At 42.2% G+C, this 144,179-nt stretch overlaps 5 protein-coding genes across 5 annotated transcripts; 3 read left to right on the plus strand and 2 right to left on the minus strand.

The window, feature by feature from the left end:
• Positions 1-5,803: 5,803 nt before the first annotated feature.
• On the minus strand, positions 5,804-33,774 carry LOC124135178 (putative uncharacterized protein DDB_G0284213). Its single transcript, XM_046500410.2, has 19 exons — positions 33,675-33,774; positions 27,619-27,724; positions 26,630-26,666; positions 24,655-24,731; positions 23,008-23,063; positions 22,590-22,646; positions 21,976-22,040; positions 21,002-21,041; positions 19,494-19,610; positions 19,186-19,262; positions 17,750-17,909; positions 17,156-17,227; positions 15,447-15,525; positions 13,921-13,958; positions 11,857-11,960; positions 10,706-10,799; positions 9,053-9,266; positions 8,143-8,215; positions 5,804-7,178 (listed from the first exon to the last, which is right to left on the minus strand). Exons 1-19 carry the CDS (start codon positions 33,726-33,728, stop codon positions 7,118-7,120), a joined length of 1,581 nt encoding a protein of 526 aa, XP_046356366.1. The 5' UTR covers positions 33,729-33,774; the 3' UTR covers positions 5,804-7,117.
• Positions 33,775-34,146: 372 nt separating this feature from the next.
• LOC124135179 (E3 ubiquitin-protein ligase Bre1-like) lies at positions 34,147-66,417 on the plus strand. The gene is made up of 19 exons (XM_048396284.1): positions 34,147-34,189; positions 34,784-34,982; positions 35,772-35,939; positions 38,729-38,798; positions 40,299-40,556; positions 41,421-41,608; positions 43,763-43,987; positions 47,130-47,255; positions 47,696-47,869; positions 49,313-49,448; positions 54,266-54,387; positions 54,877-55,103; positions 55,832-55,916; positions 57,718-57,900; positions 58,057-58,185; positions 59,709-59,881; positions 60,852-61,029; positions 62,941-63,042; positions 63,654-66,417. Exons 2-19 carry the CDS (start codon positions 34,875-34,877, stop codon positions 63,828-63,830), a joined length of 2,829 nt encoding a protein of 942 aa, XP_048252241.1. The 5' UTR covers positions 34,147-34,189; positions 34,784-34,874; the 3' UTR covers positions 63,831-66,417.
• Positions 66,418-70,905: 4,488 nt separating this feature from the next.
• Positions 70,906-86,410, plus strand: LOC124135180. The gene is made up of 9 exons (XM_048396285.1): positions 70,906-72,040; positions 73,987-74,130; positions 76,462-76,506; positions 79,222-79,360; positions 79,816-79,916; positions 81,512-81,561; positions 82,640-82,781; positions 83,639-83,736; positions 85,802-86,410. The coding sequence occupies exons 1-9, from the start codon at positions 70,936-70,938 to the stop codon at positions 85,997-85,999; spliced, it is 2,022 nt and encodes a 673-aa protein (XP_048252242.1). The 5' UTR covers positions 70,906-70,935; the 3' UTR covers positions 86,000-86,410.
• Positions 86,411-89,011: 2,601 nt separating this feature from the next.
• LOC124135258 (cholecystokinin receptor type A-like) lies at positions 89,012-117,223 on the minus strand. The gene is made up of 2 exons (XM_046500526.2): positions 117,016-117,223; positions 89,012-90,643 (listed from the first exon to the last, which is right to left on the minus strand). Exon 2 carries the CDS (start codon positions 90,331-90,333, stop codon positions 89,218-89,220), a length of 1,116 nt encoding a protein of 371 aa, XP_046356482.2. The 5' UTR covers positions 90,334-90,643; positions 117,016-117,223; the 3' UTR covers positions 89,012-89,217.
• A 14,225-nt stretch (positions 117,224-131,448) lies between these two features.
• LOC124135260 (sulfotransferase 1B1-like) lies at positions 131,449-139,901 on the plus strand. Its single transcript, XM_046500527.2, has 6 exons — positions 131,449-131,467; positions 132,002-132,178; positions 135,889-136,209; positions 136,800-136,903; positions 138,555-138,717; positions 139,524-139,901. Exons 2-6 carry the CDS (start codon positions 132,016-132,018, stop codon positions 139,664-139,666), a joined length of 894 nt encoding a protein of 297 aa, XP_046356483.1. The 5' UTR covers positions 131,449-131,467; positions 132,002-132,015; the 3' UTR covers positions 139,667-139,901.
• The last annotated feature ends 4,278 nt before the right edge of the window (positions 139,902-144,179 follow it).

The following is a 144,179-nucleotide window of genomic DNA, read 5'->3' on the forward strand; positions in this document are numbered from 1 at the left end:
TTAATCATGTACTATGGGGGAGGGTTGGTTAATCAAATACTATAGAGGAGGGTGGGTTGGTTAATCATTTACTATAGGGGAGGGTGGGTTGATCATTTACTATAAGGGAGGGTGGGTTAATCATTTACTATAGGGGAGGGTGGGTTGATCATTTACTATAAGGGAGGGTGGGTTGATCATTTACTATAGGGGAGGGTGGGTTGATCATTTACTATAGGGGAGGGTGGGTTGATCATTTACTATAGGGGAGGGTGGGTTAATCATCTACTATAGGGGAGGGTGGGTTGATCATTTACTAAAGGGGTGGGTGGGTTGATCATCTACTATAGGGGAGGGTGGGTTAATCATTTACTAAAGGGGTGGGTGGGTTGATCATCTACTATAGGGGAGGGTGGGTTGATCATTTACTATAGGGGAGGGTGGGTAAATCATTTACTATAGGGAAGGATGGGTTGATGATTTACTATGGGGGAGGGTGGGTTGGAAATGAATTACCCAGGTAGTTGGACAGATTATTATCACAGGGTTCGGTGGGCTGGCCATAGAGGTGGGGGACTCTGGGGGATAAGGTAGTGTTAGTTACAAAATCTTAAACATTGAAAAGACTTGTGTAAGATGGGAGGGTTTTTTCATTGTTGAATATGAATAACAAGGTTAATTTCATGACTTATCAATGCAGCTGTTACATTCGTCTGTGTGGGGGTGATTTACAATTAAGCGAGAATAAAAGAAACATGACACTTTTGGGAAGGGATATCTATCATAAATAACCAGTTCCTAAGTATTAATCAATCTTCAAAGATGTTCATTTGTCATTGAAATTCTTTAATGCAAACTTGAAAACATTAACCTGTACCAACAGTCTGAAAATGTGTTGTAATTGATCATAAACAAAACACACCCACTTGCTGTGTACTATCACACAGCTTTAAAAATCACTGAAAAATATTCATCAGTATTACAATTATTGTATTTTTACTGTTATACCCTTGCAACTGTAACACACCTTAATCATTGATGACAATATTGTGCTAAAACTATAAGCAGAAATACTAGAAATACAGGACAATACTTCATCTCCTCCTCGTGGTACCCGATATCCTAGAAAACTGACTAGGTTTCTGACATTTCATCATCTTACTTGACGTCCCTTTTTTATGCAGCCAAAAGGGAGGAGAAATGATGAAACATCTCTAAAGCAGGACCATCAGAATACTGTGATACCTTGCCAACATCTTGCTGACAATGAAATAATTAGATATTATTAGCCAAGCATGATCCTGTATCATAAGGCTAAAAAAAATAATAGTCTACGTTCTCAGGAACTGCCCGCACCATCATAAAGTTTGCCGCACGTTTTGTTTTTATTTCCATTTTTACTCCACCAAAAAAACACAGCCCATCGGCACTATATTTTCAAAACGCATTGCCTGAGAACAAATTCTTTTATTTTTTTAAGCCTAAATATCGTATCTTAGGAACGAAAATTGTATTATGCTAGCAAGTGGTGGACATTACTCATTATACCTAACAAAATTTACAAAACATCAACAATGACTAATGTCATTCTTCATTAGTCAAAAGTAATTGAAGAAAACTGTATGAATACAATGCCTTAGTGAACTGCATCATGTATTTCATAGTGCCCATTGATATGAAGCAATGCTTGTATGCTGTATACAGAAACTGGCACATCAGGAAAATCCCATCTAAACTTATTGGGAACATTAGGTGATAGTTTGAGTAGAAAATAGGTATTACACTGTATGGATCTTACTGAAAGTAGTCCCTGCTGGAGGACCATTTGGCCAACCGTCATGTGTTTGTGAGGTCGACAGGTCAAATATAGACCTGGCTTACGATGACTACGTGTCACCTTGAAGGTTTATTTTCAGGGCCAATCTTGTTTTAAGTACAAGGTAACCTGATTAGCATACTGTAAACAGTGAATTTTTTGCGACCGTTTTATTATTGCGAGTTTTGCGAACGAGAAACAATCGCAAAAATTAAAAACGCAAAAATAAGTATAAATAATACATACATACTTACTCATTGCAACATGTCATCAAATGTTGAAATTATCAACCAGAACCACAAGTTACTCAATAAGTTAAAAGAATGGTCACACAATACATCACAAATGACAGACCAATTAGTGTCACTGTTACCTCACAGTAATCCTGCCTTCTTCCAACCTCGCTTGATTGCGTCAGTGTCCTTTGCAATTTTGTACACACAGGAAACAAGCCATTTTGGTGTACCGTTACGTATCTCCACATTGTCACAATTTGTGAGTGACGAACTTTTACCGACTGATGCGTATTTCGCACACGGGCCCGGCCAGGCCTTTTAATGTGTTTCCGAAAGGGGCGAAGGTGGTCTGTGCAACCCAAGAGGGGGGTTTTAGGGGTTGCTTATATAGAATTTGGGAATTTTGAGATTTGGAATAGATGCCGATGGGATTGGGGAGGAGAACTAAGGGAGCTGGGTATGGTGGATGTTTGTTTGTTTATGTGATTTTGATTTGGTGAGTTATTGTGTTTTTAGATGCGTTTTATTAGTTCCGTTTTGATTAAGAATACGCCTAAGGCCTTGAAGTTTTCTAGTTTATTTTGTGGGTTTAGTATTGCTTCTAGAGTTAGAGCCTTGTTTAGATTGAGGGTGGTTTGTAATGCGGTTCGATGTGTTAGGTAGTGTGTGCAGTGGATGAGTGCGTGTTCTGGGGTTTCTGGTTGTTTGCAGTGTGGGCAGTTACCTGTAGTGTGTTTTTTAAATTTTTTTAGGTGGTTATTTAGGTTGGTGTGTCCTGTTTGGAGTTTAGTGATTACTCTGTCGATTTTTTTGGATGGATGGAGAATTTTTGGTTTGGTTAGTGGTTTGCTGAGCACTTTTTTGATTTGGCTATTTGAGTTTAGATATAGGTTATGCCATTTTTTGGTGATTTTTTGCTTGTTTACACTTTTAATTTCTGATTTTGAGATGGGTAAGTTTAAGCTTATTTCTGGGATTTTGAGGGATAGTTTAGCTGCTTTATCAGCGTTTTCATTACCGTATATTCCTACGTGGGCGGGTATCCACAAGAAGGTTATTTGTTTGCCTGCCTTAGTTAGGTCGTTGGAGCTTTTAAGTATTTGATTTATTAATTTAGGTCGGTTTTTGGTATTTTTGTTTTGGAGGGCTTGCAGTCCACTAAGGGAGTCGGTAAGTATTAGTATTTTTTTTTTTTTTTTTTTTTTTTGGTTTATTTTATTAAAATCCTTCTTATATGGTTTGCATTCAAACTCAGTCATGACACTGAGTTGAGTCAATTATCGATTTGATAATGTCAACACGGCAACTCGCAAAAATATCTTGTCAGAGTATTGTCTTTGGTGTGGTATTCGCAATATTTTAACGGCGCAGAAATAAAGCTGTTTACAGTATCTATCAGATTGTGATAGCAAGTTTATCAGAAGGTTTAAAGAATCTAACAAGTTTAAGGTATGACAAAAACAAGGTTTTCCTGTACGCATACGAACGTAAATGCAATTCAACATGTGAGGGAAAGCTACTTTCTACCAATTCATTTGAAACATTAAAAAGGCAAGACGTACAAAATGTTTTGTGGAAGACTGCTGGACATGCGGCAGGTGTAGTATGACTTCCGTACAGTGTCCCCGTTGCATACAAGTTCTACATTATGACATAAACAGATTATGGCGTCTCAACAAAGTCAACATATGTAAACAAATACATATAACAGAAAACAAATAAAAAGTAATGTCACGTAAATAGTTCATATATATTAGATACATCATTCTAAAATAAATATAATCATGAATATTTGAGACGTTATATTCTGAAAATGATTGTTTTCATGTTAAAGAACATAGACAATAGAGCTTACAACATGAGGCCTAGTAAGAGGCAGAAACAAAATATGAACTGTTGTTTGCATAGTTTCTTTTTTTGTTCTGAGGTGTTTGTTTGTTTATTGTTTAACGCCACACTCTGCAATATTCAAGCTATATAAGGGCGGTCTGTAAATAATCAAGTCTGGACCAGACAGTCCAATGATTGACATCATGAGCATCGATCCACACAATTGGGATCGATGACATGCATCAACCAAGTCAGCAAGCCTGACCACCTGATCCCATTAGTCGCATCTTACGACAAGCATAATCTCCTTTTATGGCAAGCATGGGTTGCTGAACATCAATTCTGAGGTGAAAAACTGAGGTCAAGATGGTCAATGAAAAAAATATTGCAAAAAGTCTGAAGAAGTACCCTTAGTTCGATAGACCTGCAGAAGTGACCCCAAGTGAGCAGAAATGCCAATAAAACAAATATTATTATTATTATTATTATAATGATACAATGTTAAAATATCTCTAAATGTAAGGAAGAACAAACTTTTTCATCCCATCTACTTCCTATTCTTCTCAAACAAAGGGAAGTAACTCTAATCTGAAGTTGTCTTAATCCTTGTTAATCAACGCACAGCTGTAAAAACTGAGTTTTCTTACCCGTAATTTAGGTTTTATGTATAACTAATTGGGACTATTGAAACTATCCATTGTCAGGCATACTAACTCATTGGTGTTTCTAAAATCCTATCAACATTGTACAGCGTTAGAAATTGGCACTAGTCCTGTAGTCCTTACCAAACTGCCCAATAGTATCCTAAGGACTAGTAGAAATTGGTCCATTTTAAGGGTTTTGCTAAATGTTATCATCATAAGGACTAGTGGACAAAAACTGTTAGTGTCTAACCCTGTGTACACAATAATTAACTGGTAGTGACAACATCTCTCCAGGTTGCCTCTACAGTTCATAGCAAAGCAGAAATACTATGAATGTAGACATAGCACAAACAGACAGCACTAACAGACAGCACCAACATGGCCGAGTGAGTGAGTGAGTGAGTGAGTGAGTGAGTGAGTGAGTGAGTGAGTGAGTGAGTGAGAGTGAGTGAGTGAGTGAGTGAGTGAGTGAGTGAGTGAGTGAGTGAGTGAGTGGATGAATGAATGAATGAGTGAAACATGAAAATGTATCGGATTTGTTCGTAACCAGGAGTGTGTTGTAGACATCACCACATGAAACTTGGCCCTTTTACTAACAACAGGTCGACTCCGTCTTTGAATCTGTCTACAGAATATGGTCAATAGCCATGAAAGACTAGGAAAACATGTGAAAACAGATCCATACGGTCTCCATCATTATCATGCAGCCATTTAACGACCCTGTTGACACTAAATTGTGCACTTCACCTGTGTCTAAAATATTCTTTGTGAAGTTTTCATCAGTTTGAGCCTGGTCATATGAACTATTACCTTCCTTATAATGATCAAAGTCACTGTCTAATGACATATACAACGGCAGTCTGTAAATAATTGAGTCTGGACCATGTGGACAAACCAGTGACTGTAATGCTGGAAGGTTTTGCAAGCAGGCAAGTACTGCGAAAACTGTGAGCAACAGACTCGCAGTAGTTTCATGACACAGTTATTTTTGCAGATGTAAGACGGTATATAACTTGACTTCACTTCGACATGTTGTCCAACCAGCCAGTACATGATTAAACAAATACCGTATTCAACGTAATAAGCGCCCCACACTGATAAGCGCCCACAGCGATATTTGCTAATATATTGGCCAGTGAACAATCCTAAATAGCACCCCTTCCGATTGATCAATGTACACAGGACTTTTATATTCGCGAAAAATACGCACTCATGTGTTATATGCACCCCTAATTATGGGCAATTAAATTCTGGAAAAATATATCTGTCGTACATAAACATTTCAGGCTGTGAGCATTAACAACGAAATTTATCTTTTAACTCTGTTTTTTTTTCACCAAAATAATATTCGAATAAGAGCCCCCTATTTCTAATTTTGAGAGCGCCCTGGGCGCTAATCCCTAATTTTTTCTCGTAATTACACATTGTAACTTAGTGTCAATAGTCTAATTAGTCCCAGTTCACCAACCTGCAGCATCAGATTAATCCAGAGTGAGTGAGTGAGTATGGTTTTATGCCACTTTTAGCAATATTCCAGCAATATCACGGCGGGGGACACTAGAAATGGGCTTCCCACATTGTACCCATGTCGGGAATCAAACCCGGGTCTTCGGCATGACGAGCGAACGCTTTAACCACTAGGCTACCCGACCGCCCCAGATTAATCCAGACACACAGTCTATTCTGTTAGATAAGCACACTTACCTCAAACCTCCCTTGTCCACAACAACAACAACACATGCATCTATAGTTTATAAATCACTGACTGACACTGACTTACCCTTCCATCATGTCGCTTCCTACTAATCAAATATAACAGCTGCAAATGTATCTTTCATATTTAGCAATCTTAACAGGGTGTTGCAAAACTTTCTTGATGCAAGGTTATTGTGAGCCACTTGCAGTAATTTTATGATGCAAAACTTTCCAGATTTACAGTATTATCTTGTTTGTTTGTTGTTTAAGGCCACACTCAGCAATATTCCAGCTATATGGCGTCGGTGTGTAAATAATTGAGTATGGACCAGACGATCCCGTCATTGACATCATGAGCATGAATCTACGCAATCGGGTTACGATGACATGTGTCAACCAAGTCAACGAACCAGACCACCTGATCCCCTTAGTCTCCTCTTACGACAAGCACTGATATAATGAGCAACATTACTATAGTCGGATTACGATGACTAAGTCACCGAATCAGACCTCCTTTTCGTCGAGTCCCATGACCACCATAGGTCACTGGGACCAATTCTAACCTGGAACCTCAGAACGAACTAATACATGGAAATACAGATAAATAATCTCATGGAGGCTGTCAAATACATGTTAAAACATCCAAGGTTGTGAGACAAAGTGAGTGCCTAGATAAAAAAGAAGATCACAGTGGACGATAAGGACTCATGTCTCAAGGGACACATCAAGTAAACAGGAGTTCTGATTGGACAAGTTTCAACATAAGTATATCCTTATACTATTGCAGACATTACACTGTTGAGTCTTCCCTGTGACGGGTGTCATCAGCAGAGTGGCGCGGCAAGCTGGGAGGAGGGAAGCTGTAGGAGGGTTGGCCTGAAAGACTTGTTGGGCAGAGAGTTCCTCTGGGGTCAGCATCAGGTCTGTTTTCCGAATGGCTGGTCAAAATCATCGTCTTGCAGAGCGGACAGAAACTCTCTGAAATACGCAGACCCACTGACTAAAGTGTCTATTGTAGCACAACTAGGTGAGGTGGTGAGGTGAAATGGGGTTTAACGTCGTGTCCAAGATTATTGCATTTATATAGTGACGTGCATGTACGTGTGTGTGTTTGTGTGGCTGCTTGTACTAGTCCGGAATGATGTCGATTTATAGTGCTAGCTCACTGAGATACCATGCCGCAGTTTAACATGAATACCCTACTCAGACACAGTATACTGACTCCGAGCCGACCAGTCCTTGTTTTAGCATCTTAATGCCGAGCCCCAGACAGGGTAACAACAAGTACCATCTTTTAACGTCTTTTGGTATGACGCTGTCGGGGATCGAACCTCGGACCTTCCGCTCTCCGGGCGGACGCTCTACCACTAGACCACGGAGGCGGTCTAGCACATCTGGGAGCTAGCGGCAATCTGATTGGTTGGTAAAGGGTTACTAAATGAGATTCCAATCCCAGAAACTTTTCAATGCATAAAAATACATTTCTTGGTATGGGTCGTGTACCAAATATTTGTTTGTTGTTTAACGCCGTACACAGCAATATTCCAGCTATATGACGGTGGTCTTTAAAAAAATCAAGTCTGGATCACACAATGCAGTGATTGATATCATTTGCATCGATCCACACAATTGGGATACAATGACATGCATCAACCGAGTCAGCGAGCCTGGTCACCCGATCACGTTACTCGCCTCTTACGACAACCATATCCGTCGGATCTTCACAGGTTTGTCCCAAATGAATGACACACATGCTATCAGTACACAGGAAACAGAGACCATTACTACAGAAACATTCCTATGTGTAAAGAATTTATGTATCAAATGCTACTTATCATACAGTGGGTAGTGTTCTGTGTGGGTTAACAAATAAAGCTGGTATAAATCAGGCAAGGGAGTTAACTGACTATAAAAGTCCAGTGTCAACACTTATTGAACCTACCCGAGTTCCTGGCGCTTCCTACTGGGGTCCTGCTGGGGAACAACATCTGGGGTCTGGTAGACTTCGGGCCGAGCTGCAATAAACCTATCTGATAAACTTCGTATCATGATATATATATATATCTTTGACGTAATAAGCGCCCCATTCTAATATGCGCCCATGGCGATATTTGCTAATATATTGGCTAGTGAACAATCCCAATTAGCACCCCTTCCGATTGATCAATGTACACAAGACTTATTTATTCTTGCATAACACATGTGTCATATGCATCCTTAATTATGTGAAATTAAATTCTGGAAAAATATATCTGTCGTATATAAACATTTCAGACTGTCAGCATAAACCAAAAAATTTCCGATCTTTCAACTCTGTTGTTTTTAAACAAGATAATATTCTAATAAGGGCCCCCTATTTCTAATTTTGAGTGCGCCTTGGGCGCTTATTATGTCGAATACGGTATATATGAAATATATAAGAATATACAATCAACTACTTTCTATATGCTCAACACTGAGCATCATCTAAATGAGTGAGTGAGTAAGTGGGGTTTAAAGTATCCCAGTTATATCATGGCGTGTCAACTTAAAGTGGGAGGAAAGCCCAAGGTGTTGCAGGTCTCTGATGTTTACCATTTTGGTGAAGCCCTCGAGCACAGATATGGTGCTGACAAACCTAGAAACAAAATCGGGGCAAACCGAGATTTGAACCCACAATCATAGGCTGCACAGCGAATTGCTGCGCCTTAAACGACTGGGCCAACCGTGCGCCTCTCATCTGAGTGAGAGATTTACTGACACCACCATTGTTTTCAGGGAGTGTCACATGTACGTCCATCAACAAACATGAACTGATTTGAATTGTATTGAAGCATCAAAATGAATGGTTGATCTCCATGTAGCATGCTCACATCCAAATATACTTCTTGGCCCGGTCTTTCTCTTGTCTGTCTTGTTGAGTTCCACGGCAGAGTCCTGCAGTATCTTGGAGATGCGCTCCAGCTGTCGATCCATGCGTGTCGCTGATTGCGGAGACCTGTCACTGGAGGTCCGAGACTTCTCCCTGCCCTGACCATCATCCACACTCAGGGCCGTTGTGGCCGCCATCAGGTCATCAATACTGATCTACAGAGTAAGTGAGGGAGTTACTGACAGGGATAGAAATCAGCACTTGCCCACTGTAGTCTGGAAGGTAATTTAAGTTACCGACGTTTACTACAATATCTGAAAAACTATCGGACCTACGCCAGTCAAAGTTGGTATGAGATTATTAAACAGTCATACATAACTGGATATTACATTTAAAGACAATCAGTGCATGAATAAAAAATCTGTCTATTTAGCTATCACTATATTTCATCAACAACCAGTCCTTAAATTACCTTCCAGACTATAGTCTGGACTGGTTTTGTTAATGCTAAAGGTATTCTAAGGGCTAGTAGAATTTCAAACATTTTGGGTGAGGTAGTGAAATGGGGTTTAACGCCGCGTCCAAGATTATTGCACTTATATAGCGACGTGCATGCACGTGTATGTGTGTGTGGCTGCTTGCACTTGTCCGGACTGATGCCGATTTATAGTGCTAGCCCTCCAAGATACCATGCCGCAGTTTAACATGATACCCCACTCAGACACAGCATACTGACTCCGAGCCGACCATTCCTTGTTTTAGCCCCTTAATGCCGAGCGCCAGACAGGGGAACAACAAGTACCATCTTTTAACGTCTTTTGGTATGACGCGGCTCGGGATCAAACCCCTGGACCTTCAACTCTCCGGGCGGACGCTCTACCACTAGACCATGGAGGCGGTCTCAAGCATTTTTGGGGTATGGCTACAATCACTATTTAAGCTTGATGACGTTCTTGGTTAATTTTTCACCCCTCATTACTGGCAATGTTAACATTAATTCGTGAAACCCATGGATACTGGGTCAATACTGATCTATAGAGTAAGTGAGGGAGTTACTGACAGGAATAGAAATCAGCACTTGCCCACTAGTCTGGATTGGTTTTGTTAATGCTAAAGGTATCCTAAGGGCTAGTAGAATTTCAAACATTTGAGGTGGTGAAATGGGGTTTAACATTGCGTCCAAAATTATTGGGGTATGGCTATGTTATCACTACTTAAGCTTGTTGACATTCTTGGTTAATTTTTCACCCCTCATTACTGACAATGTTAACATTAATTCGTGAAACCCATGAACTGCTGACAAACCAAACTGACAAATTTGGGGCTGAAAGCCTTGATATAAGATCCTGGCATTCTTGGGCGACGTAAAACAGAGCACAGAGAATAACTGTGACTTAGATGAGTGGGCTGCCTTTGGACACAGGTAAGCTGCTGACAAACTAAGGGTTAATAATCTGGGCAAATCTGGGGAGCAAACCCATGATAATTAGATCCTGGCATTCCCAAGGGGCACAACTCTGCACAGGATGTAACTGTGTTGGCTGATTTATCATTATAGCCATATAACACTGGTGAATAATTAATGTTTACTTGTCAAGGGGCAACTTCCAGTTTTGACATTTCCACATCTGTTACTTCGACATAACACACTCACCTCATTCCTTGTCCCCATGTTGTGAGACTTCAGGTCATCAAAGTCAGTCGTCTTCATGTACTCCACAGCAGCCTTGAACGTCACCAAGCAGTAGCTGGCAAAATAACAACAAACGATATAGAGGGTAAAAAATACAAATGTCCTTGATTGTGGAGAACCATGTGAGCTAACTACTACCTGCACACACAACCTACTTGACATTGTCCATGTCCTTGATTGTGGAGAACCATGTGAGCTAAGTTCTACCTGCACACACAACCAACCTTACGTCCATGTCCTTGATTGTGGAGAACCAGGTGAGCTAACTTAGACCTGCACACATAACTTACCTGACGTTGTCCATGTTCTTGGTGGTGGAGAACCAGGTGAGCTAACAGCTACCCGCATACTTAACCTAAATGACGTTGTCCATGTCCTTGGTGGTTTACAACCGGATGAGCTAACATCTACCTGCACACATAACCTACCTGACGTTGTCCATGTCCTTGATTGTGGAGAACCAGGTGAGCTAACTTAGACCTGCACACATAACTTACCTGACGTTGTCCATGTCCTTGGTGGTGGAGAACCAGGTGAGCTAACATCTAGCTGCACACATAACCTACCTGACGTCCATGTCCTTGGTGGTGGAGAACCAGGTGAGCTAACATCTACCTGCACACATAACCTACCTGACGTCCATGTCCTTGGTGGTGGAGAACCAGGTGAGCTAACATCTACCTGCACACATAACCTACCTGACGTTGTCCATGTCCTTGGTAGTGGTGAACCAGGTAAGCTAACATCTACCTGCACACATAACCTACCTGACGTTGTCCATGTACTTGGTAGTGGTGAACCAGGTGAGCTAACATCTACCTGCACACATAACCTACCTGACGTTGTCCATGTACTTGGTAGTGGTGAACCAGGTGAGCTAACATCTACCTGCACACATAACCTACCTGACGTTGTCCATGTACTTGGTAGTGGAGAACCAGGTGAGCTAACATCTACCTGCACACATAACCTACCTGACGTTGTCCATGTACTTGGTAGTGGTGAACCAGGTGAGCTAACATCTACCTGCACACATAACCTACCTGACGTTGTCCATGTCCTTGGTGGTGGAGAACCAGGTGAGCTAACATCTACCTGCACACATAACCTACCTGACGTTGTCCATGTCCTTGGTGGTGGAGAACCAGGTGAAATTCTCCATGTAGTAGATGTCGCTCTGGAGATGTCTGCACTTGGCTTGAGCTATGACGGTCACCTGCAACAAGGACCCTTGGTCAGTACAGGGTCTTATTTGTTTGTTTGTTGTTTAACGCCGCACTCAGCAATATTCCAGCTATATGACGGCGGTTTGTAAAATAACCGAGTCTGGACCAGACAATCCAGTGATTGACATCATGAGCATCGATCCACGCAATTTAAGTCGATGACATGTATCAACCAAATCAGCGAGCCTGACCACCCGATCCCGTTAGCCGCCTTTTACGACAAGCATAGTCGCCTTTTACGGCAAGTAAGGGTTGCTGAAAACCTATTCTACCCCGGAATCTTCACGGGTCGTACAGGGTCTTAGACAATGTAGGGTGTAATTCCCATCTCAAAGTAAATGTCTTTTTTTCATTTTTCGTAAATTCCTTAAAAGCTATAGAAGGAAATGATAAACAAGGGATATTCAAATGGCATAGGTCAGGTCAACCAAAATTATTCATCAAGTTTCCAAGTGTTGTGAAACACTGCTTATTGGAAGATATTGTCTTGTGGTTCAGGGCCTGTTCCACAAAGTGATCATAGCGTTAATAAGAAGTTTGTAACTCCCATACTTTAACATAGGCTTACCGTAGTTGTAGCCGTAACTCCCATACTTTAACATAGGCTTACCGTAGTTTTAGCCGTAACTCCCATACTTTAACATAGGCTTACCGTAGTTGTAGCCGTAATTCCCATACTTTAACATAGGCTTACCGTAGTTGTAGCCGTAACTCCCATACTTTAACATAGGCTTACTGTAGTTGTAGCCGTAACTCCCATACTTTAACATAGGCTTACCGTAGTTGTAGCCGTAACTCCCATACTTTAACATAGGCTTACCGTAGTTGTAGCCGTAACTCCCATACTTTAACATAGGCTTACCGTAGTTGTAGCCGTAACTCCCATACTTTAACATAGGCTTACCGTAGTTGTAGCCGTAACTCCCACACTTTAACATAGGCTTACCGTAGTTGTAGCCGTAACTCCCATACTTTAACATAGGCTTACTGTAGTTGTAGCCGTAACTCCCACACTTTAACATAGGCTTACCGTAGTTGTAGCCGTAACTCCCATACTTTAACATAGGCTTACCATAGTTGTAGCCATAACTCCCATACTTTAACATAGGCTTACCGTAGTTGTAGCCGTAACTCCCATACTTTAACATAGGCTTACCGTAGTTGTAGCCGTAACTCCCATACTTTAACATAGGCTGACCATAGTTGTAGCCATAACTCCCATACTTTAACATAGGCTTACCGTAGTTGTAGCCTAACTCCCATACTTTAACATAGGCTGACCGTAGTTGTAGCCGTAACTCCCATACTTTAACATAGGCTGACCATAGTTGTAGCCATAACTCCCATACTTTAACATAGGCTTACCGTAGTTGTAGGGCTAAAATCAGTTTGTGGAATTGGGCCACAGATCATTGTTCCTGCTAGTGCAGCGAAGCTGACATGACAATCAATTTCACAAAGTCCACATAAATACTAGAGTCATCAGGAGATGACAAATTCCCCCGGCCCCTACTGTTCAACGAGATAAGAGAATTTCTACCTAATCTGTCTGTCTGTACACAAGAGTAGTTATTGAGCTATCAAAACAATACCATGGAATTGGGATTAGGAACTTTGTATTTCTAGGTCAGGAAAACACCAATATGAGTCAAAATCAACCTTGTTGAAATGGAAACGAAAAAAACTATCAATTTTTAAAATCACATGAACTTCATCCCTTACATTAAAAGGTAGTTAAATACCAACAACCTCAAGGAGAGATGAACATTTAACCGCATCTTTCACCTTTTGCCTTTGAAATTAATTAAATAAATAAAAGCTGTGATTGTCAAAAGTCTATGTCACAGTGTATGGGCTACAACACTCAAGAGAAACAATCACTTTCAGAAAAGTGGCCTTGGATTCTAAACTACATGTGTTTTCATACATCCTGTTCACCACAAGTCTCACCAGAATAGGGATGAGGTCGTCCGAGGTCAAACAGGCGTCTGCAACATAAACCAAGTAATGCAGTCAGTGAATCAAGATGGATACCTGTACGACTGAAACAAGCCAAATTTTATAAGCTGAAATACAAAGTGAATCTTTTAATTAGGTGTTACAATACAGTCAACCAAACCTCTTCAATAACAAAATCATGCACAGAAATATATTGTTCCAGCACAACTCATTCCAAATGTCCTCGTGATGATCCAGATTAGAACAGGTCTTCAGCAATCCAAGCCAGCCATAAGAGATGACTAACAGTATTGGATGGTCAGGCTCGCTGACTTGGCTGATGCATGTCATCATATCCCAACTGCGTGGAATGAAGCTCATGAAATCAATCACTGGATTCTCACATCGATGCACATGGTGTCAATCACTGGATTGTCTGGTCCACACTCGATTATTTACAGACCGTCCAGCTATACGATAGTGGTCTGTAAATAAGAGTCTGGACCAGACAATCCAGGGATTAATATCATGAGCATCAATCCCTACAATTGGAATCGATGACATGCATCAATTAAGTCTGACCACCCGATCCCGTCGGTCGCCTCTTACGACAAGCATAGTCACCTTTTACAGCAAGCATGGGTTGCTGAAGACCTATTCTACCCCAGCCACGACCTAGTTCATACACTTATTCAGCATGCTATATTTCCTGGCATGCTTTTGTGACTAGGTTTTGTTTGTTTTGTTTGTTGTTTAACGCCGCACTCAGCAATATTACAGCTATATGACAACGGTCTGTAAATAATCGAGTCTGGACCAGTCAATCCAGTGATTGATAACATGAGAATCGATCCACACAATTGGGATCGATGACATGCATCAACCAAGTCAGCGAGCCTGACCACCCGATCCCGTTAGTCGCCTTTTACGACAAGCATAGTCGCCTTTTACGGCAAACATGGGTTGCTGAAGACCTATTCTACCCCGGATCTTCACGGGTCGTGACTCTAGGAGGACAAAATACAAGAACATAACCAGATGGTCAGACATTGCCCTGAACCAAGGTTCTTTAAGGTAACAGTTCGGATGGAAATAGAAATGACATGAATACCACAGGGAAACCGACTACCATATTCGACGAAATAAGCGCCCAGGCCACTCTCAAAATTAGAAATTGGGGGCACTTATTAGAAAATAATTTTAGTGAGAAAAACACAGAGTTGAAAGATCATAATTTTGTGGTTTATGCTGACAGCCTGAAATGATACAAAAGAAATGTATGTGTGTATTATACACGACAAATATATTTTCCAGAATTTAATAATTAAGTGTTCATATAACATAGTGCGTATTACACATGAATAAAAAAGTCCTGTGTACATTGATCAATCAGAAGGGGAGCTGATTGGGATTGTTCACTAGCCAATATTAACAAATATCGCCGTGGGCGCTTATTAGAGCGGGGTGCTTATTACGTCGAATACAGTATTCCTGTTGCTGTCATCAATGGTCATGTGAACATGCTGAATGCTACTCACCCCCACCCGATGACTGTCCCTGGAGGTTCGGCTGCTGGTTTTCTCTGACAAATGCATTCAACCCTTCTGTCACATTGTCCTGAAACAGTCAACACTGACATCAGCTAGGTACGAGGAACTGTCTCATCGGAAGTGAAGGGTTAAGAGAAACATCGACTGGCCACTCATGATTAAGGAATATCTGTACGGAGAAGTCCGAATAAATTCATTTTGTACTTTTTGAGTTGTGATTTTCATATTACCCATAGTCTTTTTTTTCCAGAAAATATAGAAACATGTTGGATTCCTGAATACAAGCGACGACATGAGCTCACTAGCTACAGCTCAGCTCACATCATCAACTACGTCACCTTCTGGCTTCAATGAGGGTCCTGATGGGTTTTAATGCTTAACGTAAAACACCCTTCAAACACTATCGTAAACGTAAAATTCATCTTTTTTTATCGTAAATGCTTAACAGAAAATACCAAAAAATAACTGCTTTACGTAAATAAATAATTTACTGCTTATTGTAAAATGATTAAAATGGTCAAAAACAGCCTTAAAGACCCAAATGCTTCGCCACAGAAAGCAGGCTGCGCAACTGACACAGGGGACGAGTCTAGAATGTATAGCGATCTGAGATTCTACCCGGTATTAAAAATATGAATTGTCAGGATGAAACGAAAGGTAAAATAACCTGGTGATAATATTATAATATTTGTTGAAAAATTCATTTGGCATATTTGTGAAACAAATATGCGACCCCCCAAAATTTTTGCGACGATTTTATTGAAAAAGAAGAAAAATTACTGCTAAATGAAAAGGTACCCTAAATTTTACTGCTTACTGCTTATGGGATCCCCCCATCAGGACCCTCTTCAATTAGTGTTGCTTCATGGGTTCCAAGCCCCCTGCCCCTCCCCTGCCATTTGGAAACAACATATTGTCCCCTATGACCATAATGAGGATACCACTATCCTCTCTTACACACATTGAAGGATTCAAAATAAAAAATTATCATATTAACACTGTCACTGTTGAAGTGTTTTTTGTCTTCAATATTAGCAAGAAAGATGAAATGACAGTACTGAAATCCAGGAAAAAAGTGAAAACTTTTGGAGATGTAAGATTTAGGCTATAAAAATAAAAGAATTGGTTCTCAGGCAATGACATTTGAAAATATAGTGCAGGCTGGTGGTTTTTTTTTTTTTTTTTGCTTGTTCAAACTAGTATGTAACCAAGTAAACAGTTGTGTATCATCAACCTGGGAAGGGCCTCCCTACATAAACAAGCATACAAACTCCTATTGCCACAAAGACCATAACACGAGATGTGCAGTAAAGCAGTGCGCATGTAAAGGGAAGTAACTGTGTGCTTTTTTGGATCGCATTGTTTTTAAGTATTAGTATTTTTGTAATTTTTTGAAAATGGAAATAACAACAAAACATGCGGCAGACTTTGTGATGATGCGGGTGGTGCCTGAGAACCAAGACTATTATTTTTTTTACCCTTATTTAATATTTTGCACATTATATAAATAAAATTCAATTCTAGATCTTTACTAGCCACGGCATAAGTGGGGTCTGTTCATTATGTTGATTCCTATAGGATCTGTGACTTAACATCAAAAATATGTGGTATATGCCATTAATCTGAATCAAAATTCTCTGATCATAAACAAAGATTGTTGCAACACTGAGTGTTTGACAGCTTGGGAGGCTACTCACAACTGTAGACTTGAGACACAGCTGTTTAGCTCTGGGGGTAGTCAGGCCGTCCAGGTGAGCTAACTCAACCACCTGCAACATCAAAACACATCTCGGATTCACATGAGGTGAGGTGAGGTGAGGTGAGGTGAGGTGAGGTGAGGTGAGGTGAGGTGAGATGGGGTGAGGGTAGGTGAGGTGAGATCGGGTGAGGTGAGGTGGGGTGAGGTGAGGTGAGGTGAGGTGAGGTGAGGTGAGGTGAGGTGAGGTGAGGTGAGGTGAGATGAGATGGGGTTTAACGTCGCGTCCAAGATTATTGGACATATATAGCGACATGCATGTCCGTGTGTGGCTGCTTGTATTAGTACGGACTGATGCCGATTTATAGTGCTAAAAATTCCAGTATCACTTGGGAAATACCGGAATTCACACACTCATGTCATAAACATAGTATGACATGAACACAAATATAAAATCTTCTATATATCACAATTTACTCCCCAAATTGCCTGACAAGGGAACTTAGTTAGGAATCCTAAACAAATCCCCGAGTGATTAAGCAACCACACAACTACTGCAACAACTGAATTACCCCCAAGAGTCCCCCCTACTTACAGCGGACGGAAGGGGACAGGAGAACTCGGCTCGGACCCCCAGGTATTCCGGCGTGACACCACTCAGTTTCTGGCACTGTTGAGACAGCAGTTTGTCATCGGCGGCAAACTCTTCACAGACGACCGTGAACACCTTCTGGTGAACGCTGCCCAGCACATAACTGCAACAGCAACACACAAAGCATTCATTCTAGATGAAACTGTATGTAGGTCCTCAGTGATAAATAAGTACAGTCAAACACCGTTGTGTCAAACTTTGATTTGTCGAACTTGTGGTTGTCTTGAAAAAAAAGTTTGCTCCCTGCATATTAGGGTTTGGACAGGTAACTCGGGTACTCGGGTCGGGTGGGTCCTGAGTCGGACCCGGGTACCCATAGGACTACCCAGACCCATGGTTAGTCGCGTGATATATTGTTTAATGACAAAAATTATCTAAAACTCTGTGGTTACACTATAAGTCGGTAATGTTCCCATTTCTTTCTGACAATGCACCCATTCCTTCTGACTTTTATAAGTTTGAACAAAGATAAAACTTTATGCACTAAACTTCAGTGTATGCATGACTGGATTGTTTTATACGCGTATCTAAATACATTTTGCCAGGGCTATGGTCAAACTTTTCCAAATCGAACAGTTTGTACCTATCTCTAAATATCTACAGCGGGTACCCGGGTAGGGTCGGGTAATAGGGTGGTGGGTACCCAGGTAGTAACTTTGGACTCGTCCCAGCCCTACTGCATATTCCTTCTTTATTCATCATTTTTGGTTGTGTCGAACCTTGGGTAAATCGAAGTATTTACATAGGTCCCTTCAACATTGACACAACGGTGTTTGACTGTATACTGAAGTAAGTCCACTGTAGTTCTCTTCGATTTTAAGTTCGTACAGCATGTACAGTGAACAGGGTTGGGTGTTCACTGAGCGTCTACTTGGAAATATCATAAGAAAATAACAGACATGTTGGTAGGACAAGATGTTTCATGTGAGTGAGTGAGTGAGTGAGTGAGTGAGTGAGTGAGTGAGTGAGTGAGTGAGTGAGTGAGTGAGTGAGTGAGTGAGTGAGTGAGTGAGTTGGGTTTAACGCAATTTTTAACAGTATTCCAGTTATCGGGGCTTGTCAGCTTGATGTGGGAGGAAAGCCCGAAGTGATGCAGGTCTCAGACGTTTACCACTTCGGTGAAACCTACGAGCACGGGTATGGTGCTGACAAACCTAGAAACATAATCGGGGCGAACCGGGATTCGAACCCACAGTCATAGGTTTCTGGCGTGCCCAAGGGACGCAACTCTGCACAGCGAATTGCGTTGCCCTAGAGGACTGGGCCCCCCGTGCCCCCCCGAATGAATGAAGTTCACATATCAGCCAATCAAATTGCATGCAGGTGTTATGACACATGGGTGATACTCATTATTAATGCCATCTGTGTCGAGTACCTACCTCTCTATTGAACCGGACAGAGCTTCTCTAAACTTGGGGTCGGAGTACAATCTGTGTTTAGTACATTTTGTGCACTTCTGAAGAGAAAGACAAAACACTTCACATTTTACTTGTCTGTTTCCAAAACACATACATGACCTGACAATAATATTGTATACACTTCATGCATTTGGGTCTATTTGGTTTGTATTGATTGCATGAGGATGAATTTGTTCCAAGACTTTTCATCAGGTCCTGTAATAAAGTAAATAAATTATTCATCATATATTTCTTAATCCTGTCGAACCCCGGTAAATCTGCGCCCTCACCTCGATGGCGTCGGCAGCCATGTTTTCCAGACGTGAGGCAGCATCCTGCAAGTAGTTCTTCAACACCATGTAGTTCTTGTTGAATCGGAAGATGCTCTCGTCTAGAGATTTCAACACCTACAGAATAGCAACAGCTTCTCTGAATAAGCTATGTCGAGCGGGTTAATTTTTTGAAGATTACTGATGAGCATGTTGGGCTTAATTCTCTCTCTCTATATATAGATATGAGCAAGCTGTACATTTTCAGAAGCACAAATAAACAAACAAATAGAAACAGTTTTATTTGGGGTGAAACGATTCACCGATGCATCATGTTTTCATGTGACGATACGATACGACACACGATACAGTTTTTCTTCATTGATATAAGATACACTTGCAAAAATAAATACTACTACAACTACTAGATTTATAGTAAACACGTTTCCATGCGATTTGACGTGGATATGCGTATTGCGATATGTATTGTATCGTGACCTATGTATAGTATCATAATCTTGCTGTATCGTTTCACCCCTAGGTTTTATTGAAAGTAAGTTTATTTTTTATTTTGGTTATTTCTTTTCTTTTAAACCTTTGTTTCAAGCCATAGTGAGTGAGTGAGGTGGGTTTAATGCCACTTTGAACAGTGTTCCAGTTATATCACGTAGGGTCAGCTTAAAGTGGGAGGAAAGCCCAAAGTGATGCAGGTCTCAAGACAATTACCACTTTGGTGAAACCTGGGCATGGTGCTGTACCCATGACCCTAGGATTCTGGCGTGTCCAAGGGATGCAACTCTGCACAAACGAAATGCAGCGCCTTCTACAACTCATCTTCCCGAGGCAAGTGAGTTAACTGAATATATAAAAGTCCAGTTTCCACCCTTGCCGAACAAGGCTGGTATTATGGAGTTACATTTTGGCTGGACTACAGAGTCTATGCATAGTCCTATTAAAATCGTCAAAAATAGTCAACAAAATTGAAATCCGGTTCGTAAACTGTCATGCAGATTTCGTCAAATGCAGGATTTGCAAAGCATGTGAACCGCTATCTCGTTGTCAAAAGATATTTTCTCAATCTTTTCATGTTTTTAATCAAGGTGCTCACATGATTTGATGCACTTCACGATATAAGACTCGTTTTATCACAATATAGATCTTGACTATCGATCAGATTGTCTTGACTGGGAGTCGCCATTTTGAAGCAAATGCAAGTGATACGAGAGGTGGAATATGATTGGACCATAGGAGAGGCATAGAAGGGACATAACTGGTAATAGCCACTGGTGTTCAGGAATTACAGCCTAGTTCAGCAAGGGTGAAAACAAGACTTTTAAGTCAGTTAACTCTCTTGCCTCGGGAAGATGTAGACAACTGGGCTCATGCCCCCATTTCCAGCAATAAAAATACTAATGATTATAATCTAAAGGCACTTGAAAGTAACATCCAGATTTATGTCACTACCCTTTCTTTGAAAATCAACAATGACAACAACATCAATTAATATTTTGCCTTCTTGATGGACTTACCACAGTATATTCAGCAAATGACTTCAGAAAAGCTTTGCATCTAAAAAAGCAAATAATAACAGCATGACATAAATGTACCGAAATGAACCAAAAAAGAAGAGCAAAAGATTTATCCAACTTCTGGCAGTTATTGTATAGTGTCAACATGGTCAAATGATTTGCAGCCTGTCAGTTTAGAGAAGCCATCACACCTAGGATGACTACAATCAAAGCTTACTGAGTACATCAGGCAACAGTTGATGAAGCAGGTAGGCATTGCATCAATGTTTGACGCTTGGCCTTACATTTTTGGTTGTTTTTAGTTTACAAAAGCAACCAACCACATGAAGAACAAAAAACTGAAATTATAAAAAAATATTTTCGCCTTACTTTACAAAGATGTGAAATGAAAAATAGACAACATGGGATGATATCACGACCGTTTGTAACAAATGGTTAGTAATATCCCTGTTACGGGTTTCAAACGCTGAAGAAACATTTGTAGCTTTCTCTCAAATCACATGAACAACGGTAAAACATCTCTTACACTTATAAAAGACAACTTTATCTTATAAACAAGCCATCATCTGAGTATTTACAATGTCTGTGTGATGCTCAATACAGCTACAGGGATTTATTTTGACCTGATCAGATATTCTGCCCAAACTCTTCTGCAGCAAACATTACAAAATTTGAATTGTCATGTCCCAATTCATGATATTATAGTCATAACTAATGCTGTGGCTTTGTAGATGGGACTTGTATTCACTGAAAACAAGCCTGATAACAAGGCAGAGGCTTTAATACTTAGTGTTACACGACTGCATTGAATGCAATGTTACAATACGTATGAACTTAAGAAAAAAGACCTTGAAAACAAATCCCAATATCATTACATATATTTCTCAATTTGGCTTCCAAAGGGACTTAGTTAAGAATCCGAGATAATCCCTGAGATAATCCTCAGGTATGGATAATCAAATGTGTATACTCACTCCTGGAGAGACACCCTTGGTGTGTACAGCTCTCCGTTACGCTGTTCCTTTGAGGAGTGCTTCGTCTAGTAAACAAGATTAATAAAAAAACTCAGCATCACTCAACAAAATAACAATAAACAATGAAGAATGTTCAGTGAGACCATGTGTTCTTATAGCTACACTTCATCAAGACCAGTGGTACAAGAACGTATCAGACGTTCATGCAGTTGCCCTCACTATATTAGTGAGTGAGTGAGTGGGTTTTACACCGCTTTTAACAGTATTCCAGTTATATCATGGTGTATCAGCTTAATGTGGGAGGAAAGACAGAAGTGATGCAGGTCTCAGCTGTTTACCACTTCGGTGAAACCCATGAACACGGGTATGGTGCTGACAAACCTAGAAACATAATCAGGGCGAACCAGGATTCGAACCCACAATCAGGTTTCTGGTGTGCCCAAGGGACGCAACTCTGCACTGCGAATTGCGGCACCTAAGACGACTGGGCCACCCCTGCCCCGCTCACTGTATTAAGTTTCATCATGAAATGAACTCACTCAAAGGGAAGTCAATTTGTAAGTAGAAATGTTGTAATACAACTATGTCAGAAGCAGTTTGGTACAATAACTCACATGGTAAATAGGATCCAGTGGTCTCTCAATAACAAGGATTTTGTAATGCTTGTATTCCTGGAATTAAAGGTGTTCAACATTCAGAAAGAGAAAGAGAGAAAACTTTTTTTATTTCCAATTTTTTTAATCCAGATGTTTGTTGGTTGTTTAACGTCACACTCAGCAATATTCAAGCTATGTGACGTTGACTTGTAAATAATCAAGTCTGGACCAGACAATCCAGTGATTGATATTGTGAGCACCGATCCTCGTCATCAGGGTACGATGACACGCAAACAACCAAGTCACTGAGCCTGACCACCTGATCCGTTTGGTCCCTCTTGTGACCAGCACAAGTTACTGGGGACTTATTCTAACCCGGAATCCCCTCTGGGTAGCTACACTTCTATGAGTTGTGTAAACTATGTACAGATGTTACCTTGTTATATGCTAACTCTTCATTCAGTATCTTTACAGTAATTTTCTCGGAGAAGCCTGAAAATAGACACAAAAATACCAAGAAGCCTTAGTTAAACATGCTGATTGAAAAGATAATTATTGGCGTGTTTGGTTAACATTTGATTCACACTATTTGTTTTTTGGTTTCAAGAGTAGTGAGTGAGTTTGGTTTCACGCCGCTTTTAACAGTATTCAAGTTGTATCATGTCGTGTCAGCATAATATAGGAGGAAAGCTCGAAGTGATGCAGGTCTCAGACGTTTACCATTTCGGTGAAACCCACAAGAATGGGTATGGTGCTGACAAACCTAGAAACATAATCGGGGCGAACCGGGATTCGAACCCACAATCATAGGTTTCTTGCGTGCCCAAGGGATGCAACTCTGCATAGCGAATTGCTGCGCCTTAGACGACTGGGCCACCTGTACCCCTGTTTCAAGAGTAATTCATGGACTTACTAACCTCAAAATCATGAGAATTAAAATTATTTTATCTGTAAACAAGTACTGATCGTACATGTCTTGTTTGATTGCAGAAAAACATTTAATAAATCAACATGGAAAAAACTATTGAAAATATCATACTACATATATATATATTACTTAGCATCTCAATAATAAAATTAATGAGAAGCGGTCTTTTAGGGGAGTCAGGGATAGACATGGCCATTAGTATGTTAGCATACAGCTGTAGTCCTGAGGCGGGTGAAAATCTGGCAAGAATACCAGGCACATGTTTCTCCCATCATCTAGATAAATGTCATGAATGGCTAATGCATGAGCAGAATTTAACTCCTGGCGTCTACTAGGGCTGGGATGTATACTTGGGCACTTGGTGGGTACTGAGTAGGACCCGGGCACCCACAGGACTACCCGGACCCGTGCTTAGTCACATGATATATTGTTAAATGAGTAATTCCATGGTTACATTAAAAGTCACTAATGTTCAGATTTCTTTCGGACTATTCACACATTCCTTCTGACTTTTATAGGTTTGAATGAAGACAGAGCTAAAGTCAGCTTCAGTGTACATAGTGTATGCATGACCAGATCATGTTAAAGTGTATCTAAATACTTTTTTCCAGGGCTCCCGTCAAACTATTTCCAAACGGACATTTTGTACCCATCTCCTGACACCTACAGCGAGTACCCGGGTACAGTCGGGTAATAGGGGGTCAGGTACCCAGGTCCGAGCCCTAGTGTCTACCCATTATATACAAATAAATAATGTTGGTCATGTACCGCCAAACATAATACGTCTATTAAGAATCTTGCAATGCCAATGGTTAAATAATGTGATAATATAGATAATATATAATAATATAGATGCCGAAATCATGTGACTGACACTGACCTCGAATATTTACACATCACAAGATTCGTTTTGACCTGTAACGTGATGAATATTGACTCATCTGCTAGAAAACAATATGGCATCTGGAACGAACATTTCACTGTTTATAACAAAATGATTACTTTTGATGAAGTCAATATGCCAGAACAAGGACCAGAGGACCGGACTCCTTTGCGGGCCTGACAACCTCGGGGATCGGGTCCTCGGGCCCTTGTTTTCGCATACTGACCTCGTCAAGAGTCATTATTTGTATAGTATGACTGGTGCAGTGTTACCTTCTCTAGTCTGTAGGACTCCGCCTCCTTCCTCAAGTAGCACCATCTTGCTGTGTGAGTTGATGGTCAGGTATTGCCTGCATAACCCACAGACAGGAATCAGCACACATGCAGGGTTTTACACGATGCAGAAACGTGCATCAAGGATGCACAAATTTACAGAATAGATGCAGAAATAAATATATATTGCATCCCGATAGCCTCATGAGAATATTCATTGTACCAAAGTCTTGACAAGAAATATAAACATGATAAAGTTCCTGTAATTTAAGTAATTATCAAATCTTACAGTGTGTTACACCATGTCATCACTTGACTGGACCCTTATATTTCCTGTAAGGACCCTTGAAATTAGTAATTCGGGGTCCTCTGGACCCCTAGTCTTGTAGGTCAAGGTAAAACCCAGCACAGGTGTATTTTAATATGGGAAATACCAACCCTGTCTTAGTAAACATGGTGTTTAGCACTATGATGTCACAATACAATGTTTGTTGTTTAACAACACACTCAGCAATATTCCTGCAATATGACAATCAACGGGATCGATGACCTGAATCAACCGAGTCAGCGAGCCTGACCACCCAATCCCGTTAGTCGCCTCTTACGACAAGCAAAAATCGCCTTATTACGGCAAGCATGGGTTGCTGAAGGCCTATTCTATCCCGGATCTTCACGATCTCACAATACAATGGATGATTTTGAGGCCCTAGCACTATGATGTCACCATGAAGTAACTATCCATGTCATATGCTTCTGTTTAGGGCTGGGACAATACACTAACTGTGCGATCTGACACGCATCACGATACCTTGCTCACGATCCGACATGTATCACGATACTTGTATGTGCTCTTATTGGTGGTGCGTAAGCCATCTTTTTCATAGACAGGATGGCCAAATACCTTGCACACTGATTATTTACAGTTAGCAGTGTCAAGTATGGCACAATTGAAGAAAATATTTACATTTTCACCACTAATTAGTGTTTGGTGTAACAGTTATTACGGTAAGAATCGCTATTTTTTTACTTAGTGTGTGACTGTGATCGATACTTGTATCGAGCAGTAAAAAAGTGTATCATCCCACTACTACTTCTGTTTCAACTGAACTCGCCTGGTCTGCAGAATGGGGATAGGCTGGTCTGCAGAATGGGGATAGGCTGGTCTGCAGAATGGGGATGGGCTGGTCTGCAGAATGGGGATGGGCTGGTCTGCAGAATGGGGATAGGCTGATCTGCAGAATCGGGATAGGCTGGTCTGCAGAATGGGGATGGGCTGGTCTGCAGAATGGTGATGGGCTGGTCTGCAGAATGGGGATGGGCTGGTCTGCAGAATGGGGATAGGCTGGTCTGCAGAATGGGGATGGGATGGTCTGCAGAATGGGGATGGGCTGGTCTGCAGAATGGGGATGGGTAACAACAAAATCAAAGGTGTTTTGATGAAGATCACACTTAAAATATTATTAATGCAGTATTGCCAAGCCAATAGCAAATCGATGTTGAGGAGAAAAGATACCTTTCAAGAACAGTATTCATACACAGCAAAAAATCCAGAAAATTTCCAGGATCCAAACCCAAATTTCAGACTGCAGCACAACAATCCATTCATTTCACAATTATGTATTCATCATGCATTAAGTAGGATATATGTTAACTGGGGAGTATAAAATTCTATTTACACAAAAAGTATCAAGTGTGTTCGGTTGTTGTTGAACACCACACTCAATATTCTTGCTATATGACGGCAGTCTGTAAATAATCACATTTGGACCAGACAAACCAGTGATTGACATCATGAGCATCGATCTATGCAATCTGGATACCATGACATGTATCAACTAAGTCAGCGAGTCTAACAACCTGATCCTATTAGTCGCCTTTTACGACAAGCATAGTTGCCTTTTACGGCAAGCATGGGTTGCTGGAGACTAATTCTAACTTCACGGAGGATAGTATCATGCCTACATCTGACACTTACCCTCTGAAATATGGAGATGTCCTCAGGATGTGGGTTTCTGTAGAAACAGACAAAAGCAAACATCATGAACCTAAAGACTGATGCCTTCAAGATCTGATTACCATGCTTCCTATTTAGCCATCATTGTCACATCAAGCATAGCCACTAGTCATCAAATAAGGCCACACTTTCTGTAACATATGGTATACAGATTTCGGCAAACCTGTTGGCTTGTGTTGGTTGAAATAAACATAAATATATAAACAAATCTGCTTAACTAAGGCATCACATTAGTATAACTGTATGACCGTATTCGACGTAACATGCACCCATGGCGGTCTCAAAATAAGAAATAGGGGGGCTCTTATTAGAATATAATTTTGGTGAAAGAGTTGAAAGATCGTAAATTTCGTGGTTTATGCTTACAACCTGAAATGATACAAAAGAAAAGTCTGTGCATATTATACACGACAGATGTATTTAATTTCCGTAATTAAGAATTTAATTTCCGTAATTAAGAATTTAATTTCTGTTATTAAGGGTGCATATAACACGCGAGTGCGTATTATACACGAATAAATAAGTCATGTGATCGATCGGAAGGGTGCTAATTGGGATTGTTCACTAGCCAAAATATATAGCAAATATCACCGTGGGCGCTTATTAGAGCGGGGCGCTTATTACGTCGAATACGGTAACATGAATTGGGAAATTGGAATTTCAATTTGGGATTATTTACTGCTGCAGACTTGGGGTCAAACATCAGCCTCTGAGCATGAATCCCTCCCCATGTTGAGTGAGTGAGTATGGTTTTATGCCGCTTTTAGCAATATTCCAGCAACATCACGACAGGGGACACCAGAAATGGGCTTCACACATTGTACCCATGTCGGGAATCGAACCCGGGTCTTCAGCGTGACGAGCGAACGCTTTAACCACTAGGCTACCCGACCGCCCCTCTCCCCATGTTGAAATTGGCAACACAGATCAGCTTGAAATGCAACACTTACCCACAAACTTCTGATTGATGGCTAATCCCTCCAGGGAGGAGGACAGTGGTACACAGATCAGGTGGCATTTCTCCTGGGCTCGCTCATACAGATCCAGGAATGTGGTCTGATGAAGAGAAACAATAAGATTGCAGCTCACTTATGTACATGAACACACAGCGTACTCAATATTGGTTTCTAAAACACAAGACATTGAACTCTTTGTGAAACATTCTGTAACATTTCAATTTTATTAACCTTTCATATCTTTGGTAAATTCCTGTTTTAATAAAATTTAAAGTCCAGGGTCACCTTCCACAAAGCAATCTTAGCACTAAGATGATCATAGAACTCCCATGCCTTTACATAAGCTTACGATAGTCGTAGCACTAAGATGATCATAACTCTCATGCTTTAACATACGCTTACGAAAGTCATAGCGCTAAGATGATCATAACTCCCAAGCTTTAACATATGCTTACGATAGTCATAGCACTAAGATGATCATAACTCTCATGCTTTAACATATGCATACAATAGTCATAGCGCTAAGATGATCGTAACTCTTACGCTTAAACATATGCTTACGATACTTGTATCACTAAGATGATCATAACTTTCATGTTTTAACATATGCTTATGATAGTTGTAGCACTAAGATGAAAATAACTTCCGGCTGGGCGGGAGGGTGGCAAAGCGAGTGAGAAATCAATATTCCAGCTATATCTTGCCAAGGCTGTAATGACACACTTCATGAAACTGTGTGATACGATAAATATCTCAAAAGTATTTTGAAAATACACTACAGATTACCTCCCTTTGCTTTGTGATTACAAGGTGTTTTGGTAATAGGGTGTACCTTGTAAATTGAAGGCATCACTAAAATCTCAAGGCAAAGGTGCAAATAAAGAATTACGTCCCTTTGAGGAATAGTAACTGTTTTTTTTGGTGCATGTCAAATAAACCTCAAAACACCAAGTACCGTATTTGACGTAATAAGCACCCAGGGCGCTCTCAAAAACAGAAAAAGGGGCTCTTATTAGAATATAGTTTTGGTAAGAAAATAAACAGAGATCAAAGATAGTTAATGTTGCTGTTTATGCTGACAACCTAATAAGATACAAAAGAAAAATCTGTGTGTATTATACACGACACATATATTTTCCGGAATTTAAATGCCCATAATATTGCATATAACACAGGAGTGCGTATTATGCACGAAAAAAAAAGTCTTGTGTACACTGATCAATCGGAAGGCGTGCTAATTGGGATTGTTTACTAGCCAATATATTAGCAAATATCACAGTGGGCACTGATTAGAGCGGGGTGCTTATTACGTCGAATACGGTATTCTGAGTGTAGCATTGAAATTTACATACGCCTTGAAATCTGGTGCTGTGTCCAGACCTGATAACTTACCAGTGTTTCCGGTCATATTTTTATCTGCCGGACAGATGAGCCGGCAATGTACCAAAATACCGGTCATTTGTGATTTTTGTCAGTCATTAATAAATTCAATAAAATACAACATAAAACATACTGACTTGTTTATTAAAATTTGCGTTTCTTTCTACGAAAGATCTTCGTAGCTTGTTTGACAGTATTGTTGACGTCTGCGTGTAGATTCAACAGCATCAGGTTGTTTATCCGTTGTTGGGAAAGACGATTGCGACTGGCAGAGTGTATCCTGTTTTGCAAACTGAATCCACGTTCAGCATCAACGCTGCTAACTGGGATAGCAAGTGCTATCGAGCACAGAGTGGAAAAGTCGGGATAAATATCTGAAAGTTCAGAAATCACTGTCTTGCAACTTTGTTCGAACGAGTCGGCTCCAATGTTGTTGACCGCCATCTTGAAGGGTGTGAAATCCTGCTGCGCCCGGATGCGATTGATGACGTCATTTTCAGCTGGACCAATCGGGAGGCAGAATTTGTCCAGTAATTTCTCGAGGGATTCCCTTCCGTGAGCTGTCAGTTCCTCTTGCGTTTGGGGAAATCGGCTTGGGTTGAGCACTTTGTCCAGACAAGTAACGATATCAGGCGAGTCATCCGGAAATCTTTTTCTCAGAGAGTTACAGAGTTCCTCAATAAACCCACAACGGGTTTTCACAAACGCACCGATAGATCGCGGGTCCCCATATGTGACCTGAATTCCACGAAATTCCCCGTTGTTCAAATTATCCAAGAAATGCTGTTCATTTTCACCTGCTGTGTTTTCTAGACTGGCAAGGGAGTCAATCGTAGAATTCACAATTGGCATAATCATGCCCAAGTTGATATTCTCTCTCTGAAAAAGAGTAACAATTTTGTCCATCACATGGAGCACGTCAGTCATCATGTAAGTAAGTCGGATAAAGGAGTACGTTCGAATTTTCTTCTGAATATTCGTGGCAACAGCGTTGTTTCGCTCGGCAGATTCCTCTTCAATTTCGAGAACAAGAGCTGGCCAGTTAGATTTCACTGCTTTGACCGCCCGTCCCACGGAAAGCCATCGAACACTGCATGGTTGTTTTAAACTTGAAAAGTCAGAATCTTCAAGGACCTCTGAAAGTTCTCGCAATCTGTTGTATCGCGTTGCTGAATATTCAAACAGTTTGTAGATATCATTCAATGTCCTTCTATAGTCCGCTACGACCTTCGAAATCTTCGCTGCATCGGCTGAAGCAAGTGCGACACGATGGGCTATGCAATGGACGTGCACAAGATATGAATTATGATCCTGCAACCTCTTCCCAACTCCTGAGTGTTTCCCGGTCATAACAGACGCACCATCCGATCCTAGACCGACCACTTTTTCCAAAGGAATGTTCCATTGAGGCAAAATTTCAAGAATTTTTTCCATGATACATTCGGCTGTACCACTATGAACTGAAAAATTTCCTAAAAACACTGTTTCTGCCTTTCCGTCGTTAACGATTTTCACAAACAATATAAGTTTTTTTTCAACCGTGATATTTACAGTCTCATCGATAATGAGTCCAATAAACTTGCTTTTTTCAAGTTTAGATTTTAAATGTTCGTTAGTACTCTCAACAAGTGCATTCTCCATCGCGTCTGTCGAGTCCGAATGAGTGTACGTTTCTCCCTGTAAATGTTCACATCCGTTCCGCTGCTGCAGTTCGATTAGTTTAGAAAACTTGGAGGTAGCAATATTTTCTTGAGACATGAATAAAACTGTGTTTAACATTGCTGTTAATTTCTCGTCAGATTTGTCTGCTGCCACCTCCATATGCGCTGCCATTGCATTTTTGTGATACATCGTTGTAACGGCCTGATGATGAGAGGCTCTGTCTCTATGATCTTTCAAAGCAGATTTCTTGAGATTAACATGATTAATACAACCTTTAGTGAAACCGTTAGATTTTTTTGCTGCCTCGCAGATTCGGCAAAATATTATGATTTTGTCGCCCTCCTCCTCAAAACGAAGCCACTTGAATTCATTCGACCACTCTGCATTAAACTTTCGCAGTACAGATTTCGTTTTCTTTTTCAAGTATGGTTCGCTAGGCATTGTGTCCGAAGATTTCGAGGTCGAGGGAGTGTTTGATTCAATACATTCGCTCGCGTCAGCCGCATGTTTCCGTTTCAGATTAGCACTAGACGTCTCCACCCCAAAGAAAGTGGAAAGATTCGTCTGCTTCGCCTTCGGCATGTTTAATCTCGTGCCACGAGGCGTCAGAGATCACGTGATTACCAACGTCATCTATCAAGACAATAATATCCAATCAAAGCGAAGCACGTTAACTGGTGCGGGATAGTCATGCTATTAATAGATGGGGGGTTCCCTGGAATGCGAGACAGACGCTTGCGTTTCTGTGTTTGATGAATAAAGCCTATCAATTTATATGAGGCAAGTAACTGTTGACATGATCATATCTTAAAACAAACAATGTTTTATCGGACATGGTAGCCGACAATGTTCATATTTATCAGCTTGTTGATATTTTTATCGGTAAAAAGCCGGCAATTACCGGAGAACGGAAACACTGCTTACCCTAACCCAAACACAGCTAATGCTAAAGGGGCCGTTGTTGTTACAGGTACTTCAGATATGTACCCTACATACAGAAATGTACCCTGGCCAAAATATGAATACAGAAAGGTACCCAAAATGAGTCCATTCCGCAGCAGGCTGTATAGCGCAATGCTCATAACTGGTTCCTTGAACGCTTACGTAAATGACATGTCCTGCATAACAAACCGCGGAAAATTCAACATGGCAGTATGCATTACATATTTTGTTCTCAGTATTTCCTTTCCATAAATAGACTGGAAATGTCATATTGTTGTATGCATTCCTGTGTGCTATATAAAAAAACAAGGAAACACAGTAATGTACGTACATTACTCAAATATCCCACAATGCACAGAATTATCCAGTATACACTCATCATCAGGCATACTAAGAACTACAACATGAACCTGTTTCGGTTTCGGGTTGAGGAATATGGACATGTTAAATGACGTAAAAACATGTTATTGCACTTATATAGCGACGTGCATGTACGTGTGTGTGTTTGTGTGGCTGCTTGTACTAGTCCGGACGGATGCCGATTTATAGTGCGAGCTCACTGAGATACCATGCCGCATTTTAACATGAATACCCCACTCAGACACAGTATACTGACTCAGAGCCGACCAGTCCTTGTTCTAGCCCCTTAATGCCGAGCGCCAGACAGGGTAACAACAAGTACCATCTTTTAACGTCGGGGATCGAACCGCGGACCTTCCGCTCTGCGGGCGGACGCTCTACCACTAGACCACGGAGGCGGTCTGATACGGACTGTACGTCACTATATACATCATTTTGGACACTTAAGATGAAGTTGTGAAGTCGTTAAAAACTGATGCATAAGACATGTTAAATGATGTAAAAACATGTTAGACGTTGTTTAAGAACGATTGGACGTCACTTTTATACATCATTTGGACATGTTAGATGACATTATGAAGTTGTCAAAAGAAATTAAAAAATCGCTTTAGACAATTACATGACTAGAAAACATCCTAGAAGTCGTTCGGGACCCAATGAACATGATATTCTACGTCATTTTGGACATGTTAGATGACGTTATGATGTTGTTAAAAACATGTCAAAAGTCCCTTTAGACACGTTAAATGACGTAAAAACATGTTATACATCATTTGAGACCGATTGAACATCAATTTAGGATTAGTCCATTCCCCCATCGGCCGTACTGCACATTGCGCTTCACTGTTTCCTTGAACGCTTACGTACGTGACATGTCCTAGTTGCCAAACTGCACTAAAATTCAACATGGGAGTATATTTTCTCTCGGTATTCCCTTTCCATAAATGGATCAAAACTGTAATACTGTCGTATGAGATGCATTCCAGTGTGCTGTATGAAAAACGAGGAAACACAGTGACAAAGGTACATTACTCTATTAATCCATGATGCACAGGATTCTCCAGCATGCATCGTCATCAGGCGAACCAGAGCTACAAACATGAACCGGTTTCGTGGTTTCATGTTGAGGAATTGGGATTCGTCTGCCTTCTGTATTCTGATTTCGGCTGGAGTACATTTCGTGTACAGAAACTTCAGCACAACTAACCCTAAGGATCGAATAGGCATGTGAGATCAGTGAAGCAAGATCTGTAACGCAAGAGTGGCACATAAGCTGCGCCTGGTAAACTGCATTGTTGCCATACACACTTGATCATGGCCACTTCAAATGCACTTTGTCAGTTTGATGAACATGTCATGAATGGAAAATAGAAAAAATATTCGTGTTCAGTGGTTGAAGTGTTTCCCCATTTTGAGAGAAAAACGCCATGTCCTTAATCACATACAAACGGTAAGGTGAGAGAACGGAACACTTACCGCAAAAATAACCCTGAGGGAGGAACATAACTTGACGAATATTTTTGACTGGTGACACCGATACTAGCATCACAGTGACAGTGCATGATAAGGCAAAATCACATCTAGGCCCTACACGACATAATATTCATAACAATTCGCGTGTTGCCCATTTTTATCAAAATAAATTGACCTGGGGGGAATATGGTATATAAGACTGAACTAATTTCACTCAGAGAATTAATTCTAACCTGAAGTGCTCGGAAAAAAGGATTGTTGTCGAGTTCATCATCGTCACAAGACATTTTCCGCTCGTGAAGTTTCACGCGACCAAGTTTCACGGCCTTTGCCTTTATGTTGCGTTGTATTTTCCCAACCACTCCCTACACATATATGTAATTTTCTCCGGGAGTTGCCTATCATAATTACCAAAACTACATATGAATTATTAACTTATTGTGTTTACATTGTATATGGATATTAAATATATTTATATTATAAAAGGTATGCCGTTTTTTTCTATTTGAAAGTAAATATTCTTTCGTAAAGCATAAGTTGTGAGGAATATAATATAAAAATTAGTCTCTAAACTAAAACACTTTGTATGATACAAATGCATTATTGAAGTTATATTTCTCTTAAATTGGTATTTTTCGTTCAACCTTTTAATTACCTCAAGAGCGGAAGTTGGGCTATTGTGACATGCCATAAAGCATCGGATGCGTATGTTTAGAGAGTTTTCAAAATGGCCGCCGTTTTGTGAAAAGTCAGTGCAAGTGTTACTTTTCTTCAATAAAGTGTACATAATGTTACGCTGAAATCTTGTGTTTACGTTTAATCAATGAATTGTGTTTAGAATCATGCTTATAAAGCACACAACTGATATTTTACTTGAGCGATGGTCTTTTTGATTATATTAATTGATGATCTTTGTGCTGGTTCAATGTAGATCCAAATGCAACTTTTCAACACCAAACAATATCTTATTTGTGAATATTGGTCACGTTAAGAGCATATTTTGTAGTTAACATAAATGGACATTTACTTATCTTGTGTGTATTGACATATATAAATTTACTGTTTGTTTTTTCTTAATGTCAATATATATTTTTCAAATGTAATGTCTAGGTAGCTTATGACAGTTTCAAAGTGACTGTTTGCTGATCACCGTACAACATATTATTAGGCTTTTTTTCTTTTTTTTCAAAAGTGTTATATTCGTGAATATCAGAAGCCTATGACTTATTGCATAAAAAATTATAAATGCATCTTGGATTTGGAAATCTGTTATACATTTTGTACAAGCAGCCTTTTCTGAAATGAAATAAATGTTATGCTTTTGAATGTTTTTTATTTGCAGTTGTGTTTATGACACAGAAGAAGAAAATGTGAACATCACTCCAGCATGAAGTCAGCGAATTTATGATTAGTTGTGGTAAAAGATCATAAATATGGCCACCAAACGGCCGGCAGATGATTCATCTGGGTCGGCTGGACCTGCCGCCAAAAAAGCTCTCACCAGAATTGAACCTCTCAAGATTGGTCCAATATCGAATCTGGTATGTTAATATTGTATATAAAAATATTGTGCATTGTCATTTTGTGCCAGATCGACACCCTAAGGCATACTCAAAGTGCTACCTTTCTCCAGTCAATGAAGTTTCAGATTAATATGAATAAGTGTCAATATGGTCAGGCAAACTTTGTCTGTGAAAGTGATAAGCTAGTCTTCAGTAATATAGGGCCAGAGACGAGGAGATCTATATTACTCAGGTCATTTTCTATAGGGATCAATGACCAGAAGCATTGAATAAGTGACCCCAGAAGATCTGTGTTAGAATAGGTCTTCAGCAACCCATGCTTGTCATAAGAGGCGACTATGCTTGTTGTAAGAGGCGACTAACAAGATTGGGGGATCAGGATCTCTGACTTGGTTGATCTATGTCATCGTATCCCAATTGCGTGGATCGATGCTCATGATGTCAAGCAATGGATTGTTTGGTTCCTGACTCAATTGTTTTTTCCTTGAATGAAAGAGTGAGTGAGTTGGGTTTAACACCGCTTTTAACAGTATTCCAGTTATATCATGGTGGGGATTTGAACCCACAATCATAGGTTTCTGGCGTGCCCAAGGGCGCCTTAGACGACTGGGCCACCCGTGCCCCCTCATTTCCTTGAAAATGATAAGCTTCAGAATGTAATTGCTATCTGATCATAATTGGGCTGGATTTTGAGATTGTGCAGTCATCACAGGTGCAATGTATGTTTTGTTTGTTTGGTAACTACATTTTGTATAATTCACCATTCAAATTACTGAAACAGTTTTGATGCAAATTGAATGTTTTCAGGAGGAACTGGATCTGAAAGTTTTAGTTTTTCAAAACAAGAAGTTAGCTGAAAGAATTGAACAGCGCAAGCGTGCAGAAAGTGAACTACACAAGAGAATCGAACAGCTGGAAAACCGACAACGCACAGATGATGCTGTACTGATGATAGTTAACAGATACTGGAATCAGGTGAGATTTGTAAACAGTGTTATCGTGTTTGTGGTAAGGGGGAAACGATACAGCTTGGACACGTTACATTGGTCACAATACGATACATATCACGATACTCATATTAACGTCAAATTGCTTGAAAAATGTCGACTTTTAATATTCAGAGCGGGGCGGTCGGGTAGCCTAGTGGTTAAAGCGCTCGCTCGTCACGCTGAAGACCCAGGTTCGATTCCCGACATGGGTACAATGTGTGAAGCCCATTTCTGGTGTCCCCTGCCGCGATATTGCTGGAATATTGCTAAAAGCGGTGTAAAACCTTACTCACTCACTCACTCACTCACTCACTCACTTATATTCAGAGCAGGTTCAAAAGGAAAAGCTAGCTGTATTCACATGGTTGTAGTGGCTATTTTTATTAGTGAACTTGAAATGCTAAATACAACACATTTCGCAGTATGGGAGATCATTAATCGAGGAGTAAGTAATATTCTAGCAAGTGTATCATCTTGTATCGATACAGAAAAAAACGTATCGTGTATCAATTCATTGCATGCAAACTCATGATGCACCTTACTTTGTACTGTCACTGGAACATGCCGTAGCTTACGGTCCTATTATTGTGACCAGACAATTGTGTGGCAGTGGTTCTGTTTCAAACCCACCTTAACTTTCCAATTAGAAATTATTAAATAAAATTCACAAGAGGAAGGGGGCACGGGTGGCCCAGTCATCTAAGGCGCCGCGATTCGCTGTGCAGAGTTGCGTCCCTTGGGCACGCCAGAAACCTATGATTGTGGGTTCGAATCCCGGTTCGCCCCAATTATGTTTCTAGGTTTGTCAGCACCATACCCGTGCTCGTGGGTTTCACCGAAGTTGTAAACGTCTGAGACCTGCATCACTTCGGGCTTTCCTCCCACATTAAGCTGACACGCCGTGATATAACTGGAATACTGTTAAAAGCGGCGTTAAACCCAACTCACTCACTCACTCACTCACAAGAGGAATCTCAGCACACATGGGTTCATTCACATACCACAATGTCCCACATAGACATCTGACAAGTCACACCAAACAGTTGTAATAAACAAAATGGCTGCTCTTCACAGAGCACTTCGCGTTCATATATCATTTCGCATCCTAAATGTAACACAGACATTAGACAATTCACGCTGACCACATGGAAAAGAAAACAAATTGCCACTCTTCACTTTGAGCATGTTGCACGCATTTATCCAATTCATACCATAAATGAGACACAGGTAATTTCCCTCACCAGTGGCGGTGTATACATAATACAGGCACCAACAACTCAGTGAGCCACAACAGTGTACCAGACCTCCAGATATTTTTTGAGCAATTGAGTTTTTACTCGAGGGTTTCTATTTTAATTGGGTTATACATATTTCATTGGGTAATTAATATTTTTCACTCATCTATTCATCACTCTATTGGGTATTTCCCAAAATTAGTGAACATTTTAAGATCTGAAAAAGACAAAATAATGTTTTAGATGTATATAACTGTTATAAATATATAGGCTTGACTCGGAAAGTGAATTAGCTCGTAATTGTGTTTCGGAAATTAGCTCCTTTGTACGCATGCTGAAAAAGCTTCATTGGGTATTTACGCGATCTGTTTTTATACATTTGAGTTTTTAATTTAATGCATGCATTTCTGTACGCAAGATAATTGAAAGTAATTGGGTTTTGAATATTTTGGGGGGTATTTTACGCAAATAACGCGGCTTATCTGTAGCTCTGGTGTACGTAGTTATCGAATATATTACCATAAACGAGTTACAAGCATTTGCAGGCTGGATAAACAACCACTTGGGCTTGGAATATGACACAAACAAAATGAACAATATATCTGCCCTACCCAAAACAAAAGTGGAAAAAGTAGTGAGACTGACTGACCAATAATTACCTTACAAGCAGCCCGATAAATTTGCCTGTTGCCCTAAGTCGCGTGTGACGTTATTGCAAAACTTCTGAGTAAGACTGTCATAACCACTCCACTATTCTGCTCATATAGTCAGCAAGGGAGGCAACTCCCCTTAATCTGGAAACTGGCTGTATAACGGCAACATGGTCCCAAACCGAATTAGCCACCACCTTGCCGCCCCCTTGGGAAGAAACGTGAGCTGAATGAAGGACCAAAATTAAAAGAGGGCCAAGCATCACCAATCGGTTTTTGTTACATAATCATTCTCATTGGGAATTATATAGCTCTTTGGGTATTCAATACAGTTTTACTCCCTTGTGTCCTGACCCGTGAAGATTCCGGGTAGAATAGGTCTTCAGCAACCCATGCTTGCTGTAAAAGGTGACTATGCTTGTTGTAAAAGGCGACTAATGGGATCGGGTGGTCAGGCTCGCTGACTTGGTGGATGCATGTCATTGATCCCAATTGTGTGGATTGATGCTCGTGATATTAATCACTGGATTGTCTGGTCCAGACTCGATTATTTACAGACCGCCTTCATATAGCTGGAATATTGCTGAGTGCGGCGTTAAACAACAAACCAACCAACCAACCATTGTGTTCTGTGTTTTAGGCGGTCAGACTCTGTGACTTGGTTAATTTCATGTCATCTTGCACCAATGGCATGGACGTTGCTCATAATATCAATCACTGGTTTGTCTGGTTTAGACTTGACTGATTACAGTCCACCATTATCATGCTGGAATGTTGCTGAATGCGGCATTAAACAAACAAACATTTGCTGTTAAATCTTACTTTTAAGATTTCTACAATGTTAACCTTTTAACATTCATGCTAACCATTACTCATGCATATGTTTTTAGCTTGATGAAGATGCACGTGTGTTGCTGCAGAGATTTGATGCTGAAACAGCTGATGAAAATGAAACCAAAAGTATGAACAGGTTTAAGATATTCTTAGTTCTCAAGACCAGTTTCATATGAAACCCCCAACAAGCTCGGACCTTTTACCATGTTTACACGTCTAATAGCACACTTTGATAATGGTACTGACATCAGTGGTAGTTCTAATTCAGTAACAGTTTTCACACTGTGGGGTATAACGGTGTAACTGGAATACTGTTCCATGCAGCCTGATCTACAAGTCACTCAATCAAGCAGATTAGGAACATATTATAGGACTACTGACTGTAATTGTTGATATGTCCAAAACTACAACACCTTCAGCATCATGGCCTGATCTCGATGTCATCCCAGGTTACAGTTGGACTTAAATTTGTTGCAGTTACTGTATCCCATCATGATACTACTCATAAGAAGTTAAAGAACGCCCATTGTTTCATGTGACTATGGTTAATCTGTCATGGCCATAAGAAGTTAGAACACCCATTGTTTCATATGCCTCGAGTTCATATGTCATGGCCATAAGAAGTAAATGAATGTGTAGTCATATGAAACAATGGGCAGTCTAACTTCTTATGGGCATGACAGATTAACCATAGTCATATGAAACAATGGGCAGTCTAACTTCTTATGGCCATGACAGATTAACCATAGTCATATGAAACAATGGGCGGTCTAACTTCTTATGGCCATGAAAGATTAACCATAGTCATATGAAACAATGGGCAGTCTAACTTCTTATGGCCATGACAGATTAACCATAGTCATATGAAACAATGGGCAGTCTAACTTCTAATGACCCTGACAGATTAACCATAGTCATATGAAACAATGGGCAGTCTAACTTCTTATGGCCATGAAAGATTAACCATAGTCATATGAAACAATGGGCAGTCTAACTTCTTATGGCCGTGACAGATTAACCATAGTCATATGAAACAATGGGCAGTCTAACTTCTTATGGGCATGACAGATTAACCATAGTCATATGAAACAATGGGCAGTCTAACTTCTTATGGCCATGAAAGATTAACCATAGTCATATGACTCATTGACTTGTTGATGCATGAAATTGTATGCTCATGATGTCAATCACTGGATGGTCTGGACCAGACTTAATTGTTTATGGACAGACTACCGTCATATAGCTGGAATATTGCTGAGTGCGGTGTTAAACAACAAAGAAACAATTAGCGTCAAACCCAACTTGCTCAGTCACTCCCATTAGTTAACAATCTTTTTATTTTTTATTTTATTTTTGTGTGTGTGTTTTTTTGTGTGTGTTTTTTTTTACATTCCCCCTTTCCCTGTTACATGAGGAGGATGGCCATCCAGGGCAATGGTCACCCTCACATTCTGAAGACAATGTATGTATACATTGGTAAAAATTAAATACAAGTTAACAATCTTGACAGGGAGGAAAAAGGAGGACAACATACAAATAAAAATTGTATTCCAATTTCTGGGGGGCATGAAGAAACCCTGTAAGGGAATGTGTCATGGCATCAGCTCGTTTTCTTCGTCCCCATAGATGAGAGTGATGAGACGACAGCGTTCCTTGCCCTGCTGTCCACCTGGGACAAGCAGGAGCTGGAGGAGAAGCTGAGCCAGAGGGTGGAGTTCTCTAAGCGAGCCATCGGCAAACTGCTCCAGGCCTTCGACAGACTGCTGCAGAGGAACGAGAAGCTGCACAAGGTGCTGGAGAACAAGGCCGAGAAGGACAAGGAAGACTTGCTGGGGGTCGTTGTGAAACCGACCAAGGAGTCCGATGAGGAGGAGGAAGAGAAGGGTAGGACATGTTTGCTTATTGTTTATAGCCACAGTCATCAGTGTACCAGTTTTATGGAGGCCTGTGAAAATCGAACTGGGACAGACTGACCAGTGATTGATCAACCGAGTCACTGATTGTGACCATTCGATTATGACATGCCTTGTATGACAAGCAGAGGTTACTGGGGTCTATTCTAAGCTTGAATCCCCAGAGGGTCAAGACATTGTCAGTATTCAAATTAAAGCGATCTGCTAGGAAAATATATATAAGTGTTAGCAGCATTCCCAATACTTCAAGTATGAAGAGGACCTTTGAAAGTTGCTAACATATAAAAGGTTTTGTACATCATCATGAGGACAAGGAGTTAATCCCATGGAAATTTGGGGTCAGACTCAGGGTAGGTCCTCAGTATCCCAGTGCTTCCTATAAGAGTGAGTGAATTGGATTTTACGCCACTTTTAGCAATATGTTGTCAATATCATGGCAGGGGAAACCAGAAATGAGCTTCACACATTGTACTAATGCGAGTAGTCAAACCCTGTTTTTGGCATCATGAGCGAACACTACTCCACAGGCTACACAATTTGGCACCAAATGTAGAATTTAGTCTCATAGCAAAACAAAACGTCTATCTACGATGCTGATACGTAAGGTTGGAGCTGCTGTTTCAACAAGCAGTGAAACCTGTTTAATCTGGACAAAACCTTCACCAAAAAGTGCTCTAGATTATAAGGTTTCATGACTAAGGAGTCACGAGTTCGTAATGTCAAATTCCGTTTTAAAGACATTCTCAGCAGTAGTCGTCCAGAAGACCTGGTATTAACAGAGTCCTGACTAGCAAGGTTTAAGGTCATGTTGTACTGTGCATGTTGTCGTGTGCAGATGATGACAAGGCTGATGGGGACAAGAAGGAGGAGGAGGAGGATGGGAAGGAAGACGAGACACAGAAGAAGCTGGCGGAAATTGAATGCATGGTGAAGGAGGAACTGGACCATCTGCGAAAGGAAAACAAACAGCTGCACAACCTCGTTACGAATCTGCATCAGCGTCACCACGAACATACACTCAAAGTAAGTCAGTGCTGATGATGATAAAAATGTGTACCCATGTGCTAAACACCTTGAGATCAAGCCATACTGTTTTTCAGTCTTAAGCTAAGCTTGCTACTGTATCACCAAAGAAAGATTATTAGATCCTGGCTGGTGGTGAAAGTGGCAGAATGTGTATGTGTATTATGTTGTCATGGTTATTGTCATTGCTTGCTAGCCTTGAGGTGTCATAGTCTGTGACTTCAGCCACAGTTTGAGGCCAGTAAACGTCTGTTCGGTCCAATAAGCTCCACTGATAATAGTCCACATAATCATAATAATAACAGGGGGCACGGGTGGCCCAGTCGTCTAAGGCGCCACAATTCGCTGTGCAGAGTTGCGTCCCTTAGGCACACCAGATACCTATGATTGTGGGTTCGAATCTCAGTTTACCCGATTATGTTTCTAGGTTTGTCAGCACCATACCCGTGCTCGTGGGTGGTATCATCGAAGTGGTAAACGTCTGAGACCTGCATCACTTCGGGCTTTCCTCCCACATTAAGCTGACACGCCGTGATATGACTGGAATACTGTTAAAGCAGCGTTAAACCCAACTCACTCACTCACTCACTCACTCACTCACTCACTCACTCACTCACTCCTGAAAATGATGCCGAGAGAGATGTTCAGGTAGTAGTCTCGAAAGGGTCTGGCACAGACTGAGACAGTGGTCTTGTATACCAAAATGGTGTGCAGGATAGGCTGATCATGGGTTCAAACTCCAGATTCTCCCCCTTTTTGCTCCTGGTACTGTCATACTCGGTTTTAGGTTTAAAGTAAAAACCTGTTTTCGGCATCAGTCACTTTGTCCTCACACGTAAATCTAACGTGCCATGCTATCACTGAAATAACGTGACAGCAATGTTAATCTTAACTCAGGCACCGCTAGCCTGTACTTTCTTTCATTGGTAATGGGAGAATGGAGTTATTTTAATAAAAATCCTTACAGCTTTCAATAAAGTGATGTCAGTGGTACAATACCCGTGAAGAACCGGAGTAGAATAGGTCTTCAGCAACCCACGCTTGCCGTAAGAGGCTACTATGCTTGTCGTTAGAGGCGACTAACGGGATCAGGTGGTCAGGCTAGCTGACTTTGTTGATGCATGTCATCGATTCCAATTGTGTGGATCGATGCTCAAAGTGTCAATCACTGGATTGTCTGGTCCAGACTTGATTATTTACAGACCACCGTCATATAGCTGGAATATTGCTGAGTGCAGCGTTAAACAACAAACCAAACAAACAGTGGTACAAATGTTGCTTTGTCTTGGTGTGAGTAATATTGACAGAACATGTTTAATAAAGTTCATTGTATGCTGCAATTCTCTTTGTCTTCTATCTGTTTGGAGTAGCCTGTGAGTCGAATAATAATTGTGAAAAGCTTATGTATCTGTATACACTATAGTTTCTGGTACAAAATTGATGATGGAACTATTTCACTCACTGCACCAAGTTGAACATACTGTCACCTTGCCATCTTCCCGAGGCAAGAGAGTTAACTGACTATAAAAGTCCAGTTTGCACCCTTGCCGAATTAGGCTAGTATTATGTTACGTTTTGGCTGGACTAACGAGTCTATGCGTAGTCCAATCAGAAAACGCGCAATGAAATCGTAATCCGGTTAGTAAACTGCCGTGCAGATTTCGGTCGTTTGCAGGATTTGTAAAGCATGTGCACCGCCAACTCGTTGTCAACAGAAATTTTCCAAGTCTTTTCATGGTTGTGATCAAGGTGCTCATGTGATTTAATGCACTTCGAGATGTAAGACCCGTTTTATCACAATATATATCTTGATTATCGATCAGATCGTCTTGACTGGGCGCCGCCATTTCGTTTGAAACAAATGTAAGTGATACAAGAGGTGGAATCTGATTGGGCCATAGGAGAGGCTTAAAAGGGACATAACTCGTAATAACCACTGGTGGCGCTACGATCGAGCCCAGGAATTCCAGCCTAGTTTGGCAAGGGTGGAAACTGGACTTTTAAAGTCCCTTGCCTCGGGAAGATGTCACCTTCCTCGCACCAGTTGTTTTAGAATATTTGCCAAACTACCATTTGTATATTGATGAAATAATGTAACTAGATGGCCAACAACTGGTTCTATGTGAACAATGTTATTTCCTTCACCTGTTGTAGATCTCAGAGCTTCAAGATCAGGTGACTGCGTCCGAGACTGAGATTGCAGAGATGAAGAACAAGGTGGATGATCTGGACTATCAGTTTGAGAAGGCGGATCAGCGGTGCGAGAAACTGGACCGACATTTGTCGGAAGCCTTCTCCAAGCTGAGGAACTATGAGGAGACGACTGGAGCCATCACTGTCGAGGGCATCAAGAGTATCGGAGGCGTCTCCAAAACCAGGGTAGGTTGTCCCTGAATAACACCGGTTGACGCACATGTTCACAGATCAAATCTTAAGCTAGCTGGCCTGATGTAAGAGCCAATTACAATGAGTAAGTGACACTGTATGACCTGGCTGATTGTGTGACGTCACACCTTGATGTGTGGATCAGGTGGCTGGGTCATCTAAGATGCTGCAGTTCTTGGTGCAGAGTTTCATCCCTTTGCAGTGCCAGGATCCACTGATCATAAGTTCACTCCAGTTATAATCCTTGGTTTGTCAGAAACTAACAAAAGCTTATAGGTTTCACCAAGGTGGTGAACTTCTAAGGCCTGCATCACTTGAAAGCGTTTAACATATGATAGTTTGACTTATTTGACTGTGTGTGTTGTAGTGTCCACAGCTTGTTTGACTGAGTGTGTTATGGTGTCCACAGCTTGTTAGACCGAGTGTGTTGTGGTGTCCACAGCTTGTTTGACCGAGCGTGTTTTGATGTCCACAGCTTGTTTGACTGAGTGTGTTGCGGTGTCCACAGCTTGTTTGACTGAGTGTGTTGTGGTGTCCACAGCTTGTTTGACCGAGTGTTTTGTGGTGTCCACAGCTTGTTTGACTGAGTGTGTTGTGGTGTCCACAGCTTGTTTGACTGAGTGTATCGTGGTGTCCACAGCTTGTTTGACTGAGTGTGTTGTGGTGTCCACAGCTTGTTTGACTGAGTGTGTTGTGGTGTCCACAGCTTGTTTGACTGAGTGTGTTGTGATGTCCACAGCTTGTTAGACTGAGTGTGTTGTGATGTCCACAGCTTGTTTGACTGTGTGTGTTGTGCCGTTCACAGCTTGTTTGACTGAGTGTGTTGTGTCCACAGCTTGTTTGACCAAGTGTGTTTTGATGTCCACAGCTTGTTTGACTGAGTGTGTTATGGTGTCCACAGCTTGTTTGACTGTGTGTGTTGTGATGTTCACAGCTTGTTTGACCAAGTGTGTTGTGATGTCCACAGCTTGTTTGACTGTGTGTGTTGTGATGTCCACAGCTTGTTTGACTGTGTGTGTTGTGATGTTCACAGCTTGTTTGACCAAGTGTGTTGTGATGTCCACAGCTTGTTTGACCAAGTGTGTTGTGATGTCCACAGCTTGTTTGACTGTGTGTGTTGTGGTGTCCACAGCTTGTTTGACCGAGTGTGTTGTGATGTCCACAGCTTGTTTGACTGTGTGTGTTGTGATGTTCACAGCTTGTTAGACCGAGTGTGTTGTGATGTCCACAGCTTGTTTGACTGTGTGTGTTGTGATGTCCACAGCTTGTTTGACTGTGTGTGTTGTGGTGTCCACAGCTTGTTTGACTGTGTGTGTTGTGATGTTCACAGCTTGTTTGACCAAGTGTGTTGTGATGTCCACAGCTTGTTTGACCAAGTGTGTTGTGATGTCAACTGCTTGTTTGACTGTGTGTGTTGTGGTGTCCACAGCTTGTTTGACCGAGTGTGTTGTGGTGTCCACAGCTTGTTTGACTGTGTGTGTTGTGATGTCCACAGCTTGTTTGACTGAGTGTGTTGTGGTGTCCACAGCTTGTTTGACTGAGTGTGTTGTGGTGTCCACAGCTTGTTTGACTGAGTGTGTTGTGGTGTCCACAGCTTGTTTGACCAAGTGTGTTGTGATGTCCACAGCTTGTTTGACTGAGTGTGTTATGGTGTCCACAGCTTGTTTGACCAAGTGTGTTGTGGTGTCCGCAGTTGTTTGACCGAGTGTGTTGTGATGTCCGCAGTTGTTTGACCAAGTGTGTTGTGGTGTCCACAGCTTGTTTGACTGAGTGTGTTGTGGTGTCCACAGCTTGTTTGACCGAGTGTGTTGTGATGTCCACAGCTTGTTTGACTGAGTGTGTTGTGGTGTCCACAGCTTGTTTGACTGAGTGTGTTGTGGTGTCCACAGCTTGTTTGACCGAGTGTTTTGTGGTGTCCACAGCTTGTTTGACTGTGTGTGTTGTGATGTTCACAGCTTGTTTGACCAAGTGTGTTGTGATGTCCACAGCTTGTTTGACCAAGTGTGTTGTGATGTCCACTGCTTGTTTGACTGTGTGTGTTGTGGTGTCCACAGCTTGTTTGACCGAGTGTGTTGTGATGTCCACAGCTTGTTTGACTGAGTGTGTTGTGGTGTCCACAGCTTGTTTGACTGTGTGTGTTGTGATGTCCACAGCTTGTTTGACTGAGTGTGTTGTGGTGTCCACAGCTTGTTTGACTGAGTGTGTTGTGGTGTCCACAGCTTGTTTGACTGAGTGTGTTGTGGTGTCCACAGCTTGTTTGACCAAGTGTGTTGTGATGTCCACAGCTTGTTTGACTGAGTGTGTTATGGTGTCCACAGCTTGTTTGACCAAGTGTGTTGTGGTGTCCGCAGTTGTTTGACCGAGTGTGTTGTGATGTCCGCAGTTGTTTGACCAAGTGTGTTGTGGTGTCCACAGCTTGTTTGACTGAGTGTGTTGTGGTGTCCACAGCTTGTTTGACCAAGTGTGTTGTGATGTCCACAGCTTGTTTGACTGAGTGTGTTATGGTGTCCACAGCTTGTTTGACTGAGTGTTTTGTGGTGTCCCCAGCTTGTTTGACTGAGTGTGTTGTGGATTCCACAGCTTGTTTGACCAAGTGTGTTGTGGTGTCCGCAGCTGTTTGACCGAGTGTGTTGTGGTGTCCACAGCTTGTTTGACTGAGTGTGCCGTGGTGTCCACAGCTTGTTTGACTGAGTGTGTTGTGGTGTCCACAGCTTGTTTGACCAAGTGTGTTGTGGTGTCCGCAGTTGTTTGACCGAGTGTGTTGTGATGTCCGCAGTTGTTTGACCAAGTGTGTTGTAGTGTCCACAGCTTGTTTGACTGAGTGTGTTGTGGTGTCCACAGCTTGTTTGACCAAGTGTGTTTTGATGTCCGCAGTTGTTTGACCGAGTGTGTTGTGGTGTCCGCAGTTGTTTGACCAAGTGTGTTGTGGTGTCCACAGCTTGTTTGACAGAGTGTGTTGTGATGTCCGCAGCTTGTTTGACCGAGTGTGTTGTGGTGTCCACAGCTTGTTTGACCAAGTGTGTTGTGGTGTCCACAGCTTGTTTGACCAAGTGTGTTGTGATGCCCACAGCTTGTTTGACCGAGTGTGTTGTGGTGTCCACAGCTTGTTTGACCGAGTGTGTTGTGATGTCCGCAGCTTGATGAGATCCTGTCGGAGCTGGAGGAGCAGCGAGAGCTGGCCACAAACCGGCTGAGTGAGCTGGAGAAGCTGAACAAGGATCATCAGGAAGCCTGCAAGGAGGTGGAGAAACTCAAGATGGATGTAAGAGCCGCTGGCGTTATGGCCTTGTTCAGTACACATGCCCTCTGCTCGGGAATTCTAAAATGTGTCCCTCAATTTGATTTGCTGAAAACTGTTGTTAACTTTGCAATCTTTGGGACTTTCCATTGCATCTTGAAACTTTTTTTTGTATTACTGGGCATAAGTAAGTTTTTCTCTGTCCAAGATTTGAAAAATGAAAATTTCAGGGTGGTGACTTTTAGTACGAACAAAACAAGTTCCAGCTAACCAAAAATTTGAGTTATCACAGGTCAAATGGAGATTAAAGGTATTTGATGGGACCATACAATCAGTCTGATACAACTGAGAATTTGAAAAATCAAAGTTAGACATACAGTTCAAATTTATTGTTGGAATCCGGGTAAAACATCTCAAGCAAGGGTCCAACCTTGTAACCCCATCATCTTTGTGCTCTGTTACAGCTGCAGCACCTGCCTGAGGCAGTGATCATCGAGACGACAGAGTACAAATGTCTTCAGTCCCAGTTCTCGGTGCTGTACAATGAGAGCATGGCAATCAGAACACAGCTGGAAGATGTGCGCAACCAACTCCAGAACAACAAGAACGGGCATCTGCGTCACATTGAACAGATGGAGGTACGTGTCCTTGTAGCACCGGCATTCACTTGCTGCTTGACGTTATTTATGTGGTAGTTAATGGATGGGACTGTAAGTTTGCTTTGGTAAGACCTTATTTTAGGTTGATTTTTCTTATTATTGTAAGTTTTGCGTTATTTTAAGGGTTGTGTTATTTTAAGGGTTGTGTTTTATGAGGATTGAGTTATATGAACATGATGGAAGGTTTTGTTATGTAAATAGTTGTGTTGAGGAGGGTTGTGTTATGTGAATGTTTATAAGGAGGTTTGTGCCATTGAGGGTTGTGTTATGCGGATGTTTGTGTTACGTGGAGAATGGCGTTATGTTGAGGATTGTGTTGTGTTTTATGGGGGGTTGTTATATGAGGGGTTGTGTTATTTAAGGCTGTTATGGAGGATGAAGTTGTGTGTAGGGAAATTTGAAGGGTAATGTTATCATGAAGTTGGTGTTATGTGGAGGGTGGTGTTTTTTGAAGGGTTGTGTTATGTGAGGGGTTGTGTTATGTTAGGAGTTGTGTTATGGAGGATTGTGTTATGTGGAGGGTTGTGGTCTGTGGAGGGTTGTGTGATATGAAGAGTTGTGTTATGGAGGGTTGTGTTACATGAAGAGTGGTGTTATGGAGGGTTGTGTTATGTGGAGGGCTGTTTAACAAGAAGGATTGTGTTACATGAAGGGTTGTGTTATGGAGGATTGTGTTATGGAGGATTGTGTTACATGAAGGGTTGTGTTATGTGGAGGGTTGTGTTACATGAAGGGTTGTGTTATGGAGGGTTGTGTTATGTGGAGGGTTGTGTTACATGAAGGGTTGTGTTACATGGAGGGTTGTGTTATTGGAGGTTGTGTTACATGAAGGGTTGTGTTATGGGAGGTTGTGTTACATGAAGGGTTGTGCTATGGAGGGTTTGGTTACATGGAGGATTGTGTTATGGAGGGTTGTGTTACATGAAGGGTTGTGTTACATGGAGGGTTGTGTTATGGAGGATTGTGTTACATGAAGGGTTGTGCTATGGAGGGTTTGGTTACATGGAGGATTGTGTGACATGAAGGGTTGTGTTATGGGAGGTTGTGTTACATGAAGGGTTGTGCTAAGGAGGGTTTGGTTACATGGAGGGTTGTGTTATGGGGGGTTGTGTTATGTGGAGGGTTGTGTTACATGAAGGGTTGTGTTTTGGAGGGTTGTGTTATGGAGGGTTGTGTTACGGAAGCTTGTGTTACATGGAAGCTTGTGTTATGGAGGATTGTGTTACATGAAGGCTTGTTATGGGAGGTTGTGTTACATGAAGGGTTGTGTTATGGGAGGTTGTGTTACATGAAGGGTTATGCTATGGAGGGTTGTGTTACATGGAGGGTTGTGTTATGTGGAGGGTTGTGTTACATGGAGGGTTGTGTTACATGGAGGGTTGTGTTATGGGAGGTTGTGTTATATGGATGGTTGTGTTGCAGAGTGATGAGCTGGCGTGCCAGAAGAAGCTGCGGACGGAGATGATACAACTGGAGGACATGCTGGCACAGCTGCGGAAGGAGTACGAGATGCTGCGGATAGAGTTTGAACAGACACTTGCAGCTAATGAACAGACAGGTAAGGTTTACACAGATTACACACTCATTCTTTCAGTCAGTTGTTTACCTGGCCCAGAATGAGTTGTTCACCTGGCCAGGTTGAGTGGTTTACCATTTAATTAAGAATACGTTTTACCTTAGGGATAAGTTGGGGATTTAATAGCTGGACAAACAACGTACAGCGTGGGTGACGCCATTTCTTGCAAATACGAAAACAACGGAGATAGCTCCCGTTTGAAATTAGAGTTACCTCCCTTTCCCAATATAAACCACTGATAATGCGGTTTCGCCTTACCTGGCCCTGATTCAGTGGTTTACATGACTCAGATTGAGTGGTTTACCTGGCCCAGATTGAGTGGTTTACCTGGCCCAGATTGAGTGGTTTACCTGGCCCAGATTGAGTGGTTTACATGACCCAGATTGAGTGGTTTACCTGGCCCAGATTGAGTGGTTTACATGACCCATATTGAGTGGTTTACCTGGCCCAGATTGAGTGGTTTACCTGGCCCCGATTGAGTGGTTTACCTGACCCAGATTGAGTGGTTTACATGACCCAGATTGAGTGGTTTACCTGACCCAGATTGAGTGGTTTACATGACCCCGATTGAGTGGTTTACATGACCCCGATTGAGTGGTTTACCTGGCCCAGATTGAGTGGTTTACCTGGCCCAGATTGAGTGGTTTACATGACCCCGATTGAGTGGTTTACCTGGCCCAGATTGAGTGGTTTACCTGACTCAGATTGAGTGGTTTACATGACCCAGATTGAGTGGTTTACCTGGCCCAGATTGAGTGGTTTACCTGGCCCAGATTGAGTGGTTTACATGACCCCGATTGAGTGGTTTACATGACCCAGATTGAGTGGTTTACCTGGCCCAGATTGAGTGGTTTACCTGGCCCAGATTGAGTGGTTTACCTGGCCCAGATTGAGTGGTTTACCTGGCCCAGATTGAGTGGTTTACATGACCCCGATTGAGTGGTTTACCTGGCCCAGATTGAGTGGTTTACCTGACTCAGATTGAGTGGTTTACATGACCCAGATTGAGTGGTTTACCTGGCCCAGATTGAGTGGTTTACCTGGCCCAGATTGAGTGGTTTACATGACCCCGATTGAGTGGTTTACATGACCCAGATTGAGTGGTTTACCTGGCCCAGATTGAGTGGTTTACCTGGCCCAGATTGAGTGGTTTACATAATCAAGATTCAGTGATTTACATGACTCAGATTCAGTGGTTTACATAATCAAGTATAAGTGGTTTACATGACCCAGGTTGAGTGGTTTACATGACTCAGATTCAGTGGTTTACATGACCCAGATTCAGTGGTTTACATGACTCAGATTGAGTGGTTTACATGACCCAGATTCAGTGGTAAACATGACCCAGATTGAGTGGTTTACATAATCCAGATTCAATGGTTTACATGACTCAGATTGAGTGGTTTACATGACTCAGATTGAGTGGTTTACATGACCCAGATTCAGTAGTTTACATGACTCAGATTCAGTGGTTTACATGACCCAGATTCAGTGGTTTACATGACTCAGATTGAGTGGTTTACATGACCCCGATTGAGTGGTTTACATGACCCCGATTGAGTGGTTTACATGACTCAGATTGAGTGGTTTACCTGGCCCAGATTGAGTGGTTAACCTGGCCCAGATTGAGTGGTTTACCTGGCCCAGATTGAATGGTTTACCTGGCCCAGATTGAGTGGTTTACATGACCCCGATTGAGTGGTTTACCTGGCCCAGATTGAGTGGTTTACCTGGCCCAGATTGAGCGGTTTACATAATCAAGATTCAGTGATTTACATAACTCAGATTCAGTGGTTTACATAATCAAGATTAAGTGGTTTACATGACCCAGATTGAGTGGTTTACATGACTCAGATTGAGTGGTTTACATGACCCAGATTGAGTGGTTTACATGACTCAGATTGAGTGGTTTACATGACCCAGATTGAGTGGTTTACATAATCCAGATTCAGTGGTTTACATGACTCAGATTGAGTGGTTTACATGACTCAGATTGAGTGGTTTACATGACCCAGATTCAGTGGTTTACATGACTCAGATTCAGTGGTTTACATGACCCATATTCAGTGGTTTACATGACTCAGATTGAGTGGTTTACATGACCCCGATTGAGTGGTTTACATGACCCCGATTGAGTGGTTTACCTGGCCCAGATTGAGTGGTTTACCTGGCCCAGATTGAGTGGTTTACCTGGCCCAGATTGAATGGTTTACCTGGCCCAGATTGAGTGGTTTACATGACCCCGATTGAGTGGTTTACCTGGCCCAGATTGAGTGGTTTACCTGGCCCAGATTGAGCGGTTTACATAATCAAGATTCAGTGATTTACATAACTCAGATTCAGTGGTTTACATAATCAAGATTACGTGGTTTACATGACCCAGATTGAGTGGTTTACATGACTCAGATTGAGTGGTTTACATGACCCAGATTGAGTGGTTTACATGACTCAGATTGAGTGGTTTACATGACCCAGATTGAGTGGTTTACATAATCCAGATTCAGTGGTTTACATGACTCAGATTGAGTGGTTTACATGACTCAGATTCAGTGGTTTACATGACCCAGATTCAGTGGTTTACATGACTCAGATTGAGTGGTTTACATGACCCCGATTGAGTGGTTTACATGACTCAGATTGAGTGGTTTACATGACCCCGATTGAGTGGTTTACATGACCCCGATTGAGTGGTTTACATGACTCAGATTGAGTGGTTTACATGACTCAGATTGAGTGGTTTACATGACTCAGAATCAGTGGTTTACATGACCCAGATTGAGTGGTTTACCTGGCCCAGATTAAGTGGTTTACCTGGCCCAGATTGTGTGGTTTACATGACTCAGATTGAGTGGTTTACATGACTCAGATTGAGTGGTTTACCTGCCCCAGTTAAAGTGGTTTACATGACCCTGATTGAGTGGTTTACATGACTCAGATTAAGTGGTTTACCTGCCCCAGATTGAGTGGTTTACATGAATCAGATTGAGTGGTTTACCTGGCCCAGATTGAGTGGTTTACCTGGCCCAGATTGAGTGGTTTACCTGGCCCAGATTGAGTGGTTTACCTGGCCAAGATTGAGTGGTTTACATGACCCAGATTGAGTGGTTTTACATGACACCGATTGTGTGGTTTACATGACTCAGATTGAGTGGTTTACATGACCCAGATTGAGTGGTTTACCTGGCCCAGATTGAGTGGTTTACTTGGCCCAGATTGAGTGGTTTACATGACCCAGATTGAGTGGTTTACCTGGCCCAGATTGAGTGGTTTACCTGGCCCAGATTGAGTGGTATACCTAGCCCAGATTGAGTGGTTTACATGACCCAGATTAAGTGGTTTACATGACCCAGATTGAGTGGTTTACTTGGCCCAGATTGAGTGGTTTACATGACCCAGATTGAGTGGTTTACCTGGCCCAGATTGAGTGGTTTACCTGGCCCAGATTGAGTGGTTTACCTGACCCAGATTGAGTAGTTTACCTGGCCCATATTAAGTGGTTTACATGACCCAGATTGAGTGGTTTACCTGGCCCAGATTGAGTGGTTTACATGACCCCGATTGTGTGGTTTACATGACTCAGATTGAGTGGTTTACCTGGCCCAGATTGAGTGGTTTACATGACCCCGATTGAGTGGTTTACATGACTCAGATTGAGTGGTTTACCTGGCCCAGATTGAGTGGTTTACCTGGCCCAGATTGAGTGGTTTACATGACCCCGATTGTGTGGTTTACATGACTCAGATTGAGTGGTTTACCTGGCCCAGATTGAGTGGTTTACATGACCCCGATTGAGTGGTTTACATGACTCAGATAGAGTGGTTTACCTGGCCCAGATTGAGTGGTTTACCTGGCCCAGATTGAGTGGTTTACATGACCCAGATTGAGTGGTTTACATGACCCAGATTGAGTGGTTTACCTGGCCCAGATTGAGTGGTTTACCTGACCCAGATTGAGTGGTTTACATGACCCAGATTGAGTGGTTTACATGACCCAGATTGAGTGGTTTACATGACCCAGATTGAGTGGTTTACCTGGCCCAGATTAAGTGGTTTACCTGGCCCAGATTGAGTGGTTTACATGACCCAGATTGAGTGGTTTACCTGGCCCAGATTGAGTGGTTTACATGACCCAGATTGAGTGGTTTACATGACCCAGATTGAGTGGTTTACATGACTCAGATTGAGTGGTTTACCTGGCCCAGATTGAGTGGTTTACCTGGCCCAGATTGAGTGGTTTACCTGGCCCAGATTGAGTGGTTTACCTGACCCAGATGAAGTGGTTTAACTGACTCAGATTGAGTGGTTTACATGACCCAGATGAAGTGGTTTACATGACCCAGATTCAGTGGTTTACCTGGCCCAGGTTGAGTGGTTTACCTGGCCCAGGTTGAGTGGTTCACCTGGCCCAGATTGAGCGGTTTACCTGGCCCAGATTTGAGTTATTTCCAGGCCACTATAATATGACTGGAAAAAAGGTGACTTCAGTGTCATACAACAAGCATGCAAAAGTTATGATGGCAATGTCGGTAGTTTCCTAATGTCTAATGATCTCCCAGAGTTGGCATGCTTGTTGAGTTACTGTTAACTTTATGACCATCACAGCACATCCTCTGTTCCTTCACAGGGGCGGTCGGGTAGCCTAGTGGTTAAAGCGTTCGCTCGTCACACAGAAGACCCGGGTTCCATTCCCGACATGGGTACAATGTGTGAAGCCCATTTCTGGTGTCCCCCGCCATGATATTGCTGGAATATTGCTAAAAGTGGCATAAAACCGTACTCACTCACTCTGTTCCCTCACAGGTACCATCAACCGGGAGATGCGCAACCTCATCCAGTCCCTACAGAACCACAACCAGCAACTCAAGATGGAGTCCGCCAGGTACAAGCGCAGGCTGAAGGAGACACAAGTAGAGAATGCCAGGGTAAGTATGCATAGGGATTGTTACATGGGTGGTCATGCTGAGTGTCATTTCATTGACTGTGACGTTGGAAAACAGATGTATTATTACAAGACAGGGTTCGTATGGGTCATCAAATCATGGAAAAGTTGTGGGAATTTAAACTCCAAACACTACCAGCCAATGCATAACAATCATCATGAGTAGGATGTTGACAGTTGAGATTTGTTATGAAAGTGAAACTTTAGTGTATTCTTTTTATTCATGCCTGAATATCCAGCACCTTGGATATGAGGTGGACGTGACCAAAGTGCAAATGTCCGATTGGCCAAAAAATATTTCCGGATCCCTGATGAGAACTCCATCTATAACTACGGTGATCTGTAATAAAACACCCTGGAAGAAAAAAAATAACAAGATAAACTGGATAAATAGATAAGCTAGATACTTTTGTGTAGTCCCAACTCATCCTACTATATTTATGATTATTTTAACCTGGGTGCTGTCTTGCAGTTGAAGGCCGAAGGTTCCGGGTCCACGTCGTCCACCCCGTCCTTGTCATCGGACACGAAGGAGATCAAGGAGGAAGCTCCCGTAACAACCCCGCCTGCCACCATCAAGCTTGAGCCGGAGCTGCTGCCGGTGAAGAAGGAGGAGGATTTATCAGATGACATGGCGGAGTACCGTGAGAAGGGCAAGACGGACTCGGAGGTCATCAAGGAACTCCGCGTACAGCTCAAGTAGGTGCACAACTGAGAAGTAGAGATAACCAACAAGCTACGAGGAATTGCGGATTGTCTGTCCCGAGTGAATGAATGGGGAGTCCTTGGGGAGGGACTTAATGCATTCATTTACGAGGGACAGGTAATCTGTAAGTCTGAGTTTAAGATGGTGATTCCATATAGTACTCACTGACATTTTAGGTGAGAAAAGAGGAAAATGTGCACAATGTACAACTCACTGAAGGCAGCCTATTGTTCATATGACATAATGTTCCGGTAATCGTTAACATTGGTCAGACGATGTGTTGGACGATTATTTGAGGTTTGTATTTACCTGCTAAGTCCTATTGGAACCCGAGAAGATCCGGGGTAGAGAATAGATCTTGAGCAGCACATGCTTCCCAAAAAAGGCGATTAAGCTTGTCATAAGAGGCGACTAACGGGATCGGGTGGTCAGACTCGCTGACTTGGTTGATGCATGTCATCGTATCCTAATTGCATGGATCGATGCTAATGGTGTCAATCACTGGATTAACTGGTCCAGACTTGTTTATTTACAGACCGCCGTCATATAGTTGGAATATTGCTGAGTGCGGCATTAAACAACAAACCAACAACCAATAAGTTGGCTTTTAGCTATTTGTTTAAAGGACGGGCTTTAGTTGAAGATGGGCATTTAATTAAGTATTAATGGGAAGTGAAATATTAAGACAGCTCCAAGCGACTCATTGTGTTTACGTGTGCAGGAAGGCCCAGGACAGTCAGAAAGAGCTGAAGCTGCTGCTTGACATGTACAAGAGTGCACCCAAAGAGCAGAGGGACAAGGTCATGGTATGTGAAACTTGTTAATATAGTCACTAGTATGGAAACTTTACAATGTGTATGTTGCTAGAAAAGAAAAATTATAGCTGGGATTGTGGCTTGATTACAGCAACCAAGGATAATCATTAAATACTTAATTGTCTCAGTACCAATGCATGTGTCCATGTGATGTTGTTTCAGTTGACATCCTCAGTACCAATGCATGTGTCCATCTGTTGTTGTTTCAGTTGACATCCTCAGTACCAATGCATGTGTCCATGTGACGTTGCTTCAGTTGACATCCTCAGCACCAATGCATGTGTCCCTGTGATGTTGTTTCAGCAGACATCCTAAGTACCAATGCATGTGTCCCTGTGATGTTGTTTCAGTTGACATCCTAAGTACCAATGCATGTGTCCATGTGATGTTGTTTCAGTTGACATCCTGAGTACCAATGCATGTGTCCCTGTGATGTTGTTTCAGTTGACATCCTCAGTACCAATGCATGTGTCCCTGTGATGTTGTTTCAGCAGACATCCTCAGTACCAATGCATGTGTCCATGTGATGTTGCTTCAGCAGACATCCTCAGTACCAATGCATGTGTCAATGTGATGTTGTTTCAGCAGACATCCTCAGTACCAATGCATGTGTCCATGTAATGTTGTTGCATTTGACATCCTCAGTACCATTGCATGTGTCCATGTGATGTTGTTTCAGTTGACATCCTCAGTACCAATGCATGTGTCCCTGTGATGTTGTTTCAGCAGACATCCTCAGTACCAATGTATGTGTCCATGTGATGTTGTTTCAGCAGACATCCTCAGTACCAATGCATGTGTCCCTGTGATGTTGTTTCAGTTGACATCCTCAGTACCAATGCATGTGTCCCTGTGATGTTGTTTCAGCAGACATCCTCAGTACCAATGCATGTGTCCATGTGATGTTGTTTCAGCAGACATCCTCAGTACCAATGCGTGTGTCCATGTGATGTTGTTTCAGTTGACATCCTCAGTACCAATGCATGTGTCCCTGTGATGTTGTTTCAGCAGACATCCTCAGTACCATTGCATGTGTCCATGTGATGTTGTTTCAGTTGACATCCTCAGTACCAATGCATGTGTCCATGTGATGTTGTTTCAGCAGACATCCTCAGTATCAATGCATGTGTCCATGTGATGTTGCTTCAGCAGACATCCTCAGTACCAATGCATGTGTCCATGTGATGTTGCTTCAGCAGACATCCTCAGTACCAATGCATGTGTCCCTGTGATGTTGTTTCAGCAGACATCCTCAGTACCAATGCATGTGTCCCTGTGATGTTGTTTCAGTTGACATCCTCTGTACCAATGCATGTGTCCCTGTGATGTTGTTTCAGTTGACATCCTGAGTACCAATGCATGTGTCCCTGTGATGTTGTTTCAGTTGACATCCTCAGTACCAATGCATGTGTCCCTGTGATGTTGTTTCAGCAGACATCCTCAGTACCAATGCATGTGTCCATATGTTGTTGTTTCAGCGGACATCAGTTCCAATGCATGTGTCTATGTGATGTTGTTTCAGTTGACATCAGTACCAATGCATGTGTCCCTGTGATGTTGGTTCAGCGGACATCCTCAGTACCAATACATGTGTCACTGTGATGTTGTTTCAGTTGACATCCTCAGTACCAATACATGTGTCCCTGTGATGTTGGTTCAGCGGACATCTTCAGTACCAATACATGTGTCACTGTGATGTTGTTTCAGCTGACATCATCAGAACTGCATGTGTCCCTGTGATGTTGTTTTAGCTCAGCTGACATCCTCAGTACAAATGCTTGTGTTGTTTCAGCTGATGGCTTCGGAGAAGAAGTCCCGCCAAGAGATGGAGGAGATAAGGGCGCAGATCAAGAAGATGCAGGAGGCAGAGAAGAAGGAAAGGAGGAAGCTGGCGGAGGAAGATGCCATCAGAAAGATCAGGAAGAACGAGGAGACAATCTTAGAGCTGCAGAAAAACCTGGCATCTCAGAAACAAGTAGGCCACTTAATTAGAAACTAGAAAAAATCAGAAATAAATTACACTTGGTGTATGTTTGATTTTGCATAACTTTATGGATTACACTGTTCTTCATGTATTCTAATTGTAACTTATACATGCAAATGAAAAACTTGAGTGCATTTTGCTTGTCAGAGAGAAGAGGCCCTGCTAAATGATCTCGAGGTCACCGGCCAGGCGTTTGAGGACATGCAGGAGCAGAACACACGCCTCCTACAGCAGCTTCGTGAGAAGGACGACGCCAATTTCAAACTCATGTCAGAGGTAACATGTCTTCCAACCTGTCTCATCTCCCACATATAACAAACTCACCATGATATTACTGAAATACTGTTCAAAGGGATAGTAAGACCCAGCTGACTGATTCACTTGATCAGTATCTCAATGATCAAGAAGTTTATTTGGTGTGCACATGATCAAGCAGGTCCTGTAACATGTCTACACCCCTCCTGAACACTACTGATTCCGGGGTAGAATAGGTCTTCAGCAACCCATGCTTGCTGTAAAAGGCGACTATGCTTGTCGTAAAAGGTGACTAACGGGATCGGATGGTCAGGCTCGCTGACTTGGTTGATGCATGTCATCGATCCCAATTGCGTGGATAGATGTTCATGATGTAAATCACTGGATTGTCTGGTCAAGACTCGATTATTTACAGACCGCCGTCATATAGCTGGAATATTGCTGAGTGCGGCGTAAAACAACAAACCAAACCAAACCAAACCTGACCACTACTGGGGCGGTTGGGTAGCCTTGTGGTTAAAACGTTCGCTTGTCACGCCGAAGACCCAGGATCGATTCCCGACATGGGTACAATGTGTGAGGCCCATTTCTGGTGTCCCCCGCCGTGATATTGCTGGAATATTGCTAAAAGCGGCGTAAAACCATACTCACTGACACTGACACTCCTGACCACCACTGTCGTCAAGTGGATAGAGTGTCTTCCCGGAGAGCGGAAGGTTGGTGAGTCAATCATTGCATCGTACCAGAAGATGTTAAGCGATTGTACTTGTTGCTACCCTGACTGGCACTCGGCATTAAGGGGATGAATCACGGAGTGGGAGGCTCGGAGTTAGTATTCTGTGCCAGGTATTCTTTTTTAACTGAGGCATGGTATCTCAGTGGACTGGCACTATAAAACTGACATAACCCTGGACCAGTACAAGCAGCCACACACAAGTGCATGCAGTTGCTATATAAGTGCAATAATCTTGAACACGACCTTAAACCCCATTTTCCCTCGCCTCGGACAGCCTCTGTGGTCTAGTGGTAGAGCATCCGTCCGGAGAGCGGAAGGTCTGGGGTTCGATCCTCGGCCGCCACGTCATATCAAAAGACGTTAAAAGATGGTACTTGTTGTTACCCTGTCTGGTGCTCAGCAATAAGGGTCTAAAACAAGGACTGGTCGGCTCAGAGTCAGTATACTGTGTCTTAGTGGGGTAGCCATGTTAAACTGCGGCATGGTATCTCAGTGTGCTAGCACTGTAAATCGGCATCAGTCCGGACTAGTTTAAGCAGTCACACACACACGTGCATGCACATCACTATATAAGTGAAATAATCTTGAAACCCCATTTCACCTCACCTCACCTTCCCTCGCCTCGTTTGATATGGCTTCAAGTTATCCACGTGCACATGTAGTGATGATGCAGCCAAAAGTCTGGGCTCAACCATGCCACATGACAGAACTGTGCTTTCAAAGCAAGCAAGCATTTTGTTTTGACAAATTGTGAAATGACACGATGTGATACCCCATTTCACCTCACCTATATCTCTCCACACACTAGCGGATCAAGTCAAACCAGATCCAGAAGCTGCTGCGAGAGGAGAAGGACATCCTGGTGGAGCAGGTGTCGACGCTGCAGCTGCAGGTGGAGGCGCAGAACCAGGTGGTCCGCAAGCTGGAGGAGAAGGAGCGTATCCTGCAGAACAACCTCTCCACAGTCGAGAAGGAACTCAGGTAAAAGTCCTAGAATTAATTTACAAAAGGTTGTCATGATACAGCTGGAATAACCTGTGAAGATCTGGTTAGAATTGGCCTTCAGCAACCCATGCTTGTTGTAAGAGGCGTGGTCAGGCTTGCTGACAATGATGCATGTTATCATATCCAAATTGCATAGATCAATGCTCATGATGTCAATCACTTGATTGTCTGGTCCAGACTTCATTATATACAGACCGCCATCATATAGCTGTAATATCGCTGACTGATGCTCAAAACAACATTCACTCACTGCAGAGATCCCCCAAATGACCATGCTCCCACTTCTGTCCGTCCCGGGGTGGTCGGGTAGCCTAGTGGTTAAAGCGTTCGCTTGTCACGCCGAAGACCCGGGTTCGATTCCCGACACGGGTACAATGTGTGAAGCCCATTTCTGGTGTCTCTCGCCATGATATTCCTGGAATGTTGTTAAAAGTGGCGTAAAACCATACTCACTCACTCACTCACTCACTCACTCACTCACTCACTCACTCACTCACTCACTCACTCACTCACTCACTCACTCACTCACTCACTCACTCACTCACTCACTCACTCACTCACTCACTCACTCACTCACTCACTCACTCACTCACTCACTCACTCACTCACTCACTCACTCACTCACTCACTCACTCACTCACTCACTCACTCACTCACTCACTCACTCACTCACTCACTCACTCACTCACTCACTCACTCACTCACTCACTCACTCACTCACTCACTCACTCACTCACTCACTCACTCACTCACTCACTCACTCACTCACTCACTCACTCACTCACTCACTCACTCACTCACTCACTCACTCACTCACTCACTCACTCACTCACTCACTCACTCACTCACTCACTCACTCACTCACTCACTCACTCACTCACTCACTCACTCACTCACTCACTCACTCACTCACTCACTCACTCACTCACTCTGTTCTTCCCCATAGCTTGACCCAGCAGGCCATGGAGATGCACAAAAGGAAGGCTGTGGAGAGCTCCCAGACAGCTGCTGACCTCAAGCTCCATCTGGACAAGTACCAGTCCCAGCTGAAGGAGGCCCAGGTCGCTGTGGCCGAGAAGACAGGTGCTCTCGAACAGGAGGCATACAAGTATAAGAGAACTCAGGTCTGTGGTCTATACTCTCTTTACAATGTAATGTGTATGTATGATTTTTCAGAGCTCTTGAAACATAGGTTCGTGTAAGCTTATGTTCTGGTGATTTCTTCTTGTTTTGTTCGTCCGTCTGTTTTTCCATTTGTAAACTTGTACATTTATGAAATCTCCTCTGAAACCACAAGGCTGAATTTTGCATCCAAGCTTTGATGTAAAAATAAACTTGCTCACAGAATTTTGATCCAATTGTGAACATGCATAGTTGCTAAAGAAGCCTTATTGAAAATGGCATACACAATATAACAAATATGTGTTTTGACATACCGTATTCGACGTAATAAGCGCCCAGGGCGCTCTCAAAATTAGAAATAGGGGGCTCTTATTAGAATATTATTTTAAGTTGAAAAATCGTAAATTTCGTGGTTTATGCTGACAGCCTGAAATGTTTATATACGACAGAAATATTTTCAAGGATTTAATTGCCCATAATTAAGGGTGCATATAACATACGAGTACGTATTATACACAAATAAATAAGTCTTGTGTACGTAAAACCCTTGGAAGGGGTGCTAATTGAGATTGTTCACTAGCCAATATATTGGCAAATATCGCCGTGGGCGCTTATTAGAGCAGGGCGCTTATTACGTCGAATACGGTAATTGTATCTTTAACCCTGCTGTTGCAAATCATTAAGGAATATGTGGAATCTTGTATTATATATAATTGATGTTTGTATATTCTGGTTCACCCTTTTATTATGAAAATTTTCGTGTAGTGTTGCAAATTTAAGAAAAATTCAGGTGAGTTACAGAACCTCAGTGGCCCTATTGTTTTATGTTATTCGGGTCACGTACATAGATTAACCAATGATCTGTGAAATGTGTAGAGTTTGTCAGATAGTCATTTATCATTGCATAGCTATACACAATTGATGTAAAGGTTAGAACATGTATGTCATTGTGTCAGTTAGTTCAGTAATCTTTAAACTTTTCCTATCTCACACAATGCATTTCTTCAGTCTCCTTTTGATCCTTAAATGGAAATGTGCTTGAGCAAAGTTTCCAGCTTCTAAAAACAGTTCACCTGAAAACATCTCAGGGTGTTGGTCCATGAAAGAAAAGCGACTCCATATCAACAAACCTCGCATTCAAGGCGGTCATTCTCGAGGTGTTCGTGTGTCACACCTCACGATCCCATTGCACAATCTATCAGTCATCTGGTATATCACCAAGATGGGCTCCACAACGTCAATGTCCCTCCTGTTGTGATGATTGAATTATTCGGGTTGATTGACTCCCTGAACATTCAGGAATGAGTGAGGCACATTCCTGGGAGCAACAATGTTATTGCCTACTCCCTATCCCGACACAACCAACCGTCACCATCAGAATAGCGTCTCCACCTGATGAATTTTCAACTTCACACGAACCCAGACATCGACCTATTCACAACCAGGTTCAACCAGGCATGGACCACGATGCTCTGGCCATCTTGTGGGAGAACCTCAACCCCTTCGCTTTTCCCCAAACCGGCATTCTACCTCGGGTCATTCAGAAGGTTTAGGCACGTGATGTCTCGGTATTGGTTTGATGATCCTATTGTGGATGTTGTTGATTGTTCATCTTCTCGTCTTAGCATGCTTCAATCCTTCGGGCGTGATTGATAGCTTTGTCAAAGTGTTAAAAGAGATGCCGAGCTGGCTCACCCTATTATTAGTCGGAGATAGTGGTGTGGTCTGTCTTGTAGAGCTGATTGCCTGGAAACCACCAGATTGTTATAAGTACTCCAAATAGATCCCTATTTCGAAGCTATGTTGATGAATGGATAGTGTGAGATAGGAAAAGTGTATAAATATAGAAGTTAGTGTAAAATTTACAATATTTCTTAGTCACTGTCAGATTGTATGTATTGTTGTGTGTGCAGGAAGAGATAGCGAAGCTTCAGCGTAAGCTTGAGAGGAGTAAGAAGATCGAGATGGCCGGGGCTGCTGACGAGGTGCTGCTGGAGGAGATCAAGGAATATAAGGTAGCTGCACACATGAGGATATACCTTCGTGACATCATAGAATGTCCACAACTAAAGATTTCACTATTTTGCAATTTCTCCAAAGTGAGGCTTAGAAAGTATCAATCGACCCTTGTATGTGACTTTGTTAGAATGGGTTGACTTAACCAATGTCTCTTTAGGTTAACCCCACTTTATTCCAGATTCAAGTAAACACAAGCAACAGATAGTCTCTACTTACATCTCAGAATTAGGAATTATCTGTCTCTTGTGTTGTAATATCAAGGCCAATTTGGGGGACTTAAAAAATCTATGATTCCTTGTAGCCTAAGATTGTCTTCTAATGACATGTCTTCTAATGACTGGATTACGTACAGACCGGCGTCGTATAGCTGGGATATTGCTGAGTGCGGAGTCAGACAACTAACAAACAAACAAACAAACAAACAAAAGAACTTGTAACTTTAATTGTTTGATGGGCATTCCTTAGAAGTTGATGGATGACAAAGTAGACACAATTTATGGATAACAACTTCTTTAATATACTATTATTGTGACCCTTGTACTTGTTGTAGGTACCTGATGGAATATTTATCAAGGAAATAACATATTGATATGTTTTTGTCTTCCAGGAACAACTGACCTGCCCCTCTTGCAAAGTTAACCGGAAAGATGCAGTGCTCACTAAATGTTTCCATGTGTTCTGCTTGGAATGTTTGCGAACACGTTATGAAACCCGACAGCGGAAATGTCCAAAGTGCAATGCTGGCTTTGGAGCCAATGACTTCCACCGACTGTATTTGACTTGATCATGTATGTGCTGCTCCGGACTTCAGGAGCTGGCTTCATTTAAGACTTGTCACAGGTTAAATCCTTGTCACTGCCTCACGGGTTTGAATAAACTACGCTACTCCATCACCCATGAATACATATTATTCCTGTGGGAGTTCCGTGTTAGAATAGGTCCCCAGCAAAAAGGCAACCAAATGAAGCGGTGACTTGGTTGATGGCGTGTTCTCGTACCCATTGGACAGGGATCGCTGCTCACATTATCGATCACTGGATTGTCTGGTCCAGACTTGATTATTTACAGGCCGCCGTCATATAGCTGGAATATTGCTGAGTGTGGCGTTAAAAAACAAAAGAGTCCATTCAGCTGCGGTGTGGAGTGATAGTGACACATATCTATTTTTATACAGGTAGTGAATAGAGGCTGTGTATTCAGTACATCATAATTAAGCAATGTACAGAATAGGTGTCTGCAAGGTTGTTGCCGATGTTGCACAAGAAATGTTGTGGATGTAATCTGAGCACCCATTGGTCTGAGGTCTTGCTGATTCCCTCTCGCTGGAACCAGGCCTTCGCTTGATTGGTTGGTTAGAAATAGTTACAACTTGGCGCAGAGGCCTTATGTATTCACAGGTGATGGAGGATTGTAATTTCTACAAACCGTCAAGTACCAGTATTGATGATGAGGTTAAAGCTGCAGCAAAAGTTGCATCATTACAAAGGATACAAATATGTTGCCATCCTAGGTTATCCAAAGGGGGTGTGTGTTTAAATTAGTATGTAACCAAATAAACAATTGAGTTCTATCAATCTGGAAAAGGTCCTCCCTACATAAATGTATTCCTTGAGTAAAATACTGGAATACTGGATTTGTTTTTGTTTTTTAAAAATGGAAATATAAATGAAACGTGCAGCGAACTTCATGATGATGCGGGTGGTGCCTGAGAACCAAGACTTTTTTTTTTAGCCTCAGTAAGTCCCAATTAACCATGTAAACAGTAGTGTAGATGTGTAGATACCATGTACACAGTATCGGGATCACCTGCTGGATGCTGTCCATCTTCCTGAGGCAAGGGAGTTAACTGACTAGAAATGTCCAGTTTCCACCCTTGCCGAACTAGGCTGGAAGTATGGAGTTATATTTTGGTTGGAGTACCGATTCTATGCATAGTCCAATCAAAATTGTGCAACAAAATCAACATGTGGTTTGTACACTGCCATGCAGATTTCGGGTTGTCTGATCAATCTACGTCATGAAGGACGCCGCCATTTCGTTTGAAGCAAATGCAAGTTAATATGATAGGTGGAATCTGATTGGTCAATAGGAGGGACATGGAAGGGACATAACTCATAATAGACTGGTGGCGTATGATCGAGCCACGAAATTCCAACCTAGTTCGCGATGGTGGAAACTGGACTTTTACAGTCAGTTAGCTCCCTTGCCTCAGGAAGATGGATTCTGTTATGTTATTTAGTAAGTGACATCGTGAAATACTACTAGCTTCAATTCATTAAGTTATTCAACTATCTACTGGAGGTTATAGTACAGTGTGGAATCGTATGGATATATATACTACTACAATATTTATGTTTCATTCAATGCTTATTGTGCCGGGTGAACTTGTGAGTACAAGCTGACATGGAAGAACGCCTGTGTGGAGCCTCATTGACATGAGATTCATTTCTGTGTGTATTTGCACTTGATGCATATTTCTCTCTTAGTATTTGCATGTGTGTTCACCTTCATTGTTTTCAGATAGGACTCTAGTAATGTATTCGGTCCCGATACTATTCATATCTTGATAGTAATGTTGGGATTTGGGAGCCCTAAACTTGTATAAAAGAGCTGCTTTTCGTCACCTAAGTAGACTATCATCCAATAAACTAACTATGGTTTGAAAAATGGTGAACATCCCTACGGAATATATTTTTACAGTTCATTTTTGCATTTTCTACCTTTCAGTCCTTATGTATATGTGTCTTTTCAGGGTTAGAAAATAGAAATTAAGGGGGCCTGAGTTCTGTGAGGATTTTGGCTTTGGTATTTTAATCAAGGTCAGCTATAAATCTTTAATCTTTAATTACAGGTTATGACCTGGACCCTTGACTGTTTAATCTCAGTTTAGAACACTGGTTTTGTAAAATATGCGTGATCTCATGATGTTAGTATCATATAGCACAAAGTGTCACAATGCATTGGTCTGTCCTGGGGACACAGGTGGCACAGTTGTCTAAGGCGCAGCAATTCGCTATGCAGAGTTGCATCCCATATGCATGCCATAAACCTACAATTGTGGGTTTGAATCCCAGTTTGGACCTGTTTCTAGGTTTGTCAGCACCATATCCAGGGTCGGTTCTACCAAAGTGGTAAAAGTTGGAGACCTGCATCACTTTTGGCTTTCCTCCCACATTAAGCTGACATGCCATAATACAACCAAAATCCTGCATCCTACATACAAAAAAAAATGAAAATGGATGCCCAAAGATTTAGATTAGGCTGTCAAAGTTATCTCAAGGTTCACCTGATGACACCTCCTTGAGGGCTTGTCAGATCTTGATGGAGAACGCTATCATTTCAGAGTAAGACATGTGATGTTAATGAGACTGTCTCCTTGCCATTGTCACAATGCTAAAACAAGCACCCTCTCTGACAGTGTTAAACAATCCTCGAGTCATCTACCTTAACTACAGCACTTGTAATTACACCTACCGTACCTAGTCTCCATGTTCTGTAACAACATGGGGGGCACGGGTGGCCCAGTCGTCTGAGGCGCCATGATTCGCTGTGTAGAGTTGCGTCCCCTGGACACGCCAGAAACCTATGATTGTGGGTTAGAATCCCGGTTCACCCCGATTATGTTTCTAGGTTTGTCAGCATCATACCCGTGCTCGTGGGTTTCACCAAAGTGGTAAACGTCTGAGACCTGCATCACTTCGGGCTTTCCTCCCACATGAAGCTGACACGCCGTGATATAACTGGAATAATGTTAAAAGCAGCGTTCAACCCAACTCACTCACTCACTCACTCCTGTGATACCTGCCATTATCACAATGCTAAAACAAGCACCATCTCTGGCAGTGTTAAACAATCCTCGAGTCAACTACCTTAACTACAGCACATGTAATTACACCTACTTTACTAAGTCTCCATGTTCTGTAACAACATAGGAATGTTGCTCGAATCAGCTTTATGATTTCTCCATATTAACGTAGGATAGAAATACTTACCGTATTCAACGTAATAAGCGCCACGCTCTAATAAGCGCCAAAGGCGATATTTGCTAATATATTGGCCAGTGAACAATCCTAATTAGCACCTCTTCTGATTGATCAATGTACACAAGATATTATATAAGTCGCGTATAATACGCAGTCATCTGTTATATGCACACTTAATTATGGGCAATTCAATTCTGGCAAAATATATCTGTTGTACATAAACATTTCAGGCTGTCAGCATAAACCACAAAATCCATCTTTTAACTCTGGTTTGTTTTTCACTAAAATAATATTCTAAAAAGAGCCCCCTATTTCTAATTTTGAGAGCGCCCTGGGCGCTTATTACGTCGAATACGGTACATCAACGTTAAATGGGAGGTGGTTTAAAAATGTTCAAATGCTGTGAGCATATGATAACAAATGAGGCATGTTTTGTAGCTATTGGAAGGTGATAAGAACATTTGAGTAGACATGATAGAAAAGTTCTGTTCGATTTTCAATTTGTGTATAGTTTGTTAGTGTGTTAATTTGTCATAATTTATAGTTCAGGATTTAATTATTCAATCAAAATGTCATCAATGCCTGATAGACTTAACCATCTGTTACGGAAGATGGTTTTAAGGTTAAAACAATACAAATGTTATTTATCATCCAGAACTGGCTTCCACAGGAGATATGGCTACAAAGGAGTTACATCACAATGCTTTACAGATCATTGTAATGTCATTGGTTACAATGACCTCAGAGTGAAATGACATCACTTTTTTCTTTGCCACGGAAGCAGGTCGGCTCTCATTTTTACTCAGACCATTAATGTTTACAAACTGAAAAAGTTGGAAGAATGCTTTTTGGATGATAAAAAGAATCTCACCCTTGTGTCTTTTGATATGGGATTTTAAAACTTTTTTTGACTTCTGTTGATATATTTGATATCAAAAGACACACGGCTGAGATTCCCTGTTTGTAGAAAGTGTGTTTGATCTGGATTCTGTCTGGTGTGTTTGGAATCACCATCATCATAACCGTACCTTGTGTGTTACACAGCCATGTTTGTATACAGTATGATCTGCTAGAGTTAGTATCTGTGAGGTTTACCCTGTATCATGTACCATGTGTGTATGAAAGAGTGGGAGGGGATGGCATGCTGTGTTGAACACCCTCGTCTTAATGAAATTCATCGACTCTCATCACAATAAACAAATACCAAAGGAATGGACTCTTATTATTTTTGAGTGACTGAGTGAGTATGGTTTTACGCCGCTTTTATCAATATACAAGCAATATCACGGCGAGGGACACCAGAAATGGGTGTTACACATTGTACCCGTGTGGGGAATCAAACCCAGGTCTTTGGCATGACGAGTGAACGCTTTAACCACTAGCAGAGCTACAGATAAGCAGCGTATTTGCGTAAAATACCCCCCACCCAAAAATATTCAAAACCCAGTTACTTTCAATTAACTTGTGTACAGAAATGCATGCATTAAATGAAAATCTCAAATGTTTAAAAAACAGCTCGCTTAAATATCCAATGAAGCTTTTTCAGCATGCATACAAAGGAGCTAATTTCCGAAACACAATTATGAGCTAATTTACTTTCCATGTCAAACCCATATATTTAGAACGGTTATATACATCCAAAACATTATTTTATTTTTTTTTAATCTTAAAATGTTCACTAAATTTGGGAAAACTCAAAGTGATGAATAGATTAGTGAAAAAATATTGGTGACCCAGTGAAAAATGTAATAACCCAATTAAAATAGATACCCTAGAGTAAACACTCAATTGCTGAAAAAGTTATCTGGAGGTCTGACTAGGCTATCCCACCAGCCTTATCTGTCAGACATTCACATACTCATTACGCCTGTTTTTGCTTAAACAATTGCAAGGTTGGTGGTCAAACTACAAATAAAATATTAGATATGGTTGTTTTTTTATTGATCTGTGGAAAACAAATGTTTTGAATAAAAGGTTAAGCGGTTACTTTTCTACCTATATTGACAATTTTTAAGGATTTTATTTTCATTTTTTGTGACTGCAATTACTTCGCAGTGAATTTATTTCACGTCGCATCGTTTTGATTTTGAGACCATGGATCTGTAAACTGAGCAATTGAAAAAAAACATACCGTATTCGACGTAATAAGCACCCAGGGCGCTCTCAAAATTAGAAATAGGGGGCTCTTATTGGAATATTATTTTAGTGAAAAAAAAACAGAGTTAAAAGATAAATTTCGTGGTTTATGCTGACAGCCTGAAATGTTTATGTACGACATATTTTTCCAGAATTTAATTGCCCATAATTAAGTGTGCATATAACAGACGAGTGCGTATTATAAATAAGTCTTGTGTCTTATAAATAAGTCTTGTGTACATTGATCAATCGGAAGGGGTGCAAATTAGGATTGTTCACTGGCCAATATATTAGCAAATACTGCCATGGGCGCTTATTAGAGCGGGGCGCTTATTACGTCGAATACGGTACATGTACTTTTTTATGTTTGTTTTTTTCGGAGGTGCAGTGGATCGGCTTGTGGTTAATGTGTTCGTTATCACAGTTCTGGGTTTGACACCAAGGTAGTAGAGTCCATGAGTTGTGAAAGGTTTTTCTTGTCAAGCTCACCTCTAGGGCTGGGACGAGTAACACTGGTACTCGGGTCAAGGGGGTACTGAGTAGGACCCGGGTACCCACAGTACTACCTGGACCCGTAGTTGTCAATGTTTAATGACAAAAACTCTGTATAGCTCAGTGGTTACACTTCAAGTCGCTAGTGATTGCATTTCTTTCTGACGATGCACACGTTCCTTTTGACTTGTATATGTTTGAGTAATGATAAAGCTTCAGTCAGCGTCTGTGTAAGCATCATCTGAGGGTTTGATACATGGATCTAAATAGTTTTGGCCAGGGCTGCAGTAAAACAAATCCCAATCAGACATTTTGTTCCCATCTCTTGAGACCTACAGCGGGTACCCAGGTAGGGCCGGGTAATAGGGTTATAGGTACCCGGGTCGTAAATTTGGACTCGTCCCAGCCCTACTCACCTCAAGACAGGTTGAATTTAGTGTAACAAAATGTTGATGCATTACAATTGTCCAATGCTCCAAGAAACATGTAAGTGACAGCTTAAAATATGAATACCGTATTCGACCTAATAAACGCCCATGGCGATATTTGCTAATATATTGGCTAGTGAACAATCCCAATTAGCACCCCTTCCGATTGATCAATGTACACAAGACTTTATTTATTCATGTATAATACTCACTAATGTGTTATATGCACCCTTAATTATGGGCGATTAAATTCTGGATAATATATCTGTTGTGTATAATACGCACAGACTTTTCTTTTGTATCATTTCAGGCTGTCAGCATAAACCAAAAAATTTACAATCTTTCAACTCTGTTTTTTTCTCTCACCAAAATAATATTCTAATAACAGCCCCCTATTTCTAATTTTGAGAGTGCCCTGGGCGCTTACTACGTCGAATATTACATTTCATTACGTCGCTTGCCCCTGATAGAAATCTTAAGATCTTCTGCTACTGCCTTTTTAGCAGTAGTGAGAACCAAGATCTGATTTTAATGAAATTGCAGCTGACATAGACCAACTTCTAGTCTCTCTTCATACTGCAGTAACCTAGACTTGCCAAACATTATAGACTTGCATGGGCTGTATTGTATATATTTGTATCAGGGACTGTATGACAGATTACAGCTGCCAGTGACTTTGCCTGTCAGTAACACAGTCGGCTGAGGTAAACTACGTGGAGACTGATTGGTATGTACCTCATCAATTCATGGCTGACCACATACATTTGCTTCCTATCCAGTGCGACATGAATTGAAACGTCCATAAAATACCTACCGTCAACAAGGGACATAACTCTAATAACAATTCAAGATGGCTGCGCCCATGCAGCATGTTCGGATACTCTGTTGTAGGTCGTTCAATGTCTTGTATACACGGTCCTGGAATAGACACAGTGTGTGTAATGTCTCACATCAGACTGCCTTGGGTTCGTGTCTTCCGTTCTCATCGCGATCAAACGACAAAGTTGAAGACGATTTCTTTGGCATCAAAGAAGACGACGGACGTGTTGAAAATGAAAGTGTCAAACAATCTAGAGACGATGAACAGTTGCAGACAAAATATTCTTTCAGAGTTAAACAGCAACTCAAGACGTATAGCAGATACTCAGTGCCTTATGGCATCGTTAGAAAAGAGGAACAAATTCGCAGTAAAGAGAAAAAACAATCAACTAAACATACGTCATTATCTTCTAAAAGGAAGGATTTATTTCAAGAAAACAAATATGGTGTCAGGGTTGCTGTGGAGCAAGAGGGACATTCTAAACAGGATCTTGTGAAACAGAAAATAAATACTGGAATACATTTGTCCTCCCAGAACGAACGTGAAAATATATTTGATGAACAGTATTTTCAGATTGAAGAAAATCCCGCAATTGATGTAAGGTATTCTGATAATGATTTTATGAAACTTCCACAATTTGCATCACTTTCAGAAAACTATGACAAAAACAGTTCTAGAAATGATTCATATGATAAAAATCAGGACTTGAGTTTTGTTGATAGTCAGTATTTTTATAGTGATGAAGACATTCAGAGATCTCCAGGAAGTATGAAAGGACATACCCCAGAATATTTACAGACACGAAAATATGGGAGGTTGCATTCTAGGGTGGAAACTGAAGGTCTTAATTTTGTTGACAAACAGTATTTTGATACTGATGCAATACATTCAGACAACTCGTCAGTCCCTGACAGTACATTGCAAGGGAAACACAGTGACACAGCTGACTATGGTGTTAAAGAAACAGTGCCCCTTGTAGGAATTGACAGAATACCTCGAGAAAGAGGTATTAGAAGACGAGCTGTTACCAGGCAACAGACAAGTAATCAGGATGAGGATGGAAGGCCACTGACTGCTTATGATGTTGCTCGTAAACTACGAGAAAACTCCATAGAGCCTGCCTCAGATGAAGATGGTAGGTGATAAGGCTGGGACAGGTAACTCGGGTACTCGGGTCGGGTGGGTCCAGAGTAGGACACGGGTACCCACAGGACTTCCCGGACCCGTGGTTAGTCACGTGATATGTTGTTTAATGACAAAAAATTATCTAGAACTCTATGTTTACACTATACAGTATTCGACGTAATAAGCGCCCCGCTCTAATAAGCGCCCACGGCGATATTTGCTAATATATTGGCAAGTGAACAATCCCAATAAGCACCCCTTCCGATTGATCAATGTACACAAGATATATCTGTTGTACATAAACAGTTCAGGCCGTCAGCATAAACCACGAAATTTATCTTTCTACTCTGTTTTTTTCACCAAAATAATATTCTAATAAGAGCCCCCTATTTCTAATTTTGAGAGCGCCCTGGGTGCTTATTACGTCAAATACGGTAAGTCACTAATGTTCCCATTTCTTTGTGATAATGCATCCATTCCTTCTGACTTTTATATGTTTGAATAAAGATAAAACTTCATGCAGTAGACTTCAGTGTATGCATGACAAGATCGTTTTACACGTGTATCTAAACACATTTTGCCTGGGCTAAGGACAAACTTTTCGGTACGGCCGGGTAGGGTCGGGTAATAGGGCGGTGGGTACCCGGGTAGTAAATTTGGACTCGTCCCAGCCCTAGTAGGTAACTGTCATGAGACGACTGCCATCACATAGCTGGAATATTGCTGAGAGAGGTGTTAACAACAATTCTTCCATGAATTTAACACTTTTCTACATACGACTAACGTCATATCTTTTGCGACACAGTGAGCAATATGATGTCATCACAGTGACATGCTTTGTAGAGCGAGACCTTTGTGAGGCTTGCTTACGTTTCTTACAAAGTTGCTATACTTAAGATTTAATTGCCTGTCATATGTTTCTTTCTTGTTTAATGCCACACTCAGCAATATTTCAGCTAAAGGACGGTAGTCTGTAAATAATCGAGTCTGGACCAGACAATCCAGTGATTGACATCATGGGCATCAATCCACGCAATTGGGATATGATGACATCCATCATCAACCAAGTCAGCGAGTCTGATCACCCGTTAGTCACAATGGGTCGCCTATCATATTTTTTTTAATGAAGTTGTACAATATGCTTGAGCATATGCAGTGCTATATTTTGTTAAAAGGCGGGGATTCCATAATTCAGATCGACAACCCACTCAACTGGGCTCAAAAAAGCCACTTCACTCAACACCAAAGAGTTCATGTTTTAGTTTGTCATGGTAGAAAGGATGTAAGCATACTGTGTTTTCAATGTCGGACTGCGTGTTCGGTTCCAAATTCATTGAAAACACAGTATGTTTATCGCTTAAACAAACGACTGCCATGAGACAGGTATTCATCAGTGTAAGGTCCATTTTGATAGCAAATATAATTTTGAAAAGTTTCAATTTTGATGAAATCTGAGCTGTGAAAGTGTTCAACAATATCTACTCAGCAATGGCCAAACAAAACAGTTTTCAGTTTCACCTGAATTGTAACCATGGTAACAGCACAAAAACAAATGGTTGCTGCATGTCAACGTATCCCAATTGTGTAGATCGATGCTCATGATATTAATCACTGGATTGTCTGGTCCAGACTCGATTATTTACAGACTGTCGTCATATACAGCTGGAATATTGCTTAGTGTAGCATTAAACAACAAACAAACAAATCTTACATCCAGAAACGGGTAGACCGAAAAAGACTGCCCAGGGTGCCATTGTACAAAGTTATCTTAGCGCTAAGGCGATCGTTATTGCCATACTTAGACTTATGAAAGTAACTTTGAGGATGGGCAGGCAACACTTATGGGTCCCCTGCACGACTCTCTTGGAGGGTTTTAAACTTGTGATGCTGATTGTGCCTGATCTCAGCACATTCCCATCGGTGATGTTCAGCGTTATGAAGCTGGGGTTGTTACAGGAGCTGGCGACACCTCAAGGCGGTATGCGGGGCCTGTAGACAGTAAGGGGTATCGTATCCTCAAGCACCAGGTGGACGATGTCATGACCATGCCCTCGGTGATGGTAACAAGACTGCTACAAGACAGCATCATTTACAACAAAGGTTTGGATGATTACCGTATTTTCTTGAGTATAGTGCGCATCCATGTATAATGCGCACCCCCCTCTAGCAGATTCAATATTTTTGAGAAAAAAAATTCGAATACCAAGCGCAGAAATAAAATTACACCATACCCCTTTAGCGAAGTCCGGCAAACGAACGGGTGATGAGAAACTTGGTCTGTACAAATTCAAAATTTGAGATAAAAAATCACCAGACATGTTGATTTACCGTTTAAATTGTATTTTTTGTTCTGCTAGGCATTGTTTTATATCCAGGGATTAAGATTACCTTGTGTATTTTCTCGTAAACTAAGCCTGAGGTATTGAGGTATTAGGACTAAACGGGCGGTAAGGTGGCCTTGTGGTTGAAGCATTTGCAGCGTTACCGTTTACCGGTAATTACCAGTTTTTTCTGGTAAAATTAGGCTTGGACTGGTAATTCAAGTGACTGCCAGTCCCTTTGGACTTGCAAATAAAGTACCTTATAAATCTTTGTTGAACAATACATCGGTGATATTCATATGAGTACATTTTTCAAACAAAGTCAGCTTGTCTGTCACCATCAGAGTTTCCCCTTGTCTATTTCTAGGTTATATATTCATTTGTAGCGACTTCGTCTTGAAATATTAAAAAAAGAGAGAGAAAATTGTGACTGTAGTTTTTTTTGTGAATGATCTAACTAAGTTACTTCAGAGATGACAGCTTTGCACTGAAAATGATGTTGAAAGAATTAAAACCAAATAATTTTCATACGTTTTTATATTTTTGTCAAAAGATGTGACTGGCAAAAATTAGGGGGGACTGGTAATTTTTAGAGTTGCCAGTCCACCAGGACTAGCAGTTTCAAAAGCCAGCGGGAACACTCCATTTGCTGGGTTCTGGGTTTGATTCCCCACATGGGTACAATGTATGAAGGCTATTTCTGGTGTCCCTCCACCGTGATATTGCGGGAATATTGTTAAAAGCGTGGAAGCTTTACTCACTCACTCACTCTCTCTTCCTCTGCTTCTTTGTATCATTTAACTTGATTGATGCATGTCATCGATCCCAATTACATGGATCGATGCTCATGATCTCAATCACTGGATTTTCTGGTCCAGACTCGATTATATACAGACCACTGTCATATAGCTGGAATATTGCTGAGTGCGGCGTTAAACAACAAAGATAAAGTGTATCATTTGAAATGCCTCAGTACTTGCAACCACTTGGAGAAGTTACAGAAACCTATGATTGTGGGTTTGAATCCCGGTTCACCCCAATTAAGTTTCTCAGTTTGTCAGCACCATACCCGTGCTCGTGGGTTTCACAGAAGTGGTAAACGTCTAAAACCTGCATCCAGAGCTCCAGATAACATTTTGAGCAATTGAGTTTTTACTCTAGGGTTTCTATTTTAATTGGGTTGTTACATTTTTCATTTTGTAACCAATATTTTTTCACTCATCTATTCATCACTCTATTGTGTTTTTCCCCAAATTAGTGAACATTTTAGGATTTGAAAAAAATTAAATAATGTTTTAGATGTATATAACTGTTCCAAATATATAGGCTTGACTCAGAAAGTAAATTAGTTTCGGAAATTAACTCCTTTGTACACATGCTGAAAAAAAGCATCATTTGGTATTTATGCGATCTGTTTTTATACATTTGAGCTTTTCATTTAATGCATGGGTTTCTGCAAGTTAATTTAAAATAAGTAATTTGGTTTTGTATATTTTTGGGGGGTATTTTACCTGTAGCTCTGTGCATCACTTCGTGCTTTCCTCCCACATTAAGCTGACACTGTATGATATAACTAGAATACCGTAGAAGCGGCGTGAAACCCCACTCACTCACTCACTCACTCATTCACTCACTCACTCATTCACTCACTCACTCACTCACTCACTCACTCACTCACTCACTCACTCACTGTAACCATCTGGAGAAGTTACAGATTTCCTGTACCTTACAGGTCGTATCAGTGCTAGCATTTATCGAGGATTTCAAACTATGTGCCCTTGGCAAGCAGTTTGGGGCAAAATTGTGCTGGTGTTCAAAATTTAATTGTTTTAATGTTGTTATTTTTGTAAATTTTGTAAATTTTGAGGTATTATGAAATGTTTTAATTCAAATTGAGAATATTACTATCATTTCCTGCAGACTTGGGGCTGAATATTGGATTCTTAGCAAGTCTAGATAAATCCCTGCCTTGAGACTGTACACGTGGTAGACTTTATCAATGTTACATGAATGTGGTGGGAGTTCTGAATGTATGAAAATACAGAAGGTGTGGTGCTTAACTTTTAACCAGTTGTATAGAATTTTAACAAAGACTGGATTTGTGTTTCAGGTGACATCATAGCAATTGATAAACCATATGGGCTGCCTTCCCACGGTAAGTGATCCTGGTGAATGACACACCCTGTCCTGTCATAGCAACATGTTGTCCTAACTCTAGTAATAGGTATATTCTGGGCCAGAGAACATCTTGGCTAGAATAGGTCTTCAGTAACCCATGCTTGCAGTAAAAGGTGTCTATGGTTGTTGTAAAAGGCGACTAACGGGATCGGGTGGTCAGACTCGCTGACTTGGTTGATGCATGTCATCGTATCCTAATTGTGTAGATCGATGTTCATGTTGTCAGTCACTGGGTTGTCTGGTCCAGACTCGATTATTTACAGACCCCCGCATATAGCTGGAATATTGCTGAGTGTGGCATTAAACAAACAAACAAACAAAGGTATATTCTTTGACACTCTCATCACATAAGTCTTTCTGTTCAGAACTTTATGAAGAAAACAAATATGGTTGTGTGGTTACTCTTCCACACATGACCATCTTCCTGTGGTCAGGACATTAACTGACAATAAAAGTCCAGTTCCCACCCTTGCCGAACTAGGCTGGAAGTTCAAGGCTCTATTGTAGCACCCCCAGTGGCTATCATGAGTTATGTCCCTTCTATGTCCCTCCTATTGACATACCGCCGTCATATAGCTGAAATATTGCTGAGTGCGGCGTTAAACAACAAACCAACCAACCCTCCTATTGACCAATCGGATTCCATCTCTCATTTAACTTGCATTTGCTTCAAACAAAATGGTGTCAGTATCAAAACAATCTGATCGATAATCAAGATCTGTATTGTAATAAAACGGTTCTTACCCTGCGAAGTGCATCAAATCACCTTGATTAAAAACATGAACAGATTTGCAAAATATTTGTGGACGCCCACTTGGCGGTACACATGATTTTCACATCCTGCAGTCGGCCGAAATCTGCACATTGAAATCCATGTTGTTTACAAACCGGATGTCTAGTTCAGTACATGATTTTGATTGGATTATGCATATACTCATTAGTCCAGCTAAAATGTACCTCCAGAATTCCAGCCTTGTTTGGTTAGGGAAAGAACTGGACTTTTATTGTCTAAGTCCCTTGCCTCGGGAAGATGATACGTGACATGCAAATGGAATCATCAAGAGTAATGTTTAATGTGGAGGATGTGTTGGTATACTACATGCATGCATGGACACACATGCCCAGCCACACACCCACACACCTACCGGTATGCATCTATGCATGCAGCCACGTACACACATGGGCACTCACACACACACGCAGCCTCCCCTGACAGTGTGGATGGTTGCTCACAATATCAATCACTGGATTGTCTGGTCCGGACTCAATTATTTACAGGCTGACGTCATGTAGCTGGAATATTGCTGAGTGTGGCGTTAAAGAAAGAAAGAAACAAAGAACATGTGTAATGGGTCTCCTGATCATTGCTTATCACTCAAGACCAGGATGCCTGAAGCTGACACATTCTCGTCCCAAAAATGTTCCCTAGGAGACTGCAGACTGTCCTCGTGTTGGCCCATGTGTGGCATGTCCTGGTGTTGGCCCTTGTGTGGCATGTCCTTGTGTTGGCCCACGTGTGGCCTGTCCTCGTGTTGTCCTATGTGTTGCATGTCCTTGTGTTGGCCCATGTGTGGCATGTCCTCGTGTTCGCCCATGTGTGGCATGTCCTCGTGTTGGCCCACGTGCAGCATGTCCTCGTGTTGGCCCATGTGTGGCATGTCCTCGTGTTGGTCCATGTGTGGCATGTCCTCGTGTTGGTCCATGTGTGGCATGTCCTCGTGTTGACCCATGTGTGGCATGTCCTCGTGTTGGTCCATGTGTGGCATGTCCTCGTGTTGGCCCACTTGTGGCATGTCCTCGTGTTGGCCCACGTGCAGCATGTCCTCGTGTTGGCCCATGTGTGGCCTGTCCTTGTGTTGGTCCATGTGTGGCATGTCCTCGTGTTGGTCCATGTGTGGCATGTCCTCGTGTTGTCCTATGTGTTGCATGTCCTTGTGTTGGCCCATGTGTGGCATGTCCTCGTGTTCGCCCATATGTGGCATGTCCTCATGTTGGCCCATGTGTGGCCTGTCCTCGTGTCTGTCCATGTGTGGCATGTCCTCGTGTTGGCCCATGTATGGCATGTCCTCGTGTTGGCCCATGTATGGCATGTCCTTGTGTTGTCCTATGTATGGCATGTCCTTGTGTTGGCCCATGTGTGGCATGTCCTCGTGTTGGCCCATGTATGGCATGTCCTCGTGTTGGCCCATGTATGGCATGTCCTCGTGTTGGCCCATGTGTGGCATGTCCTCCTGTTGGCCCATGTGTGGCCTGTCCTCGTGTTGGTCCATGTGTGGCATGTCCTCGTGTTGGCCCATGTATGGCATGTCCTCGTGTTGGCCCATGTATGGCATGTCCTCGTGTTGGCCCATGTATGGCATGTCCTCGTGTTGGCCCATGTGTGGCATGTCCTTGTGTTGTCCTATGTCTGGCATTTCCTCGTGTTGGCCCATGTATGGCATGTCCTCGTGTTGGCCCACGTGTGGCATGTCATCTGTGTGTTACATGTGTGGCATGTCCTCGTGTTGGCACATGTATGGCATGTCCTCGTGTTGGCCCATGTGTGGCATGTCGTCTGTGTGTTACATGTGTGGCATGTCCTCGTGTTGGCCCATGTGTGGCATGTCGTCTGTGTGTTACATGTGTGGCATGTCGTCTGTGTGTTACATGTGTGGCATGTCGTCTGTGTGTTACATGTACAACTGTGTTCCAGGTGGACCTGGCGTACACACCAGTGTAGGGCAGTTACTGCCAGCTCTTGCCAGGCTTGTGGATCACAGCGATCAGCTAGACACCCTACACCTGGTCCACCGACTGGACAGACAGACTACAGGGGTCATGCTACTGGCCAAGTAAGTAGCTCCGTAGACCACCAGGGGTTGTGGGGAAGCCTAGTGGTTAAAGCATTTGCTCATTGTGCCGAACACCCAGGTTCGATTCCCCATGTGTACAAAGCAACATTGTCTAGTAAGCATGGTAAGTAGCTCTGTGGAACACCATAGGTCTTACCAATGGCCAAGTAGCTGTGTAGAACACTGGGTGTCATGGTACTGCCGCAGTTAGTTGCTCTGAAGAACACCAGGTGTCATGCTTCTGGTAATGTTAGTAGCTCTGCAGAACACCATGGTACAGTGTTCTGGACAAGTTACTAGCTCCGGAGAAAACCCAGTGGCATGCTACTGGCCGAGTTAGTAGAACACCGTAGGTCATGCTCCTGGCCATGTAAGTATCTGTAGAACACCAGGTGTCATGCTACTGGCCCATGACTGTGTGTTATGTCTGACCTGACTGACCCCTCTATCCTCAGAACAGCAGAGATGGCCTGGCAGTTGAAGAGCGCCTTCAAGAGGAGGGAGGTGGTGAAGAAGTACTGGGTGCTCACGAAGGGAGTGCCAAACCCCCTCAAGGGTAGGTCCAGCCCACCTGTGTTCCAGGATTCATTAACTCTCAGACTAAGATCATTAACATCAAATCTTTTACTTCTCTCTCTGCCAAGATCAGACAGGTGTATGTGCAATATTTTCCAACTGTTTGGCAGCCAGTTTTAAATAATCCAGTCTTGACCAGACAGCAGCGGTTGGGTAGCCTAGTGGTTAAAGCATTCACTCATCACGCCGACGACCCGGGTTAGATTCCAAACATGGGTACAATGTGTGAAGCCCATTTCTGGTGTTCCCCGCCGTGATATTGCTGGAATATTACTAAAAGCGACGTAAAAACATACCCACTCACTCACTCACTTGACCAGATAATCTAGTGATAGACATCATGAGCATCAATCCACACAACTAGCATACGATGACAAGCGATCAACCAAGTCACTGAGTATGACCAGTTTTTCCATATAGTCAATGAAATATTTTCTGTTGCAGATTATCATTGTTGAAATGTAGATACTTTTCTTTGGCTGTCTTTGTTTACGTTTGATAGGGCCAGTACATTGGCTTATCTGAAGCATTGTTTTGCAAACAATAGCCGATAATTCCCAAGCTTATTTGGCTCTGCTTGCCTTATTCTGTGGGTTTAGACTTATCACGTGACCAGACTCTGCACTTCTGAAATAAGAACAGATGGGCCTAATGCGAGCCATTTGGTGTGCTTTACATATTGTTTTGCATAAATATATAGACATGCTCACATAATAACTGCAACAGTGAGGTGCATGGCAATATGGCTATACCCATCAAAGTGGCCGCCGCATCGCTTGCTCTCTGTAGGGCTTCAATTACCGCACTTGACGGACAAATATGTTGGCTTCTCTGCACGGAGCTCTATTGTTTTGGTTTGAGGATAGAATAGTGCATGAAATAAAGTGTGACGTCACACTCGGAAATTATTTAAATGCATGATTTAAAAACACCCAGAACCGTTAACGTACCAGCCATTTAAGCTTGTGACCTATCAGAGGGAGCTACAGTGCCGTGGCAACAATATAACCATGCTGTTTCTTTTCCAAGGTTTACACCAAATCAAAAGAATTTGGCATTAGCCCCCTTTTGGTTCTGACCTCTGCACATTGGGTTACTGCTGACTGTCTTGTCAAGGTTGAGGGTAGTCAAGGGATTTATTCTGGATTCCAACAAAGTGCCCTTAGCAGACAATTTGGAACAATAATTATATTTTCTAAAGTTGTGTTTTTTGTGATTTTATTCAATGCGGTAGTATATAATGAATCATTAAAGCCTCTCCAGTCCTTTGTGGTTTTGTTGTCAGTGTAATATAACTGACCTCATTAAGTCAAGTTATTGGTTACTATAACAACACAAATTAAAAAATTTATTTCCAATTTTGGAATTTATACCAACACTGGCTGCACACTTGAGACCGAAGATTGGCGTCCGAGCAGGTCTAGATCAATCCTAGAGTTCAGCAAGCAGAGTTCTGTCCCTTCTTTGGCCAGGATCCTCTGATAGGTGGTTTGAATCTGTCCCGTCCATGTATTGGCTGATACACCTCAATGTGTATGTGTAATAATTGATGATGTTATATCTGTTCATTTCCAGCTGTGGTTGACATACCGATAGGAGAAGGGACAGTTGGGAGGTTCCACAGGGTAAGACGCTTCACATATATATGTTCATCATAGTTCAGTTGCATAAATATAGCTTGCCTTGCAACCATGGAGACTGTTAGAGACTGTGGGGATTCCAGGTGAGAATAGGTCCCAAGCAACCTTTGCTGGTCGTAAGAGGTGACTTAATGGATCTGGGGTCAGACTTGATGACTTGGTTTACTGCGTGCCATTGTACCCCGACAATATCGATCAGTGGATAGGTCTTCAGCAACCCATGCTTGCCGTAAAAGGCGACTATGCTTGTCGTAAAAGGTGACTAACGGGATCGGGTGGTCAGGCTCGCCGACTTGGTTGATGCACGGTCATCGATCCCAACTGCGTGGATCGATGCTAATGATATCAATCACTGGATTGTCTGGTCCAGACTGGATTATTTACAGACCGCCGTCATATAGCTGGAATATTGCTGAGTGCGGCGTTAAACAAACAAATCCAATTGTTTTGTTTGTTGTTTAACGCTGCACTCAGCAATATTCTTCCTGCAGTGTTTTATTGTACGATAAACAGCGACCACGATTTGTTTATTTCTTATCATACCTTTTTCGACAACAACATTGCGTACAGCCTCTTTTAGGATGTTAGAAAAAAGTAAATGTTTTAAAAGTGTTTTACCTTATTTGAATAATGATGACTCCCTGAATAGAATCTGACTGTAGTCATGTTGGACAAGTCCATTTTATGAACAGGGAGGTTAAATTTGGTCTTTCCCGCATATACTCACAAGTTTCACATCGATTATCTGTACCTTGCCTCCCCAAACTGATTGTCATATGTCTCCCACTATGGGGAACAACTCACTATAGACACTTCCCTCTTGAAAATAACATCATCCAATTTACGACGTCATTACGTCTGAGCGCATGTTTGAATGATGTCATAAAAGAACAATGTTTTATCATGAAATAAACCATGCTTTGTTCTTCATTGTTCTTTGCGATTTATCACGTAGCTATCTTATATAACTAGCTACTTTGGCATCAAATATTTGATAACATCAGCATGTAAATAGACATGGCGTTATTATCCTAATCTAACTGCCTCATCTCCACTGATGCAGATGGTGTTGAAGCCGGAGTCCACCACAGACACAAGACTTGTCACAAGAAGGAGCTCCACTGAATCCCACCAGGCCATCACAGAGTTTGAAGTCCTAGATAGTCATGGCAACGCGGCTCTTGTGGAGTGTACGCCTCTCACAGGTAGCTAGACTATGATCATGGGTTGTCTGTGCAGGTGGAAAACATTGTGATTAGTGTTGACCATTTGCTGGTCCACTTCCACACATTGTTTTCTCTTCACATGTTTATTATGTTCGAAATATATATTGTTTTGCCCACAACACAGACCTGGGTTTGGCTTGCCAAATGGGTACAATGCCTGAAGCCCAGTCTTAACGATAACAGCCAGTCTCACTCAGGATGTGCCAGTCCTGAGATTTATTGGTACCTGTCATTGTCTTAGGCAGTGATATTCCATTGATGTTCTTGTGATGTTTCAATGATGTTCCAGTGATGTTCATGTTATGTTCTTGGGATATTTCAATGATGTTGCTGTGATGTTCATGTGATGTTCCAGTGATGTTCATGGGATGTTTCAGTGATGTCCCTGTGATGTTTCAGTGATGTTTCAGTGATGTTCCTGTGATGTTTCAGTGATGTCCCTGTGGTGTTCCTGTGATGTTTCAGTGATGTTCATGTGAAGTTCCAATGATGTTGCTGTGATGTTTCAGTGATGTTCCAATGATGTTGCTGTGATGTTTCAGTGATGTTCCAATGATGTTTTAGTGATGTTCCAATGATGTTTTAGTGATGTTCATGTGAAGTTCCAATGATGTTCCACTGATGTTCCAGTGATGTTTCAGTGATGCCCTGTGAAGTTCCAATGATGTTCCAGTGATGTTTCAATGATGTTTCAGTGATGTTGCTGTGAAGTTCCAATGATGTTCCAGTGATGTTTCAGTGATGTTCCTTTAATGTTTCAGTGAAGTTCCAATGATGTTCATGTGATGTTTCAGTGATGTTTCAGTGCTATATCTAATGAAACATGTTTACTTCAGGGCTGAAGCATCAGATCCGGGTGCACCTGGCGTTTGGTCTGAACACCCCAGTCCTCGGTGACCACAAGTACTCCCACATCACCAAAGTGGCACCACAGGTAGGACAGTATGTCAGATCTAGTCTTGGATATGTGAGAGTGGGTGTGAATGTACTGCAACAGGACCCAAGTACACTCTGCTGTACAGAAGCCATGTTAGACTGACATTTGTTTAGTGGACTGGATTATGTGTCCGAAACCTTTTGCATTGATGACTGTGGATGAGACACTTTTCATTTTTCACTCCCTCTCTCTTTACTACATTCTTTCTCACAGCTTTGCTCAGTATTCTATCTCTCATTTCTGTCTCTCATTCTCTCACTCACTTGATCCATCGTACTCACTCACTCTCTTCATCATTCTTTCTCACAGCTTTGCTCAGTATTCTATCTCTCATTTCCGTTCTTATTCTCTCACTCACTTGATCCATTGTACTCGCTCACTTTCTTCATCATTCTTTCTCACAGCTTTGCTCAGTATTCTATCTCTCATTTCCGTTCTTATTCTCTCACTCACTTGATCCATTGTACTCGCTCACTTTCTTCATCATTCTTTCTCACAGCTTTGCTCAGTATTCTATCTCTCATTTCCGTTCTTATTCTCTCACTCACTTGATCCATTGTACTCGCTCACTTTCTTCATCATTCTTTCTCACAGCTTTGCTCAGTATTCTATCTCTCATTTCCGTTCTTATTCTCTCACTCACTTGATCCATTGTACTCGCTCACTTTCTTCATCATTCTTTCTCACAGCTTTGCTCAGTATTCTATCTCTCATTTCCGTTCTTATTCTCTCACTCACTTGATCCATTGTACTCGCTCACTTTCTTCATCATTCTTTCTCACAGCTTTGCTCAGTATTCTATCTCTCATTTCCGTTCTTATTCTCTCACTCACTTGATCCATTGTACTCGCTCACTTTCTTCATCATTCTTTCTCACAGCTTTGCTCAGTATTCTATCTCTCATTTCCGTTCTTATTCTCTCACTCACTTGATCCATTGTACTCGCTCACTTTCTTCATCATTCTTTCTCACAGCTTTGCTCAGTATTCTATCTCTCATTTCCGTTCTTATTCTCTCACTCACTTGATCCATTGTACTCGCTCACTTTCTTCATCATTCTTTCTCACAGCTTTGCTCAGTATTCTATCTCTCATTTCCGTTCTTATTCTCTCACTCACTTGATCCATTGTACTCGCTCACTTTCTTCATCATTCTTTCTCACAGCTTTGCTCAGTATTCTATCTCTCATTTCCGTTCTTATTCTCTCACTCACTTGATCCATTGTACTCGCTCACTTTCTTCATCATTCTTTCTCACAGCTTTGCTCAGTATTCTATCTCTCATTTCCGTTCTTATTCTCTCACTCACTTGATCCATTGTACTCGCTCACTTTCTTCATCATTCTTTCTCACAGCTTTGCTCAGTATTCTATCTCTCATTTCCGTTCTTATTCTCTCACTCACTTGATCCATTGTACTCGCTCACTTTCTTCATCATTCTTTCTCACAGCTTTGCTCAGTATTCTATCTCTCATTTCCGTTCTTATTCTCTCACTCACTTGATCCATTGTACTCGCTCACTTTCTTCATCATTCTTTCTCACAGCTTTGCTCAGTATTCTATCTCTCATTTCCGTTCTTATTCTCTCACTCACTTGATCCATTGTACTCGCTCACTTTCTTCATCATTCTTTCTCACAGCTTTGCTCAGTATTCTATCTCTCATTTCCGTTCTTATTCTCTCACTTACTTGATCCATTGTACTCGCTCACTTTCTTCATCATTCTTACTCCAACACTCATTCTTCCTTCATTCTCTCACTCATTCATCATTCATTTTCTCTCCATTGCTCAGTGTTTCCTCATTCACTCCTTCCCTTACCCATTTTCTTATTCATCCATTCACTCGATGTCATTTCTTCACTCACTTCCTTGTTCTCATTCGTTTCCTCTCTCATTCATCCAATCTCTCACTCATTCCAGCCTGCACTTCTTACAGTGCTGCACCCCTATCCTGACTTAATCCATCACCTGGGAACCTGGTCACCAACTACAGCACAGTTATTGTTCCATTTCTCATTGTGTCCCTAATTCTCTCACTAATTCCCTCCCTCCTTCCTTGCAGCGTCTTCATCCTGACCTGCTTCACCGCCTGGGGATCCGGCAGAGCAAAGTTCGTCACCTTCCAATGCTGCTTCACGCCAAGAGCATCCTCATTCCAGGGTTCCTAGATGGGAGAAATCTCTCCATCCAGACACGACTGCCACGCCACTTTTCTCTCAACATGAACAGGCTTAAGATCAAACCGCCCAGAAACAGATAGAGGATATCACACTTAAAGCCTTTACTTAAAGCCTTCTCATGGGTGGCCCAGTTGCTGAAGATGCCGCGTTTCGCTGTGCGGAGTTGCGTCTCTTGGGCACGCCAGAAACCTATGATTGTGTGTTCAAATCCCAGTTCGCCTTGATTGTTTCTAGGTTTGTCAACACCATACCTGTGCTCGTGGGTTTCACCGAAGTCTTAAACATATGAGGCCTGCATCAAACCAAATCAAGCTGACACACCGCGATATGACTGAAATACTCTTAAAAGCAACGTTAAATTTAAAGAAACCCAAAATATTACTCATCACACATCATCAATAACCCTGTTTCTCCAGTGTAATAATCGAGTCTGGGGTAGAATAGGTCATCAGCAACCCGTGCTTGCCATAAAAGGCGACTATACTTGGCGTAAGAGGTATCTAACGGGATCCGGTGGTCAGGCTTGCTGACTTGGTTGATGCATGTCATCTTATCCCAATTGCGCGGATCGAATCTCATGATGTCTATCACTGGATTGTCTGGTCCAGACTCGATAATTTACAGACCGCTGTCATGTAGCTGGAATATTGCTTTGTGCTGCGTTAAACAACAAACAAACATATCTAGGTCAGTTCACTGTGAGTTAGGCAGGAGCCATGTTGTCCTTTAGAGTATCCTTCGTCACATGATCTAATGGAGTGAAATCCAGGCTGTCTGGGCAGATTCAATGATGTGGCAACAAGTGACAAGCGGTGTCCATGACAGCAACAATACCAGAACATTTCCACATGGACCATTACAGCTTTGATGTCTAATTTGTTCCACCAAGATGATGGAGTCTTTTGTACTTTCTTGGAATAAAGCATTCCTTGAGGCTACGCTTGATTTTGATATGTTCTGATTGATTTTACAGACAGTGATAGAAATTGGCACGTGTCCTTTTATCCTTGCGAAGCTCCTCAAAGGTTAAGGTATCATAAAGACGATAGAAGTTTGCCATTTTAAAGGGTTTTGCTATGTGTTATCATTGTAAGGACAATGTGTTATCATTGTGAGGACAATGTGTTATCATTGTAAGGACAATGTGTTATCATTGTAAGGACAATGTGTTATCATTGTGAGGACTAGTGGACTACAACTGTTAGTTTCTATCGCTGATTAACACAAGTTTAGGCATTAAAAATTAAAAATTGAAAATTCTATTTTAAAACGTCCAACATGTACATTGTTCATTTTGTATTTTGGTGTAAATCTGGGGCAAATCAGTTGTTTCAAGCATTTTCGGGGACATAATATATTTCAGTCTGGGTCCCAGAGTCTCGGTCTCGTTCCCGGAGACTGTTCCCTACATGATGGGGTGTGTTTTCTGAGGATGATGCACGTCTTGAAAATGGTACAAGGCTCTTCACAACTACTTTATAAATCAACAGCATGATTTGTGACCTTGCTGATTGGTATTATATTAATAAATGGATCCCAGAACGAAGATGTGTGTTTTACTTTTTCTTTGTTTATTCAGTGGGATGTGCTGCAAAGCCAACACAACATCCGTAGCCGCAGAGTCATGCCTCTTCAGGGGGGCACAGGTGGCCCAGTCGTCTAAGGCACCGCGATTCGCTGTGCAGAGTTGCGTCCCTTAGGCACGCCAGAAACCTATGATAGTGGGTTCCAGTCCCGGTTCGCACCGATTATTTTTCACCATACCCGTGCTCGTGGGTTTCACCGAAGTGGTAAATGTCTGAGACCTGCATCACTTCGGGCTTTCCTACCACATTAAGCTGACACACTGTGATATGACTGGAATATACTGTTAAAAGCAGCGTTAAACCCAACTCACTCACACTCATGCCTCTTCATATCCATATGACCTGGCATGGCTGGTAAGTAGTCAGTGGTGCGCAAGTTGCTGTGTGCATTTTTGAAATAACCAAAGCGGTACGAGTGATTGTGGACATTGATTAATTTTACATTTTGATCACATTTTCCGTGATCATGAGTACCAAACGGGTTTTTCTATTTGTTACCCATTCTACTTCTAAACATATTAATTTGAAGATGCAAACCTGAACTCGTTATGCATTTCTGGAGGGTGGCTTACTTGTTTCCCGTGATATTTGATGTTGCCTATTGTTATATGACGTCATTATATTACACCTACAAGAAACTCGATTGTATCTCAAAAGTTGTGAAATGTAGACACCAAGAGCTGGAGCTGCTGGAATATTGCCCGACATAAAGGGAAAGTTGACTATTGGAAAGTCCCTCTTGTCATACAGTTTTGTGGAAAGTGGTTTGTCTGCCTCCGTGGTCTAGGGGTAGAGCGTCCGCCCGGAGAGCGAAGGTCATACCAAAAGACGTTTAAAGATGGTACTTGCTGTTACCCTGTCTGGCGCTTGGCATTGAGGGGCTAAAACAAGGACTGGTTGGCTTGGAGTCAGTATACTGTGTCTAAGTAGGGTATTCATGTTAAACTGCGGCATGGTATCTCAGTGAGCTAGCACTATAAATCGGCATCAGTCCGGACTAGTACAAGCAGCCACACAAACACGCACACGTACATGCACGTCGCTATATTAGTGCAATAATCTCGGACGGGACGTTTAACCCCATTTCACCTCATCTGAATGTTATTGCATAGCCATATTATACGTCTGCCAAGACACAGAAAAATACATGAAATATAAGATTTATTGCATTCATGTACACAGTCGCGTAGAATATTGAAACAGTAAGTTCAGTTATAACAGGTAGATATCGCTGTCAAACGTTAGAATACACACCAAACCTGGGGCTGTTTTCAGACCTCTTACAATTATGATCTTTTACCCATTTACAATCACCACAACACATATTACTACAATTGTACGAGTGAGTGAGTGAGTTGGGTTTAACGCCGCTTTTAACAGTATTCCAGTTATATCGCGGCGTGTCAGCTTAATGTGGGAAGAAAGACCGAAGTGATGCAGGTCTCAGACGTTTACCACTTCGGTGAAACCCACGAGCACGGGTATGGTGCTGACAAACCTAGAAACATAATCGGGGCGAACCGGGATTCGAAACCCACAATCATAGGTTTCTGGCGTGGCCAAGGGACGCAACTCTGCACAGCGAATCGCGGCGCCTTAGACGACTGGGCCACCCGTGCCCCCTATCATCTTTTACCCATTTACAATCACCAGAACACATATTACCACAATTGTACGAGGATTCCTTTAAGCTTTTCAAATTCAATCATCATTTAAAATTTTGAACAACATATTTGCTTTAATTTCGTTGGAATAGTTTTAATGTTCTTCCTGAAGTCTTGACTGTAGAAGCCATAGATGAAAGGATCCGCCACATTGTTGATGAAGAATGATCTCATGGCAACACCGTACCAGTGAGACAGCGCATGCGCCGGAAACGCCGCCATGTTGAAAGCCATGAAGTAGAACACGAGGAACAAATGTGGAGTGTAGCTGAGAAAAAATACTACAGACACCAAGAACATCATTAGGAACGTCTTCTGAGTCCTCCGGTTTTTCTGAACGTTGGGGGACACAGTGACGCTTTTACGGTTGACCGTGTTTTTTCGTGCTTTGTCTCCCTGCTGCGTGTTCTCGTACCCTTTGTCGCCTTTGGTGACTGACGTTTTTGAAGTGTTTTGTGTTGTGACCTGCTGTCCTTGGAGGTCACTGACACAGACTGATGGGTTTACTTGATTGGTGGAAATTTTAGTTGAAGCGAAGGCTTTTTTCTTCTTCCATAGTTCCCGTCCTGTGAAGACGTACAAACCTGTGAGGATTGTGAGACTTAGAATAAACAGCGATCCTAATACGACGTAGAACGCCAAGGGATATGGGGTCATAATATATGCATTCTGAACCCCACAGAAGATGTGGACCACGCCATCGAGTTCCAACTCCGATACTCCAAAGATGAGGGGGACAGGGGATGCTAGAGTAAGGGCAATGCAGAAAGCAACAACACCAACGATTTTGGCATGATTGACAGACATGTTGGCCGAATGGGGATGACATACAGCTTTGTAACGAATCGTTGCTATGGAAACTAGTAGTACAGCGGAACCAATGGCGGTGAAGGCGATCATGAAGCAAGACATCTTACAAATCGCCATGTTGGGTAACAGTTTAGGGTTGTAGATAGAAGCAATGTCAAGCGGCATGTGGAATATGCATGCGAGGATATCGAAGACCCCCAGCACTGTCAGAAGAGTGTTAAAAGCCGACGTTTCCCCCTTAAACGCGTACAGGACAAGCGAATTGCCCACAGTTCCTATTATCATAGATGAAGAAATGAACCCGATGACAACTTTGCTAAAAGCAGGGATGGGTTCCTGAGATGTAGCATTCATTGTGAGATTCGTTTTTGGGCCCCCGTTGTTGGTTTCCAGGAAACGGGAATTATGAAGTGTATGTTATCTTTTCATTATGCTTTTTTTACTGGAAAGTCGTGCTCATCGCCTTGTTTTTATTCTTTCCTATTTTCTTCTATACGTTGTATTGCTCTCAGGCAATATTTCGATGTCTGGTGATGCGCTTCGCCCCAGGTAACCAGTTCCGTTATTCAGTACCACCCAGACAGAAGATGATGATGCTATCAGGGGTCCTGTGTCATGATTAGCTGCAGGTTACCAGTGATTTCCTCCTGGTTACCGGAACCCTCTGAAAAGATACAATATTAGTTTAGGGACAGATCATTTGATAACCGGGGGCCTGGGATTCTTTCGAAAAAAATGAATTGTCCCCGAAATTCTTTGAAAGAATTGACCATGCCTCAGACTGTTAAAACAAAAGGAAATTGCCTGCCACAAAAATTATATTGTTGCAAGGTGTTTCTCTTCAAATATATCAGACGCATAGTTTTAAATATAATTTTATCTGGTTTTGTAGCTGAAAACATATCTAATCGACCCCAGAATATCAAATGGTCGGTCTCAAAAATACATACATTGGGTTCGCTAAGCCAGCGTTGTGGTGTACTAGTTTCGCGTGGTATTTTATTAATGTTTCTCATATCTGATTACCACCCCTATACTAATACTACCAGAACTCAAGTATGGCGATGTGTATCTACGTGAGTCGAGTATGGCGATCTGTATCTACGTGAGTCGAGTATGGCGATCTGTATCTACGTGACTCAAGTATCGCGATATATATCTACGTGACTCTAGTATCGCGATATGTATCTACGTGAGTCGAGTATGGCGATGTATATCTACGTGACTCGAGTATTGCGATATGTATCTACGTGAGTCGAGTATGGCGATATGTATGTACGCGACTCGAGTATCGCGATATGTATCTATATGACTCGATTATCGCGATATGTATCTATATGACTCGATTATCGCGATATGTATCTACGTAAGTCGAGTATGGCGATGTGTATCTACGTGATCGCGGTATGTTTCTACGTGAGTCGCGTATCGCGATGTGTATCTACATGACTCCAGTATCGCAATATGCATCTATATGACTCGAGTATCGCGATATGTATGTAAGTAACTCAAGTATCGTCATATGCATGAATGAAATCTATATGTATCTGCTACATGCATCGTGATATCGTTATAGGTTAATAATGCATCCCCAAAGCGTTAGAAAAGTATAGCAGGGAAATGATCATTACGGTCGCGATAGCGTCATTAATGCGGTTGTTGGGTAAAGAGCCACTGTTACAGAAATGCTCGAGTTAACACAAACATAAGAGGGAATCCATAGAGAGTGAGTGAGTGAGTGAGTATGGTTTTACGCCGCTTTTAGCAATATTCCAGCAATATCACGGCGGGGGACACCAGAAATGGGCTTCACACAATGTACCCATGTCGGGAATCGAACCCGGGTCTTCGGCGTGACGAGCGAACGCTTTAACCACTAGGCTACCCGACCACCCCGAATCCATAGAGAAGTGACATTTCCCATTTACCACCGTGATTGGACCCGTAAAGATCCGGGGTAGGATAGGTCTTCAGCAACCCATGCTTCCGTAAAAGGCGACTAACGGGATCGGGTGGTCAGGCTCGCTGACTTGGTTGATGCATGTCATCGTTTCCCAATTGCGTGGGTCGATGCTCATCATGTCAGTTACTGGATTATTTACAGACCGCCATAATATAGCTGGAATATTGCTGAGTGCGTTAAACAACAAACAAAACAAAAGGATAATCGTGGGTTCACGAAGCGACTAACGGTATCGGGTGGTCAGGCTCGCTGACTTGGTTGATGCATGTCATCGATCCCAATTGCGTAGATCGATGCTCATGTGTCAATCACTGGATTGTGTGGTCCAGACTCGATTATCTACAGACCGCCGTCATATAGCTGGAATATTGCTGAGTTCGGCCTTTAAGAACAAATTAACAAACAAATTGTAAAATGCGTAGGTTGTATGAAATAATAATATTAATGTAATAATCAGTTTATTACATTTTTGTACGTATGGGCCTCAATTATTCTGTTCTTAAGACTTTTAGTGTCAATAATGGGCAAAACTGGATTGTCTGGTCCAGACTCGATTGTGTACAGACCGCCGTCATATAGCTGGAATATTGCTGAGTGCACGTTAAACAACAAACAAAACACCATCGTGATTGTTTCGATGTTGTCATTCAGTTAATTAGCAGAGACAGAACGCATATAAATCAGTTCGCTTTCACGGTTGAGTATCGTTCCGGCAAAGACTTGTTACGTTTGTCGCACCAATATGCTTCATCGGATTTAGACACTGTTACTGATACGATATGTGAAGACAATGATCTGGCCAAGCGGGATGGCGAGTACCAGATATCTATTGTGACTGCACCAGATACATTACCAGAGTTGTATGATGGAAGTACAATGAGCTACCCTCTAAGTGTAATATCAGACCCCATAGGAGATTACTCCATAGCACCAAGGCAAAACGATGATTCCAGTCCATTGCCAGTTTACCTGCAAACAACGTCGTTACAATGATCTCATGGTCCTTGTCCACGCGAACCGGCTTAAACAGTTTGTCAATCCAAAAGATAGACTTAACTGAACTTTTGTTTACACTCACTCGCTATCAGCGGCATCTGAGGTACAAAATTATTTCAACAACATAATAAATATAAATATAGAATAGATACAAAAGCATCTTTGCCGAGCATACATGCATCTTATACAGATTCACTGGGGTATCAACACACGTGCAATTCAAGGTGGGAGAGTTACTTGATAGGTTTAAACAATGACATGATGATTTTACAGACTTCGGACAGATTTCTCAATGTTCCTAGTCGTGAATTATTGAAAAGTGAATCTATTTTATGCATATTGGGTTTGATGTAGTAGAATCTGTGTAAAAAGGTTTTCTTTCGTTTCCTAACGATGGACAAATAAACAAATAATGGAATTCATCGCCTATGTCAGATAATTTACAAAGTGGGCATTTCCTTTCGGTTAAAGGTATTTTTCTCCAACTAACCCATTGTAACTAATGTTATATTTGGGATAACACTTTCTTAGTAAAGTACAGATTCTAGTACTTTTTTGGGTTGAGTCCCGTCCGGGATTCGAACCCACACCTGCCAGGGTGAGGCACCTAATCGCCAGCACACAAAGTCAGCGATCTAACCCACTCAGCCACCGAGGCTTCCACAAAAATGAAATTCCGACACCTGGTAGTCTAGATCACGTACTCACGTCACGCATTGTGTATTCATAGTTTTCGGCCAAGGGAGCCGTGCCAATTTACACTTGTCAGGGGGGTACTCAAAGTACGTGATCTAGACTACCAGGTGTCGGACTTTCATTTTTGTGGAAGCCTCGGTGGCTGAGTGGGTTAGATCGCTGACTTTGTGTGCTGGCGATTAGGTGCCTCACCCTGGCAAGTGTGGGTTCGAATACCGGACGGGACTCAACCCAAAAAAGTACTAGAATCTGTACTTTACTAAGAAAGTGTTATCCCAAATATAACATTAGTTACATTTGACCACTTTCTAAATGGCATTGTGTATTCATAACCCACTGTTGTTACAGGCAATCCAACTACTCAGAGCTTGACAGATCGGATACAGAGACGGGCATGACAATTCCGGTGTCACAGAACATTCGTCACCACTCGCCCCTTTCCGTAACCTGCAAGAAGACTCGCCCCCCTCTCGATGAATGTTATATGCGAAACCAATCGGAATGCGCGTATGATTTCAAGTTCTTTGTCAAATAATCCATCAGAAATATTTTTTGATTTTAGATATGTCTTGCATCTAAAAATATACCCAAGACACAGTGAAATGTGTTCAATCATACTGCATAATGCCGCACGTCCCGATGTCCTTTAAATTGCATCTGAAATATATATACTATATGGGGAAATATATGTGAACCATTACGCAACGAGTTGACAATTGTTTTAGGTATGCCCGTTTGCGCTAAGACGGAACCTAGTTGCCAAAATGGCCACGAGAGGAGCACGAGTCGCTATTCGGCTTTTCCCGGAATAACACGAGTTGGTCACGAATGGTCATAGAAGTTAACTCCACGCGGGCACTAAACGCTACCTTTGATTCACAGAAGGGTTACGTTTTCATAGAAAAACAAAGTCTAGCGCATAAACTAGTCATTGGAGAGACATAAAACAAGATTCACTTGGAGAATATGCTGTAAAAGGAGGCTACATTATTACCTGATTAAGAAGTCGTTAAAGAAGTGTCAGCATAAGAAATATTTCAAATGTTGTTTCAGACTGTAACAAATGTTATATTTGAGATAACACTTTCTTAGTAAAGTACAGATTCTAGTACTTTTGGGGGGTTGAGACCCGTCCGGGATTCGAACCCAAACTTGCCAGACTGAGACACCTAATCGCCAGCGCACAAAGTCAGCGAGTTAACCCACTCAGCCACCGAGGCTTCCACAAAATGAAAGTCCGACAACTGGTAGTCTAGATCTGGCAAGTGTGGGTTCGAATCCCGGACGGGACTCATCCCAAAAAAGGTACGAGAATCTGTACTTTACTAAGAAAGTGTTACCTCAAATATAACATTTGTTACATTTGACCACTTTCTAAATGGCATTGTGTATTCATTGTTTCAGACTTATTGTTACATTCCGTTTTCTTTTTTAGTTACAACACTGCAGATTTCATATTGGAGACTGAGCAACATCATATTGATTTTGGCATGTGTTTTATTTTCAGGTTTATAATTACATGATGCTATATGCATGGCTAGCCCATGCGTTAGATCTTTTACTGTGGTGTTAGATGATTCAATTGTCACAAGGATATAGGAAAATACAACCGTGCATGTATGTTTAGAATGTGTAATGTTTATTGCCATAATCTTGTTGCGAAATATTCAATATTATTCAGATTACTTACAGTCATGTGTTGGTTTATATTGATAATACAATTCATTTTCACAGGTTCCTGACCAAACGATCCAAACTCATTCCACTCTCCCTGATGTATAGCACATTAATTCGTTTGGCTTACTAATTAATCAATCAAGTACGCACGTCACTCAGGTTGTGAATTTACCGGATTATCTTGCTGTTTTGAATGCAAAAGATCAATATTGAATTTTCTACAAGGGATTTTAAAACATGTTTTGATGAACACGAAAAACACTGTCCAACAAACAACATCCCGCACATGCGCATTTCCTTTGTTCACGCAAGACGCACAAGAAATTAAATCCCTGTGTGATATTAAATTCCGATTAAATAAGCTGCCTTCGATGGCTCTCGAAATCGAACCTGGCACAATTCTTTTAACTTGCATAAAAACTATAACACGATCTTGCAATGGTCGCATTGAGAAGCGTCCAGCTTGTAAAATTTGTATATTTTATATTCCTTGTCACTGTGCGTTGAAACTAGATGAATTCGACATAAATATGAGAATTCATAATTATGACAGAAAGAAAACAGCATGAAAATTTTAAACTCCTAATTTGTTACTTCCATCGGATATTATAATTTACCCATATTACAATAAGTTGACAGCTCAGAGACTATTCGTGAGGACTCGGCCTTTAAGATCCCACATATATTAATTGATGATAAAGTGTTTGATGTCATCCGTAAGGAGGACAAAGGATTTCAAGTTGATTTACGCCTAATTTCACAACGTATAATAAAGGCACAGGTTATTTCGGATAATTTAATTGATGGTTATTGGATGGATTAACCTCCTACATAAACTTTAGATGGGGACTTAACGATTATCCATACACTTAACGGCTATTTCTTACATACAACTTTTGATTGCCCCAGTTTTTGCAAACTCAAGAGTCGCTATGTGTATCTACGTGACTCGAGTATCGCGATGTGTATCTACGTGACTCGAGTATCAAGATATGTATCTACGTTACTCAAGTATCACGATATGTATCTACGTGAATCGAGTATGGCGATATGTATCTACGTGATATGTATCTTAGTGACTCGAGTATCGAGATATGTATCTACGTGGCTAAGTATGGCGATATGTATCTGCGTGACTCGATTATGGCGATGTGTATCTACGTGACTCGAGTATGGCGATATGTATCTGCGTGACTCGATTATGGCGATGTGTATCTACGTGACTCGATTATGGCGATGTGTATCTGCGTGACTCGAGTATCGCGATATGTATCTGCGTGACTCGATTATGGCGATGTGTATCTACGTGACTCGAGTATGGCGATGTGTATCTATGTGACTCAAGTATGGTGATATGTATCTACGTGACTCAAGTATCGCGATATGTATCTACGTGACTCAAGTATCGCGATATGTATCTACGTGACTCGAGTATCGCGATATGTATCTACGTGACTCGAATATCGCGATATGTATCTACGTGACTCAAGTATCGAGATATGTATCTACGAGACTCAAGTATCGCGACATGTATCTACGTGACTCAAGTATGGCGATGTGTATCTACGTGACTCAAGTATGGCGATATGTTTCTACGTGACTCAAGTATCGTGACATGTATCTACGTGACTCAAGTATGGCGAAGTGTATCTACGTGACTCAAGCATGGCGATATGTATCTATGTGACACAAGTATCGAGATATGTATCTACGTGACTCAAGTATGGCGATGTGTATCTACGTGACTCAAGTATCGCGATATGTATCCACGAGACTCAAGTATCATGATACGTATCCACGTGACTCAAGTATGGCGATGTGTATCTACGTGACTCAAGTATGGCGATGTGTATCTACGTGACTCAAGTATCGCGATATGTATCCACGAGACTCAAGTATCATGATACGTATCCACGTGACTCAAGTATGGCGATGTGTATCTACGTGACTCAAGTATGGCGATGTGTATCTACGTGACTCAAGTATGGCGATATGTATCCACGAGACTCAAGTATCATGATACGTATCCACGTGACTCAAGTATGGCGATGTGTATCTACGTGACTCAAGTATGGCGATGTGTATCTACGTGACTCAAGTATGGCGATATGTATCCACGAGACTCAAGTATCGCGATATGTATCTACGTGACTCAAGTATCGCGATATGTATCTACGTGACTCGAGTATCGTGATATGTATCTACGTGACTCGAATATCGCGATATGTATCTACGTGACTCAAGTATCGAGATATGTATCTACGAGACTCAAGTATCGCGACATGTATCTACGTGACTCAAGTATGGCGATGTGTATCTACGTGACTCAAGTATGGCGATATGTATCTACGTGACTCAAGTATGGCGATGTGTATCTACGTGACTCAAGTATGGCGATGTGTATCTACGTGACTCAAGCATGGCGACCTAACTTCATTGTTCCGACAAATCCCCATGTCCCCTATGGTGCAATAAAACTCTTAATGAATATATTTACAATACAATCACGGAGAGTGCAATAAGAATAATATACCGCTTTAGAGGTGAACACTCCAATAGAACAATATGTGTGGGCTAAACGAGGTCGTTGCTGAATTAAGCTAACACTATCTATTACGCTTTCGAGTTAGCTTTGAAGCTGCTGTCGACTGGCAGGAACAAAAGAAGCTGGGCGATGAGATGCATAGTCATTAACAACTGTATCAGTATACTGACCCTTGTTGCTATGACGATGTAATTATGCCGATTGGTTTGTTACCATAAGCTTTAATGCGCATATCAAAGGGCAAGTAATTTCCGTACCGTGTTTCAAGGGTTACCCATAACTCCCGATGGCCATGCGCACAAAGGACATGCCCAATTGGATCTGCTATATCGTGATATTCAGTGAGTCAGTTGGATGTTACGCCGCTTTTAGCAACATTCTAGCAATATCACGAAGGTGCACATCAGAAATGGACTTCAAACAATGCACCTTGTTAGGAATCGAACCCAGGCCTTCGGCGTGACGAGCGAACGTTTCAACCACTAGGCTACCACACTGTCCCTCACGAAAGTCCGCTCACTCACACACTATACAAGCAGCACTAATCTGGTTGTACCCATGTCACAGGAACAACAAAGTTCTCGTTCTGGCTGATGTTTTATTTATGATGAGTCCTGCAATTATAACAAAGTGACATGCTATATGGCTTGGTGGTCCGGCATGGTGTGTCCTCTTGGGTTCCTAACACATTCTGACCATGTAGTTGTTTTTAGCTACTATATTATTGATATTCATCTCAATAATTAAACAGTCATCTACTATATTATTGATATTCATCTCAATAATAAAACAGTCATCTACTATATTATTGATATTCATCTCAATAATTAAACACGATAACGCGAGTGTACACACCATGCCGGACCACCAAGCCATATAGCATGTCACTTTGTTATAATTGCAGGACTCATCATAAATAAAACATCAGCCAGAACGAGAACTTTGTTGTTCCTGTGACATTATGGCGCCCAACGTGGGGCTGATGTAGGAATGAAGACCTGTGGCTTGTGTGGCCGTGACGTCATCGTATCCCTGTGGTTGTAATCACAGCAGCTGCAGTCTCCGCATGGATGGAGCAATTCTTTTCTCGTGCTGAGATATTCAGTTGGAAGTGGTAGGGCCCGTACCCCATGGGGAAATTATGATTGACATCGCCGGCATCATGTGTACACTCGCGTTATCGCGTTCGCGTTCGCGTTCCTAAGTTGGTTGTTGTTGTTTTAGTTGTTTTTTTCTTTTTGTGCCAGGACAATAACTTTCTGTTCACGGACTTCGCTGAGGTGCAAGTGACTTTATACTTTTCATTGTGTTTACTTGACATTGTGATGTCAGCATGTGACTTTGCATTACCTTTGCTAGATAATTTTGTCAGCATGTGACATTGTTCTAGTCGGCAAAGTGAAGATTGTGTTTGTGTATGTTCATTCTTGATTATGAACCTAGCATGGCCATTTGAAATGTTTGTTGTTCGATTTTGTTATTTTTTACTGTGAATTCCGTTTTTGGAATACCTTTGTGTGATTATTTGGTTAGCGTACTATAATCTGGGTGTTTAAAACAAATTCAGGTAGAAGTTTACTGTGAGTAAAAATGGAAAGAATGAATCTTTGACTGTATGGAAGGTTTATCTGCACTTCATTTTCACTCAATATCCCTTAACAAGTATTGCAATAATACTCACTGACACATTTTATATTGACTGATTCAAATTGATGTCATTAATAATGACTTGTTTGTTTTCAGACAGCAGCTTGGTCCAGCATTTATAATTGTGAACTTCATGGATATATTTTCACTTCTAATGCTTGAGAAAGTCTTTGTTGTATTACTCTACTTGTTGATTACCCGGGCAGCCATGGCTACTGGTGGGAAAGAGGACTGGGAAGGCTTGAAGGAGGAAGAGGGGCACATTGGCCGTGAGGATCTCCAGAAAATGATCAGGTTTATGGAAACATCTGGCTACCGTGTGCTTCCACCAAGTTCAACACCTCACCGGGTGGCAAGTCATTCCTTTTCTTCTTCACCTAGTACACATTATGTGCAGCCACCTCGTATTTCAACATTTTCTGGCAGTGATGCTAAGGGGGAATCATCCTTCGAGAGTATGCATTGACATGAGAAAACTTAATGCTAGGACTATTAGAGATTCATATTCTTTACCCAGGATAGATGAAACTCTTGATTGTCTTGTTGGTTCTCGGTGGTTCTCCAAGCTTGATTTGAGCTCTGGCTACTGGCAAGTAGAGTTAAAAGAACCGGATAAGGAAAAAACAGCATTTTCTGTAGGTCCTCTCGGCTTCTATGAGTGTAATAGAATGCCATTTGGGTTGACAAATGCACCAGCAACTTTTCAGAGATTAATGGAAAGATGTATGGGGGATTTACACCTTAAGGAATGCTTGATCTATATTGATGACATCATTATTTTCTCACAAACGTTTGAACAACATTTGGAGAGAGTAGAGGCTGTTTTTCAGAGGTTGCGAGAACATGGTCTAAAGTTGAAACCTTCAAAGTGTGAGCTTTTCAGAAATAAGGTTAAATACCTAGGGCATATTGTGTCATCCCAGGGTGTAGAAACAGATCCAGAGAAAGTGGAAACACTGATAAATTGGCCAATTCCTAAGAACATTAAAGAGCTACAGAAGTTTCTGGGTTTCACCGGTTATTACCGTAGATTTGTCGAGAACTATGCCAGGATAGCGAAACCTTTGACTGATTTACTTCTTGGGAATCTGCAGAAGGGAAAGCCAAAACAGAAGGGAAAATGGACTTGGAATAGCGAACAGCAGAAAGCTTTTGATACACTGATACAGTGTCTTACATCACCTCCAGTGCTAGCCTATGCAGACTACACTTTACCTTTTATCATTAACATAGATGCAAGTATGGAAGGTCTAGGGGCAATACTTTATCAAGTTCAGGATGGTAGGGAACGTGTGATAGCATACGCCAGTAGAGCACTTAGGAAACCTGAGAGAAATTACCCTGCTCATAAGTTGGAATTCTTGGCGCTAAAGTGGGCTGTGTGTGACAAATTCCATGAGTATCTGTATGGAAGTCGTTTTGAAGTAAGAACGGACAACAATCCCCTTACATATGTTTTGTCAACAGCCAAGCTGGATGCAACTGGTCATAGGTGGCTAGCTGCTTTATCCACTTATGATTTCAAGATTGTCTATCGTGCAGGGAAAATCAACAAGGATGCTGATGCATTATCTCGTCACCCTCAGTTTTCTCAGCATATTCAGGCAGATGTAGTAAAAGCAGTTTGTTGCTGTCAGACCGTGAATGCTGTTAGGTGTTTGACTGTTAGTCCAGCTGTTGAGGAAAGCAAAGTCCCTTTTAATCATGTTGATTGGGCATTTGAACAATCTAAGGATCCGGATATAGCTAGGGTTGCAGGTTTTGTTTTAAACGAGAGAAAACCTACGTCACGTCAATTGAGTAAGGAGACTGACACAGTTCGTAGACTCTTAGGACAATGGTCCAAGTTTGTTTTGAGGGATGGTGTCCTCTTCAGGAAGAGGTGGCATCAAAACAGTTTAGGACATCAGCTTATCTTACCAAAGCAATGGCAAAAACTTGTTCTTGATGCACTGCATGATGATATGGGTCACCAAGGACGCGATAGAACATTGGATTTAGCACAATCACGATTCTATTGGCCTGGTTTAACCAGTGATGTTGATAGAAAGGTACGTTTTTGTGGGAGATGCATCAGACGAAAAAATTCTCCAAACCAAGTTGCTGCTCCATTAGTTAATGTGACTACTAGTCAACCCATGGAGTTGGTTTGTATAGATTATCTCTCACTAGAGGAAGCTAGGGGCTGTGGTAATATCCTAGTTATCACTGATCATTTTACTAGGTTTGCACAGGCTATTCCTACCAGAAATCAGACTGCTAACACAACAGCCAAGGCATTGTTTGATTTTTTCCTTCATTATGGATTTCCAGCTCGGCTGCATAGTGACAAAGGACGCAACTTTGAATCTAAGGTGATTAGAGCTTTGTGCAGGCTTGCAGGTACAGTTAAGACTAGCACCTCACCATATCATCCTATGGGAAATGGTATGGTAGAACGGTTTAATCAGACTCTCCTCAAAATGCTAGGTACTTTGGAGGACAATCAGAAGGAAAATTGGACAATGTATGTTCCAGCTCTCGTACATGCATACAATGCTACCAGGCATGATAGTACAGGCTATTCACCTTTTTTTCTTATGTTCGGGCGCCATCCACGTTTAGCTTTGGATGCTTTTCTTGGTATTGGTTCTGAAGATTTGCAAGAAAGTTCTGGTACAGATTATGTTTCACAATTGAAGGAAAGGTTGAATTTTGCTTACAAGGTTGCTTCCGCAGAATCGGGAAAGGCTGCCAGTCGGCACAAGAAGAGATATGACCGTAGAGTGAGGGAAGCTGTTCTTTCTGAAGGTGACAGGGTTCTTGTGAGAAATGTAGGTTTTAAGGGAAAACATAAGTTAGCAGATTTTTGGTCTCGTGAGTCTTATGTTGTTCTTCACCAGCCCAACCGAGACATCCCGGTATACATCGTCAAAAGAGAAGATGGAAAAGGCCCCACAAAAACTTTGCACAGAAATATGTTGCTTCCTTACATGTCTCTTCCAGTTCGACATGAGCAGGAACCTAGGCAAAGTCAACCAAGTCAATGTGAGATACCTGAATCCGATCATTCCTCGACGGAGGACAGTGATTGCGAGGACATGGTAGTTTTCTCTGTTGGGGGTGGTCATGGAAACCATGATATTTCCATCACTTCATCTTCCACTGAGACGGATAATACTGCATCACAGATTTCCAATGAGGTCAATGTTGGAAATACAACTCGGGAACAGAATATGGCTCTTGACCCAAATGTAAGCTCATTTGTTCCACGGCGATCCAGTCGTGAAAGAAGACCACCTGTCTGGTTCAATGATGGAAACTGGGTCATGCAGCATCAGGCTGATACTGAAATCTTTATCTGATTTTCTCAAGTTGTTCAGACATTTTTTGTATCTATGTGCTAATTTGTTTGTTTTTATTTTCAGATGCTGATCGTATTTGAAATGTCGGGGACGACATTTTGCAGAAGGGGGAAGGTGTCGCAGGTTAAGTTTTACTAATATGTTAATTATGTCACCAACTTGTTTCCATATCTAATATTGGCTTGAACAGGCCACCTTAACTGTGGTCTGTCAGGTACATCCTGGGACCTGGCACATGCAGTCCCTGCAAATGATGTAGAGGCAGGTCACATGACTGTCCTCTATATAGACTGCATGTGTTAGGAACCCAGCACACACCATGCCGGACCACCAAGCCATATAGCATGTCACTTTGTTATAATTGCAGGACTCATCATAAATAAAACATCAGCCAGAACGAGAACTTTGTTGTTCCTGTGACATTATGGCGCCCAACGTGGGGCTGATGTAGGAATGAAGACCTGTGGCTTGTGTGGCCGTGACGTCATCGTATCCCTGTGGTTGTAATCACAGCAGCTGCAGTCTCCGCATGGATGGAGCAATTCTTTTCTCGTGCTGAGATATTCAGTTGGAAGTGGTAGGGCCCGTACCCCATGGGGAAATTATGATTGACATCGCCGGCATCATGTGTACACTCGCGTTATCGCGTTCGCGTTCGCGTTCCTAAGTTGGTTGTTGTTGTTTTAGTTGTTTTTTTCTTTTTGTGCCAGGACAATAACTTTCTGTTCACGGACTTCGCTGAGGTGCAAGTGACTTTATACTTTTCATTGTGTTTACTTGACATTGTGATGTCAGCATGTGACTTTGCATTACCTTTGCTAGATAATTTTGTCAGCATGTGACATTGTTCTAGTCGGCAAAGTGAAGATTGTGTTTGTGTATGTTCATTCTTGATTATGAACCTAGCATGGCCATTTGAAATGTTTGTTGTTCGATTTTGTTATTTTTTACTGTGAATTCCGTTTTTGGAATACCTTTGTGTGATTATTTGGTTAGCGTACTATAATCTGGGTGTTTAAAACAAATTCAGGTAGAAGTTTACTGTGAGTAAAAATGGAAAGAATGAATCTTTGACTGTATGGAAGGTTTATCTGCACTTCATTTTAACTTTCATCAATGTGTCCTCAAGCCTACAAGCCCACGTTGCCACGGACTCACTATCCTTCTGACAATCAGTGAAAAAATCCTGAAGGAGTGTATCAGCTGAACTAACGACACCATATATGCTATCCAGTTTAGCCAAGATTTCCTCAACTGAGGCAGATTCTCCAAGTAAGAGAACAACTTTTCCAGCCTCCCCTTTAAGAGATTTCCGAACAGCCTGAGTTAGGATGGAAGTGGGATAATCTCTATCTCTAAGCAAGCATTTGACCTCAAAAACCCAACTCTCTATAATCTGTAGCCGATATTCCGACAAGTAGCAAGGGGCTAATGTTTTCTGTAGTGTGTTTCAATCAATCAATCAACCAACCCAACCAACCAACCAACCAGCCAGCCAGCCAACCAACCCAAGCAACCAACCAACCAGTTTATTCGGTATTTAGGACTCAGGCCCACGTACAGATATATACAATTTAGTTTCACATCAAGTTTTGCATGAAATAATATTTTAATATTTACAGGTAAGAAGAACGAAGACAGATAGTATCTGTAACATAATTGGCTGAGTTCTCAAGACAGTTTAAATCAGACGAGTTTAACTAGTATGTCTTTACGATTATTACCAGTAATAAATTCTAAATATGGGAGATATTTTCAGCTAATATCCTCATAAATTGGACAAACAAGAATAAAATGAATTCCATTTTCAACTGCCCTTAACTTGCACAATGGACAAAAGCGGAGTGTCTTATCGATGCCATCCCTCCTTCCTGTGTTATGTACAATTCCCAGTTCTCCACGAGCACGGGTATGGTGCTGACAAACCTGGAAACATAATCGGGGCGAACCGGGATTCGAACCCACAATCATAGGTTTCTGGCGTGCCCAAGAGACGCAACTCTGCACAGCGAATCGCGGCGCCTTAGACGACTGGGCCACCCGTGCCCCCTACAAGTAATTGGGAAATGTGTAGTGTGTTTCCGTTGCAAGTGATCACAGGGATAACAAGCGGTGAGTAAAGGAAGTCATCGAGTCATACTAAAAGGCAGGAAGGCCTAAAGTAACACGTGTCTAAATACCTCACAGTGGCATTCTCTCTGCACACACCTAAAGATCAAGCATCGTGATTGAATTTATCTCACAAATACAAACATTATATAGTGATTTCTTTTCCAAAAGCCTGAACTGAAGGCCGTTTGTGAAATGTCCAGTCGATGTCTGCTGCTGTTGATGACGCTGTATGAAGACGCCATGCCGTGGTTTTAGTTAATCATAAACAGTGAGTGCGTGATGTGGCAGGAAACCCCGAAGTGTACGTTTGTTGTTTAACGCCGCACTCTACAATATGACGGCGGTCTGTAAATAATCGTGTCTGGACCAGACAATCCAGTAACTGACATCATGAGCATCTATCTCCGCAATCTGGAAACGATGACATGCATCAACCAAGTCAGTGAGCCTGACTAGCTTATCCCGTTAGTCGCCTCATGAACCCATGATTATACGTGTTTGTTTGTTTTTTAACGCCGCACGCAGCAATATTCCAGCTATATGACAGCGGTCTGTAAAGAATCGAGTCTGGAATAGACAATCCATTAACTGACATCATGAGCATCGATCTACGCAATTGGGAAACGATGACATGAATCAAACCATGTCAGCGAGCCTGACCACCTTATCCCGTTAGTCGCCTCTTACGACATGCATAGTCGCCTTAATACGTTTGTGGCCACCTTAGGGTGAGGTGAGGTGAAATTGGGTTTGACGTCGCGTCCAAGATTATTGCACCTATATAGCGACGTACATGCACGTGTGTGTGTTTGTGTGGCTGCTTATACTAGTCCGGACTGATGCCGATTTATAGTGCTAGCCCACTGAGATACCATGCCGCAGTTTAACATGAATACCCCACTCAGACACAGTATTCTGATTCCGAGCCGACCAGTCCTTGTTTAAGCCCCTTAATGCCGAGCCCCAGACAGGGTAACAACAATTACCATCTTTTAACGTCTTTTGGTATGACGCGGCCGGGGATCCAACCCCGGACCTTCCGCTCTCCGGGCGGACGCTCTACCACTAGACCACGGAGGCGGTCGGCCACCTTAGGGACGCAACTAACAACGAAGTGCGGTGCTTCAGACGACTGGACCGCTCAGGTCGCCAGTATCAAGTAGTATGTATACATAAATCAAACACTGGGCAACATTTTCAATATCCGACCTATAGGGCACCCAGAACGATTTAAATACGATTGAAATGAAAACGATAACACTATTGCCGTATTGGCAATATCTAAGCCATATTGCAAGTGAAGGCTTACATCATTACAATCGTATTGTTAGTTTCCGTCGGACGGCATTCCCAATGGAATTTGTATTGTGGGTTAGAAATGACATTAACCTAGTCGAGAATGGTCTATTTTAACAGTACCTGCACAGTGGAACTAACAGCCTAGTATGCTGTGAGGGAATGCTGCAACCGACAACCTATTGACACATTGTTCCACGAACACGACCGTCATTCATTGGATAATCCAACTTGGGGCCTATTGTTGAAACACTAGCAATAGATGTCAGATAACTTATTGATTTTACCGACATCGGTGACTAACCTCAGATCTGGGGTTCAGCATGATGAACCCACGTTAGTCATCAGATAGTGTTGTTGTGTCACTGCGTCACCAAACAAAAGTGCACTTTTCAAGGAACTTGATGCGATTTCGGCCACACCTCAAATTGTATTTTCTTTACCTTTCAAACTGTTGTACTTTTGTCATCGGAAAATAAAATGATCAGAAATTACGTAATAGTTTTACACACAAAAGAAAAACAAAAAATACGAGGCTTTATTCGAATTTGATTATCTGTATTACTGTATTTATATTTTGTTTTTAAAGTAAGTGTGTGTATAATGAGTGAATGGTCAGTATAATACCTTACTTTGGAATGTGACCCGTGAAGATCCGGGGTAGAATAGGTCTCCAGCAGCCCATGATTGCCGTAAAAAGCGACTATACTTGTCGCGAGTGGCGACTAACGGGATCGGGTGGTCAGGCTCGCCGACTTGGTTGATGCATGTCATCGTATCCCAATTGAGTAGATCGATGCTCATGTTGCAATCACTGGATTTTCTGGTCCAGACCCGACCGCCATCATAAAGCTGTAATATCTTTTTCTCAGATATAAATTTCCGACATCCCAGTTTTACGGTACATCTGTTAGTTATTGGAAATTAGTTATCAACTAATCTGATACGCACAAAAGTTTTGCCCATTATTGACACTTAAGAACGTAATAGAACTGATAATTATTACATATTATATTAGTATTATTACTGCATACAACCTATGCATTTTACAAGGACGTATGTCGGTAGATCTAATGATCTAATGGTTATCAGGAATATTTTGGTAACGATTCGCTGAATAGCTAATAGCTGCCATATATACGTTTAATGCAATAATCAATATCCATCAAGCCTACCATTGTTGGACATTTTGGCACATGTGGCTGTGGTTTTGAGTAACGCTTTCAGAGATTGATTAAGAGTATAAATATTTAACGAGACACGACAAACATAAATAATCCTACCCACATATTCTGCCACAACGAATTAATCTTACCAACATGTTTCAATAGGCCATTTTAAAAGAATTAAAACAAATTGATAGAAACAGTTGTTCGACTGAGCTGAGGTTAACGCGGTGTGTGACATACCTGAAAACAACGTGCAGCGTTTTGCTTTGAAGCGGGGTGCTAGAGATTTATTGTGCCGCTCTGAAGTACACATGCAGCCTGTTTTCTTCGTGGTGGGGTATAAGGGATATATTCTTCCGCTCAGAAATGTTTTTCCTTTCTAGGCGGGATACATAGTATTTAATCAAGATCACGTGAACCAATCGGCTCATTTTAAATCCATTTAACTCATCCGGGTGCTCTTGATCATCGTTAAAACCGAGCATCAGACAGTATCTCAACAACGGTGGTTCCGACACTGTGATTCGAAGATAGTGTTATAGTGCGATACTCTGAGATACTTTGTCGCCGTTTAAAACGGATATCACACTTAGATCGTAGTCAGTATTCCGTGTCAAACATGGTTATCCCACTTAGACACATAATACCAAGTTCAGGTTTTACCCCCTTAATGCCGAACACCAGGCAGGGCAACAACAAATTCCATTGTTTAACCTTTATTGCAATAACGCGGCCGGGGATCAGCAATATTCAAGCTATATGACAGCGGTCTGTAAAGAATAGTGTCTGGACTAGACAATCCAGGAACTGACATCATGAGCATCGATCTCCCAAATTGGGAAGCGATGACATGCGTCAACCATGTCAGCGAGCCTGACCACCTTATGCCGTTAGTCGCCTCTTACGACATGCATAGTCCCCTTAATTTGTTTGTGGCCACCTTAGGGACGCAACTAACAACGAAGTGCGGTGCTTCAGACGACTGGACCGTCCAGGTCGCCAATGCCAAGTAGTATATATACATAAATCAAACACTGGGCAACATTTTCAATATCCGATCTATAGGGCACCTAGAACGATTTAAATACGAATGAAATAAAAAAACGATAACACTGTTGCCGTATTGGCAATATCTAAGCCATATTACAAGTGAAGGCCTACATCATTACAATCGTATTGTTAGTTTCCTTCGGAGACCGCCTCCGTGGTCTAGTGGTAGAGCGTCCGCCCGGAGAGCGGAAGGTCCGGGGTTCAATCCCCGGCCGCGTCATACAAAAAGACGTTAAAAGATGGTACTTGTTCTTACCCTGTCTGGCGCTCGGCATTAAGGAGCTCAAACAAGGACTGGTCGGCTCGGAGTCAGTATACTGTGTCTGAGTGGGGTATTCGTGTTAAACTGCGGCATGGTATCTCAGTGTGCTAGCACTATAAATCGGCATCAGTCCGGACTAGTACAATCAGCTACACACACACACACACACACGCGTGCATGCACGTCGCTATATAAGTGCAATAATCTTGGACGCGACGTTAAACTAATTTCACCTCACCTCACCTCACCTTCCTTCGGAGACCGCCTCCGTGGTCTGGTGGTAGAGCGTCCGCCCGGAGAGCGGAAGGTCCGGGGTTCGATCCTCGGAGTCAGTATACTGTGTCTGAGTGGGGTATTCATGTTAAACTGTGCCATGGTATCTCAGTGAGCTAGCACTATAAATCGGCATCAATCTGGTCTAGTACAAGCAGCCACACACACACACACACAAACACACACACACGTGCATGCACATCGCTATACAAGTACACCTCACCTCACCTAGTTTCCTTCGGACGGCATTCCCAATGGAATTTGTATTGTGGGTCAGAAATGACATTAACCTAGTCGAGAATGGTCTATTTTAACAGTACCTGCACAGTGGAACTAACAGCCTAGTATGCCGTGAGGGAATGCTGCAACCGACAACCTATTGACACATTGTTCCACGAACACGACCGTCATTCATTGGATAATACAACTTGGGGCCTATTGTTGAAACACTAGCAATAGATGTCAGACAACTTATTGATTTTACCGACATCGGTGACTAACCTCAGATCTGAAGTTCAGCATGATGAACCCACGTTAGTCATCAGATAGTGTTGTCGTGTCACTGCGTCACAACTGAACAAAAGGGCACTTTTCAAGAAACGCCAACTTGATGCGATTTCGGCCACACCTAAAACTGTATTTTCTTTAACCTTTCAAACTGTTGTACTTTTGTCATCGGAAAATATAATGATCAGAAATTACGTAGTTGTTTTACACCCACAAAAGAAAAACAAAAAATACGAGGCTTTATTCGAATTTGATTTTCTGTATTACTGTATTTATATTTTGTTTTTTAAAGTAAGGTGTGTATAATGAGTGAGTGGCCAATATAATACTTTACTTTGGAATGTGACCCGTGAATATCCGGGGTAGAATAGGTCTCCAGCAGCCCATGATTGCAGTAAAAGGCGACTATGCTTGTTGCGAGAGGCGACTAACGGGATCGGGTGGTCAGGCTCGCCGACTTGGTTGATGCATGTCATCGTATCCCAATTGAGTGGAACAATGCTCATGTTGCAAACACTGGATTTTCTGGTCCAGACCCGACCGCCGTCATATATCTTTTTCTCAGATATAATTGTCCTTCATCCCAGTTATACGGTACATCTGTTAGTTATTGGAAATTAGTTATCAACTAATCTGATCTGACGTTTTGCCCATTATTGACACTTAAGAACGTAGAAGAACTGATAATTATTACATATTATATTAGTACTGTTACTACATACAACCTACGCATTTTACAAGGACGTATGTCGGTAGTTCTAATGATCTAATGGTTATCAGGAATATTTTGGTAACGATTCGCTGAATAGCTAATAGCTGCCATATATACGTTTAATGCAATAATCAATATCCATCAAGCCTACCATTGTTGGACACTTTGGCACATGTGGCTGTGGTTTTGAGTAACGCTTTCAGAGATTGATTAGGAGTATAAATATTTAACGAGACACGACAAACTTAAATAACCATACCCACATATTCTGCCACAACGAATTAATCTTACCAACGTGTTTCAATATAACAACGTGCAGCATTTTGCTTTGTAGCGAGGTGCCAGAGATTTATTGTGCCGCTCTAAAGTCCACATGCATCCTGTTTTCTTCGTGGCGGGGTATAAGGGATATATTCTTCCGCTCAGAAATGTTTTTCCTTTCTAGGCGGGATGCATAGTATTTTATCAAGATCACGTGAAATCATTCGGCTTATTTTAAGCCCATTTAGCTCATCCGGGTGCTCTTGATCATTGTTATAACCGAGCAACAGACAGTATCTCAACAACGGTGGTTCCGACACTGTGATTCGAAGATAGTGTTATAGTGCGATACTCTGAGATACTTTGTCGCCGTTTAAAACGGATATCACACTTAGTTCGTAGTCAGTATTCCGTGTCAAACATGGATATCCCACTTAGACACAGAATACCATGTTCAGGTTTTACCCCCTTAATGCCGAACACTAGGCAGGGCAACAACAAATTCCATCGTTTAACCTTTATTGGAATAACGCGGCCGGGGATCGAACCAAAGACCTTCCACTCTCCCGGCAGACGCTCTACCCACTAGACCACCCGGGCGGTCACAGTGCAAGGTAAAATAGTGATGGTATTATGTTTACTACTTGCAATAGGTGCACAGAAATTCTTTTCTGGTTTCTTCATTGTCTTTAGAAACCCACGCGTGTCGTATGAGGATCGGGTGCATGTCATCTAACCCAGTTGCATAGATCAATGCTCATGATGTCAACCACTGGATTGTCTAGTCCAGACTCGAATGGTAAGAGACTGCCGTCTTATAGCTGAGTGCGGCGTTAAACAACTAACCAACCAACCATAATCATAAAAAAACAATCTGCTAAAAGCATAGTCCATTGTGCGATTCCGACAATGAGCATGTGTTTACCATGACACACCTGTTCTATTGTTATCATCATAATCATAATAAACCTAATTGAAGCCAGTTATCACCTCCGCTGCACGCTACCTTATTAACTATATAGAAACCGAGGGTAATATTGGTCCCAAAAGGTCTCTTTGTAGTCTCTGTCTTCGGATTAGCCTTACTTTGCCACCGCACTGTGTAAAGGATTAACCGTTAGTTTGGTTCTACAAGAACAGGGGTCCTGACAAAAGCGCTCGCAGACGCAGTGATTGAACTCAAGTCAGGACTAATGAGTGTCCATGATGAGTGAGTGAGTGAGTGAGTGAGTGAGTGAGTGAGTATGGTTTTACGCCGCCTTTAGTAATATTCCAGCAATATCACGGCGGGGGACACCAGAAATGGGCTTCACACATTGTACCCATGTCGGGAATCGAACCCGGGTCTTCGGCGTGACGAGCGAAGGCTTTAACCACTAGGCTACCCGACCGCCCCCCCCCCCTATGATGATGTGAATTGTATTGGCTGTGTCAATAAAACTTCCCTGTCTGTCTATCTATATCAGATCTATGAACCCAGAGCCATGCGTATCAGCCATACTGAAATCAGCATTAACAGGGTTAGAAACTAACAGTTTTAGCCTACTAGTCCTTATTAGGATAACATATAGCAAAACCCATACAAATGGTAAATTTCTACTAGTCCTTATGATACCTTAACTATTGGGCTGTTTGGCAAGGACTACCAATTTCTATCGCTGATTAACTTTTAAAGGATGTGTGATATTTATAGTTCATTCAAACACACTATTTATAATGTTAAACAACATGTACCACACTTTCTTGCAAAAGTATTAGGTCATCAGATAATTATGTTATTCATAATACTTGTCAGTATTTACATAAAGTTTATAAACACGGAACTGCACTCTTAAATGATGAGTGATATTTATAGTTCAATGAAACATAATGTCTTAATGTTAAACAACTGTTGGCAACATTTGAAACATGTACCACACTTTCTTGCATATGATTGTACATCTGCCTTTATATCAGCGTAAGCGCAGTACATGTTAATAAAATCAAGCATGTATTATGGGCCTTTGGCCTTTATACTGTAATAAAGAATCTGAATTAACCAGATTCTGTCCGGCGTATTCTTGCCTGTTATATGTGTTGTATGAGAATATTTTGTTTAAATTACATGATATGAATTAACACAAATTGTGACATTATTAAAGGATATTTTCCATTATATATGATTGAAGTTATATATGATTTGATAGTTCTGTGGAAGTGTAAAGCTAAGAAAAGGAGTCGACCCTTGTTGGATGCTATTTTTCTCCCCATCAATTCGGTTTAACGCTCCATTGAGCAATATTTCAGGTATCCGCGGCAGTCTCCTAAGTTTACTGCTTTGGGGAAACCTACGAACACGACCATGGTGCTGATAGACCACGAATCATAATGAGGTCGAATTTAGGATTCGGTTCAATGGATGTTTAATTGTCCCTTGGGTCTAAGGGATACAATTGCACTTGCCCACCCGTGTATTATCAAGAGGAGCGAGTTGGCTTGAAATAAAAAAAATATATTTAAAATTTGAATTTAAAAATTTACAAATTGTGCTACTGAGTGTTTGCAAATACACCTATCATATCTGTTTATCATAATTATCACCAATGACACCAGCAACAACATAATGACCAAGATCATCACATCATCATCATCATCATCATTATTAGCATCATCATCATCATCATCATCATCATCATCATCATCAACATCAACAACATCAGCAGCAGCACAGTCAATAGACATTATCTCACGTCTGTCAGTGCCACACCCATTATTAACGTCTCTCCCCAAATATGTTTGCAAGTATACTGAACCAAATTAAAAACTTCACAATCCTAAAATTTTAACATTTTGACCAGTTATCATTGTGGGCCCTTATTGTGTATTTAAACAGTAATGGCCACGTATTGTCTTCAGATAACACCCGTTTTTGTGCAGGTGAATCGATCAAAATCATGTGAACAGCACTATAGTGGCAAAAGTGTTTTTTTCACGTGCAACTGGTCACGTGGCCATAATACCGCACGTGTTTTCAGCGATACTTGTTAGCAGTCATTAAAAAAACAAGAAAACAAGTCTTTAAGGCCATTTGTCATGCCACGCCTTTCAAATGTGCAACGTGAACGTTGGTTTCTCTGTTGTTTAACGCTGGACTCAGTAATATTCAAACTATATAAATGCCGTCTATAAATATTCGAATCTGGACCAAACAATCCAGTGATTGATATCATGCACCGATTTAAGCAATTAGGGCGCATATACTATCCGACAATACTGGTATATTATATGCACCTGGAAAAATATTCAAGTCTTTCTACTTATCATATTATTCCATATACAAATTTATTTTGAAAAATCCTGCCCTGTATTAATTTTTTGACGAAACACATATGCTTTGGGGTACAAAATGACCTATTCATATTTTAATACAGAAACCGAAACCGGTCATGTGATGGCATATTTGGTAACAGTTCCACGTCAGTGGTATGTGATTCCCCTTCCCACTGATTCCATCACTACTTTACATTATGGGGGACCCGTGAAGATCCGGGGTAGAATGGGTCTTCAGCAACCCATGCTTGCTGTAAAAGGTGACTCTGCTTGTCGTAGGAGGCAACTAACGAGATCGGGTGGTCAGGCTCGCTGATTTGGTTGATGCATGTCATCGTATCCCAATTGTGTGGATCGATGCTAATGATGTTAATTACTGGATTATCTGTTCCAGACTCGATTATTTAAACAACAAACAAACAAACAAAGCATTATGGGACGGTGGGGTAGGCTGGTGGTTAAAGCGTTTGCTCGTCACGCCGAAGACTCGGATTCGATTCCCGACATGGTGCAATGTGTGAAGACCATTTCTGGTGTCCCCCGCCCTGATATTGTTGGAATATTGCTAAAACCATACGCACTCACTCACTCACTCACTCCTCGCATCATGTGACATGATCCAGTCATTGTGGCCATCTGGAGGAACATACACTGTTGTTGTACCATGATGCCACAAGATGTCTGCAGTATCTTGGACATTTACCATAAGGTACATGCAGGTTCGGAGTATATGAAATTAAAGAGAGAGGCTTCTTAAACTTTTCCAGGTGTATGTATTGCGAGGGCCCCTCTGTCTCAACGTTCTTTTAAAACGTGGGTCCTTTGTCTTTGACTATTTTGTATATTCGTACTGAATTGGTATAGTTAAAGGCCGCTTTGCAAAAAACGGATCTTCTTTTTTCCGTATCATGTACCTTGACGAATTGTACGAAAACTGTGTGAAGTCCTCACTGAATGCTGACAATGACATATTTACCATAGTCCTTGCTACTTGAAATAGAATCACGAAATAATTAATGAAGATAACTCTATTATTTCTTGTACTTTTAAAATGAAAACAAGCTATTCCGGCGATAATGAATATGACTTGCTCTCAAAGTGCTCTTTTCATTGCTAGCGATAAACATCATTGTTGGGTTTTGCAACTGTGATATTTAAGACATAGTTTACGATGATTTTTAAATATAGAAACATGGTTTCTCGGGGCAGAATGGAGATTAGATCACAAGGTCTGAGGATCCTGGCATAACTAGGGGAGGAAACTCAGAACAACGAAACTAAGGGGCAAAAAGAAAGAATACCAATTTTGTTTTTCATGTGATTGAAGATTGGAAGAACTGTTGTTAAATTTAATTATGTCTATTTAACCATCACTCATTCCTGCAACAGTTTGTGAAATATAAATAAATAACTTTGCAACCACTTGACCACTGACAAGTTTGAAATTTGTGCAAAAAAACCCCTACTTTTATTGATTTTCAAAGATTAGACGTTTGAGATGCCGATCAGCGGTTGTGTATTATGCGAAAAAAAAAGTTTAAACAGTTTTAAATCAAATTATAGTTTTTAAAATAAAACCACGTAGAAGTATTGTTTTAGTGCTGACTAAGCGCCAGTACAGTATTTTTTACATATAATATCGATAACTTAAGATAATTTCAATTGAAAATCAAACATATGATAAAAACAGCTGAGAGGTATAAATTGTTTGATAGGCATTACATAGAAGTTGACGGATGACAAAATAGAGATAATTTTATGGATAACAACTTCTATATTTACTTGAAAGGCGGGGGGCACGGGTGGCCCAGTCGTCTAAGGCGCCGCGATTCGCTTTGCAGAGTTGCATCCCTTGGGCACGCCAGAAACCTATGATTGTGGGTTCGAATCCCGGTTCGCCCCGATTATGTTTCTAGGTTTGTCAGCGCCATACTCGTGGCACCACCAGTGGATATTACGAGTTATGTCCCTTCTATGTCCCTCCTTTCCACCTCTCATATCACTTGCATTTGCTTCAAACAACATGGCGACACCCGGCCAAGACGATCTGATCGATATCAACATCTATAATTGTGATAATACGGGACTGGCGGTACACATGCATTGCAAACCCTGCAATCGACCGAAATGGCTGGTAAGACTCATCATCAGCTCAGGGCCCTTGCCCCCTCTACACGCAGCCCAGACAGCGAATGGGACTTGTCCCAGGATGCGCTGCCTAGTCAAACCAACCCAGAACTTTTCGAAGAATGTGGAGACTCCCCAACACTGCAGCCTTCTGCATTACCCGGATTGTCAGAATTGGGATACGATGACATGCATCCAACAAGTCAGCGAGCCTGACCAACCGATCCCGTTAGTCGCCTCTAACGACAAGCATAGTCGCCTTTTATGGCAGGCATGGGTTGCTGAAGACCTATTTAATTCTACCCCGGATCTTCACGTGTCTGTTGATTTTTTTATTTATAAATTATTTATTGGGTGTGTGCACACCGGTTTTCACGTATAGTAGTATGTTGAAGAAAATTCGTAAATTAATTAAATAGACCTAAATAAATTGTCACAATTGTCTATTTATAAACTGGTAAGACAAAGCCTCGATTGGGTGAGTTGGGTTTTACACCACTTTTAGAAATATTCTAGCAACTGCTCGAAGGAGGACACCAGGGAGGGTCTTCAGCGTCAAGATTGAACTCCTATACTACCCTACGCCCAGGGGGCACGGGTGGCCCAGTCGTCTAAGGCATCGCGTTTCGCTGTGCAGAGACCTATGATTGTGGGTTCGAATCCCAGTTCGCCCCGATTATGTTTCTAGGTTTGTCAGCACCATACCCGTGCTCGTGGGTTTCACCAAAGTGGTAAACGTCTGAGACCTGCATCACTTCGGGCTTTCCTCCCACATTAAGCTGACACGCCGTGATATAACTGGAATACTGTTAAAAGCGGCGCTAAACCCAACTCACTCACTACTTGAAAGGCGACTTGTCGGTACAGCCTTGCCTAACTGAGAGGTATAATTTCTTTAGCCCTTAAGTTCAAGACCAGTGGTCCCCTGCGTCCGAATCTGAAGATGAAGACAGATACTCATCTCTCTCATTACACCTTAGACTTTACCTGCCAGATCAAGTCATACGCTGAATTGTGTATACCTCATTTGTCATGGAAATATTTAGAACTATTAAAACAACAGACATTTTGAAAAATTAAATCAACCCACCTTCACGGAATCACCGCATCGAGCAGTAACTGTCAGAGCGACGTTTGGTCCAAGTCGAGTGGCCACATTCGTTTTACATACCTAGCTCCCAACCTTATATCGACCAGAGGGCGTGTTTCAGGAGCGTTACTGTGTGCTGCCAGACCATGACTCGTTGGACAGCCTGCCTGCTGCGGGTGATCCAAGTCGCCGTGGTCACGTGACATTATGTAACCAAACGAACGATGGCCATATTGTAACAGGTGCAAACGGCCTCTCGGAGACGTCATCTAACGTGTGCTTATTCAGTGATGTTGACGTAAAGGGTCATGCCGAGGCTGTGGTTATAAATATTAATTAATTTTCACAAGTATTATGTGGCTTCATTATTTCTGACGGTGGTATTTTGCTTTGGCGTTAAAGAGTTAACGTATACCCAAAGACAAACATGACAGTGGGCGTCCTCTTTGTTTTTCATATTGTGATTTTGTATTAAAACACAAAAAAATCTCAACCTTCTTTTTCTTTAAAACTCCAAGTATGTTGACTTGTAATTGGGCTGGAGTTTGGCCTAATATTTTTTTTGAAGATTTCTACATTTTTTTAAATTCAAACTTGCCGTCCTCTTTGTTTTTCAAATTGTGATTTTGTATAAAAGCGCGAACATCAAAATCCTCTATATCTTTTAAACTCCAAGTGTAGTGGCGTGACATTTACCTTGAGATTGGCCTATTTTAAAAAAAAAGATTTCTGTTATTTTTTAAAATTAAAACTTGTAAAATTCAAAATGTTGAGTTCAAGTTCTGCTAAACAAATGAGGTGCTCTTGTACACGTAATGGCGAAATGTCTAGTTGTTTTCATTCCCCAGCAGTGGTTTTGGGCAGATTGTAATGGAAAGAAATGCGAGTTGTTGCTTCCTCTTTGACACAACAGCATGATGTGTTGTGTGTGTTGTTTGCTGTTTAACGCCACACTCAGCAATATTCCAGTTATATGACGGCGGACTGTAAATAATCGAGTCTGGACCAGATAATCCACTTATTGATAACATCAACATCGATCCACGCAACTGGGATACGATGACATGCATCAACCAAGTCAGCGAGCCTGACAACCCGATCCCGTTAGTCGCCTCTTACGACAAGCATAGTCGCCTCTTACGGCAAGCATTGGTTGCTGAAGACCTACTCTACCCCGGATCTTCACGGGTCAAAACAGCATGAAACACTCCGTGGGTATTCCAGGTTAAAAGAGGTCCCTGTTATCTATGCTGGTTGATAGAGGCGACTTAATGAACCTGGTGGTCATGCTCGGTGACTTGGTTGATGACGTATCATCATACCCTGACGACACGGATCGTTGCTCATACTATAAATCGGGGGCACGGGTGGCCCAGTCGTCTAAGGCGCCGCGATTCGCTGTGCAGAGTTGCGTCCCTTGGGCACGCCAGAAACCTATGATTGTGGGTTCGAATCCCGGTTCGCCCCGATTATGTTTCTAGGTTTGTCAGCACCATACCCGTGCTCGTGGGTTTCACCGAAGTGGTAAACGTCTGAGACCTGCATCACTTCGGGCTTTCCTACCACATTAAGCTGACACGCCGTGATATAACTGGAATACTGTTAAAAGCGGCGTTAAACCCAACTCACTCACTCACTCACTCATACTATAAATCACTGGATTGTTTGGTCCAGTCTGGAGTAGCCTCAGGCCGCCGTCATGTAGCTGGAATACCCCTGTGCGTGTTAAACAACAAAGAAACAAATTCATGAATCGACAACAAGCTACCCTGATCTATCTTAACAAACGTCTTGTTTGTGCCGACAGTTAAATGACTTATTTAACTTTGAGGCGTTTTTTGTTTTATCCCAAAACGTATTAATACAGCATCGAGCAAGAGTCGAGGTAAGGTGAAATGAGGTTTCAACGTCGCGTCCAAGAATGTTGCACTTATATAGCGGCGTGCACGACGTGTCTGCCTGTCACTAGTCCGGACTGATGCCGATTTTATAGTGCTAGCCCACTGAGATACCATGCCGTAGTTTGACATGAATACCCCACTCAGACACAGTATACTGACTCCGAGCAGACCAGTCCTTGTTTTAGACCCTTAATGCCGAGCGCCAGGCAGGGTAACAACAAGTACCATATTTTAACGTCTATTGGTATGACGCGTCCAGGGGAATCGAACCCCGGACCTTCCGCTCTCCGGACGGACATTCTACAACTAGACCACGGAGGCGTCCGCATCGAGCAAGAAAGTGACACATATAGAAAACAGATCGGTAAAGCCATGCAGTCGGCATCATCATCATCATCATACTTATCATTAGCCACCGCCCAGGGGATAAAACAAGGATTCTATGGTCTGGTAGGTGTGAGATATCCAAGTTTTACTACGGCATGGTATACCAGTGGGCTAGCACTATCAAACCGGTACTGGTCGGGACTAGTACAAGCACAGATACTAGTCACTAGTCACACAGACGCACGGACGCACGCACACAGACGTGCATGCGTGTCGCTATATAAGTGCAATAATCTTGAACGCTAGGTGAAACCCATTTCACCTCACTGTTAGAGAGAATGCATTAAATTAAATTGACGGCTGGGCTTTCAGTGCACCAACCAAAGCTACAGGCGCCATTGTGGTTTGCACCTAAACCATGGCCACCGGGGAATAATCTTTGTCAAGACTGTCCTACATCGAATACAAGAGAGAAGCCAGTGTAGTGCAGTGCAATGACACCAGTGGGTCTCATTACTTCAGAACCCCTGGCTTCTGTGCCGTATTATTAAAAACATATCGTTGGTTCATCGTGTGTCATGTTTGTAAGGATTAGTTTTTATGGCAGTCGATGTTGATTGTGTATCGAGATTAATCTAAAACCCATTTTCTCGGGACCTGATCAGAACGAGGTTTATGAAAGCGAGACTGGCTTGTCTCCCTGAGGTTCTCCTCTTCAGAAACATTTCAGTGAGTGAGTGAGTATGTTTTTACGCCGCTTTTAGCAATATTCCAGCAATATCACGGCGGGGGACACCAGAAATGGGCTTCACACATTGTACCCATGTCGGGAATCGAACCCGGGTCATCGGCGTGACGAGCGAATGCTTTAACCACTAGGCTACCCGACCGCCCCTAGAAACATTAAAACATATAGGAGCCCCTAGTAAATAATATCGGGAGACATATCACGTTTTTAGGTTTGTAGACATTTTTGTGAAAGTTTTATGCTGTGCCCATTCAAATCTCTACATCACAAGATTTTATTTGGCCTAATTTACATCCGCAATTTTGACGGCCATCTTGAATTCTTATCCTTCAACAGTTTCCTTGGATTATGCGTCACTACCAGTCTCCCATTGAACTTAAAATGAAAATTACTAAATTCTTTCACTCTGAAGACTTAAAAATAATAGAAATAATTTTCAAAGCCATCTTGATATGTAAAATACTGGGCTTTCGGATTCCATGGAAACGAGTCGTGTTATTCGGCTTGCTGATTGAGGGTCAGTTGGAGTGTCCCCACTGAAGAGTATCTTGCGAGTAGTCTATGCTCAAGTGACAAAATCTATGGCCTGCTCGACTCTATATTTGCTATTGTAGTCGACTGTTTGTGAGGGTCGTGTGGTTATCATGAGAAAGCGCATGTGGATGATAATTGATAATCAGTTGGCGACTATTTGCATACCTTTATTAATAATTGCGTGTAAAACAGGATAATGTCTCACTGCTAATCGACTGCTAATTGACGGTGTGAGGACTGCACGTAGAGGGTCGTTATCGGCTACCTACTGTATTTGCAGAGTAATGTTCTCTTTGTGCTGGTTCATGGCATAGAATGCGAAAATAAAACACAGAACGGACTTTATCACGTCACACTGTCTGCCCGGGGGTAAACCAAACATAGTTATGCTTCAATTTTTTGAAAAAGAAGAAGAAATTGGTTGCATAAAATATTACATTGTTCCAAGGTGTTTTTAAAAAAAATCCAAAAAAAATCGGTTCATCGTTTTAATTAAAAACAATATCTGGTTTTGCAGTTATAGTTGAAATTCCAGAGGACCAGTATTGATAACATACGTATCAATGCGGCCAAGGTGTCAAAGATTTCAAAGAAACATCTTATGGCAAGTAGAACTCTTAATGGCGTCTATCACTTGACAAAAGCATGGAAAATAATAGTCAGGAATACTCGTAGGATGCCATACAGTCAGCAAGTGCCTCGGTGACAAATGTACGTCCTCTATCCTTGGTGAGGACAGGCAGTGTTAAGGATTCCTAGTGTGAGGACAGACAGTGTTAAGGACTGCTCATGTGAGGACAGGCAGTGTTAAGGACTCCTAGTGTGAGGACAGCCAGTGTTAAGGACTGCTTGTGTGAGGACAGTCAGTGTTAAGGACAGTTAGTGTGAGGACAGACAGTGTTAAGGACTGCTCATGTGAGGACAGCCAGTGTTAAGGACTCCTAGTGTGAGGACAGCCAGTGTTAAGGACTCCTTGTGCGAGGATAGCCAGTGTTAAGGACTGCTAGTGTGAGGACAGTCAGTGTTAAGGCCTCGTAGTGTAAGGACAGTCAGTGTTAAGGACTCCTAGTGTGAGGACAGCTAGTGTTAGGGATTCCTAGTGTGAGGACAGCCAGTGTTAAGGACTGCTTGTGTGAGGACAGCCAGTGTTAAGGACTGCTAGTGTGAGGACAGCCAGTGTTAAGGACTGCTTGTGTGAGGACAGCCAGTGTTAAGGACTCCTAGTGTGAGGACAGTCAGTGTTAAGGACTCCTTGTGTGAGGACAGCCAGTGTTATCGACTCCTTGTGTGAGGACAGCCAGTGTTAAGGACTGCTTGTGTGAGGACAGGCAGTGTTAAGGATTCCTTGTGTGAGGACAGCCAGTGTTAAGGACTGCTTGTGTGAGGACAGTCAGTGTTAAGGACAGTTAGTGTGAGGACAGCCAGTGTTAAGGACTGCTCATGTGAGGACAGCCAGTGTTAAGGACTCCTTGTGTGAGGACAGCCAGTGTTAAGGACTCCTTGTGCGAGGACAGCCAGTGTTAAGGACTCCTTGGGTAAGGACAGTCAGTGTGAAGGACTCCTAGTGTGAGGACAGTCAGTGTTAAGGACTGCTCGTGTGAGGATAGCCAGTGTTAAGGACTCCTAGTGTGAGGACAGCCAGTGTTAAGGACTGCTTGTGTGAGGACAGTCAGTGTTAAGGACTGCTTGTGTGAGGACAGTCAGTGTTAAGGACTCCTAGTGTAAGGACAGTCAGTGTTAAGGACTCCTAGTGTGAGGACAGCCAGTGTTAAGGACTGCTTGTGTGAGGACAGCCAGTGTTAAGGACTGCTAGTGTAAGGACAGTCAGTGTTAAGGACTCCTAGTGTAAGGACAGTCAGTGTTAAGGAATCCTAGTGTGAGGACAGTCAGTGTTAAGGACTGCTCGTGTGAGGACAGCCAGTGTTAAGGACTCCTAGTGTGAGGACAGTCAGTGTTAAGGACTCCTAGTGTGAGGACAGTCAGTGTTAAGGACTCCTAGTGTAAGGACAGTCAGTGTTAAGGACTCCTAGTGTAAGGACAGTCAGTGTTAAGGACTCCTAGTGTGAGGACAGTCAGTGTTAAGGACTGCTTGTGTGAGGACAGCCAGTGTTAAGGACTGCTTGTGTGAGGACAGTCAGTGTTAAGGACTGCTAGTGTAAGGACAGTCAGTGTTAAGGACTCCTAGTGTGAGGACAGTCAGTGTTAAGGACTGCTTGTGTGAGGACAGCCAGTGTTAAGGACTGCTAGTGTAAGGACAGTCAGTGTTAAGGACTCCTAGTGTAAGGACAGTCAGTGTTAAGGACTCCTAGTGTGAGGACAGTCAGTGTTAAGGACTGCTCGTGTGAGGACAGCCAGTGTTAAGGACTCCTAGTGTAAGGACAGTCAGTGTTAAGGACTCCTAGTGTAAGGACAGTCAGTGTTAAGGCCTCCTAGTGTGAGGACAGTCAGTGTTAAGGACTCCTAGTGTAAGGACAGTCAGTGTTAAGGACTCCTAGTGTAAGGACAGTCAGTGTTAAGGACTCCAAGTGTGAGGACAGTCAGTGTTAAGGCCTCCTAGTGTGAGGACAGTCAGTGTTAAGGACTCCTAGTGTAAGGACAGTCAGTGTTAAGGACTCCTAGTGTAAGGACAGTCAGTGTTAAGGACTCCTAGTGTGAGGACAGTCAGTGTTAAGGCCTCCTAGTGTGAGGACAGTCAGTGTTAAGGTCTCCTACTGAAGGACAGCCAGTGTTAAGGACTCGTAGTGTAAGGACAGTCAGTGTTAAGGACTCCTAGTGTGAGGACAGTCAGTGTTAAGGACATTTGGTGTTAAGGACAGCCAGAGTTAAGTGAGTGAGTGAGTATGGTTTTACGCCCCTTTTAGCACTATTCCAGCAATATCACGGCGGGAGACACCAGAAATGGGCTTCACACATTGTGCCCATGTCGGGAATCGAACCCGGGTCTTCGGCGTGACGAGCGAACGCTTTAACCACTAGGCTACCCGACCGCCCCGCCAGAGTTAAGGACTCCTAGTGTGAGGACGGTCAGTGTTAAGGACTCCTAGTGTGAGGACAGCCAGTGTTAAGGACTCCTTGTGTGAGGACAGTCAGTGTTAAGGACTCCTAGTGTAAGGGCAGTCAGTGTTAAGGACTCCTAGTGTGAGGACAGTCAGTGTTAAGGACTCCTAGTGTGAGGACAGTCAGTGTTAAGGACTCCTAGTGTAAGGACAGTCAGTGTTAAGGACTCCTAGTGTGAGGACAGCCAGTGTTAAGGACTCGTAGTGTAAGGACAGTCAGTGTTAAGGACTCCTAGTGTAAGGACAGTCAGTGTTAAGGACTCCTAGTGTAAGGACAGTCAGTGTTAAGGACTCCTAGTGTAAGGACAGTCAGTGTTAAGGACTCCTAGTGTAAGGACAGTCAGTGTTAAGGACTCCTAGTGTAAGGACAGTCAGTGTTAAGGACTCCTAGTGTGAGGACAGTCAGTGTTAAGGCCTCCTAGTGTGAGGACAGTCAGTGTTAAGGACTCCTAGTGTAAGGACAGTCAGTGTTAAGGACTCCTAGTGTAAGGACAGTCAGTGTTAAGGACTCCTAGTGTGAGGACAGTCAGTGTTAAGGCCTCCTAGTGTGAGGACAGTCAGTGTTAAGGACTCCTACTGAAGGACAGCCAGTGTTAAGGACTCGTAGTGTAAGGACAGTCAGTGTTAAGGACTCCTAGTGTAAGGACAGCCATTGTATGGACTGCTTGTGTGAGGACAGCCAGTGTTATGGACTGCTTGTGTGAGGACAGCCAGTGCTAAGGACTGCTAGTGTGAGAACAGTCAGTGTTACGGACTGCTTGTGTGAGGACAGCCAGTGCTAAGGACTGCTAGTGTGAGAACAGTCAGTGTTATGGACTGCTTGTGTGAGGACAGCCGTGCTAAGGACTGCTAGTGTGAGAACAGTCAGTGTTACGGACAGTTAGTGTGAGGACAGCCAGTGTTAATGACACTTCTGTATGAGGGCATACAGTGTTAGGACATCCACTGTTTAATAAAGCTATTTCCGCAGTATAATGGAATTATTTGAGTCTTGGTCTGTGGTAGTAAACGGATTTACTTTCATGGTCAGCTTCCCGTATAAGAGGGGCGGTCGGTAGCCTAGTGGTTAAAGTGTTCGCCCGCCACGCCGAAGATCCGTGTTCGATTCCAAACATGGGTACAATGTGTGAAGCCCATTTCTGGTGTCCCCCGCCGTGATATTGCTGGAATATTGCTAAAAGCGGCGTAAAACCATACTCACTCACTCACTCTTATCATACATATAAGATTTTCCTGCTTTGGCTGACATCATCTGTTTTTGAAGGCGTGGAGATTCCGGAGCTAATTCCCCTCATCAATGCAAGGTTATATCAGAGACCCGTGAAGATTCCGGGGTAGAATAGGTCTTCAGCAGCCCATGCTTGCCGTAAAGGGTGACTATGCTTGTCGTAAAAGGCGACTAACGGGATCGGGTGGTCAGGGTGGGTACAATGTGTGAAGCCCATTTCTGGTGTCCCCCGTCGTGATATTGCTGGAATATTGCTAAAAGCGGCGTAAAACCATATTCACTCACTCACTCCCTTATATATTACTTTATTTCATGGCGTTACCTTGATCTGTCGCCAAGATGAATCCCATGCTAAATATATCAGTGCAATCGATGTGAAAACAGGATGTTATCGCAGTTAAAATTACAACGCTCGGGCAATATTGTATTGATTTGGTTTTGTAAGTTATTGACGTAATGTTGTGAACTCGCCTGAACGTCATTACCAATAATCAATCGATTCTAGTCGGGTGTAAATGTGTTATAAGTACGACAATATTGTGATACGCGAGACACTGTAGGTGTCCTGACATTGTGGCTTATTATTGATTCTGGGGCATGCCGCAGGTCATGTGACCACGGCGGAACAAGTGCCCGACCACATCCTGTAAACAACGTTGTCCCTTTATAGCGTTACGGCGTTGCAACGGGTTATTAATTAGTTTTGCGATTGGACACTACCTATTTCGTACGCCTCGTTAAGATCGACTATGGAATCTCGATAAAACGAACGCTTGACTTAACACGTAAGTCAAACAGAGGAATGAATTTCCGGATCTTACGAAACATGGAGTAGCATGAGATTATCTATGCGTTAAATCGTCAGAAGATTTGATTTTGGCCTTTGTTCTTTTGTGTGATTTTAGAGATCGCTAGTAGCTTATTCTACATTTAATCTATCATCAATTAGATTACTTTTTCTTGATTACACTGGAAAACAAGTGTCTAAATCATAAACAATGTTCACCCTTGTCCAACAGCTAAACGTGTTTAAGGTCTAAATGTGGGAGGATGTATGTGTTTCATGTATAAGAGAAATAATATAAGTCAGAGAGGAACAACACGTTTAATTATATTCTAAGCATACGGACAAACGTGGGACAGTTGCACGGGGAAGCATACGGTCAAACGTGGGACAGTTGCACGGGGAAGCATACGGAGAGAGTTTGTGAGTATGGTTTAACGCCGCTTTTAGCAATATTCCAGCGATACTACGGCGGGGGACACCAGAAATGGGCTTCACACATTGTACCCATGTCGGGAATCGAACCCGGGTCTTCGGCGTGACGAGCGAACGCTTTAACCACTAGGCTACCCGACCGCCCCGAGAAGCATACGGACAGACGTGGGACAGTTGCACGGGGAAGCATACGGACAAACGTGGGACAGTTGCACGGGGAAGCATACGGACAAACGTGGGACAGTTGCACATGGAAGCATACGGACAAACGTGGGACAGTTGCACGGGGAAGCATACGGACAAAAATGGGACAGTTGCATGGGGAAGCATACCGACAAACGTGGGACAGTTGCACATGGAAGCATACGGACAAACGTGGGACAGTTGCACGGGGAAGCATACCGACAAAAGTGGGACAGTTGCATGGGGAAGCATACCGACAAACGTGGGACAGTTGCACGGGGAAGCATACCGACAAACGTGGGACAGTTGCATGGGGAAGCCTACTGACAAACGCGGGACAGTTGCACGGGGAAGCATACGGACAAACGTGGGACAGTTGCACGGGGAAGCCTACTGACAGACGTGAGACAGTTGCTCGGGGAAGCATACGGACAAACGTGGGACAGTTGCACGGGGAAGCATACGGACAAACGTGGGACAGTTGCACGGGGAAGCATACGGACAAATGCGGGACAGTTGCACGAGGAAGCATACGGACAAACGCGGGACAGTTGCACGGGGAAGCATACGGACAAACGCGGGACAGTTGCACGGGGAAGCATACGGACAAACGCGGGACAGTTGCACGGGGTTAAATGCGGACAGACGTGGGACAGTTGCACGAGGAAGCAAACGGTTGGTTGGTTGGTTTATTGTTTAACGCCTATATGACGGCGATCTGTAAATAATCGAGTCTGGACCAGACAAGCCAGTGCTTGATATCATGAGCGTCGATCCACGCAATTGAGATCGATGACATGCATCAACCAAGTCAGCGAGCCTGACATACAAGCATAGTCGCCTTTTACGACAAGCATGGGTTGCTGAAGACCTTTAAATTTCTACCCCGGATCTTCACGGGTCGAAAGCATACGGACAGACGTACGAGGGCTGGCTGAAAAGTTCTAAACCTAACTGTGAAAGACCCGTACCAAGTCGATGGTTTTCATTTATTTCTCCACATAGTCCCCTTCCAGGTTTACACACTTTTGCCAGCGATGCTGCAAGGCTTGGATGCCGGTCAAGAAGAATTTTTCTTCAGCCACCTTAAAAAAGTCATTCACAGCGGAAATGACGTCATCATTACTGGGAAAATGGCGACCGGCTACTTCCGAGTTCGAAGCCACAATCATGGATCGCTGACATGGCAACCACCGATTTGTGAACAGGAGCATTGTCTCTGTGGAACAGGACTCCTTTGGTGAGCATTCCCCGTCGCTTAGCTTTGATAGCTTCACGCAACTGTCTCAGTAGGTCAGCATAATATCTTCCATTGATAGTCTGGCCTTTTTCAAGATAGTCAATCAGCAGAATACCCTTGGAATCCCAAAAGACTGAAGCCATCACCTTTCCAGCAGAAGGAACCGACTTGGCTTTTTGGGGGGCTGGTGATTCCGGATGCTTCCATTGGTTAGACTGAATTTTGGTTTCTGGTTGAAAATGATGAATCCAGGTCTCATCCATGGTTACAAATCGGGCCAAAAAATCATCGGGTATAAATTGTCACGGGACGTCAGGAATCTGACACGTTTCTGATCCGCTGTCAAGAGCTTTGGCACCCATCTTGCAGAAACTTTTGTCATTCCCAATTCGTTGGTGATAATGTGCTCAACCCTCTCATCAGAGATGCCCACAACACTGGCAATATGTCGAGTGGTCAATCGTCGATCAGCCATCACCATGTCATGCACCTGGGTAATGTTTTCCGGAATGGTTGCTGTTGAAGGCCTTTCTGGACGCTGGTCGTCGTCAAGGCTCTCTCTGCCACGCTTGAATTCCGCAGCCCACTTCTTTACAGCGGAAAAAGAAGGGGCATCATCCCCTAAAGTGGAGACCATGTCAGCATGTATCTGTGTTGGAGTTAGCCATTTCAGTTGCAGGTACTTTATGACTGCCCTATAGCCAGTTTTGTCCATTTCTGGTGATTCAATGGGAAGGTTCACAAGATGCTCTGGTACAAAGACAATAATAACACTACAGTTGCAGTTCTTATGTCTATGATTCATTAAATGATTGTACTTGTTGGTGGCAAAAGTTTGTTTCAATCCGATTGAGATACCCCACTTAGGCTTAGAACTTTTCAGGAAGGCTTCGTAGGACAGTTGGGGGTGGCGGGGTGTGTGTGTGTGGGGGGGGGGGGGGGGGGGGGGGGTGAGGATACGGACAGACGCACGGAAGGACGCACGGGAAAGCATACGGACAGTTGCAAGGAGAAACGCATGGACAGTTGCATTAGCAGACAGACGCTTTTTCAGATATAGGCTCGATTGGACATACAGACGAGCTGGTGAATATATTCCGATTGTAAAAAAACAGCACACATTAAATAAGATATAGCAAGTTTTAAGTGGTGCTTACAAACAGAAAATCTTATCTTACTAAGTGTTTACACAATATTAATCCATATCTGCAGCCCACACAGTAACGATGATGATAATGCATCACTCTGTACGGCTAAATTGCCACTTACGACTCATTGCTGGGGGACACAGCTTAATGACACCAGGGTCAGAACGTGCAGGTTTTTGCGTCTGTACGTTGGTATGGTATTGAAGTCGTTCTATTAAACCCAGATCAATGGCTGGTCATTAACTCCACAGGGAGGAAACCGAGGTCATGCAGAATTGCATATATGTTAATCGATAAATCGATTATAATGTTTAAGCCCAAACAAATTGATTTGATTAAAAGTGGTCTTACTGAGTATTTTACGTCGCTTTTAGCTAAATACTGGGGATGGGTGGCGCTATTACAACCCTAATGTAAAACTTACTCTTAATGAAAACATAATGACATTTAGGCCTGGTTAATCCTTGATGTAAAAATTATTCTTTAACTAAGGGTTGCAACCGGGCACTAAGAATAGGCTACACTAATGGGATCGAGTGGTCAGGCTCGCTGACTTGGTTAATGCATGTCATCGTATCCAGTTGCGTGGATAGATCCTCATGATGTCAATCACTGCATGGTTTGTTTGGTCTAGAATAGATTATTTACAGACCGCCGTCTTACAGCTGGGATATTTCTGAGTGCGGCGATAAACAACAAACAAACATAGAAATCACACAGTGTACGCCATGAGGGGATCGAACCTGGATATTGGCGGCTCAGGTAAACGTGTTTACCACTGGGCTACCAGCTTGCACGTATTTTCCACTTGCGGCTATACATTCCGTGATCGTTCTTGGGAACCATGCACGATCTGCACGCTTTTTTCTTAACTTGGATCAGAGCCAACGTATTACAGCTGCTTGACGTGAACACTGTACACATTGGCAACAACTGTATGTATTCAGTATTTACAGTAAGTGGGTGTTTTGTATTGGTCGTATGTCATCGTTATGTAATAACACATTAGAATGACCCTCTTAATAAGACTTATCTTACTTTTATGTCTAATCATATCAATGCTATTTGTTTCTCGAGGGGGCACGGGTGGCCCAGTCGTCTAAGGCACCGCGATTCGCTGTGCAGAGTTGCGTCCCTTGGGCACCCCAGAAACCTATGATTGTGGGTTCGAATACCGGTTCGACCCGATTATGTTTCTAGGTTTGTCAGCACCCTACCCGTGCTCGTGGGTTTCACCGAAGTGGTGAACGTCTGAGACCTGCATCACTTCGGGCTTTCCTCCCACATTAAGCTGGCACGCCGCGAAATAACTGGAATACTGTTAAAAGCGGCGTTAAACCCAACTCACTCACTCACTAAACACAGATCTGCAGACATGTGTCATCCAACCAATCGGGGAATCGTTTATCAGATTGGGCTTAAGCCCCGGGTATCTTTGCCATAGTCTTCAACGGTTACAGCAATTACATTTTCACGATATTTCACTTCATTTTATAGTGTTTCAGTTTTCTTTTATGTTTACTTCTTAAATTCAAATTATGAAGTATATAAGTTTGTAAATGTTCTGAATTAAATAAATAAGCTGGAAGTGAGAATAAGTATAGCATTATTGATGATGCTGTATGTGTATTATCTCATTGTGATACCAGCTTTACCGTATTTATTATAATGTAATATTGGCATCATTCATGAAGAAGAGTATTTTAAGTGATCATGTAAGTTGACTACGTCAAATTGAATAGATCAATGATGTATGTTATTGAATGTGTCTTATTTTCTCGAAATTGCGTTTCTCTCTCTCGTTATTTCAAGTTTATTTCAAAAACTCGAAATTTCGAGAAAATAGCTGAAATAACGAGAATTTTCTTTTGAAATTTCGAGAAAATTATTGAAATAACGAGAACAAATATAGAAATAACGAGAAAATAATCGAGGCAAACAGAAAAATCTGTATTTCGAGAAGATAATTGACATAACGAGAAAATAATCTAAGTAACGAGAAAGAACTCGAAATTTCGAGAAATAATTGAAATAACGAAAAATGTCGATTTAACAAAACAAATACTACTACCAAAGTGCCACTATTAGGCTTTCGTAACAACGTTGTATCGTAATGAGTTTGACCAGTTGATGAATGTATGTTTGTTGCCTTTTCTTATTATACATAAAAAAAAATACATTTTCCTGCTTTTTGCCTGAAATCATCTGTTTTTGAAGGCGTGGAGATTCCGGAGCTAATTCCCCTCAACAATGCTAGGTTATAACGGTCCTTAAATCAGAGACCCGTGAAGATTCCGGGGTAGAATAGGTCTTCAGCAACCCATGCTTGCCGTAAAGGGTGACTATGCTTGTCGTAAAAGGCGACTAACGGGATCGGGTGGTCAGGCTCGCTGACTTGGTTGATGCATGTCATCGATCCCAATTGCGTGGATCGATGCTCATTATATTAATCACTGGATTGTCTGGTCCAGACTCGATTATTTACAGACCGCTGCCATATAGCTGAAATATTGCTGAGTGCGGCGTTAAACAACAAACCAACCAACCAACCTTAAATCAGACTTTCAGTATGTACAAAATCATGGTTGCAGAGTTTACATTTTAGGCCTACACACATTTACACAGTACATACAAAGAGAATGATGTGATGGCGATCTATGTACAGATGCGGCACTGATACGTCAAAATTAGAAATGTCCTCAACATGTCTATCGTCATTTCTTTTTGAATGCTTTACTGAGGCCTTGAATGTTGTAACCCTGAACAAATAACGTACGACGCTCTTTCTGAAATCTTGGTAAAAAGAGCATCCTCGATAGTGCCTGAAAAGCTGTGTACCGAAGACTGAAGACACCAAGGATGAAACTGGTGGGATTTTGCTCGATATAAAGGGACTGTTGAAAAGTGTAAAAGATTGATAGTTTTGATGCAATTGACGTCCACATTGTTTCACACTCTTATTCGTGATTAACGCGACCCGTGAAGGTCTTGGTTGATGCATGGCATCGTAACCCAATTGCTTGTATCGATGCTCATGATGTCAATCACTGGATTGTCCAGTCCAGACTTGATTATTTACAGACCGCCGTCATATAGCAGTAATATTGCTGAGCGCGGCGTTAAACAACAAACAAACAAACGATTAACGCAGCATGGACAAGCATGCAAATGCTACTGTAGTCAGGTGTATATACAGTAAAGTACGGTTATAACGAACACGCTTATAACGAACTGACGGATATAACGAACTTACTTTTTGGTCCTGACTACTTGCTGTAGTCATGCTGTATATGTACTTATAACGAACTACGGTTATAACGAACTAAAATTAGCAGTCCCTTTGAGTTCGTTATAACCGTAGTTTACTGTATACCACCTTGTGTTTCTGTCATCTTGTTTCAGTCCTATCCAGCCAGATGTCGCGTGTGAAGGTTCTAGACGCGGGAGGTGATGCGCTCCCAATGTTTCAGCACCAGGGCCAGAACTATCCCAACTACCCCCAGACAGACTCCATTGTCAACATACACAAGGTTCCTATCAGGGATGACGATATCTTCATCTGCGGCTTCCCTAAGTCAGGTACAGAATCCGGGCCCTCTTCCTCGCAGCCATCGTTGTGCTGAGATGATCCTAAATCCCATACTTTAACATAGTGTGTGAGTGAGTATGGTTTTACGCCGCTTTTAGCAATATTCCAGCAATTTCACGGCGGAGGACACCAGAAACATTAACATAGACCCACGACAGTCGTAGCGATAAGGGGCTAGCCAGTTGATATTCTGTGAGTACCTGGGGTTTTATCGAAAAAATACATTGACCCGAAAATTCTTGAAGAAAATAATTATGCTTCAGACTGTGGAAAATAAAAATAATTGCCTGTCACAAAAACTACATTGTTGCAAGTTTGGTTTTTTAAAGAAATTCTGGCTAATAGTATTAAATAAACAATTATCCGGTTTTGTACCTGTAGCTGAAAAAAAAAAAATCTAATATCGATACATAATCCCAATAACCATTCCTTGTTTATTTCATGTTTAGCCGGGGGCACGGGTGGCCCAGTCGTCTAAGGCGCCGCGATTCGCTTTGCAGAGTTGCATCCCTTGGGCACGCCAGAAACCTATGATTGTGGGTTCGAATCCCGGTTCGCCCCGATTATGTTTCTAGGTTTGTCAGCACCATACTCGTGGCACCACCAGTGGATATTACGAGTTATGTCCCTTCTATGTCCCTCCTTTCCACCTCTCATATCACTTGCATTTGCTTCAAACAACATGGCGACACCCGGCCAAGACGATCTGATCGATATCAACATCTATAATTTTGATAATACGGGTCTTACTTCGCGAAGTGCATCAAATCAAGGGAACACCTTGATTAAAACATCAAAAGATTTGGAAAATAGCGTTTGAGTTGGCGGTACACATGCATTGCAAACCCTGCAATCGACCGAAATGGCTGGTAAGACTCATCATCAGCTCAGGGCCCTTGCCCCCTCTACACGCAGCCCAGACAGCGAATGGGACTTGTCCCAGGATGCGCTGCCTAGTCAAACCAACCCAGAACTTTTCGAAGAATGTGGAGACTCCCCAACACTGCAGCCTTCTGCATTACCCGGATTGTCAGAAGGGCTGTATTCCTGGTAGCAAACCGGGGTACTCTCCCAATGTCAGTCAACAGATTTGGATGTACCAAACCTAAGGCATCGAGAACAATGGGAAGTCGGACAACCTGGTACTTGGGATGCAAGCATGGCATTTCGGAAGTGAGGTCTGCATATGTGCCATGTTTTTCCTGCATCTTGTCCATCACATTAGTGTCAATGTGATTAGTTATTTTCATAGGATTTAATACAAAAAAGGACAAGATCAGGTTTTTTGGCCTGGATACGCCTGTGGCTGTATACGGGTCATTTTCTCCCTCTACATATTCTGGGTCGTACCATGGATGGACCTCTGTGTCAAAACCACAAGCATGGCGAAGACGGTAATAAAATGATAGAGCTACCCCATCATGTCGCTTAAGATACTGTGTTTGTGCCAAAGCTGGGCATCCACTGACCATGTGTTGGACAGTCTCATTTAATTCATTACATAATCTACATTTCATATTCACATTTTGATGCAAAATCTCACATTGACGGTTTCGAGTTGCAAGTGACTGGTCCTGAGCAGCCAACAGAAAGCCTTCTGTTTCACTTTTCAGGCCAGACGGACTTCATCCAACTGCAGGACCCTGCAGGATTGCTGATCTTCTCAACACACTGCACATAAACTCGATGCAGTGGTCGTTCAGAAAGCCCCTCCTTGATACTGAGTCTAGGCCGATTTCATATGGCCCTTCGCTTGGTTGACATAATGTCTGTACCGTCCAGCAGTACAGAACCATCAACAAAATCAACACCGACATTGAGATTATGTCCCACATCCTTGGCTCGTTTTAGAAAACTGTGGAATGCCTTGTTTTCATCATGAGTCTTGACAAGCTTCTTAAGATGATCACCATACAAATAAATGTGTGCAAAAGTGCACAAAACAATGCTATCATAAAGAGCCTCCACATTAATCAAACCACGCCCTCCCATTATGATTGGTAAATATAGATAGAGGGAAGAGCGTGGGTATTCGGATCTATTGTCTGACATGATTCTTGGTGTGAGGGTGTCAATATCCTGAATTTCTTGTTTCTTCCAATCAACAACATCAAAAGAATACGAAAGGACGGGCACAGCATAAGTATTTGTGGCTTTGACTTTATTGCGAGCGTTCAGCTCTGAACTCCAGATTTTCTTTAGTCTACATTTGTATTCTGCCCGAAGTTTGTCCTTGATATGGGCATTCTGGAGTTTGTCCCTAATCTGCGTCCCTAAGTACGTATAGGCCTGACCGTCCACGAGATGGTCAATAACTCCTCCAAGTTAACCGACTGATCCTCCCTCTTCTACCTTGCCACGTTTCAAATGAAGAATGTTGCATTTGTCGAGTCCAAAGGACATGCCGATATCGACAAGCAGTTTTTGGAGTGTAGATCCTCCATTGGCAATAAGTTCAAGGTCATCCATGTAAAGGAGATGTAAAATCCATGTAAAATCTGTGCTTAGGAGGTCCCGGGTGTTAACCTTCCTCTTTGCTGTGCAAAACGCTTAAAGGATTTTGTGACAAACAGAAAGGCAAAGGGCTAAAAGAATCGCCCTGAAATATTCCTCTTCTGAGAGAAATGGGTTCCGGAGTCACCACCTGCCCCCGCGAAAACATCTCAAGTTGAGATGACCAGCAGTACATTAAAGACCTAAGTAAAACAAGTAGTCACTCGGGGAAGTCAAATTCCAGTGACCACAAAATCCTTTCGTGAGGTACAGAATCATAAGCTTTTCTGGAGTCTATTCAACACATTGAGAGGTTACGGTGGTCCGTTTTAGCCTCTTCAAGGATGCTTTTCTGAACTAGTAGTTGATCCTTACAACCCCAACATCCCTTTCTGGCTCCTTTCTGCTCCATGCAAATAATCTCATTGGATGCGCAGTATGATGACATAATATCTGTAAGACACCCTGTAAATATTTTGTATTGTGTATTCAGACAAGTAATAGGGCGGAAGTTTTGGGATCAGTCAAATCACCTTTCTTTGGGAGAGTTATTCTTCGACCCTTGCACAACCAAGGCGGAACATACCCTGTATCCACAAGAGAATCAAAACAGTGAAGTAATGGTGTTTGGACACCAAAACCAAAACCGGTTTCAAATACCTTCAGGTTCTGGCGCCGCATTAGATTTGGACTTTTTAATTACATTTTTCAGGCAATCAGGTGTAATGAAACACAACAATGGTGATTTTTATATTATTATTATTATTATTGTTATTGTTATTATTGTTATTATTATTATTATTATTATTATTATTATTATTATTATTGTCGACCGCCTCCGTGGTCTTGTGGTAGAGCGTCCGCCCAGAGAGCGGAAGGTCCAGGGTTCGATCCCGGGCCGCGTCATACAAAAAGACGTTAAAAGATTGTACTTGTTGTTACCCTGTCTGGCGCTCGGCATTAAGGGGCTAAAACAAGGACTGGTCGGCTCGGAGTCAGTATATTGTGTCTGAGTGGGGTATTCATGTTAAACTGCGGCATGGTATCTCAGTGGGCTAGCACTATAAATCGGCATCAGTCCGGACTAGTACAAGCAGCCACACACACACATACACGTACATGCACGTCGCTATATAAGTGCAATAATCTTGGACGCGGCGTTAAACCCAATTTCACCTCACCTCACCTATCATTATTGTCGCTGCAGGGACACACTGGGTTTGGGAGGCGTCGCGAATGCTTCTGGCAGGCCGTTTGATGGACGATACGGTGGAAAAGGGGGTCGGGATGATGGAATATGCTCCCCATGACGCCATCCAGGCAATGTCATCCCCGCGCCTCCTCAACACTCACTTCAAGCTAAGTCTACTCCCACCGGACATTGTAAAGAAGAGATGCAAGATCGTGTACCTGTTGCGGAACCCTAAAGACGTCGCCGTCAGCTACTACAACTTCATTCTCAAACTCCCCAACTACAATTACAGGGGCAAGTGGGAGAACTTCATGAAATATCATGTGCTTGGAAAGTGTAAGTGAAGGGCAAGTTTGGGTATATTTTCAGTGAAGACATTCTTGTTTTTGGTTTACGAAGTTTGTTATTGAAAACATTGGTCGGTAGGGTTAAGTTGGTTGGTTGGTTGGTTGGTTGGTTGTTTTACGCCGCAATATTCCAGCTATATGACGTCGGTCTGTAAATAATCGAGTGATTGATATCATGAGCATCGATCCACGCAATTGGGATCGATGACATGCTTCATCCAAGTAAGCGAGCCTGACCACCCGATCCCGTTAGTCGCCTCTTACGACAAGCATAGTCGCCTTTTACGGCAAGTATGGGTTGCTGAAGACCTATTCTTCCCCGGATCTTCACGGGTCCGGTAGGTTGAAGTGAATGAACAACGACGAATGGAATATGCATATGCCATCACTTCATATATTTTATTATTAAATCATGAACATTTTTATTCTGAGAAATATATAAAGACGTATAATTATTCACAACATTTTCTCTTACAACTCGTGAGATACGTTTGAGATACATTCGTTGTAAACATTATATCTTACGCAGTAACAATTTGTATCTATCGATGTGCTTATTTTGTAATTTCTGCTTTGAAGTTTCATACGGGTCGTGGTTTGACTTCGTCTTGGACTGGGAAGAAGAAAAACTAAAGCATCCGGAGTTACCTGTCCTTACTCTTCACTATGAGGACATGAAGGAGGTACGATTGGTGAATGTGATTGTTTCCAGGCCGCTTTCGTATGGCGGGAGTACAATATTACTTTTTAGTCCAAATTGTTGGAGTAATTCAGTCAATAACCACATACTTTTAATGCAAATTGTGTTAGTGGTGGGTTCTGCCGGCAGAGCGGGACATGCTTGCCCTTTCGAGAACACCTGTTGCCTGCGATCCATTCATATAATTTTCATCACCCAATGCAATTTGTTTCGGCAGAAAATAGAGACTGGTTATTCTATTTAGTTTCACAATTTATCCATGTCTGTATTAGAACTATTCTGGTACACGAAAATGACCTACACAATTGGTTACATTCACACTAAGCCAGGGTGTACGGGTGGCCCAGTCGTCTAAGGCGCAGCTATTAGCTGTACAGAATTGCTTCCCTTAGGAGTGCCAGAAACCTATGATCCCACATCGGCTATAGAAATGTTCCAACGTTTGTCGGGGCGGTCGAGTAGCCTAGTGGTTAAACCGTTCGCTCGTCACACCGAAGACCCGGGATCGAGACCCGACATGGGTACAATGTGTGAAGCCTATTTGTGGGGTCCCCTGCTGTGATATTGCTGGAATATTGCTAAAAGCGGCGTAAAACCAAACTCACTCACTCACCCCTACGTTTGTCGGCAAGGGCCTCGTTGATTTCTCAAACGTGGTAACCGCTTTAGCCCTGCATGTCTATCAGAACAGAAGTACATTTTCGTAATTTGGGCCTAAGCGCCAATGTTACTGGTGTGTTTCCTTTTGTGTTAGTGTGAAGACATGTTGGATATAAACAGCTGTGAACAAAATACAATGTTCATCTTCTTTTCTCTTCATCTTCTTCATGTTCTTTATCTTCTTTGTCTTTTTTATCTTCTTTATCGTCTTCTTCTTCTTCGTCTCCATCTTAATAGTAAAATATGGGCGGTTGGGTAGCCTAGTGGTTAAAGCGTTCGCTCGTCACGCCGAAGATCCGGGTTCGATTCCAGACATGGGTACACTGTGTCCCCCGGCGTGATATTGCTAAAAGCGGCGTAAAATCATACTTACTCACTCACTCTTCATCTCCATCGTCTTTACCTTCATCATCTTCAGTTTCTTAATCATCCTCTTCTTCATCTTCTCTATCTTCATCATCTTTATCTTCCTCTTATTTTTCTTCAATTGTTTCTTCATCGTCTTCTTTACCTTCTTCTTTTTCATCAGGACCGTCTCCGTTGTCTAGTGGTAGAGCGTCCGCCCGGAGAGCGGAAGGTCCGGGGTTCGATCCCCGGCCGCGTTATACAAAAAGACGTTAAAACAAGGACTGGTCGGCGCTCGGAGTAGGTAAACTGAGTGGGATATTCATGTTAAACTGCGGCATGGTATCTCAGTGAGCTGGCACTATACCTCGGCATCAGTCCGGACACATACAAACAGCCACACCCACATGCATGCACGTCGCTATATACAAGTGCAATAATCTTGGACGCCACATTAAACCCAATTTCACCTCACCTTCACCTCTGTTTTATTCACGTTATCTTTGTTATTATTATTAGTAGTAGTAGTAGTAGTAGTAGTATTTTGTTGTTGTTGTTGATATTACATGGACGTTAGAAATAGAAATATATCGACTTCTCATTACTTTGAGCTAATTATATACTACCAGAACAATCTACGGGAATTAAGGAAACTCGACAGTTTTCTCGGGACAGACCGGAGTGAGGGCTTCCTGTCTGCGTTGTATGAACACACAAGCTTCACAGTGATGGAGAAGAGAAAGGCACCCACAACACCTATCCAGGGAGCATTACCTGGGGTGTACCGCAAAGGTAGAATATTTACATGTTTCTATGACAACCAGAGAACGAATGTCGGTAATAATTTAACAGGATGACAATAGGGTGTGGTCTTTCCTTTGGCAAGCCACTAACCATCCACTCATCCGTCGGTGCTACATCAAACAACGACATATAAAAAACGGGAATTCAGGTTACACGATCTTGGCTGCAAAGGGACATTCAAACTCACACATGTCAAAGGGTTGATCCATGCAGCCTTTGCTAGAAACACACAAGACGTATGGCAAAAGGCTGAAGATCACGTTCTGACAACGTGACTGCATATATATCAGCCTTGTCCCACCAGCTAGCACACCTTAAGGTGATACTACATGTTCAAACACGTCACCAGCTGAGTCAGATGCTGGCTAAATTAATCATCTGTAGAACAAAAAAATATCTTGATTAAAAACAACAACACAACCTTCATGAATCATCCCGTTTCCGAGCTTTTAACAATTCCATATTTTTTCTAAATATAATGCCATACATATCTTAATTGCAACCCTTGTTGATGCATATCACAAGACCTGTGACGATCCGTGGTAGAATAGGTCTTCAGCAACCCATGCTTACCGTAAAAGGCGACTATGCTTGTAAGAGGCGATCCGACTAACGGGATCGGGTGGTCAGGCCTAGTTGATTCATGTCATCGCATTCCAATTGCGTGGATCGATGTTCAAAGTATCAATCATTGGATTGTCTGGTCCAGACTCGATTATTTACAGACCGCCGTCAAATGGAATAGTTCGGCGTTATACAACAAATGAACAAATCATATAATTCGTTTGTTTCAGGTACTGTCGGGGACTGGAAGAACTGGTTCAAACCGGAACAAAATGAATGGTTCGACAAATATTACACGGACAGAATGGAAGGGAGCGACCTGAATATAAGATTTACTTTGCCCCGACGGGCGACCATGGGCGCCTCGACCTGAGAAAACATCACACATACGCCAGTCATCATATTGACTTGACGGTTGACATAGTGGGAACTCTTGAGCCAAAGTCAATTGGAACTATGTCCTCCGGGTCCATCTTCCCGGGGCTAACTGACTTTAAAAGTCCAGTTCCCACCCTTGCCGAACGAGGCTGGAATTCCTGGGCTCGATCGGAGCGCCACCAGTGGTTATTACGAGTTATGTCTGTTCTAAACCTCTCCTCTTGACCAATCAGATTCCTACTCTCTGTATCGCTGGTATTTGATTCAAACAAAATGGCGGCGCCCAGTCCAGACGATAATCAAGATCTATATTGTAATAAAACGGGTCTTACATCGCAAATTGCACCAAATCACGTGAGCACCTTGTTTAAAATCATGAAAAGATTTGAAAAATGTCTGTTGACGAGTTAGCGGTGGACATGCTTTGCAAATCCTGCAATCGACCGAAATCAGCACGACAGTTTACGAACCGGATTTCGATTTCGTTGCGCGCTTTTGATTGGACTATGCATAGACTCGTTAGTCCAGGCAAAATGTAACTCCATAATTCCAGCCTAGTTCGGCAAGGGTGGAAACTGGACTTTTATAGTCAGTTAACTCTCTTGCCTCGGGAAGATGCTCCGTGCCATGCCGCTACGGGTGTTTCAGTCAAGTTGAAATTAGCAACCCAGACGACGAATATCCGGGTTAAACTTAGTCCTCAGCAACCCATGCTGATTGTGGGGTGGTCAGGCTTGGTAACTTGGTTGATAGCACATCATCGTACTCTGAGGGCGTGGCTCGTTGATCATAATATCAATCACTGGATCATCTGTTCCAGACTCGATTATTTAAAAATACAGGCAACAGTCATATAGCTGAAATAGTGCGGTTTTGATATATTTGTTTGGTTGTAGTTGTTTAAACGGCACTCAACACTATTCCGGCAATATTACATCGACCTGTAAAGAGTCGAGTCTGGACCGGACAATGCAGTGATTGATACTGTGAGAAACGAAGACGCGAGGCTCTTAATTAGCAGTTTGCAGTGGCCAGATATTGTAGAAATATTAAACCATTATTCTGACGTCACGCTATTGTTGTTGCAGTCAATTTGGAGCCAGGATTTCAATGGCCATTCTGAAAGATAATTTTAACAAGTAAAACAAGTTAAAATTATATATCAACAGTACCGTGGTGTAGAAGAAATCCCTCAGGGCAAGTTAGGGGATCGTTGATTCTACTCAAGGAACCAAGACATTTCAGGGATTTTTTCCATTACAGAAATAAACAACGCCTAATGGGACTGGTCACTCACAATGGGGGAGTATATATCCCCAAATTGCCCTAATGTTTGGTGACTCAAAAAGTGAAATTTCTCCATTGTGGGACAAGTTCCATCAGTGAGTGAGTATGGTTTTACGCCGTTTTTTAGCAATATTCCAGCAATATCACGGCGGGGGACACCAGAAATGGGCTTCACACATTGTACCCATGTCGGGAATCGAACCCGGGTCTTCGGCGTGACGAGCGAAGGCTTTAACCAGTAGGCCACCCGACCGCCCCACAAGTTCAACCAAACAGGCGGGGTTGCAATAAGACTTGAGTGTGGCAGGCGTAAAAAACGAAACCTCCACAAGATCGTCTCATTACATTAATTGCACTACGCAATACAACTACATGTAAATCTGCTCCTGTTGTCAACAGAGAATTCCGTACAATATAAGGAAGGCGAATTTCAATCGTTGAAAACCGGCTCCATGCAGCCCGCCTGATAGCAAGGCGTCCTATAAAGGGTGTGACCCCAACACCTTCCCATAGGTGGCAACGATTAAGGTCGGCAAGGCAACACCAGTTACGGGATGTGGGCCGATGGCGTTTCCCATGTTTGTCGAGCTTTTGCCTCCGATTCACAGATGGCAGAAATCGTTGTTGGCGACGTCGCGGCGAGTTGTATGCCAGGGTAACATTTCTTTTATTATACTTTACATTGATATACCACAGGTATCCAGATACTAGTACCTGCTCCCCGTGAAGATCCGGGGAAGAATAGGTCTTCAGCAACCCATGCTTGCCGTAAAAGGCGACTAACGGGATCGGGTGGTCAGGCTCGCTGACTTGGTTGATGCACGTCATCCTATCCTAATTGCGTGGACCGATGCTCATGATGTCAATCACTGGATTGTCTGGTCCAGAATCGATTATGTACAGACCGCCGTTAGTCGCCTCTTACGACAAGCACAGTCGCCTTTTACGGCAAGCGTGTGTTGCTGGAGTCCTATTCTACCCCGGATCTTCACGGGTCAGATTTTTTCATGAATACAGGGGCCTGAAAATCCAAATGTTTCTCCTTTTCTTTCATAACATTCACGTCACTGACATTGTTATTCTGCCTTATATTCTCCCGAGGACTTGGTAGGTTTGTTAGTTTATTGTTATATGACTGCGGCATGTAAATAATCGCGTGAGGATTGGACAATCCAGTGATTATGAGCACCGTATCACACCATCGGGGTACGATGACCCGCAATTCACTGAGCATGACTACCCGGTCCATTCAGCAACATATGACGATCAGCATGGCTTGCTGGAGGCCTCACACGGTATCAGGGGCACGGGTGGCCTTACCGTCCAAGGCGCTGCAATTCGCTGTGCAGAGTTGCGTCCCTTGGACACACACGAAACCAACGATCGTGGATTAGTTTACCGCTTCCAACCGATTAGACTTCTATGTTTGTCAGCGCCATACACGTGCTCGTGGGTTTCACCAAATGGTAAACGTCTGAGACCTGCATCACTTCGGACTTTGCTCCCACATTAAGCTGACACGCCGTGTTATAACTGGCGTTAAACCCAACTCGCTCACTAATTCGGAATCGCCAGAGGTGGTACGAACATCTTGTATTTCCCGCTAAGTAATTCAGTATCTTGATTAGAAACATGCTTATCTGGAGAGCATCACCATCGATGGTGATTTCACTTCTTTAGGATCTGGGGCGGTCGGGTAGTCTAGTGGTTAAAGCGTTCGCTCGTCACGCCGAAGACCCGGGTTCGATTCCCGACATGGGTACAATGTGTGAAGCCCATTTCTGGCGTCTCCCGCCGTGATATTGCTGGACTATTGCTAAAAGCGGCGTAAAACCGTACTCACTCACCCACTCACTCTTTAGGATCTATATTTTATGTATTCCAAATCCTAATTTTGTAAACAAAGATGTCATTATTTGAAACGCTAGTTGAATTTTAACGTGTACTGTACTTTCAATATCACCGTTTGTTGATGAAGTGTTTAAGAACATTGTGGTTAACTTTTCTTACAGCACCAAATAATTATGTTCAGTCACTCGGTCGGAAAGGAAACTGGGTCGATTAAAACTCGACGCACTGTTGACGTGCGCTGTAGGTACCTCGCCCGACGAATGATTGATGGAGATATAATCTTAACATCCGAGATCCTGGCTATATAAGAAATATCTATATGTGCCCGGAAAAGTATTGTATTGGGCTTACCGCCAGCTTATGCCTGACAAAACTTGACACGAGATAGGGAAATCATTAGATTGTGACTTCGTTATTAGGTATAATTGATCTATAATTACTTATATCGATTATTAAATTTTTAGGATGGGATCTAAAAGTTCAAGGGGAAATAAAAGTACGTATCAATAACTGATTGATAGGGCGTGGCATAACTGAGAAGAATCTCAGATGTAGTTTGATCTATTTAATAAGCAATATGTCTTAATTATAGGACCGCCTACGTGGTCTAGTGGATAGATTTACTGGAGAGCGGAAGGTTGGTGGTCCGTTACGAGGCCGCATCAACCAAAGAGAAGTTGAAAAATGGTACTTGTTGTTACCCTGCCTGGCTTCGGCATTAACGGGATAAACAAAGACTGGTCAGTGTGTTGTGTGTGAGTAAGGTATCCATGGTAATCTGCAGCTTGGCATCAGCTTGGAGTAAAAGGCGACTATGCTTGTCGTAAGAGGCGACTAACGGGATCGGGTGGTCTGGCTCGCTGACTTGGTTGATGCATGCCATCGATCCCAATTGCGTTGATCGATACTCATGATATCAATCACTGGATTGTCTGGTCCAGACTCGATTATTTACAGGCCGCCGTCATATAGCTGGAATATTGCTGAGTGCTGCGTTGAACAACAAACAAACAAACAAACAAACATCCGCTTGGTATCCTTGGTTTCATGGCGGGTTCAATATTATTGCACTCATATAGCTGACTGCATGCTCGACTACGAGCTGACATGTCCTTGTGTCATCCCCCTAATTACGAGCGCCAGGAAGGGTAACAACAAGTACCATCTTTGAACGTATTTTACGACGTGACTTTTTTTAAATGACGCGGCCGGATCGAACCACCGACCTTCCGCTCTGTTGGAACACGCTCTCTCCCTTAGATCGCTTATGCGGTCTGACTGCCTTTTTAGTGATTTCGTTGTTTATCTCATATTTGAATATTAGCAGGTCCTTGACACAGAATTGCTTGGCTGTCTTCACTCGTTCTGGC

Source organism: Haliotis rufescens, unplaced genomic scaffold, assembly GCF_023055435.1.
Source record: "Haliotis rufescens isolate VD_foot unplaced genomic scaffold, xgHalRufe1.0.p SCAF_15, whole genome shotgun sequence".
NCBI lineage: Eukaryota > Metazoa > Mollusca > Gastropoda > Lepetellida > Haliotidae > Haliotis > Haliotis rufescens.

What these genes read in the sequence shown, in the direction of transcription:
- LOC124135178 (XM_046500410.2), bottom strand. Translation starts at nt 33,728, where the DNA reads ATGTCTTGTGACGATGATGAACTCGACAACAATCCTTTTTTCCGAGCA. An exon ending in ACATCTCCATATTTCAGAGG is followed by an intron (nt 24,732 to 26,629) that starts GTAAGTGTCAGA and finishes TGGGTTATGCAG; the next exon opens with GCAATACCTGACCATCAACT. An exon ending in CATTTGCTGAATATACTGTG is followed by an intron (nt 19,611 to 21,001) that starts GTAAGTCCATCA and finishes GCTATTCTGTAG; the next exon opens with GTGTTGAAATCTCTAGACGA.
- LOC124135179 (XM_048396284.1), top strand. Translation starts at nt 34,875, where the DNA reads ATGGCCACCAAACGGCCGGCAGATGATTCATCTGGGTCGGCTGGACCT. An exon ending in TGATGAAAATGAAACCAAAA is followed by an intron (nt 38,799 to 40,298) that starts GTATGAACAGGT and finishes TCGTCCCCATAG; the next exon opens with ATGAGAGTGATGAGACGACA. An exon ending in TGAGGAGGAGGAAGAGAAGG is followed by an intron (nt 40,557 to 41,420) that starts GTAGGACATGTT and finishes TGTCGTGTGCAG; the next exon opens with ATGATGACAAGGCTGATGGG.
- LOC124135180 (XM_048396285.1), top strand. Translation starts at nt 70,936, where the DNA reads ATGGCTGCGCCCATGCAGCATGTTCGGATACTCTGTTGTAGGTCGTTC. An exon ending in AGTGCCAAACCCCCTCAAGG is followed by an intron (nt 79,917 to 81,511) that starts GTAGGTCCAGCC and finishes GTTCATTTCCAG; the next exon opens with CTGTGGTTGACATACCGATA. An exon ending in TCACCAAAGTGGCACCACAG is followed by an intron (nt 83,737 to 85,801) that starts GTAGGACAGTAT and finishes CCTTCCTTGCAG; the next exon opens with CGTCTTCATCCTGACCTGCT.
- LOC124135258 (XM_046500526.2), bottom strand. Translation starts at nt 90,333, where the DNA reads ATGAATGCTACATCTCAGGAACCCATCCCTGCTTTTAGCAAAGTTGTC.
- LOC124135260 (XM_046500527.2), top strand. Translation starts at nt 132,016, where the DNA reads ATGTCGCGTGTGAAGGTTCTAGACGCGGGAGGTGATGCGCTCCCAATG. An exon ending in CTGCGGCTTCCCTAAGTCAG is followed by an intron (nt 132,179 to 135,888) that starts GTACAGAATCCG and finishes TTGTCGCTGCAG; the next exon opens with GGACACACTGGGTTTGGGAG. An exon ending in ACCTGGGGTGTACCGCAAAG is followed by an intron (nt 138,718 to 139,523) that starts GTAGAATATTTA and finishes CGTTTGTTTCAG; the next exon opens with GTACTGTCGGGGACTGGAAG.